At 40.8% G+C, this 144,179-nt stretch overlaps 7 protein-coding genes across 9 annotated transcripts; 4 read left to right on the top strand and 3 right to left on the bottom strand.

Moving 5' to 3' along the window:
- Positions 1 to 35,821: 35,821 nt before the first annotated feature.
- Positions 35,822 to 67,129, bottom strand: nnt (nicotinamide nucleotide transhydrogenase). The gene is made up of 22 exons (XM_084571638.1): positions 66,963 to 67,129; positions 65,162 to 65,379; positions 61,723 to 61,952; positions 60,843 to 61,060; positions 60,400 to 60,487; positions 60,200 to 60,288; positions 59,370 to 59,557; positions 58,928 to 59,061; positions 58,631 to 58,822; positions 57,262 to 57,415; positions 56,130 to 56,291; positions 52,042 to 52,152; positions 50,017 to 50,162; positions 49,549 to 49,744; positions 48,700 to 48,933; positions 47,531 to 47,691; positions 45,585 to 45,764; positions 44,631 to 44,790; positions 41,155 to 41,236; positions 39,370 to 39,488; positions 38,793 to 38,908; positions 35,822 to 38,264 (listed from the first exon to the last, which is right to left on the bottom strand). The coding sequence occupies exons 2-22, from the start codon at positions 65,313 to 65,315 to the stop codon at positions 38,115 to 38,117; spliced, it is 3,264 nt and encodes a 1,087-aa protein (XP_084427764.1). The 5' UTR covers positions 65,316 to 65,379; positions 66,963 to 67,129; the 3' UTR covers positions 35,822 to 38,114.
- A 3,310-nt stretch (positions 67,130 to 70,439) lies between these two features.
- ccdc80l2 (coiled-coil domain containing 80 like 2) lies at positions 70,440 to 76,771 on the top strand. The gene is made up of 12 exons (XM_084571695.1): positions 70,440 to 71,007; positions 71,090 to 71,178; positions 71,329 to 71,502; positions 71,610 to 71,761; positions 73,088 to 73,411; positions 73,520 to 73,757; positions 73,919 to 74,075; positions 74,478 to 74,614; positions 74,761 to 74,912; positions 75,097 to 75,200; positions 75,514 to 75,594; positions 75,778 to 76,771. The coding sequence occupies exons 1-12, from the start codon at positions 70,674 to 70,676 to the stop codon at positions 76,119 to 76,121; spliced, it is 2,286 nt and encodes a 761-aa protein (XP_084427821.1). The 5' UTR covers positions 70,440 to 70,673; the 3' UTR covers positions 76,122 to 76,771.
- A 1,799-nt stretch (positions 76,772 to 78,570) lies between these two features.
- Positions 78,571 to 93,648, top strand: fyb1b (FYN binding protein 1 b). Of its 2 annotated transcripts, XM_084572088.1 has the most exons (19): positions 78,571 to 79,199; positions 82,111 to 83,092; positions 85,227 to 85,359; positions 85,470 to 85,543; positions 85,971 to 85,993; positions 86,876 to 86,931; positions 88,209 to 88,341; positions 88,441 to 88,600; positions 88,798 to 88,918; positions 89,628 to 89,647; positions 89,777 to 89,846; positions 90,016 to 90,102; positions 90,579 to 90,619; positions 91,219 to 91,297; positions 91,387 to 91,486; positions 91,594 to 91,756; positions 91,863 to 91,896; positions 91,988 to 92,019; positions 92,125 to 93,648. In XM_084572088.1, the coding sequence occupies exons 1-19, from the start codon at positions 79,197 to 79,199 to the stop codon at positions 92,145 to 92,147; spliced, it is 2,334 nt and encodes a 777-aa protein (XP_084428214.1). In that variant the 5' UTR covers positions 78,571 to 79,196; the 3' UTR covers positions 92,148 to 93,648. The 2 variants fall into 2 exon arrangements, with proteins under 2 accessions (XP_084428214.1, XP_084428215.1); XM_084572089.1 differs by lacking the exon at positions 90,016 to 90,102 and having other exon boundaries at positions 92,125 to 93,646.
- A 384-nt stretch (positions 93,649 to 94,032) lies between these two features.
- Positions 94,033 to 96,069, top strand: atp5mea (ATP synthase membrane subunit ea). Its single transcript, XM_084572644.1, has 4 exons — positions 94,033 to 94,181; positions 94,827 to 94,881; positions 95,760 to 95,858; positions 95,989 to 96,069. Exons 1-4 carry the CDS (start codon positions 94,146 to 94,148, stop codon positions 96,012 to 96,014), a joined length of 216 nt encoding a protein of 71 aa, XP_084428770.1. The 5' UTR covers positions 94,033 to 94,145; the 3' UTR covers positions 96,015 to 96,069.
- A 1,446-nt stretch (positions 96,070 to 97,515) lies between these two features.
- On the bottom strand, positions 97,516 to 107,369 carry pde6b (phosphodiesterase 6B, cGMP-specific, rod, beta). Of its 2 annotated transcripts, none has more exons than XM_084572747.1 (23): positions 106,006 to 107,369; positions 105,560 to 105,871; positions 104,006 to 104,158; positions 103,227 to 103,316; positions 102,995 to 103,135; positions 102,835 to 102,909; positions 102,666 to 102,730; positions 102,416 to 102,482; positions 102,277 to 102,324; positions 102,045 to 102,194; positions 101,790 to 101,933; positions 101,428 to 101,493; positions 101,102 to 101,251; positions 100,889 to 100,996; positions 100,671 to 100,780; positions 100,065 to 100,152; positions 99,867 to 99,967; positions 99,650 to 99,757; positions 99,505 to 99,568; positions 99,284 to 99,358; positions 98,907 to 98,990; positions 98,566 to 98,719; positions 97,516 to 98,378 (listed from the first exon to the last, which is right to left on the bottom strand). In XM_084572747.1, the coding sequence occupies exons 1-23, from the start codon at positions 106,162 to 106,164 to the stop codon at positions 98,320 to 98,322; spliced, it is 2,571 nt and encodes an 856-aa protein (XP_084428873.1). In that variant the 5' UTR covers positions 106,165 to 107,369; the 3' UTR covers positions 97,516 to 98,319. The 2 variants fall into 2 exon arrangements, with proteins under 2 accessions (XP_084428873.1, XP_084428874.1); XM_084572748.1 differs by having other exon boundaries at positions 97,516 to 98,375.
- Positions 107,370 to 112,282: 4,913 nt separating this feature from the next.
- On the top strand, positions 112,283 to 113,950 carry LOC311507302 (purpurin-like). Its single transcript, XM_084571599.1, has 3 exons — positions 112,283 to 112,661; positions 112,751 to 112,887; positions 113,413 to 113,950. Exons 1-3 carry the CDS (start codon positions 112,545 to 112,547, stop codon positions 113,837 to 113,839), a joined length of 681 nt encoding a protein of 226 aa, XP_084427725.1. The 5' UTR covers positions 112,283 to 112,544; the 3' UTR covers positions 113,840 to 113,950.
- A 4,542-nt stretch (positions 113,951 to 118,492) lies between these two features.
- LOC311508028 (keratin, type I cytoskeletal 18) lies at positions 118,493 to 126,516 on the bottom strand. The gene is made up of 10 exons (XM_084572643.1): positions 126,479 to 126,516; positions 124,790 to 125,062; positions 124,558 to 124,683; positions 124,040 to 124,122; positions 123,477 to 123,633; positions 122,044 to 122,208; positions 121,814 to 121,939; positions 120,766 to 120,983; positions 119,881 to 119,909; positions 118,493 to 119,369 (listed from the first exon to the last, which is right to left on the bottom strand). The coding sequence occupies exons 2-10, from the start codon at positions 125,051 to 125,053 to the stop codon at positions 119,254 to 119,256; spliced, it is 1,284 nt and encodes a 427-aa protein (XP_084428769.1). The 5' UTR covers positions 125,054 to 125,062; positions 126,479 to 126,516; the 3' UTR covers positions 118,493 to 119,253.
- Between the last annotated feature and the right edge of the window lie 17,663 nt (positions 126,517 to 144,179).

The raw sequence follows: 144,179 nt of genomic DNA, 5'->3' as shown, positions 1-144,179 counted from the left end.
TCCCACTGGTGGTCCATGTTCCCACCGTTGCCTCTTCTGATTTAATTGCCTGGGTAGGAGTGAGATCAGAGCAACGGTTCAGCAGTAGGCTTCTATCAGAGGTGAGTAACGGTAACAAATAAGAAATTAAAGAGATGAGAAAATAAGAACTAGAAAGACGCACACATGAGAACACGTAAAAACAGACTTGGAAAACAAGGAGGAAGACTGAGTGCGAAAAGCACAACAGAAAGAGAGGGACGGAGAGGAAAAGCAGAACCAAGTGGAGCTGGTGGTCCATTTCCTTGTCTTCAGCTATATTTAATTACCTAAGTAGGAGTAAGTTCAGTAGATCAGTGGTAGGAGTAGCAGGCCTTCATCAAAGCAGCAGTCAGTGCTTATTAGAATATTATTACAGAACAGCAGCAGCCAGCCAGTGGGCTGATTACTGACTGGGTCCAATGGGAGGCCTCATTTGAGAGGAATGTATGGAGGCTGAAATGGAGAACAGGGATAAACACAGAAATACCATTTATAGACTAGGTGTTTTAATATGCCTTTATAAAAACTATGTGTCTGCAGGAGAGAGACTAAATGACTGGATGTTCTTTTTCATTACAGACTGGCTTTTAAACGGCTGCCATTGATCTCTTGAACCCTCACAAAAGGTCCCGTGAAAAATGCATTTAATCAGAAAACATAACCAACACTTTCCAGTAACAGCAATCTGTGACCTAAAATTGCGGAGATAATCAGAGATTGGTTGTCACCGTTTGCGGAATAGCTGATGGATGATTTCCTGTGCGTTTGTTCAACTTCACGAGGAGAACTTTATAATAGCTTTCCACGCTGGTTTAGAATAAACATCATTCACACAACAAAACAAATTAGCGCTGCAAATGAAATGAGTCTGATCTAAAATAAATGTATGAAACCAAAGATACAAAAAAAGAACAACAAATCCTGGTTTGTGCAGACCAAATATTTTGTAATTCATTCATTATGGATTTTTATGATAACAACACAGAAGATTAAATAGAGGGATGGAGTAAATTAACCTGTGAAGTACAACATACATATAGATGTCAGATTAAGTTTGATTCATACAGTCTTTTGGAGCATAGTTTATATAAATTAAAAAAGTCATGGACAAGCAAAATATTTCACTACCAAGCCAAAACACAGACTAGGTGAACAAATACAGACCCAATCTAGAGATACCAATTCTATGATGAAACACGAGTAGAACAGCATGCTGGGTAATTGGCATTACCAACAGGAATTCAGATCCCATCTCCTCCACCAATCAGGACAAAGACTGAACTCAGTTTGATTGGTTGGTTGAATGGGTGAAATTAGGCAAAGCAATGGCTGATATTTATCCTCAGATTTGATATGGCTGGTGGTTAGGGTGCTCTATTACACACATGCGCGCAAATACACACGAGTGGTATGCCTCGACAACGCAGACCGACACAATACATCTCTCACACGGAAACATACACACACCTAGTGTGGTCCAACCGACGACCACCGTGACTGAACGAGGCACAAACACAAACCACAGGCATTCAGTCATTCCTGACTGAGAAAATATTCATGCAAATCCTTGATTTGGTGGAATGCATAACACGTGTGAGTGCAAATTTAATACACGGGGGCAGTATGAATGTCAGTTTATTTTGACGTATTAATACTGTACACAGGAATTACTGTTTTTAAAAAAAAAAAAAAAAAAATACATAAAAGACTGAGCCAAAAATGCTCAGTTTTAAGATGAGAGTGAAATCTAAAACGAGCCTCATAATACTGGGACCAAGCCCAGACACAAAGAGAGCTACTTACAGCTATCACTTTTACAGTGGTCAACAACTTATATAGATCAAAAAGGTTGGGACAGAAGCCCACCCATACATATCTTGTTTAAATAATTTGCTTATTGTAATCCACGTAACGCAAGTGGTCCATTCTGTGTTTATTTTCCCGTCGTTTCAAAGATGGGAAAAACTTGTGTATTACTATTGTCTCTTTTACCTTCTTTCCATGATACTTCATGAAACCAGTCGTCTTCCAGTTTGCTACCTGGGGCTGAGCTGCATGCACATTAAAACCATAGCAGGAACGTCGCCTAGTGAAAAATATAGTCTATGCAAAGTTTATGACAAACTGCCAAAAACAAGCCAAAGAGATGCAGCAGCAGATTGGTGTTCCTCAGGGTAACTTGTGTGGTCTACTCAAGAAATGAGAAACAGTCATGGCTGCTATGGATGGAAATGAAAAACAAATGCACACAGTGAATGCACCTGTAGTTGAAGCTGCTCTTGTGAAATGTATTGATAATGCCATCACGCAATGAGCCTGACTTTGGTGAGACAATTTCATTACTCTACATCCATATGAATCAGTCATAATATTATGATGACCTGCCTAATACTATTTAGGTCCCCAAAACCACCCTGACCCGTCAAGGTATGGATTCCACTAAACCTGTGAAGGTGTGCTGTGGCACCAAGATGCCCATCCTTCAACACAAGGCACAAAGACGCTCAGCTGGATTGAAGATTGGAAGCCGAATTAACACCTTGAACTTGTTCTGCTCCTCAAAACATTCCCCAGCAATTTTTGCTCTGTGGCAAGTCACACTATTCTGCTGAAACAGACCAGCGCCAACGGAAACACCATTTCCATCAAAGGGTGTATATGGTGTATAATGCTTAGGTGGGTGGTACATGTCAACTTACATCCACATGAGGGGCAAGACACAAAGTCTCCCAGCAGAACATTGACCAAAGCATATATTCCCCAGTTACACGCACCCAACCATCTACGTGATGTAAAAGAAACGGTGACACATCAGACCAGGCCACCTTCTTCCACTGCTCCGTGTTTCAGTTCTGATGCTTATGTGCTCATTTTAAATGCTTCAGACAGTGGACTGGGGTCTTCATGGGCACCCTGACAGGCCTGCTGCTACAAAGTCCCATACAAAACAAACAGTGCTCCAACTACCAGCATGAATTTGAGCTACAGTAGTTTGGCTGTTGGATCTGACAACATGGGCCAGCCTTCCCTTGCCCTATGACCTTGTTGACAGTTCACTGCTTTTCCTTCCTCAGATCTCTTTGGCCAGGTAATGACCAGTGCAGATCTGGAAATAAGAGCTGAAGTTTTGGAGATGCTCTGGACTCCGTCGTCTAGCCATCACAATTAGGTCCTATGCAAAGTCGTTCAAATCTTTCCTACTGATTGAAAGGTGCCGTGATAATGAGATTATAAGTGTTATTCATTTCACTTGTCAGTGGTCATAAAACATAAGCGTACTGGATGGTCATGAGAAATAAATGACGGGTTCGAATCCATTTCTGTGTGGAGTTTGCTCCTGTGTCTGCGTGGGTTCTCTACCTTCTACTCCTGCTTCCTCCCACTGTCCAAAGACATGCTCATTAGGTTAGGTGGTGTGCATGTGAGTGTGAATAATTGTCTGTCTCTCTGTGTTAGCCCTGCGATGGACTGGCGATCTGTCCAGCGTGTACCCCGTCCCTCGCCCGATGACAGCTGTGATAGGCTCCAGCCCTCCAGCCCCTCAGCCCCCCTTCACAGGATAAGCAGTGACAGAAGACGAATGAATGAATGAATGAACAAACGACTGAACAATCATCTGTTTATAGTTATAAATTGTATCACAAGCAGTTTCCACTGTATTCCACAGTGACAAATGCAACACTACTCTTTTTTTCTCCTGCTGTAGACTTTTTGGAAATGCAAGTTTTCTTTGCTCAGTTAAGTCAAACAACTCCCTTGCCGAGTTGGATATCCACTATTTGACATGCCTGTGCTAATATGACCTGGATCACAAATTTAAGTCCAATCCCTGCCAAAACCCACAATGGTGTCAGCTGAAGCGGTGTGGATGAACGCTGGAGAATTATGTCTGGGATTTTACTTCGGGGCCGCTTATATCACTTCTGAAGTCCTGGGTTCAACTTTGGTCAAATGACACAATGATGCAGGGATTAAAGCTTGAATCAAATGTAGCCCGTCCTATGAATTGAAATGATTGCTTTGCTTGTCTTCTGCTCTTTGCAATTCCTTTTATGTCTCACACAGACACAAACTGCAACAACATTCATACAAAAGTGAGGTGGCACAGTGTGTATGTGTGTGTAAAGGCACAGAGCGAGTCAAGGCTGGCCTAATTGGAGGCTGTTTGTATGTCTGGGAGAACGCATAAATGATGGAGGTAAGAGGAAAATGAAAGAAAAGGGAGGGAGCAGGTGGCCTCCTTCATCTGGATCACAGCTGTACACAGCATGACTCACACACTCCTACCTACCTTGACCAAAAGATACACACAAACACACACGTGTCTCAGCACACAAACGTGTATGGGGACATTCATGTTCAAAGACAAAACATTGAATCTACAATACTAGAAACCCTTGGGACACCCCCAATCCGACCACAACAACCTGTGTGTCAACCACTAGTGTATGCTTTGATGCTGAAGACAACTTTATTAAATTAAATAAATATATTAGTACCTTTGTGTTATTCTTTTACAGCAGCAGAAATCTCTAAATTAGTATTAGCAAAAAACGCTTCTCCACATTTAATTTAGCCTAAATGGTTATACAAGATCTGGCTATTGTTTTGGTGTATGATTATCCTTAACTGTCAGAGAAATGTTAAACTTGTGCCAAGGGCCACTTTTGATCTTAAGGCGAGCTGATCTCCATCTTGACAACTGTGTGGAAAAACAGTCATAAATAAATAAATAAAGTCACAAAGAATCACAGCGTGTAAAATATTTAATTCAGGTCTAGTCATAGCGCTTCCATTTTTCTGTATGGGTCGTTTTGCTTCATTCAGTTTTTTCAGTGAGGCTTAACAGGCAGCTCTGTTCTCTTCTCTTTCTGTGGTTCACTTATGGGCTACAGGTTATTTTGTTGTGTGCGTGTGTGTGTGTGTGTGTGTGTGTGTGTCCACATGTGGAGGGGACATGGCGGTGCTTGCCCTTCAGGGCGTAGTTAAGGTCCTTTGGAGCTTGAGCTTTTTTTCCCTCTCATTTCACTTTGATTCCTGGAACACTTAACGTTGCGCATGCATGAACACACACACACTCACAAACACACAAAGGCTTAACTAGACATGGACGCTTTACTCACAACAAGTTGGGCAACAGCTCAAACGCTGTCTCCAATTAAACCAGCAAGTGACACTCACCCTCACCCCCTCGTCTCCTATGAATCACTTCTACGCTGTGAATCTTGCTTTGATTTTAATCAAGAAGGCATACAAGAACTCTTAATTTTATGGTAAAATAAATTATGCAGTGCAGTTTTCTTTGACGGGAACTTAAGCTGATGATTTGTAAGACGTGCCAGAAGAGTGTGTTTATTTCGAAATGAAGAACAGATTTTGGTTTGTTTAAACCAGAATAATATGATCAGCTGTCTCAAGGTTAAATATGCATTACTATTAAAATTGATCCAACCCGTTGGAAAACACTGCATGTAGTGAAAGGGACTGGTGGGAATTTAATTATTGTAGTTTGAACAGATGAAGCTCATAGCTACTGAAGTACTCATCGTACAACTGTTACAACTTCCATCAAGAGTCAGTATAATAATAATCAAATCAATATTACAAAGTGCTTCACAAAAACATCAAAAAATTAATTTGCGATTTAAAAACAGGCACATTAAACAAAGATAAAACACTTAAAAGAAAAACACAACACCATACAGTTAAGAACATAATTAAACTCACATAAAACTCAAGTCAGACCAAGAAAGGCTCTCCGATAAAAGTATGTTTTAAGTAGCAATTTAAAAGAGTTCACAGAGTCAGCTGACCTGATTTCCTCAGGCAGATCATACCACAGCCATGGAGCCCTGACTGCGAACGCCCTGTCACCTTTTGTTTTCAGCCAGGCCCCTGGAACAGACAGAAGACCTCTGCCCGAGGATCTCAAGGTACGTGTTGGCCTGTATGGTGCTAAAAGGTCAGCGATGTAGTCCGGGGCACAGCCATGAGGAGCTTTAAAAGTGATCAGTAAGACCTTAAAATCGATTCTAAAACATACTGGGAGCCAATGGAGATCTGCTAAAACTTGAGTGATGTGAGGTAGGTATTTTTCTTAATGGACTGCAGAGATATTCACTTTCAACCATATAGGCCTTCATTGGATTGATTGACACATGATCAGATCAGAACTTATAGAGCTCCAGTAGCTGACGTGCACCAGCAATCACAACACTGTCATATTGGCAGGAAAGCACGCTTTTCGAATTACTATTCAGTTGACAACTGCGAGCAACTAACTAACTTTTCCTTGTACCAGTTACATCCAAAAATGGTTGACAGCTGTTGTGCTCCAGGATGTCAGAATAGTCGGGGACAATCAAAGGGGAAATCGTTTTATAGGATTCCCAAAGAGCCCGCAAGATGGCAGATGAAGATTACTGCAATAAAACGCCCAAGAAGCAGGCATGAGAAAATGGAGCGGTGGGAACCCTTCAAGAAACGGATTCCATTGTTGTAGTGATCACTTTATATCAGGAACAGAACAGCGTTTTCCAAGTGTAATGTCTTGTTTATTTAGCATGTTTTTAACATGATGTCCAACAGATTTCTTTTCATAAAGGCAAGTTAGGCTAATGTTTACATGGTCTTTAGTATCCCGGTTCTGATTGGGTTTTTGAAGTATCCCGTTTTTGTGTTTGTGCATGTAAACACCATATCCCAAATTCAGAAACCGGGTTATGCCCATTTCCCGGTTTCAAGAAACCCGGTTTTGCCACCTGGAGTACTCCGATAGAAGCCGGGATACTGGAGCATGTATACACCTTAACCCGGTCTCTGACGGCTGCTCACTGTCTGCGCAGGCGCGAGTGACGCCAGTGACGCACCAGATATACAATCAACATGGCGGCAACGAGAACTTCTCACTTTTGGAGCGACGAAGAGACTGAATTTTGCCTTAAAGTAATGAAAGAACTCAACATAACTACGTGTTTAGATGGCAGAAAACACAGAAATGCCGACATATTCAAGTCTGTTGCGGAAAAGCTACGTGACGCTGGTTTTCCACCTCGCACTGTTGAACAAGTTAATTTGCGTTGGAAAACATTGAAAAAGACGTAAAACACGCATGCACAGATAGGATACAGTGATCAGAAAACGGGTTTCTGGTATTTATCATGTATACAGGGATATGAATAACCGGGTTTCTCTGTGTTCCATGTAAACACCATATCCTGGATATGCTCAAAGCCGGGATAAGCCTCAAAACCGGGATACTAAATACCATGTAAACGCTGTCACTGAGAAAGAAATTTGGGATTAAACAGCTACTTGTTATTGTAGTTGTGTTACCTCTTCATAAAAATTCTTCAATGTATACTTTCAGAGACTCTCCAGAGTAGGACGAAGGAATGAGGTAGATAATGAGGTAGTTACCGTAATTTCCAGACTATAAGCCGCTACTTTTGTCACTTGCTTTGGACCCTGCGGCTTATACAACGGATATATGGATTTTTACAGCTAACGGTCACCAGGGGCTCACTATCAAGAGCGAGACAGACAGTTCGCGCAGGTAACGAGAGCAAAACAAACCAAGTGAGCCCAAATGCAGTACGAGAGCTGCTTTTAAGTTAAAGGCGATCGATCTGGCTGACATTTCTGGTATAGTAGGCTGGTTATTTTGATACAGTAAACGGCCGTGTTACTGCACCTTTACTGCTGTGTTGGCTGTTTTGGAAAAAGATGCTGGTTATTTTGTTGAGCAGCCGGGTTACTGTACTTTTGCTGCCGTGTTACAGGCAAGCACTTTTACAAACGAATTAAATGTAGCCATTTAACGTTATTGCCTCGTCAAGCGTTGTAAGCTTTGTTTTTTGTTATACTGCACTACTACGGTACTATGACTGCAGGAAGTGCGCTAGGAGCGCACCGTTGTATTATTTGTGCACTGCACGAATGCTGTTTGTAATGTCAAAGATGTGAAAGTTTGATCGATTGATTGATTGATTGAAAGATTTATGTTTGTCAAATGGGAAGCTTTGCGTTTCCAAACAGTCATTTCTGTCCCGACAATCCCCTCCGTGGTAGAAGAAACTCTTAGGGTAATTAAACATTAAAACACCAGCGGCTTATAGTCGGGTGCGGCTTATATATGGAACAATCTGTATTTTCCCCAAAATTTGGCTGGTGCGGCTTATATTCAGGTGCGCCTTATAGTCCGGAAATTACGGTATATATATATCCGGATACTGCAGGTCAGGAACCATCCATTCATTTATCCTCAGAGTTTTTTGGCCAATATGGCGGTGTCAACAAAAAAAAGTCACGTGACACCAGGAGCTCTATACTCAATGTTAAAAACACACACACACACACACACATATACATAAGTAGCCTCAAAAATCACGTTCCAAAACTGTGCTTTCATACCTAACCTCTTGGTTAAAACAAACAAATAAATTTGTCCACTTGGTGTGGTTCATTTGGACGGGAGAGAAAGGTCAGAGAAAGGTGACAACTGAACCCAGTGGTGGACCAAGCAATCAACATGCTTTGCTCATGTGGACTCAATCTAGTTCCAATCAGGCGCCAATACACAATACATCCATGCGTTTTTGTGAACCGCTTATTAAAACAATCCTATAAGAAAAATTAGTACATGAATTTTTCTTACTTACTAGACAGACAAAAATAATACAAACTGCAACTTATTTTGTGGTTGTAACCTCTTTGGATTCCACCAATCCCTTAAGTCAATTAAAAAGACGTTTGGCACATTGCTGTGGGTGGAAGGGGGAAGGTGTGGGAGATGCAGCTGTCTCTATTTGGACTGGATGGGAGGCATGGTGTCAGACTTCAAAATCTCAGAGTTGGGATATTGGTTGTGGCAAACATCCTTACTCCTTGATGTCTGTAGGCAACATGTAAGTTAATACAAGGTCTTCAAAAATGTGCTAAACAAACATATGCATTGGATTTTCAGTGTTAAGTAGGGCAGAGAGGGTTCCAGACATCCTCTGAAGATTGCTTTCCTTTTCCTTGCAGACTTATGTCTTCTTTTTTACGGTCTTACTTTTCTACATTCTTCATGGCTTGTTGAGATTCCATGTCTTGGATTGTGGTCTCTCTTTGCCATGATGGTTATTTGACTGAACCTTGGCACTGCTCATATTCTGAATTCTTAGCATGCCCTTTTCATGGTTGGAGCAATGGAAAATGATTGCATTTTCCATTGTTACAGAGAACCAAAGAATGCTTGTTTTGAACTCAGTTTGGCACTAGATCTAATCAGATGTACTTGTGTGATTCATTTTTTGAGAAAGAGGAGGATTTCAATGTATTTCAATTTATTAATTCTAATTTGTAATATAAAAAGAGCATGACCACAGAGTGTAAGACAAAGCTGTATGGCAGCATACAAAAAGAATGCATGTGTATAACTATATAATAGAGACTTGGCAGTCAAATACTCTAACTAGGCCTGGATATAGTTAAGTTATATAAAGTGACATAGAGGAACACAAACAGGCCAGAACAGATACAGCACAATAAAGAATGCATGGATTCAGAACAGAGGGCCACTATCCTATAACATGTCATGCATATTAGTTTTGGATTCAAGAGATTGGCACAATGAATAGGCAGTTTTTTCCTCTTGTTTTAAAAGGGAAAACCTTTTCTCTCTTCTTCTGCTGCTGCTTGCAGCAACATAATGACTCCATCCTAAATGTCAGAAAGCTTAGTTTTTGTTTTGAGATGTTAATCTGGACGTCTACTTAGACTTGAATTGGAATAAACTCCAGGAAAATTGATTGTATAGATAAGGTGACTTTGAAAAAGGACAAAGACGACTTAGCCTGCCGTAGCCAGACTCAGTTCTTATCAGAATTTGAGTCCAGTCATTTCAACGTTGCTCAGATGACACGTATGACTATGTCACTATCACTGTCCATCACTGCATAAAGTCCACCCAAATGATTTGCGCGGCAGATCTTTGCCAAGCAAAATGAATTCTGAATGTAGACTGAAATGCTCCCACTGAAATTTTGTGGGTGGGAGTGGCTTCGAGGCTAGCATTTACTTAAACTAAGTATAATATAAATCCCAAACTTACATATTGGTCACTACAGTTTAAATCAAAACTGAACCACGAAAATTTAAGCATTGAAAATGTAAGAAAGTCACTATAAAATCAACACTAGACTAGTTCCGAACGGGAAAGAGGAAGAGAGAGCAAAGATGTGTCTTTGATAGTCCAAACTGTTAGCCTGACGAGCCAGACCCACATTAAATGTAGGGTCTGGGCACTCTCCATAGACAGGGTTCAACCGGAGGGGTGGGATAAATGGTTGTCTTTCAAACTCCCTCTCCACGCAATAGGACGGCGCTACAACCAATCAGAGCAACGAAGAAGGTGACGTAGTCAGAGCGACGGAAAAGAGAGTTCCTTGCATGTGTTGTGGAAAAAACTTATCCTAATAGATATTAAATAGTTCTTGTTGCATCCTGTTTTTTTTTTTTTTAATGAGTTCGCCTACAGGTTGAGTTTCTCCTGCATTAATAATTTTTAAGCTGTGGATCAAACTTTTGCCATATCCGGTTGGCAAAACTCCAAATACATCCTTCTTTTGTAAGAACGACCTCAGTGCAGTTTCTTGTTCTTTTCTCAGAGAAAAGCTTAACTTCAAGTCTTTCAGAGTGGCGGCCAAAGAAAAGAAAGAAAAGAAAGTTGTTCGCGAGCAGCAGCCATCGCTCTGGTAGTTCTAGCAGGATGGGGAATTCACGCGTAATTCACGGAACTTATGGTCGCAGGTCAGTCGCCATCATGTTAAGCCCGCCCACCGACTCGTGATTGGCCCGGTCCATCTTGGATTTTTCGAAATCTCAAGTCAACGGAGAGTAACTAGACTGCCCCTGGAAGCAAATGTAATTTGCTGCCGCTAGGGGCAGTCTAGATTCTAGGCTACCAAACTGTTTTATCAGGTCCTGAAGTAGTTGAGGAAGAGTTAAACATCAAGGCGCAGGACATTCTACCTGCCATTAATCAAAGCCTTCGAAGCTAAATTTTGATGAGCTGAGAGAGGACTGAACTCACTGCAGCAAAGTTTTTTTTTTTTTTTTTTAACTTTTAGTACGTATTATCCTGCACGATAGGATACATAGCGTCCAACATGTTGTACACTCACTGACACACACACAGTGAAATAGATAATGAGGCCCTCAGCTGGGTTTTTAAAGAATTCACGTTGAAACCCAACTCCAGTACATCTAAACATTTTTCAAATACTGGTTCCAGAAAAATAACACTGAAACCAGGATTGTGCAAAGAAAAAAGAAACACATTTAACTTGAAAGTAGTGAAGAAACCATTCGTTTGTGTTTGGCCCTGACCTCCTCCTGTTAATATAGACCATTGTAATCATTATCATCTGAATGTGCAAACATTGCCGCATCTCCAGCACTTAAATCAACACAAATGACATTCTGTATTGTTCTAGATACTGTGCACTTAGTTTATTAAGACTTGACATTAAGCTGTGTGCTAGAAAACAGCAGTGGCGTCCTTCCTGTTGCTAGTCACTTCTGAGAATAGTAATGGTAATCTGCTTGAAATCAGCGTTACGGACAGTTTTATCAATATTGATATAATCTCAAACTAAACAGCGCTGGAATGGAAAGTTTCCCCCGTTCCAGCCTCTTTCTATCGCTTCATTTCTTCCTTTCCACTCATCAAAATGAAACTGGCGAATCCTCAGAAATACTTCGACTGAATTTGTTCCATTCACTTTTGTTTATGATGTAAGGTCATTTTAATAAAATAATTGTTGTATTTGTCTTTTCTATAGTGCTTATGCTACACATACATACCCTACTGAATACCAAAATTTACATATGTTTTTGTCGCTACCACCTGCGTTTCCTTATCACAACTTTCTCCCTGGTTATGTCACTCATCTCCCCTCCACATTTCCCACTTCCCTTTCCATTTATCTACCCTCTGTCCTTTACCACATTTCCATCCTTCCCTCTTCCCCCTCCGATATCTCTCCCACCCATCCTTTTCTCCATCACTCCCACAGACCCATCAGTGCTTTTCTGAGTCCAGGCTTGTATATCCATTAGTCACTGTTATCTTTATGTCAACAGTTCTTCTCAAATATTTACAATAGTCCCTGGTGGGGAGACATTCAGCCAGGGGTGGGATGATTCACCCTTTGTTAACACAATCACCCAAAAGTAACTCTGTACCACTCAGAAAAACATGCGCAAGTAATGGGCCCCGAAAGTGTCCCAAAACATGTTTTGTTCATAAAAGCACTTGACGTTTAAGAACAGGTTTTTATAAGATCAATTAAAGACAGGAGCAATCAAAGTGATGGGAACTGGTGTGAATGTGAATGTGCATATATGATTAAAACTACTGGAAAAATAGTCTGACATTTTCCATAATATTCATTGCTAGAAAAACTATTCTGAAGAAAAAAAAACTGTGTGTGAGACTATGTTGAGTGGAGGTGTGGCGCTTGGGGATTGGGTCTATCCCGCGGGAGGGGGGGAGATTGTAATATAGACATCGCTGGATAAACCTCTGTGAAGTTGGCACAGTAGCAGTAACATGTCCAACTCAGACACAACTAAAAATCCCTAAAATAGACCACACAAAGATTTAACAGTGGAGACATGAGCCGTAAACAATTCACATTCCTTTACCAGACTAAACACTAATTACGGATAACTTCTGCTTTAAGTTTCAGTGTTTTACTGGTAATATTAAAAAAAATAAAATAAAGAAAATAAACATGATTTTGTGCAAGTGGATACTTTACGTTACTTAGATTTCATTTCCCTCTCCCTGGGTGCAAGCTCACCATTTCACTGTAAGGATATGTAACTAGTAGGTAGAGATGCAACAGGGCCAAACACAACACCAGATTAGATTATGGTGACCTGCTGACTATAGCCCTACCATAGATAATCAATGGGAAACACTGATAATAAGCTGCGAAATAAATCAAGTTTTATTTTGTGAGGTGAATGCATTGGTATCCCTTACATTAGTATTAGAGTATACTAGTATTGTAGTACTTTATTGGACAATTATAATAAAGGTGAGGGTATGATTTCACTCATTAGTTGAGAATAATGAGTAATAATGAGAAGTAGATGAACAGATCTGACTTTAAGAGTAATAAGTCAAAGTGATGGGAATCAAAATCTTTAGACCAATTAGAAGACCATCAAGACTGAACAATATTTTTTTTTTCCCAAATTCATTCGCCTTAAACCAAGCGTGCTCACCGCATCTACCCACAATGCATCAGTAAGACATTCTTTTTAAACCACGCTTGAGGCAGCAGCAGTAGCTGTAGCAAGAAAACAAAACTAAACATACACTTTAAATATATACCAGCAGTAACAGATATTCCACCCCAGATTAACCACAAACATGATGCACGTGGGCACGCCGTAATGCTTACATCTGGGGACACGCACTGACAAGGTCCACAAAAGTCATTAATATAGCCAAATACTGTAAATCTACATGCAAATTCACACACTCCGCGCAAATGTGAGCTTGCGCTTGCATACATTTACACACAGATGCAAACACACATATACACGAGCGACAAAAAAATGTGAGTCACCAGTAAACTCTGATAGATAAACAAGATGTTGGACGCAGCGAGTTTATTTAACATTTCTGTCTGTCTCCTCCACTTTGTGGTGTCTCTCTTGGCCCATCTTTAACCGTGACCTCCTGCTGTATTTGTTTTAGAGGTGGGACTCAATAAGGCTGTTCAAAGATACACACACTGTATGGATTCACTCACACACGCACACTGTCCATGCACAAACAAAAACACAGACGTTGCTTTATTGTCAGATCTCAGGCATAAAATCTTTGGTCTGCAGAAATATTTTCCTCTGAAACAATAAATTCTGTCTTGTAAGCTTTTCTGAATCTAAAACTTAAGTATAGAGGGACAAGCATTTGTCGGGAAACTTGGAAAATGTGTTATGGTAAAAATAAAATGTTATTCACCAAGAAATATGAAAATGTCATGATAAGAAATCATAAAATCTACCACAGATGACTGCTGAGGACATGCACATGTTGCTTTTGGAGTTGTTCTGGTTCTGGTCATGCATAATTAAAGAGATTAGTACAACATTAAAGAACTGAATTTGTAACAATCTAAGTCAGTTCCTGAGGTCAAATTAGAGCTGCTACACTGCTGCTATTAGACAAGTTTTCCCATAGAGAGACTCAGTGCCAAGTGAAAAGGAAATTACAACCGCCTTATGGTTATATAGCAGCCTAAGAGAGTAAACAAGTACTACTTAATTTATACAAAATTCCATTGATGTGTTTTATGAAGCAAAATAAGATCTAAAATGAAAACATGATTACACACGCAAAGAAACTCCCAGATTAGGCAAAACCTTAAACTGTGGGTGGATGCTCTATAAATCAGACTTGTTTGTCCTGCACATCCCACAGATGCTCAACTGGATTAAGATCTGGGGAATTTGGAGGCCAAGTCAACACCTCAAACTCGTTGTTTTGCTCTTCAAACCATTCTTTAACTATTTATGCTTTGTAGCAGGGCGCATTATCCTGCTGATAGAGGCCACAACCATTAGAGAATATCGTTCCCATGAAAGGGTGAACATGGTCTGCAACAATGCTTAGGCAGGTGTTAGGTGTTGAGTAACATCCACATGGATAGCAGGACCCAAGGTTTCCCAGCAGAACATTGTCCAAAGCATCACACTGCCTCTGCCGGCTAGCCTTCTTCCCATAGTGCATCCTGATGCCATGTGTCCTGTGACTATGCAGCCCCATACGCAACAAACTACGATGCACTGTATATTCTGACACCTTTTTATCAGAACAAGCATTAGCTTCTTCAGCAATTTGAGCTACAGTAGCTTATCTTCACTCCCCACGTGCATCAATGAGCCTGTTGCCGGTTCACCACCGTTCCTTCCTTGAACTGACCATATTTGATAGATATTGACCGCTGCAGAACGAGAACACCCTACAAGAGCTGCAGTATTGGAGATGCTCCGACCCAGTCCATTTGGCCCTTGCTAAACTGTGTTCACTTACTGCCTATTATATCCCGCCCACTAAGAGATGCCACAATAGAAAGATAATCAGTTATCATTACCGTAATTTCCGGACTATAAGGCGCACCTGAATATAAGCCGCACCAGCTAAATTTTGGGGAAAATACAGATTGTTCCATATATAAGCCGCACCCGACTATAAGCCGCTGGTGTTTTAATGTTTAATTACCGTAAGGGTTACTTCTACCACGGAGGGGATTGTCAGGACAGAAATGACTGTTTGGAAACGCAAAGCGTCCCATTTATTTACATTTGAGAAACACAATAAATCTTTCAATCAATCAATCAATCAATCGATCAATCGATCAATCTTTCACATCTTTGACATTAAACAGCATTCGTGCAGTGCACAAATAATACAACGGTGCGCTCCTAGTACCGTAGTAGCGCAGTATAACAAAAAACAAAGCTTACAACGCTTGACGAGGCAATAACGTTAAATGGCTAAATTTAATTTATTTTTAAAAGTGCTTGCCTGTAACACGGCAGCAAAAGTGCTGTAACCCGGCTGATCAACAAAATAACCAGCATCTTTTTCGAAAACAGCCAACACAGCAGTAAAGGTGCAGTAACACGGCCGTTTACTGTATCAAAATAACCAGCCTACTATACCAGAAAAGTCAGCCAGATCGATCGCCTTTAACTTAAAAGCAGCTCTCGTACTGCATTTGGGCTCACTTGGTTTGTTTTGCTCTCGTTACCTGGCGCGAACTGTCTGTCTAGCTCTTGCGCTTCCATGATAGTGCGCCCCTGGTGACCAAAGCAAGTGACAAAAGTAGCGGCTTATAGTCCGGAAATTACAGTATATTGTGCCTGATCGGTATATATCCTAGTTATTTCACCTTGACCCATTTATGGCATTGAATTAAATTGACCACTAGGTATGCAAGCATAATACAAGGGCATTTTTGCTTAAGGTGCACAAATGTGCCCCCATGAGCATGGGGTTGTCACATGTGACCCTCCCTACATGCTCATAATTGCTAAACACTGAGCAGAATCAAGTTGTCAGAGAGAAAAGGGTTAAACAACCACAATGCCCTTAATGCAAGTAGATAATGCATAGCCAAAATCCAAATAACAATGGCATTTATGAGCCACTGAGTTTACAACTGCTATGAAAAAACATAGACCCAATTAATACGTTTGTGCTAATGCTAAGGTCAGTGCTAGCAACCACCACAATGCCATGCTAACGAGTAACAAGTCATGTGAGTGACAGTAAGCAGTAATGGCACTCGCATCATGTGCACGCGCCAGTTTTTGTATGTGCAAGCCTATAACTTAATTACTAAGTCTATTTTTACAAATGACACCATAACCTATGTAAAAATGCAAAAAGTTCTAACAAACTGGAATAAGGTGCCGTATAACAACGCTTTTATGTCTCCAGCTGCTAACACTTAACATTAAAAAACTGGTTGCAATGTGAGTAGAAAAAATGATTGGTGCCAAGTAGAACGATAGATAGACGTTCTGTAAACAAGAACAGTTTTTATTACATCAAATAAAGTACCTGGATGAGAGCACAGAAACAGATGAAGACGGATTAAAGCAAAAAAGTCAGTATTTTTTATTACTGGCATCAAGAAGTCATCAGTTCAGTTCTGATGATGATGTACATTCCTGGGTAGTCTTTCAGTCCATGCTGCGCTGGTAGTAAACCTTATACCTCCATACACTAAAGAGTAATCAAGGAACACCCATACTTTGGCGTACACCAACCCACCCACACACACGCCCAACGTACTCAATCTCCCTGCTTGATGCTTGCATGTGCGGGCCAGGGTGTGAGGGGTAACGTTTCAAAACACGCCGCCACTTCTGCTAAAAAAAACAAAAATGAAGAACCCTTGAACTTCCAGAACTAATGTGAGCAGATGATGGAAAAATTGTCTGGCAGCAAATATTAAACATCAGTCTCTTCTATTAGTTATTAGACTTTACTGATAGTCCTAACGATCACAAATAGCTGACTGCATTTTGTGTGAACCACAACACAAACTTAGAAATATTAACAACTCCAAACCCTTGTGAAAGGCTTGGAGTTTGAACATTGTTCATCATATTTTGGCTCCGTCAGTCCTCACGCTGTACATGAATTCTATGATCACATACTGTGTAATATCGTATTCCTGTTTGTTACACAAGTTCAGACACTTTCAAATAAGAAAATTCATGAATAAAAATATTCATGCTATCTATTTTATAGTTTTTGGAGTGACTCAATTTAGCATGACTGAATTCTCCAAAATTTTAGCAGACCAAAACTAAAACCTCCTGCTTGAGTCGTCACCTGTTTTGTGACTTCAGAGATCTGTTGGCTAGTTAAACCACTGTACATCCTTACTGATAGTAGGAAGGTGGGAAGTTACGTCTGCATACATTTGTCCATGACATGCCTTTGTATTACTTGCTATATTACACTGTGGGTAGTTTACCCGACGACTCCATTTAATGCAAGCTTCACTCTTCCATCTGGTTCAGAGGATTCAATAACCATTTATGCTAAAGCTTACTGAAAAAGGACGTGTAGAAATGGTTTCAAGCATTGTCTTAGGAACACAAACTTAGTGGTCTCAGGGTATACTCTATGAACGGGAAAAGACAGTTAGTGGTATGTGGTACATATTTTGTACCAAGTCAAACCAGATGATTCCAGACATCTGTATATGGTGAAGTGCATTTACATGCTTCAGTGTCATATAGGTTTTCTCAACAGATATCAAATTAGGACCAGGTTGACTCATCTTAAAGCCTGTAGTTTTCTCTGGACCTGGAAGCTTTAATTTTAATCTAGTTGATCGGGTTAAGCTGAGTCATATCGAACAGAAATGGTCATTATATGAATCAGTTAGGTTGAGCAAATATTTAGTAACAGGTTGATAAACCATTTTATGATATGTTAGGCACCATGAGTAAGAGTTGCTGTATCAACATCGCTGACGTTACTGGCACTTACCCAACAACAGCAAATAAAAAAAGTAGTTTCATTAAAAAAAATCTATCAGGACATTTTTATATCATTAACACTGACAGACATACAAGCTCTTTGAGAACACAGTCTTCTCTGTCTATGGTCACATAAAACAAACCAGGCCATCAGACTAGAGACACCAAGAATCAGCACGCACACTTGTTTTCTATTTGCACCTGTTGCACTGAATTAAAACTGTGATGAAACAGAACAAAGGCAAACAAACAAACACTAAAGAGCACTGGGACCAGATCTAAGAACCAAACTACAGGATAACTGTAATAAGGCATGATAAAATAAACAAACTGTCCTTCATGCCTTTATGCAGCGTAGCACTACACTGCTCCTTCTCATCATGTTGACTTCAACAGCTTAGTAACATCTCATACTGATGCCATGACTCTCACACACGAATCCTAATACACAAATGCACTCGCACAATCAGGAAATAACACACTTTCAAACATTTTCACATGCATGGACACACACAGGCAGGTCATGGACCCTTATTAATATTTCCTATTCTGGAGTGTTCTTTTGGCAGACTGAGCTGTGCTGCTGCAGTGTGTGGCCTGGCTGCTCACAAAAAGCTCTCTAAATTAAGTTTTATTGCCATTCCAGGAGGTGACTCATTGGACTGTCACACTAATGAGGGGTTCCCCTACTTCTATCACATTTTTCTCCCTCTCCGTTTATTTCTGTATGCTTGGTGTTTCTGTCTCTGAGCCTTCCCTCTCTCTTAGTCATCATCATCCCCATCATGCCTTATTTCGGTACCACTCAGTGTAATGTGATCAACATTGGTCGTTTGTTCAAATCTGCGACAGGTCTATGTTTACTTTTTCTTGTCAAGTGACATTTCAGTCATGTAAGAATGACATGGAAGTACCGAAACATTATACTGCCACAAAACCTCTTAAGGGAAAGCAGGATGGATAGCTGGGTATACAAAATGTCTGCAGTGATATTATACAAATGAAGAACATCTATGTAGAGTTAATCCTTATGAGAGAATAGAGAGGCAAGCAATTGTAGGTGCGTATGTAAGTCTTCCAAGTCATTTTTCAAGGTAGGGACACCAAACCAATATCAAAGTACCACAGGCGGCAAAGACAAACTCTGACGTCACCACACATCTCCTGTGTGTGGGCAAAAAATTTGCACTTGCACACCAATTGTAGGTGCATATGTAGGTCTTCCAAGTCATTTTTCAAGGTAGGGACACCAAACCAATATCAAAGTACCACTGGCAGCAAAGACAAACTCTGACGTCACCACACGTCTCCTGTGTGTGGGCAAAAAATTTGCACTTGCACACCGCAAAAACTACAGCCAACAACCAGCTGGCCCATATGTTCTACATCTGCATGACAGGAAATTTTTATCCTGGAAACCTAGAGAGCTACTATTAGCCGGGACGATGGGAAGAACTACAAACAGTTGCACAGAGCTGGAGCCTCTTGAATCATGCTGCTCAGATCAGAATTAATCTAGATGATCACACAAACATGGTTCCTGAACACACCATTGTCTTATGTTGTAAATGATATGGACAGCTGTCAGTCTGTTTCATTAGCCCATTACTGATGTTCAAGTTAACCTACCGGGTTTCCAGTAGGGATGGCTCGATCCAACTTTTTCATGTCCGATACCGATACCGATACTGCAATTTGGAGTATCTGCCGATACCGATATCAATCCGATACCTTCTTTTCTCCTCTGTTAAGTTGTTTATGATACATATAGTTTGTATAGATGTACTTTGCTTAATATGGACATCTAAAAACACCATGGTCAAACTGTGCAACAAATATTCTGCTCCCCTAAGGGAAGAAATAAAATAGCCCACGATGTGCCTCAAGCCATAAGCTCTTTATTTAAACTTCATATCAGTGCAAACTGCAAACTTGAATGTTTCTTCTTTCACATGTAACCTCTGGGGTTGAACTGTATGTAAAACACCCATATCAAACTAGATATAGAATGGACTTAGTAATGTTCCATTGAAGACTATAGGACAGGGGTGCCCACACTTTTTTGGCTTGCGAGCTGCTTTTACAATGACCAAGTCAAAGTGATCTACCTATCCTAAGTCATATTGATTGTTGCTACAGTGTTAAAAGCTCTATCCATCTTTGTTTTTATTTTTATCAAGAAAAATTGGTGCACTACACCTTTAGAAAAATAGCGCTGTCTCTTTAAGAAAGACGGTAGTCTTGAGTTGTGGTTGAAGTTGTGCGTGGCTGTGAATGTGTGCCGCTGAACTGAGGGCATGTTGCAAATATAAAGTAAAATAAATAAAGATGAACGTTTGTCTTGCTGTTTGTTTTGGAGGTGCAACAGTTAGTTGTTAAGCCAGACTAACATCTAAAACATTTTATTTTTTCCAATGGCACGCGATCTACCCGCACCGGTCGATCGCGATCAACGTAATGGGCACCCTGCTATAGGACATATAGCTGCTTTAAGTGACTGCTAACTTTAAAAAACTGTCACAAACACTTGCGTCCAGTGCTGCTCCCACCCCTTGAGACACTCGCGTTGCATAAGTTGCATTCGGCTGTTTTACTTTTCTCTTCCTTGCGTGGAAAGTAACTCCACACAGCTGACATGTTAAGAGCGCTAGGCTAATTCACTGTCACGAGGTTCTGTTTACACACGCGTGCAGCAGCTGCTCTCTGTTTACGGCATGTTGCGCAAAGTTAAGTTGAGCATTTGGGTATCGGATTGGACAGGCTATAGTTATTTTTTCCGATATTCGATCCTGAAATTTTGACCAATATCGGGCCGATACCGATCCTAAGTATCGGATCGAGCCATCCCTAGTTTCCAGGTGGGTGGGTACGAGAGGAGAGACCACAGCGAGTAAATGTTAGTGTGCTTCCAGAAGTACCTTTGTGATGTTGTGTTTTCTTTGCAACCAATTTGCAACTGGTAATTAGTAGGGAATTACTAATGCACGGGAGGTTGAGCTCACATGAGCAGCATAACAGTATATTAAGTTAACACGTCTCTCTGCACCCTTTCTAACTGCTGATATACGCACATCCAAAATTTTATGTTTTAGCAGACCTGTCACCCGTTCAACTTCCATGCAAAGAGTGACTGAGATCACTTGAGGTCAAATTGAAAAGAACTGAATTAAAAGTAGTTAGTGCACTGGCAGGCACAAATGATTTGTCACAGTCACACGGTATAAATTTTACTTGTGAACAAAGTAGTCCCACACATGCACACTCCCTATGTTTTTCCTTCTCTTTTCCAATGAAAACTCGGAGAAACAAATACCGTGCATATTGTATACACGTGGGATGAACCAATAAACAATAATGTAAGAGATGGACTGACTTTCATTCAATGCTAATAACAATTGTGAAATCATCAGCAAGGCGCAGCAGCATCTCTCATATACAAGTGACTGATTATTAAATTTGTTTCTCATCTAACCTTTATTATTTTACTCTGCTTATAATCTGTTCAATGTGTCAAAGCTTGTCATATATTATGCTTGTCTGCTTAGTTGGCAGGGCATTGACTGCTCTGTGTTGTTACGGTCTGTATGCAGTAAGTCTAAACTGTCAAAGCAAATGTATTTCTACACAAAATAAAAGAGCCCTTTTCTGTTGCCACCCTGTAGTGTGATAATTAATGGGGCAATGGCACATCAAATGAAGACTGCAACTCCAGTTCAAGAGCTGTGCTGAGGAGGAGATGAGCCAACTCAGTTAGTGCATTGCATCTGTCAGTCTGTATGTGGATAAATACAGTCGTCAAAGCTAAACCTTCTTCTTTGTTGCTGCTGTTGTCTATTCATGTCTCACCACAAGTTCGTGCCCAAATGCATGTTAATGCGTCTTTAAGGTACCATTAAATTATCCTTATATTTTCAGCTTCTTGGCTTTAATTAGATATTTACAAAGAGTGATGGTGTGTTACAGAGCCGCACTGCCAAGACAAAATCTCCTGGAGTTCATATTCGCATATTTGCTGTCAGCAAGTTCTAACATTCTCACTTAACACAATAAATCCCAGATGGTAATTATGTTTTTGCTGATTAATATATGTGGAGACATAGGTAGAATGGAAACAAAAGAGACCTGAATAAATGAAAGCTCTTGCCAACACGCTGATCAATGTTTTGTTAAAACAATTAACTCTTACATGTGATTACCTAGAAATAAATCAGTGCAATACACGGTATGTGTGTGTGAGCAAATATAAAAATAAGTAAAAGGTCACTCAAGTGTTTTGGAAACACACTTTTCTGTCTATCGCATTTTTTTTTTTATCCTTCTTCTCTAGTGGCACGGAATACCTATTGTCCATCCCTCACATATGGACATGAAACACCCATAACCACAAGTTCTTTTCTAAGCTTTGAAAACACCTGACTGATATGACTAGAGTGGTGATGTGGGTATCACAAGAGTTGCAAAATGCCACCGCCATCATCAGCATCACCTACCCACACTATGATACCGCAGATGTCACTCAGACACTTATTCAGCCTCTTCCAACGCTCATTCCTTCACTTATGTTGACCTGTCCTGATTCATATTTGTGTATCTACTGTGCCTTGTGGCAGAACTTCTTATTACAGGGTAACATTTTGAAAAATATTTATGCTCTCAAACATTTTCTCCTTTCATTGTTTTTATAGATGGAATCATAGTCTGTGTATTTTGGCTTTTTTTTTAAGAAGAAATTACACAGAAAAAAACTCTTTAATGTCAAAGTAAAAACTGATTTCTACAAGGTAATGTCAAGTTATCAAAATATACAATGTAAAATAAGAGACTGAATAAGTAAATTCACCATTGGTTGTAGGGCTGAACGATTTGGGAAAATAATCTAATTGCGATTTTTTCCCCCCAATATTGCGATTGCGATTTAATATGCGATTTTTTATTTATTTTTTATTTTATCCTCTTTTTTTCCCAACAAAACATAATGCATGATTTAAATATGAACAACACAATATTAGATACATTTAGTGTAAAATGTTCTTTCCCATAGGCTGGGGCTATTTGTTAGAATTAAATTAAAAGATGTATGACTTGAGGGGCGGCACAGTGGCGAGGTGGTTAGCACTGATGCCTCACACCGGTTCGAATCCATGTGTGGAGTCTGCATGTTCTCCCTGTGTCTGCGTGGGTTCTCTCCGGGTACTCCGGCTTCCTCCCACCATCCAAAGACATGCTCATTAGGTTAATTGGTGATTCTAAATTGGCCGTAGGTGTGAATGTGAGTGTGAATGGTTGTCTGTCTCTGTGTTAGCCCTGCGATGGACTGGCGACCTGTCCAGGGCGTACCCCTGCCTCTCGCCCGATGACAGCTGGGATAGGCTCCAGCTTCTTCTATACCCTTAACAGGACTAAACGGGTATAGAAGATGAATGAATGAATGTATGACTTGAAATAAATGACATTTTGTGTGCATTTTTATTTAACTTCTCATTTATTCTCATTACAGAAACATCTGTGCATTTAAAGGGGAACTACTGTTTTTTACAACCTGGACCTTATTTCTAGCATAAAATATCATCGTTTACTCACCAATATCACTTTCATTTGCACTTGTTCAGGAGATAATTAGATCAGCGTATATATATATATAGCGGGAGTGGCATCGAAACGCAGCCTCTAAATAACGCATTATCTGCAGCGAAACTCCTTCATTCCGCCAATACTTTGTTATGATAGGCTAGTGCTATTCCCCGTTGAGTCCGGAGTTACCTGTTAACATCATCCTGGATAATGTCTTCTAACCTCTGAGCGGCGCGCGCACCCGCGACGGTCGGCTTGTTCACCAGTAATTTGCTACTGCTATGGTTCGTCCACAACCTCAGAGTCGGACAAATATTCAGCCATGTTGCAAAAAACTAGCAGTAGCAAATTACAGGTAAACAAGCCGACCGTCGCGGGTGTGCGCGCCGCTCAGAGACATCGTTCAGGTCAGAAGCTTATCATCCGCGTCGCTCGCATCACGTAACCACCGTGTAATCGCGCAAGTTGCGGTTAGAAAATCGCGTTTTATCATATCGCGATATTATCGCAAATGCAATTAATCGTTCAGCCCTAATTGGTTGTAATAACAGCACCGAGTCAGTGTGGATAGGTCTTAATCAGGCTTTGACATCTGGACACCGACATTTTACTCTATACTTCTTTGCACCACTGCTCAAGCTTTGTCAAGTTGCAAAGGTATAGGGTGTGAACAGCGCTTTCTAAGTCCAACCACAGATTCTCTGTTGCATTAAGCTTTGGGCTTTGCCTTGGTCACTCCTCACTAAATAAGATTGTTCTTCGGGATTTCCCTATGTTTTTCGATGCACTTATTTTACCATCTACTTTCACAAGCTGACCAGGGCCTGCTGCCAGGAAGCATCACCACCAAGCTTCATGTTATATGCGCGTTTGTGGTGGTGTGCGGTGTCTGACGTCTGCCAAACATCGCGTCTAGTCTGATGGTCTAAAAGCTCAGTTTTCTTCTCATCACACCAAAGAAATTCTTCCAGTCTCCACATGCCTTTGGGCAAACTCTAGACAAGATTTTACCACTCTCCCATAAAGCTTTGAAAGCTGAAAAAAAGCCCTCACATTACTCTCCTTGCACAGTCACTCAGTTCTGTAGGCAGATGTACATGTGTCATGTTCTTCCCAGTTTTTCAAATTTTGGATTTAACTTACAGGGTATGTTCAAAATTGTTATTTAAAGGGTCAGATAAATGAGAGGCTGTTCCTGGCTAACACACAGGTTTCATCAGATACCCACTCAGACAGTGTGATCAAACACTTCATGTAAGCCACTGATCGCTGAATGGGCCACCATACAGCTGGGGAGCGTTCAAAGACACTCAGGTAGGTAGGCAAGTGAGGTATGCTGGCTGCTGCTGTTTGCCCATCATCCAACTACACAAACAGCACACACACACACACACACATTCAGGTCGCCTCACACAAGTGGCACATTCCTTCTGTGACAAGAGTAGTGACTAAATAGGGGGCTCAGGTGTTTCTGCCTTTGTAGTTTTACAGACACCAAGAAAGACACAGAAAGTGAGTGAGACAGAAAGAGAAAGGGAGGGAAAAGGTATGATGTTTTCCTTTTTCTGCCTTCACTGTGAAACCCCATCCTGCTTTCATTCCCTCTTTCATTGTGTCAGTCCCTCTTTTGTGTGCATTGCCGTCGAGGCCCTCTTGACACTGAAGAGGTTATCCAGCCGATACCTGACTCCCATTGAAGATGTTCAAACACAAACACACACACACACACACTTAGCACACATCTACCAGTCTTTTTTCTTTAGTTTTTATGCACATAAGCCGCTGTCTCTCATTTTCTTCCTTTCTTCTTTGTTACGAGTCTTTCAGACACCTCTTTGCCTCCCCAACACAGATACACAGGTCACGCCACAGAAAGATACCACAGAAGAAGTGTCAGAAAACACTTACATCATCGTCAAGAGCGGGGAAGAAAAGTGGGAGTACGGAGGGAGATATCCCTTCTCTTGTTTTCTCCCACCTGCAACCATATTGTCCCACATTCTTGTCTCTTGTTTTCATCATTATTTGGTTTATCCCCTGGAGTGTATGTACCAGGCACAGGACACCACATCGGATCAGATCCAGAGAGATTTGCACTTCAGACCTTACTTTGGTCGGGTGACTCACTGAAAGCTCTAAAGTTCCCCTTCAGATGACAGATCCAAATGGGCCTAATGTCATTAGTCAAGATAAGGCTGCATGTGTGTTACGGTGCTGGCCAGAGTATGATATACTGTGGGGCAGGACTCTACAATTTCCAAAACCGCATGGCGTGATTAAAGTGTTAATTGTCCGCAGGCAAACTGACATTATCTAAGAAAAAAAAAAAAAAGAGTCTGATGGTTTCAAATGAAGGACATGCTTGAAGCCTCTAAATTAACAGATTGTTGGTGGATTTCATACTGTAGGCTACGGTGATCAGGCTGCGCAACCACACATACAGTTTTTGGTGTGGATCTTAAGGACAATTCCGGCGCAAAATGAACCTGGGGTTAATAACACATGTGTACCGAGTTCGACCGTTCTCTGGTATTTGTTTTCATGCTAGTCAAATGTGACCAGTTTTCTTGCAAACCGCTAATTAGCGTATAACGCTAGCCTTCGGGGCACACTTACACATAAAAAGAAATCGCTATTTCTATACCACTAACAAGGCTCACAATATCACCACACTTACACGGTAGCATAACTAGGGTCTCTACATGTAAACCGAAGCATTGAGAACTTTGCAAGTATACAGGCAGTTTATTAAAAAAGGAATACAGTACCGTTCATGTCTGGCTTGCATATCCAGGCGGGCGCCATCTTGGGGAAACTGAACTCTCTGGGACGTGAACCTGAATCTCGCGTGAAACTTTGTTGCCGGAAGAGGCGTTGTACACGTGAAATGTGATTAGGCGTGTTCGACTTCATGCAGATCTGTGCAGATCTGACTTGACGTGATGCATGCTGGGTTGTTCATGCTCATAGACCTGAAGTCGAAGTTCATTTTAACCAATCATATTCGAGGTCTATTCTGCATGAAGTCGAACACGCCTAATCACATTTCACGTGTACAACGCCTCTTCCGGCAACAAAGTTTCACGCGAGATTCAGGTTCACGTCCCAGAGAGTTCAGTTTTCCCAAGATGGCGCCCGCCTGGATATGTGAGCCAGACATGAACGGTACTGTGTTCCTTTTTTAATAAACTGCCTGTATACTTGCAAAGTTCTCAATGCTTCGGTTTACATGTAGAGACCCTAGTTATGCTACCGTGTAAGTGTGGTGATATGGTGAGCCTTGTTAGTGGTATAGAAATAGTGATTTCTTTTTATGTGTACGTGTGCCCCGAAGGCTAGCGTTATACGCTAATAAGCGGTTTGCAAGAAAACTGGTCACATTTGACTAACAAAACAAATGCATGAAAACAAATACCAGAGAACGGTCGAACTCGGTACACATGTGTTATTAACCCCAGGTTCATTTTGCGCCGGAATTGACCTTTGGCTAAGCCCCGCCCTAGAATGTAGATTGACCAATCACAGCCAAGAGAGCTCCCACAGGGGTCCGACACTTTTTCCACAGCGCTCCATTGACTTTAACGCAGGCGTCTCATATTTTCGGTCTCGGCAGGCTATACTTTGGGGTATATATCCAGCATCCAGGGTATGGATAAGCCCAATGATGTGCGCGCAAAACCCCGTGGAGCTAACCAAAACATCACCGTTACAGCTTAAGTTGCATAGTTGTTGATACGCTAGCACACGCTGGAGAAATACAACGTTATACGTGCGTAACGTTAGTCCGTTTGCTTCGTAATAACGATTATGGAAGTGAATAGAGACGTACCCAGCTTTGCATGAACAGTGTTACTCCTTGATATTGATACCAGAGCCTTATAGATAACCAGAAAACCACAGCCCAGAAGAGAATGTCGGACGTAGCAACAGTAACCAAGGGGGGCGGGGCTTAGCCAAAGGTCAATTGTCCTTTAAATACAGTATATGATTTGCTGTTGCTTTTAAGCACTAATCTGTTGGACAGCAACCTCTTAAGATGACTTAATGTTTATTTAGTCACTTCCCTGTTTTGTGAAAGATGGCAATTAGTGCAACAAGATTCCGCATTACATAGCTAAAGTCCAACTGCAAGATCTTAACGCACACTTTCATTTGCACTTCCCAGGTTATTTATTTGTGGAGTATAAATCTTAAGGAGGCAGACCATTAAATAAACTTAAACAAACACAAACACACACTCACACACACCAAAAATAGGCAACTGCTGAATGGCAATAGTAGTGTCTGTGGTGTACAAAATCAGAAAACATTTTGATATTATTATAGAGGTTTTCAAAGGAACACTTAAAAGTTTGCTTGAAAATAAGTTTGACAATAATAACACACAGGTAGCATTAAAATGTTATTTCATATAGGGCTTGTTTGCAACTTTTTTTTCAATCAAATGAAAGATAATGCTAGTAATAATAACATGAGAAACAATATGAGAATGAGGTGTCGTAATACGCGTAATATTGTTGATAGCATGACTGATTGATGAATGTCTGGAACAAGTAGCATTTTAAGATAATTACACTTTAACCTTTGGTGTCTAACTCCTGCACTGTCCAGGACTGCCATTTTGCAAATGTAAAAGCCTTCAATCATGAAGTCTGTACACTAAACCTGTAGGATTAGGCCTAATCCACAACCAGTCCATAAAAGGCTTTAACATAAACATTAAGTGAATTAAGTGAGCTGAAAAAAAAAAATTCTGTGCAACATAAAGTAATTTGTTGCAACAACAGATGTGTTTTACCAGTGACCACTGGAGCAGCTCTACTGTGTACACATGTGTCTGCATAAGCAGGTATAAATCTCAGTAAAGTGGTTATACTATGTTGTCATGTCAGATCATCCGGGATGAATAAACAGTTCAGCAGACCAATGAGACAGCGCATTTCAGAAATGAACAGAACAGACCCCCCCTCTCTCTCTATACATACTGTATACACATAAATGCACAAATGTGTCCTGTAACTTTTTACAGATTTGGGTTATTCACAGATTAGCTGTCTCTACAGCAGGGGCGTCAAACTCATTTTAGTTGGAGGGCCATATACAGTCCCAATTTGATCTCAAGCGGGCCGGACCAGTAATATAATAACCTATAAGTAACGACAGCTCCTGATTTTTTCCATTTGTTTTAGTGCAAAAAAGAACAAGTACATTAGGAGAATGTTTCCAGTTGATAAACTAGACTTTAAAAAAAGGACATTTCTTAAGTAAAATAAGTGCAGTTTGGTCACTTTGCTGTCTGTTGTTTAGTCCTGGGTGTCTGTGTTGTGTTCTGTCCACGTCTCTTACTAAAGCAGTGGACAGCTTAAGGCTAACAGTTACTTTCACTGAAAAACAGCAGTCTTCTATGTAATTTTTGTACTTTGCAAATTCACTGTGGGCCAGATTACACCCTGTGGCGGGCCGCTTTTGGCCCACGGGCCGTATGTTTGACACCTGTGCTCTAAAGCATTATTTTTAAAACGAAGCTTGGAATACTTACAAACATGGAAATATTTTTTCAACTGCTCACACGGTAATCCTCAAGATATATAAACATTGAGTTAAAGGCTATGAAGGCAACACATTTACTTATTATTTTAGATTGTTTTAGAGAAACCTTCCTTTCACAGCAAGTGTGAGATTGAGCAGAATCACAGAGACAACTGACAGACGCACAGCTGAACAGAGTAGAAAACAACAGCAATGAAAGCCTGATATGCTGTTGACAGATTTGATACAATAATCACAGAAGCGTCAGGAGGGAAGTATTTGGAAAAATAAGGAAAATTTATGCTCTATCAAGATGAACATTCTGTTGCAGTGACAACTTTCGAGCAAAACAGATAAATATCATACTGAGAGACACCACAGTCGCATAGCAGACATACTTTCAAGGATTTCCACCCTCGTATTTGTGTCTGACAGCCACAACAAGGCTACTTCAGCTGCAGAGTATTTTAGGTGATTCCCCCTTGATTTGAATAGACTGGGTTTCCTGACCATTGAGTGTAAATACGGTTTGTTTCTTTTTGCCTTTCTTTTTTGCCCCTACAACTCTCAACTGGCCACAAGAGAATAACAAACTGAAGCTAAGCGGTCTGGGAAGATGTTTCAATAAACAGTTTGTTGCTCTGAACTTTGTGGTGCCTCTGCTTTAATGGCACGTAGGTACAAACATACAGATGCACACACACACACACACACACGGATAAACCACTCTAAATGATACGCACCTTACTTCAGAGAATATCCCATCCCCGCACTTCTTGCCACTATATTAACCACCCCTCACCTCTTTTCACTCCCACCTTACTCCCCCTTTCTCTCATCTTTCCATCTCAGCCTCTCAACAATTTACATCCAGAGGTTGAGAAGCAGCTGGACAATAAAAGCAGCTTAAAAGGACACACTCCCACTATGTTTATGTTAGCCAGTCCTGAGCAGCAATCAAACTGAAGAGTAAAGGGGCCAGTTATTTTGGTCACTGGCCAGGTTTGTGTGTCTACATCTATCTCTGGCTTTTGCAGTCAAAATTACTTTAGGACAGTCTGGACCAGACATTGTGTATGTTTGTGTGTGTGTGTGTGTGTCCATGGGACGATGAATCCAAGAGGCCTGGTCTGGGGGGCTTTTAAAACACCGCTCAATAGTTTCTCCAAACAAGCTGTTAGTACGATCAGATTAGACATTGGACAAGAGAAGGAACATGCCCGAGATCAAGGATGAAAGAGATTCCTTTGGTCCATCTTACCACGGCTGATGATAAACTATCTATCATCTACCTGCAGATGTAACAAGGCTGGGGATGCAGTGACAGACTGGGATAGTGCAACCTTTAGTGGACATATATTGGTTTACATCAGCTGACAGTGAAAATAAAAAAATTAGAAAGATATTGCAGAATTTGTTTTGTTTTTATCTAACTTTTATTTGGCAGTGAAAGCAGTGTATGGTTATAAATAACTGTATTATTTCTACTGTATTTTCTCCCTTTCCAATTTACTTTCTTGTACTTTTTTTGTTTTTATACATAGTTCATTTTTATTTATTCTTGGTTTTATTTCCTACATCTATTCCATTAGGGCTAAGGAGTCTGGCCCCACAGGAGGCCTCCCACCTCCATCACCACAAGGAGGAAGGTGAACACCTACAGGTTTCTAGATTTGCAACTCAACGTGAGACTGAACTGGTCGGACAACACGGAGGCCCTCTACAGGAAAAGACAGAGCAGGCTTGGATCTTTAACTAGGCTATTGCAGGTGTTCAATCAGTTTTGTAGAGGGGAACGTCAACATCAACTACGTAACCCTCTGTAATATTTTTCACCTTAGCAGAAATAGTGCCCTTCATAACATTATGACCACTGACAGGAGAAGTAAATAACATTGACCATTCAATGAGAATTCAATGTTCTGTTTTGGACCTGGCATTCATGTGGATGTTACTTAGACATGTAGCACCCACCTAGACCAGACCTGACACCCCCACCCCATAGCAATGACACTCCTTGATGGCAGCAGCCATCCCCAGCAGGATGCAGCCTGACACAGACACACACACAAAAATGGTTTAGGAACAACTCGAAAAAACAAACATGAAAAACAGCACAAGGTGTTGACCTGGCCTCCAAATTTACTTGATCCCAAACTGATCAAGTATCTGTGGGATGCACTGGAACAAGACTGATCCACAGAGGTCCCTCCCTTCAACACATAGGACCCAAAGGCCCCCACTAACAACATTCTGTTGCCAGACACCACAGGACACCCTCAGAAGGACCATGTCCATTCTCTGATGAGTCACAACTCCTGCCTACACAATTTTAGGAAGGTGGTCATAATATTATGCCTGACTGGTGACTGGTGTATAATTGTACTTAATTTGTCCAAAAAAAAAAAAAAAAAAAAATATCTGCACATTTCTGTTTAAGTATGAATGGAAAAACTTATACTATGGATTAACGAACCTGTGCCATTGCGGAACTAGTACATATGTGTCTGATGTGGGATTTGAGTGAAAATGTTTTAACTACATTGCCTGTGGAGCGTTCAGACTGTATACTGCACGTCTGTGTTTCATGTCAGTGCTGTGAAGACTGACAATATGTTGGAAACCATGTTATACAGATTTGCTGGAGAGGTTTAATGTTGTTGTACAGCCACACCCTCTGGTTGGTTTTTTGACACACACACACTCACACACACACACTCACACACATCATTTCCAAATCTCTTCAATCGCACAGAGTTTCATCTACATGCCTTTCAGCAAGGATTATGTCATGGACACAAGGGAATGCATCTGTTATACACACACACAAACAGCTAACTAGCGCCTGTGGGTGTGGAGCTGCAGACAGCTTTGAGGTTTGCACTCAACACAAATGCACTGCAGAGACTCAATCCTGTCTCCATTGCATTAATTTAAAATGTGCTTCTTCAACTGATCATGAGATAAGATATTGAGATATCAGTCATGCCGGTGGTTTCAGGGAACTTAAGTTTTAATTATACTTCTGTGTCGACACTGTTGCATAATGTGCACCTCCTTAGGAAGAAATGTCAGCACACACTGCATCGACGCAAACAACAGCAATTGGTACAAAATGCATTTCCTTGTCCACCCCCCGAATCGGCCCAGTGGTGCTACCTTCAACATTATCTGCTCAATTCAAATTGCCATTTCCTGAACAACACAGTGGGAGAAGAATCACACTTTTGGCGTAGTAATTACAGAGTGAAGCAGACAGAGCAGCATCCTAAAACGTAAGTAAAGTACAAACACTCACAGCGTAGGTCACATTAAAATGTGTTCTTCAACTAAAAGATGAGATGTTGTGATAGCACTAAAGATTGTTTGTAAATGGTTTCAGGGCATCATAAAATATAGCCAGTTACTGTTAAGCCAGTATATTCATAATATTCATGGCTTGGAGCTGACAGGTTTTAAATTGCTTGTCATGTGCAAAATAAACAGCAGCTCACCAATAGTACATTGATATGACCTTACATTTTGGTAATGGTGTGTGGGAGCTGCACGGACCACACAGTAGCAAAACAAACTGGCTGAGCAACAAGAAAAGTTTGGCCTTATGTTAGTGTGTGTGTGTGTGTGACAAAGGTTCAAATGAAGCAAAGTGGGAAATCATGCAACAAGAAGAGTGCGGATAAGAAGCAATTGTGTTCAGCCATGAACTCAGTAAAGCTAACGTGCTACTAAACGAACCAAAGCAGCAATATGTAGGCAAAGAGAACCCAAAAGAAACATCATAAAAACTCAATGCGCACACCAAACCACTAAAAATAATAATAATTTTGGTAGCAGGAAACATCAGTAACAGAGCTTCCTACCTTAACTTGAAGCAGGCTCGTCCTTTCAGAAGAGTGACAGCAGGTGGTGGAACAAAAAACAGGAAAGTGAATTCCTTTCAGGCTGTAAGTGGCATTTCATGTCCGCCCTTGATACTATAAATTCTCACTAAAATGTGGCGTCTTGACACAGCCGTCATTAAACGTATTTTAAAAAAGAGAAAGAAAAAAAAACGGACGTTAAATCCACAGGACTAGCTTATTGACGCGAATTGCGCGCGCTACCTTAGCTGTTTAATATGCTAGCTGACGTAATACGCAATTTGAGTGGGCGGAGCAACGGCGGTAGGTAAGGTCATCATAAGGTCATGGGTAAGGTAGAAGAAGAAGAAGAAGAAGAAGAAGAAGAAGAAGAAGAAGAATTACTTGTGGTTTTGTTTGTTTGTTAGCAACAGCTGTTGCTAAGTTTTAAGCTAACATATTTTGAACAACTTTAGAGAGTGGTGAGTTTAGATAATTTATTTTTTGGCCAAAACGTAATTTTTTTATTTTTCATTTTGCCCAAAACTAGAAGCCTTATAAAATTAAAAATAATAATAATAATAAATAAATCATCTCAACAACATTTGACACAGTATAACAATTTAAATAACAAAACCATTAAGCAGCCTCTTCACTGAATGTACCTAAACATTATAAATAAAGTAACACACTGGTCCGGTGCCATGACAAGGGCCTTGACAGTTGAAGGGGTTAAAAATTTGCTAGGAAACATTTTACAGCCTACACTACTAGCCTACTTCTCAATAAATACAGGGCTTATGATGGGTTGAGCATTATTACTGTACCCGTGTCAGAGGCCCTATTAAGATCTGGTATTGACATGTGTCCTGATTGATCTGAACGCAACCAATCATTCATAATATCGACTGTGTCTTTTTTTCAGAATGAATGACGCAAAACTCAGTTTACAAGAAGACTGTCAGTAGGCGGTCGGTCATTGAGGCCATCGTGTCAGAAATGTGGTCACAAGCCTCCAAATGTAGTTGAGTGATGGGATCTCAAATGCGTCCAAGTTATGTTCACACCCGTTGTCTAAGCTGGCCACTTGTGTTCAGATCATCACATTAACAACAGGTCTGAATGGGGCCATCTCTAAATAAGGATTGAAATGAACAGTCAGTGGGGGCTCACAAATAAATGTAGCCATAGTTCCCCTGCCGGGTTAATCCAAGGGACACTCTGCATGAGTCTTTGCAATACATTGCAACACTTTGGTCCTACTAATTCAACATGTGAACCCTAGATTTTTACATAATCACATTTCTCCTCTTACTTTTGAATACTCTAATCTTTCTTCACACATGTACATGCACGCTCACCAGCCTTATCAAACGTGGAATCTGCTTTCTAATCACTGAACAGACTCAAAAGGATTCCCTCATGAAAACACACTCCTGTCACAAATAATTAAATACCCTCCACTTTAAATCGCATGCAAGTCCAGGAAAAACAAACTGTGTTGTGTTTCATTTTTTTTCAGGGAGGACAGACTATCCCCGCTGAGAGGGAAGATGGAGGCTTATTGTGTCTGGAACATGCTGGCTGTCCTTTAGCGCTCTGAGTAAATACTGGCAGTGCGACAATAGGCCGACTCAAGCTGAGGAGGCTGTCACCTCAGAACTTATCAGCTCGCGTATCTTCATGCTCTCTCTCGCACACACATTAACAAATATACACGACTTTTGTCAAGATCTGAAGACCTCTGATTATAGATTTCAAAAATGACCAGAAGAAGCAAACTGAATGGAGACAGATTAATACACAACTTCACAATCAGAAAGTCGGAGAGAAGATGCGCACAAAAACAAGTGACCACACTCGTACAGTAGACATAATTCCCTGACAGTAATTCTTCAACCTTTTCTTTTATCACTATCGCAGGATCTCACCTCTGATGTGGGGAGTGACAGTTCTCCTCAGATCTCCTCAAGCCTGAGAGCAGATAAGAGCCTGTCTGAGTGCTACTTGTTACAGGATGAAGCCACCCTCATCACACACACATGCAATCCCCACGAGCCTAATCTACTCTATCTCTGCAGACACCACTCCCCTCCTAAGCACCTCCAGCTCGCCGTCCGCCAATGAATAGCAATCAAGTGGCGCTTGTAGGTGAAAATATTACACAAACTGATATTTACATTTCATTGTCACAACCCTCATCTCGTACTCATGCGATCCCATTCTGTAACAGAGGGACACTTTAGGGTTATAGAGGCGGTGTCCTCTCCCCGCTATCCCTCACCGAGGCTGAGCTGTTGTGTACATCTTTCATTTGAATAGAAGAAATGCTTGTTGCATGACACCGCTTACAGGAATGAAATCCCCACCCGAAAGTGTTTAAGCAACTGATTATTTGTGTCTTTAAATAATTTTGAGAATCTTCATGAAAACCATGTGTTTCGTTTAGTTATCTTGAACCCATGAGCGTATAATTTCCATTTAAGCAGCATTTACTTGTCTTGTTTTAGTTTCGGGTAAATGTCCACCGTTTCTAACCAGTGAAGCTGCAACTTTAAGCCTCCACTTGCTTTGGGAACTTTCCAACTGTGTTAAAGCTAAAATTATTTTGCGTTAAGTGTGTACTTTATTTTGCCTACCCTCTATAAAGCAGCACTGAAGAGAAGTGTGGGTTAAAACTCCTTCCACTCATCCAGTTAATTGCTGCAAATATTTGCGTTTTCGACTCCGCCGTACGAAATTGGGCCGGTAACACTAACCTCAAAGCTGCGGTAGACCTCAAGGAAAACCGTGCACATCGGCAATGTTTACCATTTAGGGAGTTCAATTGCACCTTTCACCTTTAGGAGTGTGTTGGGGGAAGAAATGACACGTTCAGGCAACATCTAGTGTAAATACAGGTTTATTAGGGATGAAAATGTTCCATGATAAACAGAAGAGGGGAAGGAAAACCAAATTCACAGTACATTTCATCATTTCATCTCAAAACTTCAAAACCCCATTGTTGCTCCGCTCACACAACGACACCTCTTTACAAAAATACTCTCCTTAAGAAGGAAAAAAGGGCAAAAGGGGGGCGTGTTAACCTTATCATTATTTTTCCATCTCCCTTAAATTTGAGCCATACCTCAAAAAAATGACAACGAGCTACAAATAGTAAGCAGGCATCTCAGTATTATAGTCCCTAAAGACTGCGTGGTGTAAATTGAAGCTCATGAGCACTCATGACATCTGCAGAAAAACACAAGAGTAAACTTGGCAAACTGAGGTCTGATGGTTAAAAATGCAACACAAAACAGAAGGCTGTTGGTCCTGGTTTTTTTGGATACACAAAGAGCTGAGCAGCTGAATTGAGATGTGTGGCTGGAAACTGACAGATCCTGTGGTAGATTCGGAAGTTCCTATGGAAAGGTATTGGTCGTTTTACGGAGAGGTAGGATAGTTGTCATGGTCAACGTATCAGGTCCCAGAATGAAACTATAACAACTCATTTCTTACAGTACTTTTATAGATTACAATGTGAAGACTGCTGACTTGTCACCTCACGACCTATTGTTCCCCAGACTCATATATATTCTTCATCTACTGTAAAAACTGTAAAAACTCAAAGTGAAGTGATAAATAAATTGCAGCAGGTCAACCTTAGAAAACATCAAAAGTCTATGGACCCATTCTGTCTGAGCCGTTTAAGGCCAGGTATTGGAGTGGAAGTGATTACTGTTTTTTTTAAATAATCTTTCTTGATCTAATCAAGGGATTAAACAGCAGCCAAACCATCTATACTTGTGTTGTAGAATCTGTCCAGATTGAGATTTAAAAAGGCGAAGGTTTGGCACAGGTTAGTGGCAAATGTTGGGCTTAATCAAAGAAAAGAAAAAAAAAAAAAGAAGTGCTCATTTAACTAACAATTCATATATTTTGAAATATGGCAACACTTTCAGTGAAATAACTGCATTGTTGTTTGGACTCTTTACAGACAGTGATCCTTCATTTCCCTGCAGAGCAATGATGAGGACACACATAGGAGTGGATGAAAAGGAGTGGATAAGAGGAAAACTCCTTCTTTACCATTAAGGCCAAAAAGCTAGCATCGCATGTACTGTAATATTGGAACCACACAGGACAAAGGAACACACCGGGTTCAAAAACGTCATAAAATCCATTCAGTTATTGCAGCTATGAGGGTGTTTTTTTGCAGGAGCAGGACAGTCTTTACTAGCATTTTAGTGCAGCTGTGGTCTAGCATCTGGAATTCCTTTTGAATTATTGCATTACATGCATAATAGAAGATGTTTGAATGGATATTTTAAAACAGTTTTTGGACCCAAGTGTGATTCCTGCACTTAATGGAGGTCACACCAAGTGAAAAGAAAAAAAAAAGGCAAGGAGCACAACTGGACAATTATAACACCGGGTACAAAACTGTCTCTGTATAAAACAGGAACTGAGAAAACTTTACAAAAAATTGCTGTTCTTTTTACTTTCTACAGAAGAAAACGTGAGAACGTAGACCTATTAGAGGGAACACCAATCAACGAAAAACCAAACTATAGAGATAAAAGGGAGGAAACTTTACAGTGTGGAGAAATGTTAGTGCTCAGGTCTCTTATATCACTTTTTTTTCCCTGGTGGTTCACTATTACAAATTTTTATCTAAGATTTTCTCATCGACTATTTCCTAAAACATCCTAACAGTAAAATTTAACATATATAACACTTAAATGCATCTACACCTCTGATTGTTGTACATTAATATAAAACGAACACTTACTCTGTAGCTTCCCAGATTACAGATTCACAAGCAGATGGTGATCAGATTAATGATCTAGAAATAAAAGAAGTGTCAAACAGAAATAAATCTGCATCTACATTAACTTTCTTTTACCTATAGATCAATAACCAACGGGTTCGCCAAAAAAAAAAAAAAAACTTTTTATCGCAGTAATCATCTTTGCTCATTTGGCCGAGAGCAATTGGACAAAGACGATGTGAACTTTTTGGGAAAACCTTCGCCTCGGTGTCTTCTTCCTCCCAGTCTCCGCGTGTGCTCTTGGTTTAAGGGTGTCTATCTGAGGCAGCGCCGCGTTACTGGCTCTGGGTCTCGCGGACCTTGGCTTGCAGGGCATCGCAAGTCTTCTTGGCGTCGCCTAGCAACATGGCGGTGTTGGGTTTGTAGAAGATGGGGTTGTCTACAGCTGCGTAGCCCACGCCCAGGGAGCGTTTCATCACAATCACCTAGACAGGAGGACGCAGACGGACACTGATTAGCTTCAGATTGGACGATTTAGAGATGACAACGCCGAAGACTTTAAGAAGAATTCTGGGGGACTTTTCTTGAGTTTCAACAACCGATGGGCACTTATAAACGACTTTGTGTGTGTGTGTGGTTAAGTAGAATGTCCTCTTTGATTTCCCCTGGGGAAAGTGTGTAGAAACTAGCGGGAGCACATTATAAACCCCAGACCTGTGAGCGGTGCCAGTGGGATGCTCTGAATGTTGTCATTCCACACCGACACAGTCACCGCTAATGGGATCAGGATGGGAGCGCACCTGGAACTGTAACAATCTCGTGTCTCGGTGAGTCCGAGCGTATGGATGTATGTGTGTGCGTGCCTGAGTCAGTGTGGGTCGGCGTTTCATTAGGGTCTGTGTGTATCTATGTGTTGAGAGGCCAGCTGTTGCAAAAAATCTTCCATTCCTCTTCATCTTTTTGGGCTTCGGGACAGATCTTATTATCACACATGCATGCACCAGATGTCTTACCTGCTTAGCCTTCCAGACCTCCAGCACGGGCATACCAGCGATGATAGAATTGGGGTCTTCTTGGGAGGCCGAGTTCACCGTGTCATTGGCACCGATCACAAGGACCAGGTCGGTCTCTGAATGGACACGCAGCAGATTCAAATTTAAAACATGCATCATTTCATGTCAACTTTTCTACAAGGTATCTTCTTTATCTGTACTTATTTTGCATTTTTTGTTCTTTTGTCTTCAACCAAGATAAAAAAATTAATACATTTATACATATATTTATGGTACTGAACGCACCAAAAATGATTTCAATATAAATGAAAACAGGCATTGATAGTTCTATTTTAATTTGCTTTTGTATTTATTTACCTGTCGTTTTTTTTAATTCTCATATTTCTTTACCATTTCGTGGTCTACTTGGTTGATTAATTGCTTAATTTCTAGTCGTTTGTCTTTGTCAATGTATATATTTTTATTTTTTTTTTGCATTGTTTTCTTGCTATACTTCCCCCCTTTAGACTTCTAAAATTATTTATTTATTTATGCATACATTATCAGTATTTCTACGGGTCAAAGGACTGGCTCTTACCAGGGAAGTCCTCGTTAATCTCTTCCATCTCCAGGACAATGTCGTAGGGGACACCGGCCTCAGCCAGCAGCACATTGAGCTGACCAGGCATACGTCCTGCTACTGGGTGAATACCAAACCTGTGGGAACATAAGGCTGTTTTTTAATGAATACTTGCATACGGTGCTGCCTTCACAGACCTGCTTATTGCCCACCATTAACTTTTAACCTGTCTTATATCAGGTAGACAGACATGGGGGAGATGTCAGAGGAAGATAAATAGAGATTCAAATTAAACCAAGTCAGGTGGATTAAACAGAGCTTTTGGCTAAATGGGAGTCGAGAGACATTTGTGATTGTAGTCTGGTTACGCACACTCTCCACCGTGTATTATTTGAGCGTGCGCGCATGTGTGTGACAGGGTACGCATAGCTTTTAAACTCAATTAGCCATGTCATGTAATCAGTGTAGGAAATTAACATCAGCCACTGGATTCTGGAGGCTGGCTCTCTCCTTCTCTCTCATCACCATGTGATCGGCCACCGCTCGGAGATTTATTTTCTATTTGTTCGGTAGGTTTGTGCGGATACACAGTGCAGATGTCCCCGCGCTTCTGGGATGTATTAGAGATTGCGGCGTTTGATTGAAAAAGTCAGCTTCTGCTTTGTGAGTAATTCCATACAGTCTACATGCATTTTAGGACTGCGGTAGAGAAGAGACAGAAGTGAAGTGAAAGTGTTTTGCGTTTCGAGACTTTATACAGTAGAGTCCAAGGGAGAGGAATAAAATTGCTGGTTCACCGAGACGAGAGGAAGGGGTGACAGAGGATTAGGCAGGCAGGTATGACGAGAAGGAAGACAAATCAAGAGACTGAGTATGAATACAGAACAGGGAAAAGGAGAAAACTAGAGAGAACAAGCAAGAAATCAGGGCAAAGGAGGTTTTTCCCCTTTTTCTCTGACCACCCACTTTCCTCTAATCAAGTACAAATGCTCTAAGCAGCAGCAGCTGCAACAGCCAGGATCAAACGACAGAGGCAGGACAATTACACAGGCTTCCGCTGTACCTTGTCCTTCCCCTCCTCTCTTTTGTGTTTCCCTCTTTTTACTCCTTCTTCACACACACACACACACAAACACACACACAGGTCTGTTCCAGTCTGGCCTTTGGCATCTATCTTCTTGTCATCCAGGCCAAAACATCAACTTTTTTCTGCCCTTCGTGGTACGGTTAAGATAGTGTATTGTATAAATGTATCGTCCCCTGTCTATATCCATCTACACCGAGCAGGCATAACATTATGACCACCTTCCTAATATTGCGTAGGTCTCCCTTTTGCCTCCAAAACAGTCGTGACTCATCAGAGAATGAACATGGGCCTTTGTGAGGGTGTCCTGTGGTGTCTGGCAACAGAAAGTTGTTAGTGGGGGCCTTTGGTTGAGGGGAGGGGTTTCTGTGGATCAGGCTTGTTCCAGTGCATCCCACAGATACTTGATCAGTTTCAGGATCACATGAATTTGGAGGCCAGGTGCTGTTTTTACATGTGTTTTTGAGTTGTTCCTAAACCGTTTTTGTGTGTGTGCGTCCTGCTGGGGATGGCTGCTGCCACACAAATGCAAGGTCTAAAAGTTTCCCAGCAGAACATTGAATTGTCACAAGATGGTCAATGTTATTTACTTTTCCTGTCAGAGGTCATAATGTTGTGGCTGATCTGTTCGTGCTATAAGCTACTTATTTTTCACATTAATTAATCAAAACAATCTACAGTTATCAATCTAGTGCAAGTTAGCTTCGTCATCACGTTACCTGACTGATTTGCCGGCCTCTTTAAGCATCTTCACCAACTCAGCGATGGGGTACTGGGCCTTTGCGGCACAGAGTCCATAACCTGGAATGGATTCAAAACAAGAACTGGTAAGAATGAGCTGATGTTTAAAGCTGCTAGAGACTATACAACTTATCACACAGTGTCCTAGACAGATTTTAAAGGTGTAAAGCAGAACATATTGTTTTGCCACAATGGGTTACCTAGTGTTAATGCAACTGGGCTTACAATAGCTTTTAGAAATATTGTATGTATGTTGTACTCAGTGAAGGAATTAAGTGTAAAATGAGTTGATACGGCAAACACAAACATAACATTATTCAACATTATTGACATCAGGACCCAACTTTTTCTTTTTTTTTTTTTTGGTTTTGTGGCATGTCCAGAAAAATAATCAAACAAACAACAACGAAAAAACCAAATGGGGTATGATAACAAACAACAACACATGTGAAATCTGATGAAAAACAAAAACACACAAAGTATGCTAACAAAGACACACTAAACCATTTTCAAACCGCATTTGGAGGCGATTTGAAATGTTATTCTAATCGGATTTCCGCAGATGCGTCAGATGTCTAACGCGTCACTCGCCACGTAAAACGACGGCATCACATCCAGAGTGACGGAGGTGCTGAGAAGGATTCATGTGCTCAACAGCGATCACACACAATAAGAATACTTGCAACTTCAATACTGCTTAATGATTATTGTCAGAGGACTCACCACCTTCAGAGTGCAAGGTCAGACGTAAAGTAATCCAGTCTATAAACTGATTTCAAAGGATTTATGACAAACAGAAAGTTTCAGATGACCAAAAACATAGCTCACGGGTTTAGTAAATCTTTTTTTTACATTTAGAATATACTTAGAATCATGTTTTAGTGCGAGTGTGCCACTGGACTCCACATACAGTGTGTGTGTTTCCATTGACTGCTTTCATGTTTAATAATGCCGGGGTACGGTATTTGATTTTTATCACACCATCTCTCTCACACACAAACACATGTCAAACGGTCCAGTGGTGTTTACGAGCCTTGTCACAACAACCAGTCAGAAACCGTCTGGTTACAGCGCAGCAATCAAAATGACAACTCCGCTCAAGAAAAAGGGGAAAAATAAAAACTACGAGAAAACACGGCTGACCGCCTGCTGTCCTGTTCAGCAATTTAATGGTTCTCACTTGATTCCCACTCCAACACATTTCTTTTATTTATTGTGCTTCCAATATTCTCTCTGGGGTTTCTCGTATAAGAAAAACAAGTGGACCCAGAGCAGGAGGAGATGGGCCAGATGAAGCCAGGGAAACACTTCTGTTTATCAGGCCGGGTCTAAACCGTTTCCACAGATGCCAATCAGGCAAAGTGACTGTGACGGCTCCAATTAGGAAGAATGATCAAAATCAAAATGGAAACAAGGCGACTGACATAAAGTCGGCTCTGAGAAAGTCAGAAGTCGTCTGGTATTCTATCAGAGCAGACAAAAGGATTAGGTTTGGCTGGTATGTGTTATGTAACTGATGTCGGTAACAAAATATTACTCCAGGTCTCTCTTGTGCCTCCAAAACAGTTGTGACTCATCAGAGAATAGACATGGACCTTATGAGGGTGTCCTGTGGTGTCTGGCAACAGAACATTGTTAGTGGGGGCCTTTGGGTCCTATGGGTTGAGGGGAGGGGGCTCTATGGATCATCCCACAGATACTTGATCAGTTTGGCATCTAGTGAATTTGGAGGCCAGGTCAACACCTTCTGCTGTGTTCCTAAACCGTTTTTGTGTGTGTGTCTGTGTCAGGCTGCATCCTGCTGGGGATGGCTGCTGCCATCAAGGAGTGTCATTGCTATGGGGTGGGGGTGTCTGGTCTGGTCTAGGTGGGTGGTACATGTCTAAGTAACATCCACGTGAATGTCAGGACCAAATGTTTCCCAGCGGAACGTTGAATTGTCACAAGATGGTCAATGTTATTTACTTCTCCTGTCAGTGGTTTTAACGTTGTGGCTGATTTTAATGGTATTTTGAAGTTTGAACTATTTCCTGGATAGTGGTAAAAACTTGCACTCAGGGGCGTGTACTAATTTTGTATCCAACAGTGAGGCGGTGCCATTGGAGTTGACCTATCAGTAGGGTCTTTATGAGAAGGAGGTAGCCTCCCTAGCTCTCCCTTTTTACAAAAATAAAGTCACTGAAACAAATACCACTCATGTTGCCTTCAAGAAAACAAGACCAGTCTTTTTTATATACAGCTACTGACCCTGATAACTGTCATAATTATCACAGACGAACTATAGTGTATTCATTTGTCTGTGTAGTGAGCTAAACACGATTTGGCCACTCAGAGCATCAAAGTTTTCATAAGTTACTGCTGTCTAACTACTTCAACAGGTTCTGTAATAATTTGTTTCCACTTATTCCAATCATCACATTTGCACTGATTTGTGGTGTTCTGAAATCTTTCAAATAAAAATGTCTGGTATTTTTTTTTATTGGTCTTGTCTTGGTTTTGCTTGTGGGCCATGTCGGAGAAAAGGCCAAACAAAAAAATAATTTTTCATTTCCGTTCTTCCTTTTTTTTCCTCACTCCTTCCAGTTAAATTTTTACGGGCCTGTTTTTAGTTTTAGCTGTCACACAGCTTCCACTGTGTCTTACATTATTCTCCGAAAAGAAAGAACAAAAAGACGGTTTAACCTACGCTGGAAGCCGCTGCATGGATCGCTGCATTTCACATGACCACTTTAATTTTGCCATTCTTGTAAATTGCAGCGGTTTCCTCTGAAGATTTAGTTTTTGTATATAGACACTCAGAGCGGTGACTGGAATCGCCAATTTGCAGGCTGGATGCCTTTAGTCTGTGTTTACATGTACCCACGTGAGTAAAACAAATCTTTGGGACCGTGGCCGATTCACAGTCTGACAAGAGGACCGAGATGTCACTGGGCCACACAATGATGGATTTAGAACAGCAGCTCCAAGGGCAAACATAATAGTCCAAGTGGGAGGTTCACACACGTATCTAGTCAAATATTGAAAACATGTGAAACAAAGAAAACCATGTAGCTGGAACAAAGGTTGGACCCCACACTTTAACCCTGGTGAAGGAACTACAAGTCAATTGGGTTATGAAGCTTTGGAGTTGTCAACAAAAGCCCAGCATACCCTCATTCCATCTAATTTCCCCTTGACCTTGCATATATACGCGGCACTGTAGAATGTCTATTTGCGAGGGACTGACGACCACACAGAAACCCAAGAGTGTGGTCGTGTGTTACGCTCCGCCATGACTTGTCAATTAGCCTAGAAAAATGGTGATGTAACATGGGTCAAGAAAAGGTTAAATAAACAGAACACACACTTGGCAAATGCTACAAAAAAAAAAATTCCCTGGCAAAATCAAAGTACCATGTTTTTCCACTCACGTACAAGACCTCTTGTGTGTACGCCTGCTTGTTTTTAGTGTTACCTGGAGTGATGATTATGTTCTGGGCCTCTTTAATCATGTCGACGGTCTGATCCACGTTGACCTCTGTGTGCGTCCCTGTGATCTCCATGGGCTTTCCTGTACCGGTGGAAGTTGTGCCGTAGCCTCCCAGGATCACGTTAGCCAGCGAACGATTCATGGCCTGGGAAGAGTCAAGATTCAAGTTGCGTTTATTGTCACTTTCACAATACGTTAATAACAACATACAGTGTGACATACTGTTTCTCCTAGTCTATGCTGACACAATCAATAACTACTATAACAGCAACTACTGCTGCATTACTCTATCTACTCCACTAAACAGAAGATACACAGTTCCACAAGTGAAACCTTTAACTACACAGTGAATGCAGACTGCTATTGATATAGACAACTGTTCACTGTTATTGATATTTACATGTACACAGGATAACTGTAAGTTTAAGAGCTGTAAACAATGAATGAATGAATTCTGTTATTGGTAGATACAAATGTACAGGCTAATTGTAGGTACAAGAATTTAACTTGAGTGCAGATCATTATTGTCATATATACAGAATGAGCATTATTTTTACTAGAATGGGTACTGATGACAGCGCTAAAGAGATCAGACTGCCACAGATGCATGAAGTGCAGAATATCATAAATATATTTACATAAAAACATAGTTTGTATTTACTTTTTAGTGATTACACCTTCACCTATTGTTATCTCTTCTCTCTGTGCACAAAGCATGTGAATCTGCAGAAAGAGAACCTCACAAATTTCATCTACGACACACATTTGAAATTATATTCAGAACTGGGACGCCATACTGATAACATAATGGTAAAGTTAGAGTCCCTCCTGGTGGACAGGAGTGGAACAAATACACTCGACAGAGAGTGTTCATCTACTGAACACATCAAGTGCATCATTTCAGAATTCGAGGCTCCAATTAGACTGCGCTCTACTCACCACACACATAATGTAGGACAGAATGGCCCCAGACGACCCGATGAGAGCTCCCACGATGGTCAGCAGGTTGTTGTTGAGCAGGAAGCCCTCGGCACACAGCGCCCAGCCTGAGTAACTGTTCAGCACGGTGATGACCACTGGCATGTCAGCGCCGCCGATAGCTGCCGTTAAGGTCACACCCTGAAAGAAAGAAGGAGAAAACGTGACTTTACATCCACTGGTGTAATCGTATTTGTTGATTGAAATAGTTAGACGGTCAGCTACATAAGAGGAGAAATGAATAAAATTATTACAAGGCATTTCAAATATTCTTTTGATAGCAGCTGAAACTAGCCATCTTAATGAAGGACTGTTTCAATCTCACTTGGACGTCCTAAATGAATCCTCCTCCAAGGGAGTGAAAACTGATTTTTACTTAAAGATGTATTTTTCACAATCAAATACACTTCTACTCTGTCTGTACAGTTTTTGAGCCAACTGTAGTTACCAAAGCAGCGGTAAGATCCAGAAGTGCGTGCTTAAATTTCTCCACACGGCGCAGATTGCCCTCGCTGACCTGCTGCAGGTTCACTTTTAGCGAGTTGTGCAAGTGAAGGAGCACATGTATGTACAGTAGATAATGCATTACGCTGATTAGAGCTCAGAGATATAAAAGACACAGAAATGATATCCATCCATCTATCGTCTCTCGGGAGGCGCTGATATTTTCCTTCTTGAGCTCAGTCCAGTTGCTGATTTTTTTTCTTCAAGCGACACATGAAGCAAGCAAAAACGCTGAATTTGCAACACATCACTGTGTATGACCGTGTCTGCTGTGCTTGGGTTCACTTGATTCTCTGCACTTCTTAGAAGCTGAAAATAGAAAACCTCCGACACCTATTAAGGCTTCCGTATCGCTAAATCGGGATTAAATTAAACACAGAAAAGATTACTTTCCTTGTTTTTCCTTCTGATCACACAGGAGAAACTAATTAGCCACGGTCAGTCGCTGAATTTACATGGACACTAGTATTCTGCTAATAATCAGAATAATCAGATTAAGATGGTTGGACCTTTGTCAGGAAAATATTAACAAATAATAATCATAGAAATAATGTATTTATTTTCAACCAGAGAGACAATTGGATAAAGCCTTTTTGTGTATGCTTGCCCCACATGGGGTAAACATGTTATTTATGAGCGTAAAGATAACAAAGCTGGAATCGATGTAAGCAGCCCCGTTGGAAACACAGGTCAGTCCATCTCGGACATCTTTTTCAAATTCAGCATTGTCAATAAAGTTTTCTTCCGTCGGATTCAATGCTCCACAGCCTTTTCGGGCATATGAATGCATATTATTGGGTAAATGTATTTAGCATCAATGTAAACAATGTCAATCTGTTTCCTCAGTATGTAATATAATGAATAATTTAGGTTCTTATTCTCAGTTGCTGACTGCTGTTAAATAGTTTGGCACATATTTCGCATTGCTAAGGAGAGAATACCTTCAACATGCTTCGACGGTGTAGGTATGATGTATTTGTGTGAAGACAATTCGATTTTCAAAAGTTAAACATGACTTAACAATGGTGGAGAGACCATATAATAACCTTAACACAAGTAGGAGCCTGGCAGTTTTACAAAGTCAAGCCTATTTGCCACGATGACTGCCAGCTCTCTGCTCCACTCTGAATTTTTGGGCAGCCACAGTTTCCCTGACATTTATTAGTAAATCCTTGCTGTTTTCTCTTTTCTCTCTTATTATTTCCTAGTCCGTCTCTAGCATTATATTTTCTGACTCTTTTATGCCCTTTTCCGTCCTTCCTGGAGTTTACTGGAGTTTTTAACAACATTCTTACATGTTCGGTCTGTCAGCACATCAGAACATTTCAAACTGGAGTATTCGAGCGCAGATTTTTCTCTTTAAGACCCTCGTGAGTGCAATAACAGAAATACGCACGGCATACCATGACAGCGGAGAGAGCAGACACTGATCCGAGACAGGTGAGGCCCGTGGTGTAACTTGGATCCAGCATGTAGGGAATCATTCCACCGACGCTGGCTGCCATAAGGCTGGCATTCAGAGCATGACGACCGGGGAGCATCAGGGGAGAGCTGTTCAGAACACCTGCATGGGGAGAGGAGGGAGGAGGGGTCGAAGGGGAGATAAGGGAAAATGTTCAGCCGTGAACTCGGAGACATTAAAAAACGAGAGCTTCCATGAGGCATTTATCGTTTTTATTTCTCCTTCAGCAACCACCACTTGAGACTTGTCATTAACTGAATGTCGTGTTCATGCATAATTTGTCCCCATGAAGCACTTGCAGTCAACATGGAAATTACAGTGTGGCTGCCAGGACCGGTGCCAGCACATGAACTTAATGAACTGTTATTTTTCTTTCCCCCTCACAGCGGGCAGCAGTGACATGAAGCCTCGGGCCTTCTTTAGTTGATAAATACAGCATGAGTAAGATGATCAGATGTTGGAAATAAAAACCCATAAAGAGGGAGGTTCACTCACATTGACACTTTGAATGTATTGCTCCAAAATATCAAAGTGCATTGAGCATATCTGAGCAGATGGCTTATACTTAGCATAAAGACTCAATGCAGGATGAAACTGCTAACATGGCTCTTTATGCTAAGACAAGCTAAGGTCTGATAAGACAAGACAGCCATGGAAGAAAACTGATAGCATTTCATATTGGGGAAAGAAAGGGCACCCGTTTGTAAAGATGTTGAAAATAAAACCTGCATAGGCTTGGGGGGTAGAATTTCCCTGAAGGTTCAACCATGGAGCCCGACTGTTCATTTTATTGACGGCGTTGTACGGCTACATAACCACACACCTTTTTGATGAACAAAATTTTCAAATAAAACCCATTTCCTGTAATATTTTCACTGTGAATGTCTCCACTCCACCAGTAGCACATTTTAGAAATAATGCATATTGGCAAGATTTAAGTGCTGCCTTTTTAATATTGTTCTTGGATAGATCATATAGTTTTCATAAAGAAAGCCATTTTCCAATCACACATTATGCTGGTATTTTATTTTTGGCAATACTGTCTTAAGTGGAAAATTGAGTGTGCGCTTTTCAGGACATATTAAGCATACGCCACCGTGCTTTTCTCACCTTGCAGTTTGCCGTACGCCACCAGAGAGCCACTGAAAGTGATTCCGCCGATGTAGGTGCCGAGGTAAGCGACTATCTTGGTGAGGTTGGCCGCAGGGTCTGTGGCGAAGTGGGGGTACTCAATCATGTATTCAGCCACACAGGTGAGCACAGCAGCCATTCCAACCAAGCTGTGGAAAGCAGCCACTAGCTGAGGCAAGTCTGTGATCTGGATCCTCTTGGCAATGGCCAGACCTAGAGAGAGAGAGAGAGGGGGAGAGAGAGGGGGAGAGGGAGAGGGAGAAAAAGAGGGAGATAACAAATAAATAAAGTGTAGTGGCCCCGAAAGTCCCAGACACTAATAACATGCAAATCACTTGCACTTGCACACACACACACACACACACACACACACACTCAGAGGATTGCTGGGAAATGGGCCCGTGTGAGGAGCCAGGTGTTGCTGATGAGGCCTGCTCAGGGAAATTCCATGTTTGTGAGTTGGTCTACACCGTGTGAGCACGTGTGCTGCAGGAAGCCTTTCAACATTGCAGAATCTGGAAAAGAACGTTACAGTCTGTGTGGATGATTTAGTCAGGGTTTCAGTTTTGTTACTGGAACAATTAGCATTTAAATGATCCAACTGTCTTGAAAAAGCATGAGTAATACGTGACATTGGCCGTCCTGACGGACCTCCTGCGTCTGGCGGCGAGTTAGTCATGTTGTGTTTGATGCTCTCAGCGCACCTGCTGCTTAAGGTACATGCATACACACGCAAACAATGGAAACGAATAGCCATAATTTCATAGAGTCAGGAGACTTTCCCTCTATTACAACATAATCCTTCTCGTTCAATGTAAGCACACTCACCAGCAGTGCCACCTACAGCCATGGCTGCGCTCATCTGCGCCAGGAGCTCCGGATTCGGTTTGAGGGCACCCAGAGTGGCAACGATCCCCCCTGCGACTCCCATCATGCCCAAAGCATTACCAAGGCGAGCTGTCCTCTGGTTGGAAAGGCCAGCCAGGGCACCAACACAGCACAGACCTGAGCCCAAGTAGATCATCTGGTGAGAGAAAGAGGCAGAGAATGGAAAAAGAAAAAAAAAAATGGGTTGCGGACAAGGATTGAGGGCTCACAGGACGAGGAAAAAAGGCAAAATGATTTTACTTGGAAGGTGCTGCACACCATCTGGCCAAACAAAGAATACATTTGCAGGAATGGAGGACTTTTATTTATAGTCATGAACTGTTTTGGACCAATTTTGAGGACCAGCTTCAGTGGGAAACCACAAATGCACTCTTGCACTAAACACATGGCATAAACATCCTCTCACACCTGTTCGATGTTGTATCCAGATTGCAGAGCAGCAGCATAGCCTCCGACGAAGACGCCACCAGGGAGCAGATAGAGGTAGTTGTACTCTGGAGGATCAGTGGGGCGTCTGAACATGTCCAACATCTTCTGAGTGACCAGGAAACCACCTTGGTGAGACGCAAAGAAAAAGAATACACCTGTACTTACAGGAGCACAAAACCAGGATACAGCATACACATAAAAAAAACTTGATAACAATAAAGTGCAAGATGGCAAAACACAAAAAAGTCAAAGTACCTGAAATATGCATTTTCAGACAACAGGTGTTTTAAAGCTAATAGCTAAAAACTGTAGCCAAGGCCAATAACCAATGTCAGGAATTTAATGAGTCTACTATTATGTCAGTGTAAATATTTCAAGTAGAAAACCTCAGAAGTGTCAAACCGGGAACAGACAGTGTCTCACTGCTTTACAAGAGAAGATCATATTACTATGTGCATGTCTCCCTTTTTCCCTCTGGCCTGACGGCGGCCACGTGCACACACATGCACCGATACATACGAGGGTGAATCAGAGGTTAGCCGCTGCTTTTTCCAGTACATGTAACTTTAGTCGCAGAATGCCCTATTTAAAACGTGTAATAATAATAATCTGGCTACTACTATTGCAGACCAGTCGAGTCAATATATTTATATGGAGGAGCGTTCATGTATTTAAAAGATTATTTTTTTCCCCAACACTATATATAGAAAGCTTGTAAGAATAAAGCAACACGGTTCAAACCATGAAGTGTAAAACATTTATAATGTTTAAAATGAGTACGCTTACAGCCATGATAGCATGCTTACGTGATCTGATCATTAATACTAACACACTGTTGTAGGTATAGCAGGTACTTGTGGGTGATCCACACAGCAGACAAGTCGCCGTCCTGTGAGGAACTACTGGTAGCTATGAGCTTTAAAAGGTCCCCAGACTGTCAATATGCTGTGATTCCCCTTTGGCGCTCTTTGAAGGCTTGTGATGGATGGAAATAGACGACGGTTCATCCAATCAAACGTATATGCTTGCAGCAATAACAAGAAAATCGTGGATTCATTGAGAAACACAGTGAACGCTTACATTCTGGCCATGAGAAACTCATCATATTTAGCTCAATATTTAACAGACACAGGTATTTTCTATGTATACCCAAATTGAAGACGAAAAAAACAAATAAAAAATAAAAAAAATCAGGGTCTGTTTTATTGGAGCTCAATTTTTTTTATTGCTTCGTCCCTTTCTATGGCATGTTTTTTTTTCTGTTCCCACGGGTTTATGGGTAATGTGGTAAAAAGCTTAGTAGTGTGCGTGTGGAGCTGAACCCAAAGAGAACATCAAAAATGAAATTAAAACAACGGGTAGGTATGTCTCTGAAGGCTGTGGGATCGTAGCATGCTTTTGTCAATGGGAGAGTTAAGGGGGAAAAAGTACTTCGACCAGAAACGCCACAGAGCCTGGAGGGCTCATGATTCGTGGCAGTCTTGACTTAAACTTCAAACCTTATGATGTCCTTCATCCCTCGCACACACACACACACACACACACACACACAATACTCAGAGACTTCTTTGCATTTTAACAAATAGGCTGAACATTATGCCAGTCTACTAATCATTTCCTCCAGCAAAGTCTCTCCTCACGTCTAGCTGTGAGCTAATAAGAGAAATTAAAACTAATTCGCGGCTCAGCCCTGGAGGAACACTCTGTTTCCCAGGACTATTAGAGAGTGATGAGTATTATAATGACTCCGGGAACACTTTGTCATTATAATGGAAATTATTAAGGGTAATAGCAGGAATGGATGTGTGTGGTCTCACCAAGAGCCACTGACTCTGGTGGGAGCAGGTGTGTAGAGAGGGCAGCTGCAAAACTTGGTTCAAAATGATGTTATTGTACAATCGATATAAAACACTTCAATCTTCGGTCTAAGTTGATATTTCTTTGGCTCAAGTTTGCTGTAACTGGCAGGGATCGCCGTGAGGTGTCTGCGTTCGTGTGACTCACCGGCAATGTTGACCGAAGAGATGAAGGCGGCGAGCACAGCCAGTGTCTCAGCAGCAGAACTTGGGGTGTAGCCGCCTCCCATCAGGGACAGACCACCCACAGCTGTCAGACCTGCATGACACAGATAATTCATTATTCATTAGGTGATTTTTTTTAAAACTTTTTTAATACATGACACAGGGCATTGAAATAGTTCACGTTACAAATGCAAGATCTCCACATTAATTCGGTCATTAATTCAGACATTTTGCCCAAAATAGCATTTGTTTCCCAGTTTGGAAAAATAAATTGTAAGATGCAGTGATAAAAAGAGAAGGAAAAAGAGAGCGAGTGTGTGTTTTCACCAAAAGAGGCTCAGGAAACCTTGATAACATCAGTTCTGTAATGATTTACAGGCAGTGGGATGCAATACACAGCAGTGTGGGAGCCTGCAGTCACACAGACTTGTGACTGTGTGCAATTTAGTTTGACTAACAGGTAGAGAGTGCGTGTGTATATGCCTGCATGCATGTTTGTGCTTGCAGTCAACAGCGATCGACTGGACAGGAACACGTGAAATTTAACCTTCTTTAACATAAGTCAGCTATGTAAGCACGGGTTTATGAGCTCTATACAAAGTTTCAAATGCTGCCAAACATCATTTCGCAAATTCGATTAAGTCAATACAAGCTAATTTACCATGTGCACTGTTACAAAAGAGACCGCTACAGCAGGAAACATGCAGTGTTACTGTATTAGGAAAGAAGACCCTAGAGGAACAACACATTTTCCAAACATTTGTAGTTTAGTTTTTAGCACAACAAACCCCTGAAAAGTGTGTCAGGATGCGACAAGAGACCTTGAAATATTTAAGAAATTCAGGAAGTTGTAGCGTTGATATGTGAAAAAACCTTTGGCGACATGAAGCAGACCGGCAGACCAAAGGGAGCAACTGATACGATCGTTTGGATGGCAATCACAGACTTCCCTAAGCATTCACTGCAAGGAAAACTGTGATTTTGGTTGCGAGCACTAAATTCACAGCAAATGATCAATGAATGAATGAATGAACGAATGATCATCCTGATCCTAATTATTTCAAACATCTTTATTCAAGTGTCCCAGATGTCATATAATGACATGTAACAAAGGTCCTGCTCTAAACACCTAACCCAGAATCCTTCACTTTATGGTCAGCAAACTTAAATCTTTTGGTCACCTGTTGGCCCCTCTTCCTACATTTGTGTTTTTATTTGTTTTTGTTTTACGTCCAGCTAATGTCCTCAAGTCATGTTGGCGTTAGAAGCCTTTGACTGAAGACTCTCCACAGTGCCGGTCATGGTACATCTAAGGGTTTAAAAACCAAAAGCAACAGGACATACTCGAGTTCCCTGAAAGCGTTTCACCGTCACCTCATCTAAATCACCTGTTCAGGTCCAGGCAGACTGGTGGAAGGACCAGATTATTAACAAATTATGGTTATTTTAGCCCAGTGTTGCCAGTCTTAATAGGCTGAATAACATGTAAGTATTGGCTAATTTTTCCAGGATTGAGGCTCAGACACCCACCTATCTGTTTAGGACCGAAGAAGCACTCGCTGAAGAAGGTGAAATGTTGTCAAGATAATCTAGCAAGTCTGTCTGCTTGCATTGTTTTTAAATACTAAAATAAGCCTGTAAGTCTTATACGACTGCTTTTAAAGGTTTTGCATTAAAGTACTAGTACTTCTTGTGCTAGTGTACAGTCAGTCCACCTCCATCAATGAATGTCAAGACCTTATCTGCTAGTTCGCACGACCAAAGAACTCTTTCATTCAACTACGTAATAATGGTTGTGAGCTGATGTACACAAAAAGGCATCATACTTTCTTTTTAGCTCCGACTATGAAATGCTAACACATTATTTTTGCACATTAAATGCTACAAAATAAGCCAACAGAATAAAGGGTTCACAAGAGGTAACTGTAAAAAAAAAGTAACACATAAAACAGAGTCTGTATTGTAGCCAAACAGAAAGTCTGACCTGGTCACTGACAATGGAATATGCTACAGCCAAGAATTTGTATTTCTGAAGAAGAAAGCGGTAGAGTTACACTCTTTAGGTGGAGATCAAAAGCATGTGTCTCTCCCACAACGAACAGATTAGCCAGAAAGAAAGCTAATAGCCATTAGTGGACACATGCAAACACCAACACATACGCAGATGTATATACTGGGTGGGCTAACGTCCTGTAGGTGCCCCTCTGAGACAAACACAAGGTGTCAGGCTACAGGCAGTGAGGTGTGGCAGTGAATCAGTGCTCTCAAGTAGATTAAAGCATTTTATTAAGATGAGCTTCATGGGCCATTGGATATGAAACCAGTACCTGATCCAGTACCCCCACCCCCTCGGCCTAGAGTCACGGCTGTTTGTAACACTATAATCTCAACGAAGAATATAACCGTCTCTCACTCAAACCCTAAATTCCAATATGATTCCCTAATGTCTGTGAGTGATTGTGTGCTTCTTTACGATGCCTGGCACAACAACAACGGAATTCTGCTGGTCTCGCCGTTTCCATAACCGCAGTCAGTCAGTGACAGAAAGAAAAAAGAAAAGAAAAAGGTGACGAGGCCACACCAAATATGAAGGGGAAAATACCTGGACAGGGAGGAAAGGAAGAGAAAAGAGGAGAGGGAGGACAGATGGAGGGCAGACAGAGACGTGGATGGAAAGAAAAAAAGAAAACATTTATATAAACGAAGCTTTGCAAATACTCAGTGATTGGCCTTGTGAACTTGCGGCCTTTAGAGTGCTTACATTAATGACGGCTTTGGAGAAACTTCACACAGTCGCAGATTGTAAATTCCAAAAGGCAGAAAATAAAAGGCCACAGACCCAGAGAAAGACAGCGTGAAAGTGGGAACACGTGAATAGGGTATAGGTGTTACTAATAAAGCTTTAAAGAAAGTGAAAACTGTCTCTTAGTTGTTACACTGCCGGGCTCCAGCACCGAGCTCTGATGTCCGGCTGTGTGCGTGACTAAACGAGCAAAGGACTTCCCTGACCCTCAAAGATCACCGACGGTGTGTTACTTCCTACCCCAGTGTGGGGCTTTAGAATGATCAAAGCTGTGAGAACACACACATACATTTAGCTCTGTAACCTCTTAACCCCTCTGTGTTAAGCAGCAGCTTACAATAAGGGTACAATCTTAAACATTTTTATTTGGACTGAAAGGCAAAACAGGCTACAGAGGCCTGCTGCTCTGACAAAGATCTTTATGTTATTTGATTTCTTATTTTATTTATTTACAGAGAGTATGTGATTTTTGTCATTTGTTGTCTATAATAGAGTTTGTCTCTCCTCTGTTACAGGCCAACCGTCACACGTTAGCATCTGTGGGGACAATGAAGCTCATCGGCTACATTTACATAGACAATATTTCTTGAACCCCATTAAAATTATTAAGTTCAGATGATATGATCTGATAAGATACATGTATTTACATCATCACATCAGAGTGGTTCTGCCTGCTGTGGAGAGCTGAACCAACTTTATTGACCACACTGAATTTATTCAATAGATGTGACCCACATTTTCACTGCTGCAGTCAATGTCAATTCCGGCTTCATTCGCTGTTTGACCACTTAGGAACATGCACAGAAGGAATGTGTATTTCAACCATAGAGAACCAAGAGTTTATCAGACATGGTTAATAGGTGCCAATATTTTCCTACTGAACACATTATCAAAGGTTTCCTCTTAATCCGAACTGAAAATTCCTCCTGATCGGACCAGATAGGACTAGTCTGTTCAGATTGAGTACCCATGTGCATCTAAATGCAGCAATGTGATCAAATTAATAATGCAAACCATCAAAATGACAGTCCACAAGAACACAAACCTAAATGTTAATTTGTTATTTATCCATATTGAACTAATCCAAATTGACTCAGGAAGGGAAAAGCGGCACCTGCAATAAATGATCATGATTTAAATAACTGGGCATTCCAGTTTGCTGAAAGGTGATTTTTGAGTTTTGCCCATATTCGTCCGAGAGGAGGCTGCAGAATCATGCATTCATGTGAAATCAGCTTACCTCTCTGACTGTGTAAGAGACAACTAACCTGAGATGGCGTTGGTGACAGACATGAGTGGAGAGTGCAGAGCAGGGGTGACTCCCCACACTGTGTGGTATCCCACGATGCCAGCCAGACCAAAGGTGGTGACCATCTGGGTGAAGGCGGCGTTTGGAGCAGACAGACCCAGACTCAGCAAGGTGGCAACACCTGGCACAGAGAAAGACAAGGTTAGAGAAATCTAAGTTAGAGCTACTCTAAGAATGGGAAAAGCCTTTTGCAGTACATCTAAGCACAAAATAATACAAAAGTCAAGAGCAATTTCAGCCAAAATAATGTTTCACATTAGGGGCAAGACCTAATAAGGTCAGACAACATTTATGTTAATTCTGTGCAGAAGAAAAGTTATTTCCTGTCTCCTAACAAGCCGTTTGGGTTGTATAAATTGGTGTTGCAGATTTCCCTAACTCTAAGCACATTTAGTTGCCTGTAAGATGTGGTAGGTGTTTGGCCACCCATGTTGTCCTAATTTCCTTTTCCTTCAGACAGGTACAGTCACAGAGCAGCTTGTGGCAAACCAAATTTTCTTTTACAGACTGCATACAGAAGAATTTCCCTGTCTATGTGAGTCAGTCTAAAATGATTAAAATGGCTTTATTACACGCCAGGCTAATAAGCACTAAGCAGGTTCTTGCTTAAAAATAAATAAATAAATCGGCAGGTAACGTCAGTAGCCGAGTGTTGGTGTTAAGTAGGAAACTGCTCAAGCACCTAAACAATGTGTGAACCACATTAACTACATGTGGTGCACTTACACAGAGCGCTGTGTAGCTCCATGGGAACCCCTCACTACAGCGCTACTTCAAACAAACACTCAGCATGACACTGTTTTTACAATGCACACTTCCTGACACTAACAGGGTGCCTGTGTGTATGTGTGTGTGTGTGTTTGTAATATGCCTCTGTCACTTCACGCCTCCTGTGCACATTCCTGCAGTGACCTAAAAAGCTGGTTATTGACCCAACCTTCACCTCATAGCGGACCTTGATCTCCCTTAAAATCCAATGGTGACAATTAACATCAATAAAAGAGGAAGGTGTGCAAATGAGCACACAATTCTGATTTTGCATTTTTGCTCTAAACTTCATGGGACAATCAGGTTCATCTACAACAGCTAACCTCCAGTGTACGCGCCAGCAGTGGTGAGGGTGGCCCTGAAGGGCGAGATTTGTGCAGCCTTCTCTTTCTCCAGTTCCTGGACAGACTTGGGTTTAGGAGGAGCTGCGGTGGGCAAGTTGTTGGGCTGAGGAGCGGGGAACAGGTTCTTTCCATTCTGGAGGTGACAATAAATTGGCAAGAGATTAGTACAAATGAGAAATGTAGACAGAGTTACAAATGAAATAGTTGAACCAGTGTTTCTTAACCATGCTGCATCAAGCACAAAAAGTGGTATAATACATAAAACATAATACATTCAAATAATACCTGATGGTCTACAATGACCTCAGTTGCACTTGCAAATCTATGAAACATTAGACTACATTGTCAAGACGAAGAAAGTGAATGATTAGTTAATCATGTACAGTAACTAATATCTGATTGCAGCATCATTCATAAGTCTGTGATCAGATGTGGGTCAAATAACTATCCGAAATGTGATTACAGACTGATTACAGTAAAAATAATCCACCCAAAATATAACGATGATATATCACTAAGGACTGAGGTAACCAATATGGGTCCACCTGAGTGGAGAACTCTACAGTGGTCGTGGTTTGTCTTGAAAGCTCAGTAATGATAGTGATATCTATCTATATTTTAGTGCCCTGATAACAATGCATCAACTGATAATTTTATTTATTTAGCTTAACATATGAGTAAGCTCTGATAAGATTCATTAAATAGGATACTAAGTGGGTCATTTTACAGTTGAAAAAATCTGCTATCACTTAAATCAAATAAGTCAACATCAATACACAAGTGATAAGGTTTAAGTGCTAAAGATATTCACAGACTAATTTATTTTTAATAAATTAACTCGGATTATACAATTATATGCAAGTACTGACATTCCAAAATCTCGCCAAATCAAACAAATAAAACAGATTTATAATTTACAGCCGGATTACATTAGGTTGAAAAAAATTCCAATATTATTGACATGTACAGAAGAGTAGCTTCTACCAGTTTATAATAATTTATAGTTATTTTTATTCTGCGATTAAGCAATATTAGATTCCTCCCCATCTCTTTGTCGAGCATAAATAATACAGTTTGCATGCATGTTCAATAGTTTTTAAGGTATACTGAGGCAACTTTGCTCCATTTGCAACCACAAAGATGCTCTGAACCCAATAAGGAGCAGAATGTGTCCTTAGGGTGACATCTAGTGACCGTAGCATGGACCTACAACATTTTAAATGGTCTTCTAATGACCGCAGGTTCGTTGTCAGCAGCGAGCTATATCTCTAAAGCTAAGATTTGGTTTTACAGTAACTGTAGATCACCCCTTTTTTTCCCATCTTCTCTGCCACATGAGACGTCATACCTGCATGACAACAGATCCTCTGACCACGTGATCCATGGTCCCGTAGTCGAACACGTCCTTCACGTCAAGGTAAAAGTTATCCTTGTCGGGGCTGATTGCCCGTATCAGCTTGGTGATGTTGTTGGAGTACAGAGTACTGGACTGTGTTGGTAGACGGCTGGGCAGGTCTGTGTAACCGATATGGGTGACTCCCTAAAAATGAAGACAAGAAAACCCGAGAGACGAGTGGTTTATATAAAACAACCCACACAATCAACTTAAACCAAAATAACTTGGGTTTGAACTGTATGTGTATACCTTGTGTACGGACAGCTCTCCAGGTACTGTGGTCTCAATGTTTCCACCAGCCTCAGCAGCCAAGTCTACCACCACTGACCCGTCTTTCATGCTCTCTACCATTGGTTTAGTGATCAGGATGGGTGCCCGCCTACCTACAATGTTAAAACAGAAAGACAGACATGAAGGTGTTATTGGTAAGCTCAAGACCAAATCTGAATCTCCGGCTGAATATGGGTTAAGCTTCAAATATGATCAAACATGGATTTTTGTAAATTATGTTCTGGTTATTTTCCAAGATGTACCCTCATTTGCAGTATTTGTAAAGTCTCCAACTCACGGCTGTCTGATATATTCCAGATAGAAGGACAGAAAACTGTTTACATAGCCTTAGCTTTGAAGGAAGTGGCCTTCACTTTATAGATTCACGGCCTGTACACGAGCTGTGCAGGAGTCTGCATACCTGGAATGAGAGCGGTGGTGATGATGATGTCCACCTCCTGACACTGCTTGGCAAACAGCTTCATCTCCGCCTCTATGAACTCCTTTGACATTTCCTTGGCATAGCCTCCCTGGCCTTCTCCTGACTCCTTAATATCTACCTCCAGGGGTTCCGCACCCAGAGATTTGAACTGCTCCAAAGCTGCAGCTCTGAAAAGAGAGGGGAGGTGAGATCATTTCTTTGTCAGGCAGAAAATGCACACTGCTTGTGATTACATTTGAAAATATTAGTCAATAAACAGATCACTTGACCGGCAGAAAATGAATTACCATGTATTGTGAAAATCAAACATAATGAATCATTTTTAAAGCAACAATAAAATGGTTCCAGATTCTGAACTACAAATGCTGTGGTTTCTCTTTTGTTACGATTGATCTTCTGATGGAAGACACTGGCATGTGAGAAACTTTCATTTCCATAAATTTTCAGGCATTTTTTGTACAAAAATAATCAATTAATTGAGAAATAACTGGCAGCATGACCAGTACTAAACATATACATCTAGAGATTATCTGCTTAAATAGCAACGTTCATTGTTAACGGTGGACACCACCGAGACAGCGACTCAAGTAGTGAAGAGTAGTAATTTCACCCCATTTATTACAGCCTCACTGCTCATTTCCAACAGCTGTTACTTCACAAGAAAATTGCCCCACTTGAAAAATACAGGTAGTGGCTTTTATTGTTAAGGAGCCAAAGGAGATGGCAGGTATTTTTCATTGTGGTTCACACTGTAGCCATCTGTCCTATTTAATTAATACTGGATATATTAGCTGGTGAACAGAACATACCTGGTATCAAATCCTCTGACAATAGCTCCCATGGCCCTGGCAGTACCAGCGGCTGCCAACCCAGCGACACCTCCTCCAATGATCAGAACCTATCCAAGCACACAGAAAAAAAAGTCAGGGATGGCATCTCAATCTAAACATTCATTCCAAATTAGAGGAAATATTAACTCCAAAAACACACGCTAAGTCATTCTATTTACCTTTGCTGGTGGCACTTTCCCAGCTGCAGTGATTTGACCAGTGAAAAACCTCCCAAAGCTGTTAGCTGCCAGCACAACTGCCTTGTACCTAGAATGACATGTGGCAAATGATTGAGGCAAAAATTATACAAAAAATTATAGTTAAAATTAAAATAAAATGATAGTATTAAAGTATTAAGTTATGGAAGATATTTAAATTAAAGTTGATTGTTTATAAGACAAAAAGACTACGTAATTACTGGTATTACTCTGTTACGTTACATTGATTTACACATATAAAAAACATGTCATTCACGGAGAAGTAAATAAATAACGCTCGTCATCTTCATTTTTACAGCTTCTACCACAAGTGGCGAACTATGGAGCTTTGAGAAGATAGATAAAGGTGTGAATACAACATCAGTAGGTCATTTAAGTGGACCCAATAAACACTGTGTGCATACCCTGCGATGTTTGCCATGGAGCTCAGCGCATCAAAACCCTGAGCGATGGTGACTCTGGGCACTTGGTCCATAGCCACAACAGTGGCTTTCTTCTGAGACAGCATGTCCATCAGCTCAGAGTTCTGGGCTGGGTAGATAAAGCTGACGAGAGTGGATGCGTCCTTCATCATCTCCGCCTCATGGACACCCAAAGCAGGGTTAAAAACGGGACCGCGAACCTGGAAGAAGAGGAATTTAGTTTAGATTAATCTGAGCATGACCTGAATTCTGGGAGGACACGTCAGTGGCTCTCTCAGTATATTTTTGGATTCAACAGTCTCTTTGCAGCTCTCCAGGATATTAAAGCTACTGTAAAGTGGGACATTAGTATCCCCACTAAATGTTTTATCTTTTCTATGGCACATAAAATCCTGTGTTCCCACAGAAGTCTTTACTGAACAGGAAAATCTATCAAAACATCCTTGTGCTTTTCAACTTCCACATTCCATTATTGCACACTGAGGACATACTTGACAGTATGTTTGCTGCTGCTTAGCAGTTTCCAGGTCTACCGTTCTTGGACCCCAAATTTCTGTCCCTATCAATCATTTACATTTAATAGTCTTGGCTTAAGAACACTTTCTTTTCCACATTCCCTTGCTCTGTCGTTCATCCTCTTCCACCCACATATCAGGTGCCAAAATCTGCCACCTTTAAAGCACTGACTTGCCCACGTTGTTCCTTCCTTTTCCTTCCATTATCCTTCATTACCTCTTCTTAACCAATCCTTCAGACAACGAGACATTTCTGACATGTTCAACTGCTAGCAAGATTTCATCCAACCACTTAATGAGCCTGGTCCTTCTCCACTTCCTTCCCTTGCCCTCACTTTAAACCTTACCTTAACCAGCACATCAGACGCCAGGACATCTTTGAGGTCTTTAATCGTCGCTCCGGCCTGGGTGTAATGTTCATCGGGGAACTTGGACGGCTCTCCAGCGCCGGACTCGACGACGACATTGAAGCCCTGCTTGATGAGTGCCTGGACACCGGCGGGAGACAGCGCCACGCGGCGTTCATTCTGGAAGATTTCTTTGGGAACGCCAACTGTGAGTTGTTTGTATGGAATACCTGGAGAAGGAAAGAAAAACAATACAGGAGAAAGTCAGATAACTGACAGTTAATGTTGTGTTTAATTGGTTTATTTACATTTCACACTTCACTGAAGATAGATTGCCCTGAAATTCAGGTAACGATAACCTGGCTTTAAAAGTAAGGCGTTAATGACAAAGTGTTTTTAAATATTCTCATCTTTGTACTTTAATATTTTTCAGTCTTATATACCACCACTTTTATGATATGCATATGATTTGCACTGTGAAAAGGCAGAGATGTCATGGCATGTCATGGCAAGAAAGACAAATATTAGGCAACAGGAAATGAGGAAATGATGTTTCATAGCTTTATTTTTATACAGCTATCTTATTCATTTAATTCCTCATTGCAGTGAATGAACAGCTCCTTAAACAGCTTAAAACTGTGTGTACCATAAATACTGTACTGTATGTTCCATGCCCTTTGTAGGCAGCCTGACAAGGTCTCGGTCCTGTTACACAACAGCAGTCTATAGTCATATAGTGTGCTATATGTTAACGGGCTAACATTTGAAAATTAGCACCAAACACAAACCAAAGAACTACAAGTAGAAAAGGACACCAATGGAACAACACAGCGGGGATTAAGCCACAGTAACATGGTGGCAATATATTTGGTATGCAAAAGAGAGAGACTAAACAGTCTTAAAATAATTACAGTGGTTCAAAGTTTTTGTTAGTTAAAGTGACTGGCAGGTCACATGCTGAGTTGGCTCCTATGGAAAATTCCACTGCACTCTTTCCCACTGTCTCATCTATACATAAACACAAGTGCCTGCTGCCCTTCCTCTATCCTGCCTCTCCTGCCGCTATGACCCATGACCAACATTGTTCCGCTAAAAGCCAGTTCAACACCAGTTCAAAAGTTCAACACAATTCAGCCCTAAATAAAAAGACTGCAAGCTGTCCATATTTTTTAAAATGCCTTTAAACCTGTCTCTGTCTTTAAACAAATAAAAAATGCATATTTGCATCTTGTAGTCTCTTGGTAATCTCATGGAAGAGATAAGATTATGATATCCTTTAAACCACAACATCTTGATGAAATATAAAAGTGACGTTTTCAATAAACGCGGTAGTTAGCTGGGCCGAATTCCAAACTTGACATTTTTCCACATCAGAGCCACAAAAGAAGCCCTGATTTTCCGAGAAGAAATGCTCAGTTTAGCTGAGCAGCCTGGGATGTTTGGATGGAATGAAGGGAAATTAAAGGTTGGGGCCCTGTAATACCTAAAATAGCTTTTTTTTCCAGTAAAATGTGTCTGGATGAGCCAGTGCTTTTGTCAGAGATTCAGGTCACACCAATCTGACATAAAAACAACGACCTGGCAGCAACGGCCAACTGTGATGTTCCCTCACATCGCCTGTGCCTGGAATAAAGTGGCACTTGAATATATCGCAAAGACAACCACTGACAAGCTAATGTATACATTCTGCGCTTGCGCAAATGACTCTCTGAACCAACAGGTGGCAGCAGTCTGTGTCTGTCATTTATAAGAGGAAACCAGTAAAGCTAGGACTAGCCAGGAAGAGGTACAAACTGTTGTACAGAGCTTAGTCTACAGTTTATTCATTCTAAACAATCATGTTGTTGTGGAGATATTCACATATATGAATGTGAGCCAGAGTCTGCAGCCAATTCAAAATGCCCAATTAGCAGAAAAGCTGCAGAAAGGGGTCTGGATAGAACCAGAAGTGTGGGACTAGTCTAAGAACTGATGCTCCTCAACGACCATGGTGTTTAGAGGAGGAAAAAAAAAACACAAAAATAAAAACTCCACGTCACGTCAATCTGAACAACCTTCATCACATAGCACCTGCTAACTAAGAAGCACAAGTTCTTCAAACACCTGTGGCGATGCCTGCAGGTTTACAGATGCCAACAATCTTTCATAAAGCACAGTGTCATCTTTTCCACTTCATAGCTAACAAATCAAACCTCACGTCAACACGTGGTCTCGAGCTATACTATATGTCTGTAGGCCGCCTGGATGTCAAAGCATTATCACATGTACACACAGCTTGTGTGGTGCGTGGTGCCCCTCCTCTACGAGATAGTAAGCTGATACTTGTGTGTCCAGAATAGACGCTGCCAGCTGTTACTAGAGCTGGCTGAACTGCAGGAATGTCAACCTCTGTCACCATGAACCAGAAAGAGACAGACGGACATCAGGGGCACAACTGTGAAAACCTGCATGCACAGACATAAAGCTCCTATACCCGGCCAGAACTGGCTGCACAGTACACACACACATACACCGTCCGCCTGGTCACTGGACCCATGCTTTAGGGCAAGGAAAATGAACAAAGAACAATGCCTGAGGGTGGCAGTATCCTTTATGTAACCTTGGAGCTGAAAGTACATGCAGGTAGCAACACTGACCTTAAACCTACAAAAAGAAACCTGACTTTGAGTAGAAATTATTCTATAGGATTACAGGGAGTCTTCTGTTTGGCTGCCTTTATCTCTGTTTTGCCTAAACAGTGGTTTAACTAAAATGTTCTGACCGTAAACATAAGCATAAGAAGAGAATGAATTAATATATTTATGTTAAAAACACAATTACTGATTTGTTTTACGAGTTGCCAAACCAACAAGGGACAATGAAGGCTTCCACTTAACTGAACAGCCCTCTGCCAGCTTTACCATCACGTTAAAGCACCTGATGCACAAGAACATGAGAATGCACACAGAAGCTACATCTGGTGCTGCTTTCAGGTGGCTATCAGTGGTTAAACTTCTACCATTGAATCAGAACAGATGTTAGGTACAGCTCCTTCAAATAAAATGCACAATCTTTCTCCTGAGCATTTTCGCAAAAAAAGCCAGAAGACATCATAATGCAATCCTTCGTATCCCACAAAATATTTGTTTGCAACAATATTATTTGTGCCAGCAAGTCTGTTAATGATGTGAATGCCCTCTTGACACAAGGGCAACGTGTCAACATTACAACTGTATACTTTTGATGCTTGGTGTACATATAAGACCCATGTTGTTACTGGTATTTTGTAGCAGTAAAGATCATATGACCTTCATTAATAGTTATAGCAAGCAATCACTTCAAGTTACAATGCAACAATGATTTGAGTTGCACAGTACTGAAAGTTGAATCCTTTCAAATGACAAAAAGTCACCATTTGAGTAAGTGCACTGCTAATTATATTGTGGTGCTCGTCTCTTACCTGGACTGGCACACCGCCAGAGAGCTTGATGGGTCCTAAAAAAACGCACGCATGATGATTTGATAGCGCTGCTGCTCTGCAGCTTCACTGAGGAGACGCCGCTGAACACAGGGGCCGAGCAGCTGGTCACCACAACACGTAGGAGGCTCGCCATGGTGCATGCACACACCTGACACTCGCACTGCAGGAGGAGCTCAACAGGACAGACAGCAGCCCTCCTGGGGAGGAGACATGACAGACGTGTAGCAACAGGCCGAGAGGGGAGGGGAGAGGGTTTACATTAGAGGTCAGAAGTTAACAGGATGAAAGTGTGCAAAAGTGAGAATGCCAATTCTATTCACCAAGAATCCACAAGTGACTGCACACATGTGACAGAAAATGCCCTACCTTGTTCCCTTGTAGAATAACCTATAATAATATATAACCACTGTTTATGCAACAAGTCACACTGACTTTCAACAAGCATTTGTACCTAAATCCAACATATACTCTGCTCTTGGAGCCACAGTATGGACATATCCTGTGCTTGTGCTACCATACAAATCAGTTTTTGATTTCGTCTGTGCATAACAAAACCACAGCCACTTCCTAAAACTGCAAGCCACTTAATATCAAACAGCATGTTTACTTTCAAAGCAGATAGTGGAACTGGGATAAACTGGAGTAAGTGACTGGTGTATTAGGGTTTAAACTAGAACTGGCTGGCTATAAACTCCACTAGGTCACTCTGTGCGCACTGAATAATGACACGTCTTAGAGACAAGGTCAAAAACATATATGGATGTGTGAACCAAATCCAAATTAAAACACAAAAATAAACACCAGCTCTCCGATCTCTGATCTTTTTTGTCCTTAATTTTAAGTAATGAACCTAAAAAAATTTATTTATCAAATATAAAAGTAATCATATTATTATAGGAAATAACTGTGAACTGAATATGAAAATATTAGAAACACGTGTCTTTAGTACTATAAACCGCAGCATCCAGAATGAAAACAGTTGAATCGTTCCGTTTTTTGGAACTGGCAACTTGGGGAATGTTGAACATTTTTATTTCCAGTGTGTAAAATTAACTGGGAAAGTAAAACAGCCAAAATAGTCTCTAACAAAAATAAGCTCAATACATGGGCAATATAACTTAATCAGGAGATTATTTAATGTCAGACTTTAATATTAAAAAACAAAAAAATACCACGTCATCAAAACGCGATGCGTTCCAGAAATATGAATGAGTCAGTTTCAGTTTTGCTAACGGTTACCAAACACTCTCCCGTGCATATTACTCGTCATATTGCCAACGTTTGCTGCTTTGTGCTGACTATATCTCATGAAAAACGGCGTAAACGCTCATAAAGCTGCGGTTAACGTCCCCGTTAACCTTTATAACACAGCCAGTCCAACAATAACACATATTTACATCCATCAACGGCTTCTCAACCGCCTCACAACCGAGTCTGTCAAAACTGATGGATTAAATGTATTTTTAGGAGGACGGCTCTTGCTAAATATTTCTCTAAGAGAAACAATAAACATTATTGTGACCCAGGCGGTTACCACGTCTCTCTTTTTGTCTCCCCTCTCAGCTAAATGTAGCCGGAGGAGGAGGAGGAGGAGGAGGTTAGTTGAAGCTAACAGGAGCTAGCTGGCGCGCTAGCCGGGAACAAAGTCACATCCGTTTGGTGGATGTAGGCGGCGTGTGAGTCAAAATGTCCCCTCTGCACAGTCACCGAAACGCAAAACGAAACAAATGCACGGCGGAGAATGACACTAGACAAATAAAGGAGGGTTTGCTCCACTGACCTTTGCGGACAGTCCGGGCTCTGTGCAGCACAAGCGAACTTTCTGTCGACCCGGAAGGCGTCTGCTGAAGAGACATCGGCATAGAGATATTATTGGATCATAAGAGATGCATCAGAGGATATCCGACATTTGATTCATTGTCACTGATGGCTCATAAAAAACAACAAAAACATTAAATATCTATTGTGTATACGTGTTTTGGTTGCAACTACTTCTATTCTTTTTAACATTTGACAATAATATGTCCATATTTTATATTGACAAACGGATCTAGTTGCAGAGTTGTGTGTTTTTAGAATCATATGTATATAAGTAGACTTCTGAGTGCATAAAGACAAATACACATCTGATGATACGTAAACCGACCGATGAACAAATTAATCTTTTTAAATAGAAACGGTGTCCCAAAAATGATAGAGGATGCAACACCGCGTATGTACACTGAGGGGCGCTATATTACAGTATTATATCAGAATTATATCCTTGCAATACATGAAAAGTGTTGTATTTCTTTCTCTCTTTCTTGAAAAATCGGGCAAGATTTTACCCAGGCTTCTGCAGCGCATTTGCACAACACTGTATGTCCATCGTGGCAGCAGATGTTTGTATACTAATAAAATGCATTGTTGCGTTGCCTGGTTTTCATTAGGCTTTAACATTGCTTTTCCCCCCTCTAGTCTTTAATATATATTTATTTTCTACTTCTTCATTGGTAACATGTAAAGGTCCAGAATCAAGTGCAAGAATGAGTAACCGCAGTATGTGCACGAGCCGCATGTAGCACAGCGGAAGTAGGAGAAACTGCATTTCACACCTCTATATGATAACGTACTGTGGATGTGACAGATTTGCAGTGTGGTACATTTATGAAGCACGCATTCAGTCACACTTTGAAAATGCTATCCATCCATTGGCTAAAACAGCCTTGAGCCTATAGCAGCACACAAGGACAAGATGCATGGCCAAAGGTCAGACAGTTTAAACGTCACCTACAGGCTGTTTATACGTGCCTGCATGTCTTTAGGCTGTGTTCGTTAAAATCTTGGACATTCTTGCTCTGAAACAGAGCACACAACATTTATTCCTTTTGGAAACAGATGTAGTTTCAAGGGTTATAATTAAAAAATGTTAGAAAATGAATAACCTAAATTACTAAATTGTTATTATTATTAAATTGACCAACTGATAGTGGTATAATTTTTTATTTTATAATACAGCACCACTCTGATCATTGAGCAGCCAAAACCTTGTTGAGTTTGACGTGTTAATTTCGTTAATTTTTGTTCCTTCTTGTTAGGGTGTGATGCTTCTCATAATTTTTACACATAACACTAAGTGTCCTTTCCTGTTACAGTGTGACTACAGTGTAATGTTTCATGTGTGCTGAATGCACATGTGCATTTTATTCCTTTCTGTTATTATTTGGTACCGTTTGGTTTCAGTGAACACATGGGCCTCATTTCTGTGTCTAGTGGAGATAAAGTACAGCCTATGAAATCCAGGCTTTTCAGGTATTTAGTAATATGAATGCTGGCATGTGTTTTACTGGAAGAGGGGTTTTGAGTTTATTGATGTTGATCTTGACCGCAGCCCACAGAAATATTACACCATGATGTGTGCTTGTAGGATATCTAAACTGGTATGTATGTATATGCAATATGTACAGGGATATTTTAAACAAAAAAAAAGCTTTAAAATGATTGTCTTTAAAAAAATAAAAATAAAAAAAAAAGTAACACATGGGCCTTCCTGAGTTTGCATGTTCTCCCTGTGCCTGCGTGGGTTCTCTCGGGTACTGAGTGAGAATGGTTGTCTGTCTCTGTGTTAGCAATGCGATAGACTGGCAACCTGTGTATCTCGCCCGATGACGGCTGGGATCGGCTCCAGCAGACCCCGCGACCCGTAACAGGAAAAAGCGGTTACAGAAGATGGATGAATGAATGAATGAATGGGCCTTCCTTATTTTATTAACAAAATGCAACCCTGCACCCTTGCACCCTTACCAGCAGTGGCACAGTTATTCAAACACATGGTGCATGTGAAGACTGGTGCTGATGTGAAATACATTTGCATCTGTTTTGTGCTAATAGAGACATATCGAATGTTACTGTAAATATTTGTTAATAAAAAACATAGATTTGCAAAAATCCTACAGTGCTGACACTTTCTCAGTGAGTCTGTCTTTATTTGTAGCTTCAATTCACCACGCATAAACACGTTCATTCACCTACAGTGTGGAATATGTACTTTATACAGTACGAAAACATCTTGGTCCCACAGAGATCATCTGGTTCTCTTTATCAGGCTCAAGGAGTGGAATGCATTGTTGCTACGCCTGGTTCTCATTGTAGCGGTTCACCCTACAGACATGTAGGTCTTTAACTGCATTGTTATTTTTTCCCGTTTTTACATATATACGGAATTTCATCTTCTTCGTTGGTAACATTTAAAACTTAACCAACAAACATGTGACTTTGAGGTGAAGAACAAAGTGCAGGAATAAAGTGAGTACCCATACCTCATGCTACATCAGTGTGCAATATGTGCTTTCAGGTAATTAGCAATCAGGTTTTTTTTTGTTGTTGTTGTTTGTTTTTGTCAGGTCTGTGATTTCCCATGTGATTCCTTTAAAAGTTACGGCTAAAATGAGGATCTTTTGCAATGCTCGAGCAGTGAAGTGGTTGAATGAGGGATGAGTACTTTTTTCCTGGCAGAAATCCTAAAGGGTTAACTCGCCTGTGGGTACGCTGGCCTCAGATTCACAACTTTGAACTGACGTGAACCTTTCTGCCGCATCTGTTATCTGCTCTGCTGTGGGTTATTTATGGTTGCCACCATTTCCCTTCATTTAAAAAGCTTCAACCCCATTGAACAAATGGCTTTGGGCTAGGCCGCTTTTCCACCCTCATTCTCTCAGCACTCACTTTTTTTTCACCTCTTTGTTTTTCCAAGCATAAAGTACGCTGCAGCAGTTTGTGATTAATAATTCACTCACATGACAGAGTCTGACTGATACTGACATATGTTTAAATCAACACTGGCAAATAATCACTTGTCTCCTGTCATAATAGTGTGTGTAGTTGAAAATGAACAGATCCTCGCAGGTATATTGTCTGCTCAATGACCCCATTCTAGGGAGGTCATATGTCAGGATCAACTCCCCTGAGGCTGGTTGAGATTTAGCCTCTTGATCAAAGACAGTCTGGGGCAACAGTGAGTATGTTTGTGCATATGTGTGTGTTAATGTGTGTGTGCGCAAGAGAGAGAGAGAAGGAGAGCAAGACAGGGAGAGGGACTTCTTTGCAAAGAAAATGCTTTGAAGTTGCAGAAAATTCCAGGGATTTCCTGTTAACGAGCCTGGGGTATAATATGAACCAGGAGTGTGTGTGTGTGTGTCTGTGTGCAAGGAGAGGAACGTCTCCCCAGTCAGTTTCTCTGCTGGTGAGAAGGGTTAACATCTCTGCAGACTCAACTTTTAGCGTTCAGATTCCAGGTTTTATCCACCAGTTGTTTTTGTCTGGAAACAGAATGCTGCAGCCTTTGGTGGGGTTCTGAGTTTGGATTCAAAGCATGGAAACTTTTCAGCTGGACATTTTGTGAGCGTTTTAAAACACTTACATCCTTCTTGTCTGTTTCAGATGCAACACTGCAGCCTAACACCTCTGAAAAACAAGACTACACATGTGTATTTTTGGCTCCAGATGAGGATTTATGAGCTGTAACCAGTTCCAGCTGATCACCACACCAGTTTATCAGCTAGTGAGGATGCTCCATTTTTATGCACCGAACCGAGTGTTGCTATGTGCTGCTCTGTGGAGCCTCAGCTACCCAAGTTTGCTTTCCGCCTGGCCGGGCATTAGTGGAAGCAAGCCAAAGGATCAGCTGGACCCTAATGTAAGGGACTGGGGAGACTATTCCGACCTCCCTCCGGGAATCGAGCATGGACTGGGGCTGGAAGAAGACAGCGAACATGGAGACCACAGAGGAGTTGGAGAGTCATCGTCAAGCTTGGCTCCGGAGCTGGATTTCTTGGCTGAGTTTGCAGGCAAGAAATTTAACTGGCTAACAGATGTAGCTGTTTCTAAGTTCAGTCACTTGTAGTTCTTACAATCATTCTCACCCTACAGGGAAAAAGAGGCTGTGGGTGATAACAGCCACATCACACAATGACCACTACCTTCGTTTGATGGAGAAACAGCTAGAAGACATGGAGCAGGTACAGTGCTTCTGATACACGCAAGATCGGTTTAGATTTATTTTTCCCATAGTTGTTTCTTGTGATTTAGGGACATAGTACATTTAAACTCCACTAAGCTGTCCACTAAGCAAACTCAGTTTTTGTTTCTCCTCCTCCCGTCTCTACCAGAAAGGGTTGAACTGCCAGCTAGCAGAAAGAGACACCTTCATCATAACCATCATCCAGAACGCCATGATGGAAGGTCGGATCCAGAAAACAACTTTTCAAGGAGATGCCACGGTAGAGAGCCTGGACCCTGACACGGTTACCAAACTGCTGCACTACCTGGAGCTCACCAGCCAAGTAAGCAGTTCGAGTCGTTTCAATCGCTTGATGACATGTAATGAAGTTTCTCTCTGTTTTAGTTACTTTTAACCGATATCCTTTCAATTCGACTGTGCTAATTTTAGGATCAAGTGTTCACTATGCTGGTCATGAAGAAGAACCTTCGGGTCAGTGAGCGCTTCCCTTATCCGGTCCGTGTGGAGGCGATTTTGGAGCTCATCGATCAGTTTCCCATGAGAAAGCTGGAGAAGATGACCAGAAAAGGATCGAAATTGAGGTTCCGTCATAGCACTGTTTCTTTTGACTCATTGTACAGCAAGGTCTTTCTCTCCAATCTAAAATCAATCTAAATTAACACTGAGGTTTATTTTTTGTGGAGAAGAATGACCAAACTTTTTATGAATAATTTAACTTGGTCACACCTTGATGTTAGTAAAAAACACGTCTGGCCCACCACTGGATGCAAGAAACCAACTAAGATGGTGAACATGTAAAAAAGACATTATAGCATCTTAGCATTATGTTAGCCTTAAATGCCAGTAGTGTAACTAAGCGTTTTGGCTGGCCTAACTGGACTCTTAACAGCAAAACAAGAAATGGGCCAAGGAGACAAAATTCCTATCTGGCTCATCAGAAACCAGACAAATATTATTACAGCAAACCTCACTCGACAGTAACTCTGATACAGAAACAGAAGAAAACAACAGTCTGTTAGGTTAGAAAATAACAGTCTGTTAGGTTAGCTAAACACAGCTTCATATAGTAGAGCCTCCTTGACTCTTAATCTTGTTATTCACAAAGTGCAAGTAGCATAAATTTGTCACACAGGGCTTTACTGGATGTGGATAAGGATACAACTTCTTATGTACGGGAAATGCACAAACGTGTTCCTGCATAAACTTCCAACATTCTAGGCTTTCACATTGGCTGCCGCATGCAGGAGAGCAAAAAATAAGTGAGGGTTAAAGTTAAAAAGAATCATGCAGAGACTGATGTTGCCTTCAAATGCAACGACATGGGGAAGCTGTGTGCAGCTAGGCAACTGCTAAGCTGTTAGGCTACATGTCATTTTCAGAGGAAGTCAGCGAAATGAAGCGACAAACTGCCTCCCAGACTGACTCTGTGGACATGTGACGAGCGTGATATGCTGCATTAAATTTCAGCTGCCCTCGACGTTTTCCAGTCCACCAGTCACGGTTTCATGTTTGTTTCACCAGTTCATTTTTAGAGGGATGATGTCAACGCGCGACTCACTGACACTTCAACTTTTGTTGCTCGTAGTGCAAACATAGCATAACAGTTTGGCAAGCAAATGTATGGGTTACTTAATGCAGGAAATACAAAGGCATGGTGAAAGGTTGAGGCCGTTGGGAATATAAACATTTTCCTCACACATATTACAACATTATGTAGAAAAGTCTCTACGACTAAACATTTAGGGGACCTTTCACGAGGACATCTGTCAACTCCATTCATAAGAAATTAATTTTTAAAAAGGTCGGCTTGAATTGAAAATGTGACTTTTGCAGGAGCTATTCTACAATGATGTTAATGTGTGATGTTTACGATGCGAATTTTTTTTCTGCACCACGTTTCACTGCAGGTGTAAAACCACAAAAAAGAAGGTTGTGGTGAAACGAAGAAAGATACAGAAGAAGATTGTGCTGAGCCCTCACAGACGAGGAAATGTGACATCCGTGGTGACATTACGAAGGAAACCTCTTCTGGACAAAAAAAATGCCCTGAGGAGTAAGATTCAGGATATACTGAACGGAAACTCGAGGTTTGTTATCCGTAAGAAGCCTACTGCGGCTGGCACAAAGTCCTCGAACAGTGATGATCGGGCCACCTCTAAGCTACAGGAAAAAGAAAAAGTGCCCAATCCGCCATCTGTTTCTTGGGAGAATGAGGAAGTGAAGAAAGACAGGTGCGTTCTTTTATATGTTTGAGTATGCCTGTGAGTGTTTTGATTTGTGTCCACATCGGTTGTGTCATGCTCCTCATTGAAATCGTTTGTTCATATTGTATTTTGCAGGCCTGAAGCTGTGGACGAAGGAAAGAAAAGACACGGAGGGAAAAAGAATGACGATAAAACACAGCTAAATGTAAAGGACGACACGCAGGAAAAACAGAGCTCCAAGAAAAAGGGCAAAGGAAAAAAAGGAAAGAAAGGAAAAGGAAGAGGCAAAAAGTCCAACAGAGAGGCAAATGAGAAAGATAAAGAAGCCCTGAAGGACTTTCTGGACAGTTTAAAAGGAACAAGAAGGTTGATGGTGAGAATATTTCTCTAAGCTTCTCTGGTTTCTTTCTTTGTCGTCTTTATTCCCCAGTCTTTTTCCCTAATCTGGCGGTATGGCGGCTTCCACAACACAAATGCAAGAAAAAAAACACTGCACCAACCAGTGCCCCTGTGTTTGCGTTATCCTCCTATTAGCTGATCTCAACGCCCAGCAAAGATGCAACGCTGTACATTCAGCAGAATGAGGAGAACGAGAGGCAGCACTGCGAGCTCGCTATCAGGAAGATCACCGTGGCAACCATTGTGGGCGAAGGAAGTGACGCAGCGCTGATGATGCAGCACCACCAGCGAGGTAGGGAGTACAAAGTCTGCGTTTGACTGAACATTTGCATGTTAAAAATAAAATAGTTTAGGTCCTCTTTAGGGGAGCAAAGGGAAGCTCTAGTTCCAGGAAGTTAAATCTCCAGTGCTCAGGTAAAGCATCTCAATTAGAGCATTCATTCCTTGCTCCAGGATGTAAGGCTCGGGTTCTGTGACGACAGTGGCATGTATGTCGGTATAGGCATTCCTGCAGCCGCACGCCAACATTGAATCCAAACCATTAAAAAGCACAGATTAACATGAAGAGAGTACACTGTATACTTCAAACTCCTGCACAACATAATGATGCATCACATTGCAAGATGGCCCTGGTATTTTGTCTATTCCCTCCACATTCATTCATTCATTCATATGTTTTGCATGTCTGTTTCAGAGTCGGAGCCTCCACTCAGGGACCTATCAGAACGGTTCTCATACTCAGGCCTGATCTCTCTGTTGAGATCAGAGCTCGGCCTGTCATCCTCTGACCTCTTCTCAATGACCGTCACAGATTACGACATCAAGCCCAGTGTAAGAAGATGTCAGTGGAGCTCAATGAGCTCTGTTGTTGTTGTCCTTTCATTTGGGTTTTTGATACGCGTGCATGCTCTGTTTCACCACGTGAACTCGCCACGTCTTTCTCTGTTTTGCTCAATCTGCTCTTATCTTTCATCCAGAGAGTCTTTGAAGCTCCTCCGTCAAGCCTGGCTTTGTTTGAATACGTTGACAAGTTTCCCTCAAGGCAACCAGAAAAGGAGAAAGAAAGGAAGGGTCCCCCGGCCTGCTCCGAAGACAAGCAACAGCCTGTAGTTGGAAATTCACTGCTCAGGTAGAATAATTCAATAATTCCACCAGATATTACATAGAAAAGCTGTGGCCTCTTCAGAAACCCATTACTACATAAAAAGCTCTTCAGACTTAAAATGCCTTAATGTTGTAAATTAGTAAAAGTACACATTAGTATCTCACTAAATGCGTCTTAATAAGCTTTGCCAATTATTTACTGGGTCTAGGTTCATGTCTAAGAGGAGACTGCTGCTCATCTCTGCTCCCACTGAGGACGACTACTCTTTCCAGCAGCAGCTCTCTGCACTCAACGGACAAGAGTGTCACCTGGGTAAGTAACACAACACGCTGCGTGCTTTGACATTTTAAGTGGGTGCACTTTGAGAATGTTGTAGCAGAGTCAGGTTTCTTCTCTGGGTCTGGGACTTTCAGGTCTCTGAAACTAAGCCTAAGTCAAGACTGTCTTGACGGTCATAAACGTGTATAAATGTACAGTAAGAAACATATTTCTCAGATTTAGACACAGCTAGACATGAGATACCAGTCTGTCAACAAGTAATAGTTGTTTTTTTAATTCAGTGACCTGAATGACGTCGTTTTTACGCTCTTAACACTAAAATATGGCTTCTTGGGTCTTTCCTCAGGTATTCGTCACTTTGCCATGTTAAAACTGATTGGAACTGGAGAAAAAGCATCAGGAACTGTTGAGCTATTTCCCTTAAACGGTAAGCTACAGTTATATAGGGCTGCCCATAGTCCCATTGTACCATGGAAAATGGATTCAGAAATAATATAAAAATATGTATTAAAAAATTATTAGGGTTTAAAGTTGAACTTTTGTTATATTTAGTCACAGCATCGCAAAATGTAAAAAAAAAAGTAACTTTCACTTGTCTTCCTACCTCCAGGTCGTAGTCAGAGTGAGGTGGAGTCATTATCCCGTGACACGGTCAACAATCTCAAAGAACAACTGAAGATCAGTAAGGACTATTTCAGCATGCTGTTTGTGGGGAAGGATGGCGATGTCAAGGCGTGGTTCCCGTCACCCATGTGGTCCCTGGATAACATCTACGACCTGGTGGACTCCATGGAGCTTCGCCTTCAGGAGGAGAAGCTGCAGAAGAGGCTGGGGATCCACTGCCCGGCGGAGGACAGAGGCGGCGGAGGAGGAGGCGGCGAGACTGGACACTATCACGGATATGATGAAGACAGGGCAGAGGACACATACCAGTATCACCATTCAGAGGAATAATGAGAGAAAAGGAGTAAGAAGATGCTGCAGAGTGAATAAGATCTACGAAATTGGATCTGACTATTGAAAATTAACTCAAAACTGCATCTTCTGGACTCACAGGAATCAATTTAAAAAGAATATATAATCATGATGCGTCTGTCAGATAAAAAGCTGGATATTTTACAAATAAATAAAAGCACATTTCAAAAGTTGGGCCGAGAACAATGGCATTGTTTCATTCAAGAAAATCTTAATTAAAGCACATGTGCAGCCTTTCAACTGCTCTTCAGAAAGGCTGGTGGTCTTTTATTATTTGCAGCAGTGAAACAAGACGAACCATCACTCAAGGCCAAGCACACTGAGCTTTTTGGCAGCACTTCTGTCCAGTTATTTTCGAACACATTCACTGTGTCAAGTACGCACACCGAAAGTTCCTCTGTTGAAACGATGTTGAAACTGAAACTTTAGTTGAAGGAAATAAATGTTATTTTCTCTCACTCAATCCAAACATCTGTTTTTGAACAGCTACAGCCTGCAGACAGCAAAGAATTCCTCAAACCAGAGATATGAGTGCTGAACTCCTTTGCAGCAGCTCCAAAAAAGCAGAGTTTGACTTGTCTGTGGAGCATTTTAGTTGTAGAAAATAAAAGTTGTGGCCAAGAACTATATCTGATAGCCCATGTTTACTTTAAATCTAACAGGAATTGTTTAATTTGGCACAGGACTTATCATCAGATAAGAGCCTCTGTAAACAGCCAGTACACCGTCCACTGATTTCTTATGGACTCTTGCACATTTTTTTCACACAAGCAGTTTCACACTCCCGAGAGCCATACTTGTGTACGTTAAAAACCACACACATCACACATGCATTAGTGTTGGTTTCTGCTAGTGTTGCAGCACATTAAGTACGAAAAACGATAAAGATCTACCGTTGCAAGGTCAGATAGTGTGAAAGATACTTTTTAAATTATATTTGTAGCAGATGCACCGTAACTGCAGGTCTGAAAATACTCAGACATTTTAATAACAATCGGCTTTTAATCATTTGTCATTTGTAGCTTAGAGTAAAATCACCTTCATAGCGTTTCAAACCCACACAAAAAAAAACAAACAGCTTAGCTTAGTGTCAAGGCTGCAAATATCATTACATAGTGGCATACCAAAACTTGTGCATTACACTTTGTGGAATGTGACGAAAAGCAACTGAAAGCACAACCTGGAGCAATAAGTCTCAGCAGGAAGAGAGAGGACAGACGCACAAAGATAATCGGGATTTAAAGATGAAATATGGAAGTAGAAAACTACCTAAAGACAAGGTTTAAAAGGGGTAAATCTACTTTAGTCGTAACCTTTAAACGCACAAAATAACCCCAAAAGGTGAAGTATGAGTAAAACTAGATAAGAACAAGAAGTGGGAAGCTGCAGTAAAACGGAAGTTAACTGACTCTGTCTCAGATTTGCATGTTGGCATGAAGTACCTCCCACATTTAAAATAAATGGCAGGCGGGCACATTAGAGTCGTCAGATGACGGACAATGGATCCTTCCACCTGGTACAACCTGGGAGAGTCTGCACGACACGACCTGCTGTGACCTGCTTTGAGTATATGAGGGTAACGGAATGAGTGGTTACTCAAGGTCAATTCTTAAAAAATATGAGATTGGTAACACGCCATTTGACGTGTTTCAACCAGTACAGAGAAAAAATATATATATATGCACAACAATTTGACTGGCCTGGCACAGCTTAGCATTGCAAAATGAATCCATGACTCCAGACAGAAATTCCCCCACTAAAACTTTTTGAGGTGGGAGAAATTCGGGCTTACTTACTACCAGACACAGTTAAAACTTTGTTGACAGGAGCTGTGCTAACACTTTTGTACATGTGAACCGTCTGTGAAGCGTAGTGATTGACCACCACTGAAGGTTTTGTAGATCCTAACCTGACTTCCAATGCTACTATTAGATCACTACGACTTAAATTGTTGTACTTGCTAATGGGACCTGGACGCTAGACCAATCGAATAAGAACTATTTCTTTTACCTGGTCTCAGTCTGAGAGTAATTTATAACCGTACAAGCCTATGAGAACACAAGTAGACTAATTCATTCTTCATCCTGTTAACCTGGTCAACAGTGTCTGGCAACGACAAAGATAAGCATCACGTACATCTGCCTACAGCACATCACAACAAACTACAAACAATGACGTGCTCCGTCATTCATTCATTCATTTTCAGAAACCGCATTTACCTAACGAGCATGTCTTTGGACGGTGGGAGGAAGCAGGAGTACCCGGAGTGAACCCACGCAGACACAGGGAGAACATGCAAATTCCACACAGGTGTGGTGATAAATACCTGCACAAGTAATCCCTTTGAAATCAGCCTTAACTATATTTCGAGTAACTTATAAAATACAGTATAATTCAACAGGCTAATTTTAGATGGTGAACTGGGGTAATCATTGTGAGTCACTGGGATTCAAATAAAGCTTTTTCACTGTCAGCATGTTACTGTATCATGTATAATATTAGCATTTACCTCAGTGGCGTGCAGTTCATACTAACACATTGTTGGTTGTTGATTATTGACTATAGCTTTTTGTCAGGTCTCATTATTGTTTATGAGAACCACTTTATCTTATCATCAGTGTGGTCGCTAAGGAACAATTCTCACAGTGTTTTTTTTTTTCCTTTAACCCACTGGTGTGTGAGTTAAGAGTGGTTGTTAAGCACAGAGGGAAACTGCAGGGAGTTCGCCAGGGATAGGCAAATCCACCTGATCAAAACACACAGATAAGGAAGACTGTGACACTCACATTCACACAAAAACACTCACACTAGTAAGAGAGGAAGTAGTCAGTTGTAGACAGATGCTTATGTCACTGACCAAACTGGAGCATACATACCCCCACAGACAAACACGCAGACTCACACCCTCAATGCTTTGCCACAGTCTTTGTAATTCACCATCTGTCAGTACCTTTCTCTCTTCGACGGCAGCAGAAACTCACGCAGAGACGCAGAACAAACTTTCTCCACCAACTATTCAGACGCAGCACAGCGCCTGGGACTGTTGTCGTCAACATGGTGAGTACAACTTAATAAGTAACACAAAGTAAATAGTGAAACTATTTCAATTTCTCACCTCCTTCATGGTAGAATTGGGGCTGTGTAAGGTTTGAAGCTGCAGATTTTACTTTTTAAAAGAGTAACTCTGTAACACCACCCTCAAAAGGTCATTAATTCAGATACAAATGCGTTTGTTAAAGGAAGTAACATCACGTATTACAGAGGAAAAGATGACAAATTGTACTCATGCATTCAACACAACGGAGAGTACAAAGTCATCATAGCGAGTCACGTGTCCTCACTTATCAGTCAATATTGTTTAAGAGCCGTGTCATCATTTTTATGCAGCTTTGTGCTCGATGTTTAAGGCATTTTTGTCAAGTTTCTTCAAACATTTTCTGTGAAAACCATTACAACAAGGACTGGGAGTTCAGGGTTTTGTGTAGAAGTAGATTGAGCAAGGCGGCTCCGGACAGCATTTTCATCACACTGGAAATAGAAATCATGGTTCCTCTTTGTTTTGAGCAGTAGATATCATTTCTCAGCAGATCACTGGACTTAAGTAATACTTGTGGCATAAGAATTGCAAAGACAAGCCTATTATATCTATATTTGCTTCAAAAGCGAAAGCAGCTGGACGGTCCAAAAGCTGAGGTTTTTCTAGCTAAAAAAAAAACTAGTGGCAGTGTTGTACAGCACATAACCATCTAAACTATACCACTAAATGCAGTAAACTGTGGCTTTAAGGAGGTTGTGTCTTAACACAGTTTTGTCCAGACGGTTTTAAAGATGTATTTATTAACGTGGTTCCGCTTAGTACCATGCTAATGATATAGCTGCAGTTATTCTGAGTGGGATTTCCAGTACGCGACAAAATTTTGACAAATTTGCAAGTGTAGCGCACGCATATTTAAAGAAGTAGCAAGTGCAACCGTCTGGTACAGAACACATTGGGCAATTTATAGTTTACTGCGGTTGAGAAACAGAAGTATTTTTGAGGGAAATTTCCTCAGTTTCTTTTCCTCTGATTTTTTTGTTCAACCACATCAGTCCTGATGCCAACACACATCGTTATGCCACAGCTGTACGATGTTACTGGCGCCACTGAAGTGAGACAGGAGCCAAACGTTGGGGGCAGCCAACACAAAAGCTCGGCTTACTGAGAAGATCATCATCTTTAATGCTTTAATCTTTAAAGTTGAAATTAAAAGGATATTGTTTCCTTAATAATGAACTAATTTCAAAACAATCACTAAACATGTGTCTGTGGTAGAACCAAGGGTTGGCAGAATATAACAGCCTCATACCTTAATATTTAACATTTGCATACAGATGTCTAAACCCACCGTAATATAACAGAACACAAGAATAATAGAATTTACAATAACTCATATTATAGTGTTTTCTTTAACATGATGGTTCAGTAATAATATTATCATGATTCAGTGTAACATATACTTTGACATTCGTGATTCTCGGCCTTCCCATTTTAGCGTTACTCAGTACTTTGTACTTTCCATCGTATAGTTTTCCCTCACCTTTACTGCTCTACAGGTGGAAAACCATTAGCTGTGTGTCCTAATGCTCTTATCTCCACTTCCTGGTACAGTGTCTGACTCCAGTCAAAACAGCCTTGCTAAAAAAAAAAAAAAGGTGTGGCTGTTACTTTGTCTGTCCACTGTGACACCTTGTGAAACATCTACATGACCGATACCGGACTAAATCGGCTATTTTCACTATCATTTCGGAAGTAACCAGCGACGTGGCTTGGTCATTCTGCACACTCACAGGACATCTTTCTATAGACGTCCCGTCAGTGTAAACACAAACGCATGAGAAAAAAGCGTATAGCAGATACCCATCAACCTCTTTTTTAACAGTTAATACCTGAACTTAATACGTCGGGTTTACCACTGACTCTTTCACACCAGGTATAAAATAAACAAATGCATTTACGACAGGGTCAAGCCAGGAAGTTGGCATAGACTGTGGTGTCAAGTCAAAACGTATTTATATAGCTCTTATCTGCTATGAAAACATGTGCTGGTCAACACTTTCATCAGTAGTAGAACAGTTCCATCTTTATACGTCTGCTTTTAACAAAAAAACATTCACTAAAATGTAATGTTCACTATCCATTTATCCATTTTAACCTCTTTTTAACCTTTTTTTAAAGAGGCTTTTGAATTAGAGATACATTATAAAGGTACAATGCACTGCTTTTCACTACTTTTTACTTTTCAAATGTGGGAAAATCCAGAACAAGAATAATTCGGCCAGACTTACATGTATGTGTAAATATAAAGGGAAAGTTCAAATGTATTCAATTTCAAAGTGGTGAGAGTATCACTTAATACTTCCTTGTATTACTCACTCAATAATTCATTTATCACTTTATTTGTATAGTACAAGATTTGGGGCATTAATGTAGGCCCTTAACAGCATGATGGTTGTCATAAAATGATCTGGCCTGACCACATTTTCACATGACTCACTGCAAGCTGGGATTATAGGACGACCTGTGTCTCTTGGGCTTCAGGGTTGTGATAATGTTTTATATGCGCATTTGTGTTTACGAGCAGAGTGTTAGTGACCTCGGGAAACAAGAGAAACAAACCGACCGGTTAAATGAGTGATCAAAGAGGAAAACCTGATCAGACGAGCAGTTTCAAATTAAGAGACGAAAATGCCTTAAGAGGAAATAAAGTATTGCAACTTTCTGTTCCCTTTGAACTCTTATTACATCGTGTGTGTGTATGTGCGTGTGTGCATCTTGTGGTATTTTATTCCCCCTTTCTTTTTTATTTGTTGAGCTGAGCTGAGCTTTATATTCCAACATACACAGCTTAATCTTATTTCCACCTAGTTTCTCTTTCATCGTGTCAATCTGATCATGGATTCTCACTCTGTCCTCTTCTGTTCTTTTCAGGATAACAAGGCAGATGTGAAGTCCATCATGGCTCGCTTCCAAGCGAGCGGGTCAAGCACAGACGAGACTTCCTCCACGCCGGGTGTACGCCCCAAACCATCCCTGCAGCCCACCCTCTCTGGCCCAGCCTTACAGAAGAAACCTGTCTTGGAGAGCCTCTCGAGTGGTACTCCTCTAAAACCATCCTTCCTGAAAAACACAGCATCCACTAAAAGTGACACAGACTCACATGAACCCAACAAAGCGAAAGCCCTGGCTAACAGGTTCGCCAACATGCAAGATGACAGCAATACCACCAGCAAACCTCCCATTTTTAATAAGCAGCCGCCACCCTTGAAATCACCTCTTTCACAGCCCACTGAGAGTAAATTTCCTGCACAGAAGCCTCCTTTCAACAAACCCTCCCTCAACTCCACCCTGTCTGAATCCAAAATTGGCTTTCCTAAACCCTATTCGGCAGTCACCTCCAAGCCCAGCTGGGTGAAAGAAGATAGCGGCGGGGGCACAGCGTCTAACACCAGCTCCACGGCACCTAAAATACCTAATTTGCAACCGAAACCAAGCAGCAGCATTGTGAAACTACGGCAGCAGAATGACGACGGACCGCCGGCGGGAGCAAACACGGACACTGCGAACAAACCTTCCCCTGCTTTTAAGACCCCCTCCAACTTCAGGAATGCTCAGAATATGTTCAAGGACAAGACTGAGCAGACGGACAGTGGCGGGGACAACAAACCGGCCCTAAGTGTTACTAACTCCGCTCCTCCTCCTCCCAAACCTCCAGCCAATAAAAAACCTAGCATAAAGAAGCCAACAAAGCCCTCTCCTCAGGCCAGCAGCGTTAACGGTGATGCTACTTCAGGCCCAAAGCGTAACCCCCTCCCCAACAGTTTAGCTTTGGGTCCTCCTCCTGCCAAACCTAACCGACCTCCCAAAGTGAACCTGGAGAACATTAAAAGGCCTACTGAGGCCTCTGGTGATGGTAAGTTGGGACTGTACACCACAGAAACTACTGCTGACAAGTTCAGCAAGCGTTCAGCTACGTTCAGCCAACAGTATGTTCATCAAAGCGTAGTCACAGGCACCACCAAAATAACTTTGGCCTCACACGGTCACAGAGGTGTGTGACCACACTTTCATGGCTTTAGGGGAACACACAAAATGTCTTTCTTTTACATTTGCAAGCTGTAGAACTATTAAAGGACATCCTGGCTTCCTATATTACCTTATGTTGCTCACTCTTTTAAATACACCAGAGGTTCCTGTATTGGTGTAGCTAGACAAGTTCTGGCTAAAATAACTATAATTAATAATTCAAATCTATTTTTTTTTTATTGAATGGGTGGACTTTTCTTTTAACTTGTTAATCAGTTGAAGACAACTCAGTGAACTGCAACACATGTCAAGTTTAGAGACACTAAATCCAATTTGGCAGGCCATCATGTCCATCGCAGTCTTTGGAAGCAACTGCCAATGTTTCGAAGCTTTGTGTGCACATCCAAAGCAAAAATCCAGGCCAAGACTTTCTGGTGTGTGTGCTAGTCAATATGTACAGTCTGACTTGAGATGCGAGGATGGAATCGGAGGTGAGGAAGTGAATCGATGTAGCGTGGGATCATTTCTCAAGCGGTTTATAGTTACTTAACGGGAGATTCTAGTATTGGCTTGACAAACATGACACGCTAGACTGCTTGCTGAAAGCGTATGGCATGCCTCAGTGGCAAACCCCACGCTAACACGATTGGTCACTCTTCAAACTAAAAACAGCAACCAGAAAGTTTCCAGTACCAAAATCTTGTCCCTCCCTGCTTATTATGCAGCTATATGTTTATGGAGATTACTTGAGCACTAATTTTTTTTTATGACTACAGGGGTCATAGACAGTTTTCAGTTTTCAGATAAAGATACCAATTTCTCTTTCAAAAACATATTCCTGGCTCTGTTTAGAAGAATCGGAAACAGAAAATACAGAATATATACATATATATTACATATGTCTGTGGTACCTTGCTATTAATATGCAACAAATACAGTAAATCAGACACAGCAAAAGTGTCCTGTCCTGTCAACAGGATTAAATGATTTAGGCCAGTAAATATTTTGGAAGTCTCGTGACTGTCTACAAAAGGGTGCTCCTCTGTCCTCTGATGTCTCAAGTTCATTTCCTCTATAATCACTTGCAGCCCTACTTTGAACAGCCAGCGCATTTCAGAGATGTGAAAGGGGACTTGTTTCGCAAGTCTGTGTGGTTTTTACTCTGGCAGTGTTTAGCCTGCAGTTGTTGTGTACACTTTCGGTTACACGATCAAAAGGCTTCTGTTTGTGCTAGATAATAAGTTATTGGGTCCATTTTCAGTGTGCTAGTGCCTGAATTTGAATTGTGACCATTCTGTCCAAAATTACTGTAAGTTACACAAAAGTTAAAAGACCTTAGATAAGAGACCAAATTCACGGAAACACACTTGGTTCCTCTATTTGTTCGCGACCAAGTTCCCTGTCCAGTTTCTCCTTTCTCCTCCCCCTTCGCTCTCCGCTCTTTCAGCTCAGTTGGTTTCACCACATGGGGAAGTAAGTTCAACAAACAGCGACCGCTCTCCAACGAGAGGCTCTGCTCAGAAACACACACCTGGTCTAAATATATGTGCAAGGTGAAGCACAGCTGCTGGCGAAAAACACCACAGCCTCATTTTCTTCACTTTGAATGTGTATTGCCTACTTCATTGATATTATTAGGTCATTTCTTGCCATTTCTCTCTTTTTTCATAGGCCTGCTGTGCTGCTATTACTTTGCCTTTTAACTCTAGGATCCCTCGTACAGTGGAATTATACACATTTTCACATTCATAGTACTTAATCCCAATTTTAAAATATGAAAGACTGTTTTAAACTGAGGCTTAATCTGCTGATTATTTTCTCATTTAGCCTGAGAGATAAAAACATTTCTACATTTAATAGACTACCTGTTCACTGTTGTATTGTTTGCTGACCTGTGATTTTTCGCAAGGGTCACAAAAATAGTGTCTCCACTCTGGGAACTGAAAGTCATCAGTTCATCTACTTATGTATACACGCCTCCACATATTTCCACTATTTAACACATTGTATTTTTGTCATAGGTCCGGGCTTCAAGAAACCCAACACGCCAACTCCTCTGTCCTCGCATCTCAGTAACCACAGCAATCACGTGGCCCCGGCTCAACCCCCTCCTGCTGCGCTGCCCAGCCTGCCTCCGCGACACCCTGGAACCATGTCAGTCCCACCCACTCATGCACACACAAAAAACAAAAAGCTCAGTGATGTTTATAGTGAATAATGTTTGGAGAAAGTTAATAACATCCATTTCATACTGTGCTCTCCAGGAACCAGCAGGAGGAGGTTTATGATGACGTTGATGAATTCAGCAGTGCCCCTCCACCGCTACCACCGTCTGCAGGTTCAGTACTGTGCACATCAAAAAACTACCAACTGACAACATGCTTATGGTTTTAGTACCACAGGAAAACAGCAGAAGGCTGTCATGCTGAACTTTGTACCATATTTACACACTAGGAGACGCACATAAAAAGAACTGTCTGTATATTCTGCTCGTGCATAGCCTGTCTTACAGTTACCCACTTGTAGTTTAACATATGATCAGCTTCTATGTCTCATTCTTGTCTCATTTAATATGGACACATTGGTTGACAAAAAACAATTGGTCAGATGTGCAAGATAAGTCTATGCAACTCTCTGAGTTGCAGAAAACACTAAAAACAGTCTGACCTGTAGTAGGACTAAGGACTCGTGATCGTGGTAGATATTTCAATATGATCCACTTCCTTTGTAATATTGCTTTATTGTTTCACTTTCTTCTTCTGCAGGTCACCCGAGTCAGAGGGCAAAGGTGAGATACACTGAACTAATTTTACTTACATAAATTAGCATGTCAGATGTAGACAGATACTTCACCAGCAGAAGAGTGCAGACAACGCAGCAGCAAAGAATGAAACCCTACAGCAACAGACCTATTAGACTTAGTCAAAATTTATTCATCCACAAGGGAAATTGCTTGCTCACAGTAGCTTAGTGGCACATAAAAAACACTCTTACTCTCGTACACTCTATTATTACTGCGTGAAGGCCAGTAAGAATGGATTAGTGTGGACACATTATACATTAAACTGTGTGCATACAACAAATGCTATGTTAATTATATATTAGAGTGAGGGATGAGCTGAGGTGCCTTGCATGGCTGTAAAATGCAGTGAAAAATTCCTTGTACATATATATGTATGTACATGTACAAGGAATTGCACATGGCCAATAAAGGTGATTTGATTCGATTTGATATCAGAACACATTAAGAGGGTTTGATGTTTCACTTGCAAAGAAATAGCAGCCAATCAAGCAGAAGTAACGAATGTAATCTACAAGCTACAAAAAAAAAATAAAATGGAAGTAGGAAATGCGCTCACTTGCCAAACGCTGGGTACATAAGTGAAAACTAATGCATTAACAGCCCTGCAGTAAAGCTAAGCTTCATGTAATGTTCAAAGGGAGGTCATTCAACAGCATGATCATTTTGGAGTGTTTCTGTTGTCGTCAAAATAACAGAAACTACTGGTACATTTTTGCAATTCAGTAGGACTACAAACTGCATTAGTGAACCTAATGACGTGGTGGTGAATCTACATCGTAGCCCATACATGCAGTATATCATGGAAAGACACAAGGTGAATTAATGCCAGTTGTTACTGTTGTTTTCCTTTGTGTCTTCTCTGCTCAGGAGGAAAATAATAGTGATGACGACGGAGAGATGTATGAGGATCTTGATGAACGATGGTAGGAGAATATTACACATTCAACATGGAGCTTTCCCCTGTTTATTGCTCACTAATGCTGATTTATAGTAAAATTAATTTTATTTTTGGGGGGGGATAAGCCTGGTCAGATAGTTTGACATTACTGGTACAAACTTAGCAAGTACTCTTTACCGATTTTAATTTGTAGACATGTTTAAAAATCATGATCTCTTGAGTAATAGTTTCAAGCCCACTTCAGTTGTTCATGTGTAACGTTACCAACACCACTCTCTGGTGGCTGTTTTACAACACTACAAGAAGTCACTCATACCCTGTTATACTTTAAATTATTAAAATAAAGAAACAGACAGGGTTGGGTAGTAATGGATTACATGTAATCTGGATTACGTAATCAGATTACAAAAATCAAGTAACTATAATCAGCCCAGATTACAATACAAAAATTGTGTAATCAGATTACAGTTACATTGTTGGGGATTACCTGATTACATTTTATCAATAAACCTTTGATTAATGAGCTTTGAAACATTAGATGTGAAAAAATCCTAATATGTTGTAAAAAGAACATGTTCACTTTTGTTCTATGATATGTTTACAGACTTATTTACAGACTTATTTTGAGATTTTGAAAGACATGTTGTGGATATGTTATGAGAAATGTTCAGAAAGAGAAATATGAGAAAAGATAGAAAAATGTTTTAGGAATGTTTTTAGTTGTAAACATTCAATATGATGTGAGAAAAGAGTTAAACAGGTTGATATGAGGATATGGTCTGAAAAACGGATATGTTCAGAGTAAAGAAAGTACTTAGTAATAAATAGAAAGTTTTTAGTTAATACAGTTTTTAGTTCATTCACAAAGGAATGCTTTACTGAGAGCAAAAAGTTTTCTTAGATGTTATGAAATAATAAAGAGAAAAATAAAAAGAGAATTCATTGATCAATTCTGTGACAGTGTCTTTTACTTAAGGTGCATATTTATTGAAGTAATCTAAAAGTAATCAGATTACGTTACATGTTTTTGGTAATCCAACTGATTACGTTACTGATTACAAAAATTGCCATGTAATTTGTAGTCAGTAATGGATTACATTTCAAAGTAATCTGACCCAACCCTGGAAACAGATATACGGGGATTGCAATACAGTAATATGTTTTCTGTGTATTCTGTTTTTATTTAGCTATTTCAGCATTTGTCACCTGCCACCTTTGTACATTACATTTTACAATTTCCATTAAAGCTGTATCTTGCATGTCTGTCCATCGCCAACTCCTCTGTGCTCTCGGTCTCAAAAGGGAAGCGGCTGAACAAAAGCAAGAGAAGAAGAAAGAGAAAGATGAGAAAGAGGAGAAAAAACGACTGGAGGCTGAGAAGAAGGAGCAGAAGGAACGTGAGAAGAAGGAACAAGACGCCAGAAAGAAATTCAAAGTGAGTGGATAGGACTAGAGGCCTCTGATAGATGCAGAGCTTTCATCGTTCTACATTATTTTACTATTATTTACATTCATGCCTGCTTGTGTGTGTTAGCTGACCGGACCCCTGGAGGTCATTCACCAAGGAAAGGCTCGTTCGGACTGCAAAGGCAGTAAGACTGACCTTGTTCTGAAGCAGGGAGACGGCCTGGACATCATCCGTGTCCAGGGAAACCCAGAGGGGAAATGGTTGGGAAGGACGCAGGATGGTTCAAGTACGTTCACAATATATCCCTCCGTGTGGTTCGTCATCTTTCACCTGTCCTCCTTTATGTCACACGTTTTCAGTCCCACCTGTTAAGTACATCATAAAACTGTGATTTTACTTCACCTGCGAACGTTTAGTTGACTGTAAACTATTAGACAATAACGGGATAATAAATCACCCGAATGTTTCATTTTGCTTTCACAGTTGGCTACGTGAAGACCACCATGGTAGAAATTGACTTTAACACGCTGAAAAGGACTCCGCAGGCTCAGTCTTATGAGCCTGAGGTCTACGATGACATCGATGTGGCCTCTTCAGATAACAGGTACCAAGAATGTAAAATAATACTCCATGCCTGTAAGAATGACGAAGAAAAATGGGAGAAGAAGTGTTTTCTCACTGAATGCCACCTTAAAACAACAACATGAAAAGTAAACTTTGTGTTACCAAACTAATTAATTGGTATTATTCATTGCACTGAATGCAAAAGTGCCAGTGGACCTCATGGATACTGGAGTATGCAATTTGATGGGTTTTATTCCAGATTGACTCAAAATATTAAAGATATACAGTAGTTTGGTATAATGGGAAATTCAACGTTCTGAATTAATTCAATTGGTCCATTGGGACTGCAGTGTTATCATAGATGAGTTTGGCATTTAACAGTCACCATATTTGGGTAAAAGGGAGGAGCTGGGGATGAGCGATGGGTGGCTTCAACGCACACGTCAATCAAACCAGACACATTCCCAAACGTGCCCCTCTTAATATCTACTTTTCAGACTTTTCAGACCTGGTGGCTACACCCATTTTATAAAACATACGGTCTGTGACTGTCAGCAGCAGAATTTTAAGTTAAGTTTCATACTGAGCCACACTGGGATCAGCTGAGCACACATTAGTACTGATCAGTCTGCAGGGAATTAAGCTGTAATGCCTTTCTGAAGCTGGCAGCTTCATGGAGCACTTCTCTAAGTTCTCATCAGAAATCAAAGTTAACTGTGCTTATATCTCACATTTTTTTCTCTCTACAGTGGCAACAAAGGACCAGGAGGTAGGTCTACTATTACAATTTTACAGCCATAATATCAGATATTTTAAAAACATTTACACTGTCACCTTCTTTGCATTCTGATTACAGAAACTGATTACGACTGATTACATTGTGCTTTGTTTGTTATAGTTGTCCTACCCCCGCTACCAGGAGACGGAGAAATATATGACGATGTTGTTGATCCAAACCTGGAAGTCAGGTGGGAAATTATTTAGTTTTTCTTACAAGGAATGAGTAACTGAAGAATTAGCGTTTCGGGAAAATATACTTGAACTCTTTTACACCAAAACAAACGCTAAATGAGGAAAGATACTCAGGAAAGATTCCAAATGAAATGCAGGTCTTTTCATCCTTGGTTGGCTTTCTAGTCCACCTGAAACCAGGTCTTCTTCTATGAAGCCCCGTAACTTCCTGCGGATGTTTGACCGAAACAGACGTCCCGCCAGCTCTAAAGAGTAAAATACACTCAGTAGTAAGACTGATCACAGATCTTCTGTCCCCTGTCGTTAACCCCTAATCTCTCAGCCGTCACTCCGCGAGATGACGCTGCCTTTGAACGTTGATTTTCTGCCCCGATCACTTCTGTCTGAATAACACTGTATACGTATCTTAATTAGCAGTGTGATTATTGTATTCTGAGAGGCTCAAATCTAACAGTGATGTTTAATATATATGTGTATGTTTGATTATCTATGATTTCACTAATCACAAGTGATTTGCATGTGTGTGTGACTGATGGATGACTTAACTGGAAAATCAAGGCGTTAACTGCTAACACCTTCAAAGGCATGTTTTAACAAGATTATTGATTGAAAAAAGTTGTTATTTATGAATAGCGCTGTTACTCTGGGCTGCTATATCCACCTGACATATTTTTAATTGATACAAATTATGCACTTTTTAATTATTTATTTTTTTTCTGTTGTGCCAGAGTGCCTCCGCCCAGCCAGTTTAAAGCAGATGGGAATTCAGGTACAGCTCACTGTGGTGATATTACTTTGTTTTGCTCTTCCACTTGTGTTTCCTCTTACAAAGAACGTGACATTTGCGGCATTTACTACCATCACGTCATGTAGCCTGTGGCCACGGTGGCTGGTGGTGTTCAGCAAATGACACTTTAAATAACACAAGTCATGTTTGTAATTTAAATAAACTTCAGTGATTGGACAAGTTGCAGTTTACATCTGTCCCGACTCATATATGTAGTAAAGTGTTTTAATAACAGTTTTTTTGCAGAACAGTTTGACGTCACAGTAGGGTGGATTTTAGACGTAAAATAACATCACTGTACCATTTTATCCTGTTTGGGATTTAGGTGAAATTTTGTCTTAACTTTTTGTTTCAAAAAAGGATGATTTTTGTGAGTTATGTCCAAAAAGGGGCCAGATTTGAAGATTTGAAGACGTTCTTGAGCTTTTTTATTCAAAATTTGCCCAAAAACTTGGTTTATGACGCCATTATGATCTTTGGCCTTTGAGCAACAAAGTCTTATAAGTGCATTGTTGCGCTCAAGTGAACGTTTGTACTTAAAAAACTTGATTTGATTTATTTTTTTTCTTGTGTTAATACAGATCATCCAGGAGCAATTGACGAGGAGATATATGACGATGTTGACTCTCAAAACGCGCCTCCCCTGCCACCACTGAGCAGGTACAACCACGGTCTTCTAGAAAAATGAACTTCTACTAATTCCCAACCACTTTCTTCCTCCTCTTACTCGTGTTTATTTTTCATTGAAGCCTGCCAGTCATGAAGGGCAAAGGCAAGGCTGAAGAAATCGACCCAAAGAAGCAGAAGAAGTTCGAGAAAGAGGAGAAGGAATTCAGGAAAAAGTTTAAGGTTTGTCACTATATAACTTTCACAGTTTCAGTCCTCTACCTGCTGAGATATACTTCCATGAACAGTTTTATAGAATTTACAGTTGAAAATGTAAATTTTTTTTACAGTATGAGGGGGAGATACAGGTGCTGTACCAAGTGACCATCGTCCCCACACTTACTAATAAGAAGTGGAGCGGGAAAGAGCTGCCAATAAAAGCAGGGGAGAAACTTGACGTCATCGTTAAACCTGTGGATAACAAACTGATCTGTCGGAATGACGACGGCAAGTGTGAGTATCTGTTTACTCAAGGTTACAAAGAACTTGATTATTATTTTAAAAAAACCTTTTCATTCTGCAAAATCTGCATCTGAACTCTAAAATCTGTATTTTACAGTTGGTTACGTTTCGACCAGCTACATTGTTTCAGAGTACGTACAACAAACATTCAAACACACACACACGTTAAGAGAGAGACTAATCAATGTGTATCTGTACTGACTGTCTGTTTTTTGTTTACAGTGATGGAGATATCTACGATGACATCGGAGATGGTATGTTGAGTTCATTGTTATTTAACTGATGAATCATTTTCTGCAGATGGGTCTGACTTTATAGAGAATGAATCGCTTCAAAGTGGTATTATATTTTCTTTTCAGACTGCATCTACGACAACGACTGAGAAACACCCTGAACTGGCCTTACTGTCGTACACCGATATTGCTAATTTTCTTGTTTTGTTATTTATTTCGTTTATTGATGATGTACACCGAGAGCTGCCTGTCGTTGCCTGATAATCAGACTGAACTGCCGTTTCATTTTCACCTCACTATTTATTATATAATATCTGATTTGGATATGTGGGTGGAAAGAAGGCTAGTGTAAGTCATTCTGAACAACGTGCCACTGTTTTTCTCCAAACCGAAGCGAAGTCAAACTATTTATATTGCTTGCAGCACATCAGCAAAGTGGGAAACATTTGTTGGAACAGCAGTATTTGAATATTTCTGTTTATGTTTTCTTCATTTATTTTTCCTATTTTGCTCTGTCTTTATTTAAATGCGCACTCCTCTATGTTTTAGCGAGATCGTAAGAATAGCAGTTCTTAAATTAATAAACGTCACCTGCAATTTTGTTCTGCATTGATGTCTACAACATAATACTTTATGTACATTACATTGCAACCTGTGAGGCCAACTGAAATTGTAACCGCTTGTAAGGTATGTTTCAACATTTTTAGTGCCAAATTGCTTTTCACACATTGTTTATACTACTATGAAAACTATTTTCTCTACATTTCATTTCATATTTGTTTGTCCTGTTGCTAAAGTAAGATGATACCTGCTATAAGAGAATAAAGACACTGCCTCTGTTTCATAAATAGATACTTTGGTTAGGTTTGTGTCACACCAATATGCACTGATGTGTGAAACCTGTAAACCATGAGTGCTGTACGTGCAAATAAATTATGAATGAAGGCTGAAAAGACCCATCATGATGGTCCCCTCAGAGCAGTGTCTGAGCCAGAAAGAAGTCAGTGACATTTAGTGGTTGACAGGAACTACTACAGCAACGTTGAACAGCACTTTGGGATTTAGATTTGAAAGTCTACACTTGCTAGTTCATTGGGTACACTAGGGAACACTAATGTTTATTAATATAACAGTCCTGCCCTAAATATAACTCATAACTCTTACAATGCTCTGTCTGTGTTGAAACAGCATCAGAAAGGCGGCAATCCAACTGTATGAGAATTTTGTAGGATGTAGTTTGTGGTGCTGTTAAACTGAATTGAAGTGTTTCTGTTATTTAGCCTGGCACTAAAATGGGGCTGTCAAAATAATAGGAACATGTGTTGGTACACTACTCAGAGTAGTACTGTGAGAGGTCTCTCAGTTATTTTAATCAAGTGCTGAATATCATAGCCTTCACGAAGCTAAGGCTTAGTGCTGGACTGTAATATTAGAATACATTCGTTTTCACAAGTGTACCTAATAAAGTGGCAAGTGACAATATAGTCTGCTGGAATTAATTGATCCATTAGAGCACAATGAATAACAGTGATTACACTTACCCAACATTTAGACTATTTTTACAGACATAGTTGTATACTACTTCATCAAACTCAGCCAAGGAGGCACAAAATATTGACTTAATTATGTTTTCTGCTGCCATGTCAGAAACATTACTGTGGTAAGTCTGACCCATTAACTCTCCTGATTAAAATGATTTGCAGACTTTCCCCATCGTCGCAACACAGTAGATATTTTATAGCTGGCTGAATTTTTGTACCAAAGCTAAATTTGTTTTGCCAAGCTAACTAAAATACTTTAAATAATTTAAAGTTTAAATGATTTTTTAATTTGTTTATTTATTTTGCTAACTGTGTAGGCGTCGTTCCCTTGTCAAGCCGGTGAGTCCGGGTACGTCTACTCTGAAATGTTTGGGCCAGCTCATTGTTTTTATGTTTTTAGTAAAACAGAAAAAAATTAATTAATTAAAGGAATCATTGACTAAATATATGTGTTTATAAGTCCAAGTTATCTCGCGTTATCTTTGTTAGCATTTAACCGTTATGAATTTAATCCGCCGTTAACTTTCTTCTTCTATCAGGAAAAAAAAAGTACGACTTAAAAAAAACTACTTCCGCCAAAACCGGAAGTAACAGCCTCGCTTCACCATGGCTCCTCCAGTCGCAGTGTCTCCGCTCATCAAGGTAATAACAGATAATATTTTAGCCTAAAGATTGTTGTTGTGATTTGAACTGGATATATATATTTTTTAAATACCTCTTTCTCAGTACGCGAACATTTGCGAACTGCTCTGTCATGATGGTTGTGTTAGTAGCATGCTAGCTACTGTTTGCTAGCAATGACATTGAGAGGCTGTACAGGTGAACGTTTCTCTACTAGAAGAGCTGTAAATCTGGATCTTCCACGTCTGTCTGATGCAAATGACGTTGCCCGTTATTGTTAACTAGATGTTTAGCTGCAGAGAGTCATATCTGTTAACAGATTATAGTCAATGTTATCCAGTTTAGCAGAAAGGTCAGAGGAAAAAATAATGGACTTCGCTCATGTCTCAGCTGCTTTGGCGTAGTTTGTGTTGTCATATATGATTATCTCTTAGTTTGCTGAGCGGTAATCACATAATTAGTACAGTTAAATACAGAACTGCGAAAAATACACACCATGAATACGTCTCCCTCTCAGCTAGTAGTGCTTAAGAGTGACAGTCACGCAGTGGAAGACCGATGCGAAAGAAACAAAACTATCGTGCTGACATGTCTCATGTCATACACAGTTTGCTGATTAATCACAAATGATTTGCTGTCTAACTGTTTGATTCACTTTTATTTCAGACGGCCAGGTGGTCCGCTCTGCTGATCGGCGTGCTATATGGCAAACAGCGGTTTGGTAAGTGCGCATGCGCTAGTGAGAGATAAGACAGTTTCTGTCAGCGTCACAGTCCTAGTGAATTTCATGAGGTATTTTATATCACTTTAAAGGCAAACACACGCGTCTCAAGTCATGGAAGGCATTTTTAAAAAAACTATATGTAAATTTAAAGAAAAATTTAGTCCAGCTGCTTTAGTTTTAATGTTCAGATTTGTCTTCCTGGCTCCCCTTCATGGTTTGAATACAATTAAAGCACTGTCAGTCTTACTAATAACACCTTCCAACTGTGGCAATACCTCAAGAGAAAGCATCTTATTATAATAGGGATGCACTTTTGCCAAACTGATATATGAGACAGGTTAGTAGTTATCAAGGTGCTTTTACTTACAAACCCACAAGGGATCAATGTGGGCTATTCAGAACTTATTTTTTATTACTTACTTGTCAAATGTATCATTAATTAATGCGGGAGTTAGTCAAAACGCCATTTATTGATTGTGTAATGTTATTTTGTTTGCAAAACTGCTTAAAACATAAAGTACTGATTAGAAAATGTGACTCACAAGCTAATGCATATTGTGCTAATACCACTTGATGCTTCCTGCAAACTGTAATACAGACTTATTTAGCTTTGTGAATCTCCTCACGCTGTTGCACGGATAAAATAAAACACTCAAGTCTTTTTGCATTTAACCAAAGAAATAAAGATATTCAAGAAGAATAAAGTCCACCTAGGCTGAATTTGTGTGATACAAATGTACTGTGAATTGTTCGCACCATGCTGTCATGCATAAGTGTAATCCACCTTTAAGATGCTGGACTCCCTCATTGTCTTTGTGATGCTTTACAATAATATGTATACACTATTGACCGACTCTGTTGTTTTTCTCGTTAAGAGCGCCTGAAGCCCATTGCTGAGGAGGAGAGGAGGATTGAGGAAGCAGAGAAGAAGACCAGAGAGGAGCAGGAGCGGATCTACAAACAACTGTCTGAAGGTAATACAGGAACGCACACAAGCTTTGTTCCTGTTTCTGTTTGTCTGTCACACAAACCTCTTACACTGTCACATTGTGTTTATTAAATGTCTCGTTTACATATTTTCCCCCTGTTGTTCTCTCTCTGCAGCCAATTCTGACACCATCCTCAAATGAATATCTGGACCTGTGTTAAATTCCAAACCTAATAAAAATATTTTTAATGTAAGAATGTCACCTTGTCTTATTTGTATTTTGTAATTTCTTACACTGAAGTAAAAAATAATATAAGACCTTTTAAACCAGCAAGAGATCATTTTAAATTGTAGCATGAAATGCAAATAAAGGCCACGCTGTACCACACACATTTTGTGACTAGAACAGGTGTGTGTGTGCCTGTCCTTCAGTGGGAGATGAGCCTGAGAAAAGAGCATGGTTGTAATCCCGGCCTTGTTTAGCAGCAATCCCAGGATTGGGGTCAGGGACCAGTAGTAGAAAGTGCAGTGTGGACAGAAGTGTTCCCTCAATACTCTTTGTGTGTTGTGTAATACAGTAACCTTCATTAAGAACTCCACGCTGCATGAGAACACATGGTACTACATTTATAATTGTGATGGACAAGTGTCAGGGTTAAAAGTAACTTTCAGCTTCAGTGTCTCAGGCATTGAATTCACACAGTTGCCTCATAAAAATACATTTGCTTTATTTGGATCATCTTTGTACACATGGAGCACATGAAGAGGCAAGCTTTACAATACTGTAAATTAAGTCTATTTTAAAAATGTTATGGGCGTATCCACCTCAAGTCAAGATTAATTTATTACCTATTATTATACTTTGATATACACGCAGCTTATTAGAATAATATAACATTTGTATTTGAGGCAAGCGTGATAAACTCATAATTCAATTGATAAGGGAAATAAGAAATTTGCCAGTGCTTGCAAATATTACTAAGTAAAAATAAGCATCTACGTTTCAACTAGAAAAATATTTTTTATATTTACAGGAAGGGAGGCAGTATGTACAAGTCATTACACAAAGCTTCTTTAAGCTGTATTAAACAGCCTTTGTTGCCTTCAAGGCTTATATTTTTGGGCTTATTATTATAGCAGCCTGATGACTCAGTGATTTGTTCTGGTGCCTTGCAGCACAGCAGTCCAGAGTTTTAGGTCTTGGACCCAATGGTTATTTTGTGAGGTTTGCATGTCCTTCATGTGTTTCCTCCCTCATCAAACACATGGTTGGTCATTAGTGTGATAACTCGTGCTGATTGATCCCCGGTTTGGTTAGGGTGTTCTCGTAGTCAGCATGGGTCCAATGCAGATGTTAGTTTTCAAATGGGGATTCATTTGGTGTAATTCACGCTTTACAGCCGTTTGAGTGAGCTTCCTCGGTCAAAATCAGTCTCTCCGATCATAATAAGTATAAACGAGCGCGGTAGATTTAAGATTCAAACAACAGAAGGAACTGAATGCATCAGTTTTATCTGGAACCACCTGATCCATTCATTCATTCATCCATCTTCTGTACCCGCTTATTCCTGTTAAGGGTCGCGGGCGGGGCCACCTGAACCACTCTTATCTCATTTGTATTACTATAAAACATATCCTCAGCTACGTATATACAGTATAAAGGCATCATGAATAAGCATCTATAGACCTGTTTGCACCTCTATTGCACTGCTTTAATATTTATGATTAACTGTAGAATCGCTGAACGTCTACCTTTGGCTCTCTGCAGTCAAGGTAAACAAACTCTCAATTGTAAATAGTGAGTGACTGGAAGGAGTGAACATTACGTTAACTTTAAGAATAAAGGATGATATTTGTTTCTATCTGTTATCTATATTTCTGTGACAACAAGACAAATGTTACAATAATGCACAATATACATTCTGTACAGCCTAAATAATTACAGTGTTTGCTCGTAAATAATACACATTGTACAGGGGTGTCATTGACTGCAAGGATGTATGAACAAGTTGTGCCCTGCAGTGCTTGCTGCAGGTGTGGTCTGTAGGTTTGATCGTTCACAATAAATACATGCACATAGACTGTAGTTACCATTAATTCTCACATTAGGGAAACTATTTTGAAGATAAAAGAAATCTGAAAAGCAGCAATCACCTCTCGATTCATTTAAGTACGATGATTTTGAAGACAGGGAGGAGCAGCTGGTCGACATGACTGTTTCTGTTGAAGTGGTGATGTCCTGCATAGTTCATTTTTAATTTTTTTTGGCTCACCTCGTTAGTGTCCCATAAAGGTAAAACCTTGCTCTTCTTAGTGAGGATCTCTCCTTGTTCAGGTTTTTCTTCTCTGATGAAACTGTTTTTCCTGAAGATGTTCTACGGGTCTGTGCATCCATGGGTCTGTCTTCCAGTTTTTATGACATTGTTTCCTTGGCGGTGAGACCGACTTACTGGCTGTCAGTCCATCCTGAGCGTCTGTGTGCAGCCCCCATGGCGTACACGGTACTTTTAGCACACAGAGCAGGTCTTGGAGCCGGAGCCTCCACCACCGGCATTGTTTGCAGCTGCTGAACAAATACACATTAAACATGACTATATTTGTCAAACAGGGAATTCTTAAAGTAAATGCTCAGTTTTTGGCTAATTTAAGCTTCCATACAATTTTCAATGACAAGCAATCACAGTGACCTTTAGTAAACATTCCAAGAATGAGTTGTAGAACAATGATTATTATATTTGAAAGAATCACTGCACCTTTACTGGCTGTAGTTGCCTCCTTTGCAGCCTTTTCGTCCTCTATAGCTTTGAGTTTAGCCTCGTACTCTTCTTTTTTAGCATTCCACTCCTTCCTGTTATTTATGATGCCGTCCAGCATTGGCTGGATTTGTGGGTGGAAGCGAGAAAACTCCTGAAAAGGTGACAAAGGAACAGTTCAGGTGAAGCCACTGGTACACACCTAATGATCTGTTGGCCTTTTAGCTTTTTAGACTAACCATGTGCATTTTGCACAGGAGCAGCAAAATATGATTGGCGTCAACTGCAAAGTGCAATGTAGTGTAGGGTGTTACGGATTAAAAAGAAATATTAAACATTACCTTGTAGACAAACGTGCAGACAAAGTCAATGAAACCACACTGTAGCTTTGGAAGATCTCCAGCCTTGTTCCTGTCCATCATGGGCTGTCGGGAGTTGCAGAAGTTTGTAATACTCAGAACGATCATTTAAAAATCAGTGCTACCCAGATCCTACAGTAACTGGGACGTCTGGCTTCTCATACTGCAACAGCATGCTACTTAATTGCTACTGTTACAATACAGCTCAGTGTTTCTGAGGAGCACTTCAGAAGATGGAAAAGAAAGCAGCATCTTGAATTTCACCCAAGCAACAGTGACCTGGATCCCACATGCCACATGGTTCAGGAAGATTTGTTGTGTGCCACTCTGTAGGTATGTGTGTTTTTCATGCAACTCACAATGGGTTGTTGTTCAAGTACTGTCCTCTCCAGGTCACCCTGCTCCCAAAACTCTGCTGCCACAGACAAGGCAACCTGAAAGACAAACACCCCACCCACAGTTATCTCTTCAAAAACAGTTGCTCTAATGTAATCAGAATGCAATTTATTTCAATGAACTCGTGAACATCAGCTTTGGTCACTCATAAAGCCCTTGATTTATTAATTGTCGTGCTTCTCACCTTGCTCTGTACTTCCCACGGCTTAGTGATAGCGGACAAGTCACACGCAGTCATCATCATCGCCCTGAAAAGGAAAAATATTTAGAGGATCAGAGGAATGTACGGCAGGTGACTTGAGAACATTGTACATGTCATTGGTACTCACATGACGATCTCTTTTCTGGTTGTTTCTAGTGACATGAAGTCAACCCACTTCTTTTCGTCCTCATACGTGTGTGAAAGGTCCACGATCTTTTGGAACATGGTTCTCTTCCTGGCAAGGTACGAGGAGAGGGGACACCTTACTATTTTTGCGTTTCATGTATTTTTATGGGATAAGAGACGGAGCAAAACAAGGGAATGCGTTTAGAGTATGTGCTAACTTGAAATAAAGAGCCAGATCAGTAGCGATGATGGCGATGTCCATGAGATGAATCACATGTTCCACTTGTCGCCTGTTAAGGTTCTGGTAGATGTTCAGTGTCTGCAGATGAGATCGGGGGAAGAGAGGTGGTCATGATTACTGAATGGACGGGGGAGGGGAGTAATAGTAAAAGTATTCATGCGTTTTTCTTTCTCACTTCATCAGCCAAGAGGAACTTTCCAAACTCTAGATGGTGTCGTTCCATGATGGAGGAGCCGTGTAACTTGGCCAGAGGGTTCCCGGATCTGTTGGAGTAAATAAAAGTCCTTAGATACCAGCAGCATCAAATGTAGGTAGGAGGACACATGTATGTATGAGGTACTATTGAACTTCAATGAATTTCAGAATGAGGTTAATATTCACATAGAAGTCATATTCATTGGGTTACACATGAGGACACGAGTGCTTGCTGACTGTTGGCCATAACAAAACCAGGCAGGATATTCACTATGAATGATGGCGATGGTCATTGTCACCATGCAGAAATTAATGGAAGCAAACGCCTATATCGCTAATGGCACTGTCGCCCTTTTTGAGCAACCTTAAACCAGGTTGACGTATTGTGTGTGCATACAAGCATATAATGGTAATATTTAGCATCAATATAGAAGTTAAGAGACACAGCAGCAGTATGGTGGTTGAACATTTCTGAAAGGCTCTGATTATCCCATACACGCTAGCATGCTAGCATGTTGCAAAGTACAGGGAGATTTATTTTTTCTTTTCTAATATAAGAAATCAAAAAGTTCCTGAAAGTACTTACTTGACCTGGTACAAGTTGTTTGTCCCTCTGTGATCAATATCGTGCAGGAATCCTGCAGTTATCATGGCCATGACCTCCAAGTCAGTGTAGTAGCGCTTCAGCAACCCTGTCTGAGCACACAAAGACACACACAGAGTGGTTATAACACAGACAAAGCACAATATCCATAACTTAGCAGAATAAAACTGTAAACAGACACTGATATACACAATGATTACCGTTAATAGTGTGAACATGGTCTGCCCCACGTTAAAGCCATGACGCCAGTTGTGGTAGGTGATTTTCCTGTAGCCTTTACTGACTGAGTACATGAAACGAACCAGCACCTAAAAGCAACCCAGAGAATATATTAATTACATAAACTGTAGCAAAATCACAACCAGCTGGTTGCCCACAGTTAGAAGATAAAATATGTTGTGTGTTTACATTACCTCTTGAGGGACCTGGAACTTCTTGACCACTCCAACCTCATAGTACATCTGGATCCCGCACTTCACCAGCTCCATCTCTGTGCAGTTAAAATCCGAAAAGTGGAACTCGTAGATTTCAAACTTCTTAATCAGCGGAGGTAGGTCTTTTTTCTAAGTAGGAAACGGGACAAAACCAGAGTGTAATTTTTCAATTTTTCGTGACTCCATGGTCACTCTCATAAATATGTGAATGTGAAGGCCAATTTGCCTTCTCTTCTAAATGCTAAATGCTATTTGGGGACAAATTAAATGTGCTGGAGACACAAGTGTGTAGATTTTAGCATTACCAGGATAGCTAGCAGCTCCTCCTCTTCACAATCTCTGGGTTCGGCCTCATAGACTTGTCTAGTGTTCTGGGAGAGATTAGAAAAGCCAGTTATAGATTATGTGCTCCAACTGAACAAACAGCAAGTACAGAAGTGATAAGAGGCAGGTAAATGACAATGTTAGGTAGATACAGAACAGAAAATATGAATTAAGAAGGTTTTGTGTTTTAGATGCTGGACCCCAACTCTCCTGTCTGTTGATGAGCACAGTAATATTTCACTTTTATTTCACTGGGTGAGTCCCATTGAGGTTGGAAACCTCCGTTACCTGAATGTTACAGTGTTTATAGTCGATTAACAATGAACAGTAGAACAGTACTGACCAGGATGTTCTGAATCTCATCATCCCGACACTTGACATGGTAGAGCACCATGTCCTGAGCAATGTCTTTGCGGTTCTCGAGCTTGTTCATCTTGTCGTACGTGTCAGTGTTCAAAACTGACCATCCTAGGAACTGAGTCAAAGCCTGAGAGACGGGACAATCAGCAGAAGATTAGGATGAACGTTACACACACAGAAGTTTTATGCAGATCAGGATCAGGTACTTCATGCATACAAATGACGATGTTGATGTTACCTCCATGAGCTGCTCATCCTGATCGTCAAAAGGCTTTCCATCTTTCCTGTTGTAAAATGTGGCCACACCAACTATCTCTTCTTTTTTGTTGACGATTGGCAGCGATAGAACATTTTTTATGGTCCAGCCGCTGCTGTCCAGCGGTTCCTTCTGCAAAATTCAACAACAAGCGAATGTTTCTCATGCTCTAAGAGCAAGAAAAGTGTAGTCAGTGGTGTTCGACGTCTCTTACCTGAAACTGGAACATTTCGTCAGCAGCTGCATTCATAATGTTACAAATCTAAGGAGCAGAAGGAGGACACACTGGTCAGATTGTGCAGACACATTAAATTTTTAGTACTGATAATTAATTTTTAAGAAAGGAAACTCACAAAACCACTCTCGGCAACATAAGTAGGGAGGCCACTACTCAAAGCCCAATGGTCTGCAGGTGGACCTCTGTGTGGCAGACAGACAGAAGTCATTGGTTATTATTGGGCTACAGATGATCTGCTCTTATAAAATCAAAAAAAGTTTTTATTATCACATAAATTGGCCTAAATAATACAATTCTCTAACTTCTGCAAAATAAATAATAGTAGGCTGAATGTTAATACATTACCACATTTTTTTTTAACTTACGGTATTACTTTGATGTCTTCTTTTCCATGTAATATATAATCAATCACCTTGTAGAAAATAACTTCCTACAAAAACAATAAAATATGAAGATTAGGGAGAGAGAACCTAAAGAACCAGAAAGCTACAACCAATCAAAGTGATGATAGATCAATGAAATAGACTAATGTACCCTGCCATCAGGGGTTACAGGGCCAGCGTAAGGTGCCTGCTCTCCCATCAACACTGGCCAGATGTCAAAGAACTCCTGGAGGGAGACAGAGGAAAAATTTTTAACTTCATGGTAATAAATGCACAGCACTGCAAGCAACAGGCACAGAAAGACACGTTACCTTTTCCTTCGTCATGTCGAGCAAGCCAACAGAGTAGCGGTCACAGTTGAGGTAGGCTCGGACTGTGTACAAGGCTTTGTGAAACTGTCGCTCGATGTCTGTCAGCTCCTCAAATACCTTGTTGGCAGACCACAGCAGCAGCTAGGAAACACATGGCACACGCGCAGTGAAGCAGTGATGTGAAAAGAGTGTAAAGAATAAAAAAAGGCTTCGACCAGGCTGAAGTGTGTACCTGTCCTTTACGTGTCTCACAGTTGTGCAGGTAACTCAGGTGGAAGATTTTCAAGTTCAAAGAGGCAATCTTCAGATACTTTAAAAAAAGCTGAATGGACGAACAAGGGAAAGAAAAATATGTGATATGTCACAACATGTATTGAAACAAATATATGTTGAAGTGTGATTATATGAGATATATGAGATAGAAGAGGATCTAAATATTACATTACATGCTTTCTTTAAACTCCACTCTATTCTTCCTTGTGTTTCTGCATACCTTGTGTTTGTCTTCTATGCCATCTACACTAAAATGCCAATATTTTGGCTAAATTTTAGTTTATTTATAAGTTTACAATATAGCAAGACATGAAAAGCCGTATGCAGACAGCTTATCTTTATAATTACTTTAAGCAGATTCTCTTCTAAAGTATGCTCTATTGTTATGTTATTGGAAATAGTTTGATTACTGCTCTTATTTAGAAAACGTACATTACATTCTTTTGTTATGTCTGTCTAAATGTTACACCACTGGGCTCAAGGTTCATTCACCTCAGGCTTACTTCCATTTTGAAGAGTTGTTTATCCCTAATTAGGATGAGACCATCATAAATGATGGATTAATGACCTGACGTATATTGAACACACTGTGGTCCACCTCTTAAAGGCTTTAATGACCCACCAGTATGCTCGGAGGAAATTCTCTCTCAGCTCTCTTTTAGAGGTAGATAGACACGTCCACAAAGATCTCTTTGGTTTTGACTCAAAGGCAGCAACACATTATTTGACTGTGCTCACATCTTCATCCTCATCAGTGAAATGAGGTCCCGTGGTCTTATTTATTGCCATGATCACTCCAACCATGTCTTTGCCGTTGAGGATGGGAGTTGCCAAAACGTTTCTGGTCTGATATTCTGTGAGTTCGTCCACGAAGGAGCTGAAGTGCTGGTCCTAAAAGTCAGAAAAGAGGCCTTTAGCACATACAGAAATATACATGCAAAAAGTAAGGTTCCATTAATGCTTTAATCATGAAACTGATGAAGTATTCACAATTGTTATGTGAAATGAAATGAATCATTAGCACAGTTATTGTACTCAGACTTCATGTCATTAGCGGGTGTATGAGTATTATAAATAAATGAGATGTGGGTAATTCTAAGCCTTTCCAACCAAAACAACAATCACCATTTTTATTTTAACCATCTGTTACATAATTGTGTTGGTTGTATAATCAAACTACAGAGAAAACTGTTATGTATACATATTTAGCTGGATATATTAAAGAACGTTACGCAAATTTCTCGTTTCATTAAAATCCTAATAGAATACAAATGCATGCTATGGATGCTATGTATCTAAGTAAACTGGTTTTGATCTGTTTTAGATTCCTGCTGACTAAATGCCAGAGGCGTCTAATCCACAGCTCGAGCAGAGGCTGATGGGATCTGAAAATAAATGGATTATGTCTGACAAGGGGATTTACACCCTCCCTTGGTGAAGTATAGATATGTGTGTGTGTGTGTGTGTGTGATGGACACTCGTTTCAATTCAGCTGTCTGCGACAAACAGGCTGTATGAAAGCACTTTTTAAAGTGTGCTTCATGAAAGAACGCAGATTTATTAAAGGCATGCAATCAAAACTAAATGAAGTTCAGTTTTATGTATAAATAAAATAAAACAAGTATGTTTTTACTTCAGAAGCAGGAGAGTAGATAAATTCAATTTGAAATGTTAATTAATTTTGTTCCTTGTGCTACTACTTTTTTTTTAAGAAAACTGTTCTATTGTATCTGCACATTGTTGATAACATCCCAAACAATTAGTTTTTAGTTTACATGAAATGTAAATGCCCTATTTGATAGGGACAGTGCACATTAATGAACATCTATTCAGACAGCAATAGACGTAAATATACCGGATTATAGCAACAATGCTAATTTGCATCCGCAGTTCCTAGGCAGGTAGCACAAAAACATGATAAGACATAGGACAGGACAATAGATCAAAATAAGAGCACATCACAAGACAGTACATTACTAAGAAAATAAAAGTTTGTCTTGTCTTGGTCATATAAGATCAGCAACATGTTATTTTAAGCCCTGACCTACAACTGTTATCAACACAAATATTTCTGAAAAACCTCCCAGACTTCTTGATCTCTTCCTGTCATGTACACATAATTATTTATGACTAATAAACTTAATCACCAGTTAAAGCCCCCGTGTGTGTGACTCAGGTGTCTCCTGGTGGTAATATCATGAATCACACTCTGACAGACAGATGGAGCTTCATCATCCTAAAGCTAGGAAGTAGTGTTCACTAACTAATTAATTAACTAATCTCCTCCCTTACCTGTGTGACATCTTTAACATTAACAGTCTTCTTGGTCAGGGCCACGTGGCCGACTATTCCCATGTCCAGCGGGTAGACGATCTCAGAGTCTGGCGGCACCACGCAGTCATCCAGCTCTGCCTCATTGTTGACGTTGAAGAGCCTTGTGGCGAGTTCTCCGATGCCGTTCCGCTGCCGGTACATGAACAGGCTGCAGCGGTCGGCGTGGATGAGCGCGCTGATTCTCTTCAGGATCTTGAAGACCACCTTTTCCATGTTAATGTTCTCTTGCATGTCTTTGATCAGGTCATACATGATTTTGCTCTCTTCAACCTTAAAAAAAAGAGACAAGCAAACCAATTTAAGAGAATTATCTTAAATCATAAACAACCATAACCACTGCTCAAAGTTTTTTTTTTCCAGTAAGGAAGTAATTCAAAAGTATTGACGATAGTAATTTAATTTACCTGACTGAGCTCCTGAAACTGGCCAAAGTCGATCTGTTTCTCAGGGAGTCCTGATATCTTCGATATGAAGGAAGGATTCATCTTCTTCGCAAAGTACTGTTTAGCAAAGTCAGGGTTCCCTTGAAGGAACTTTTCCACGTCTTCCTTTTGCACACCCATGGTTCCTTCTCCCTCCTCTTCTCCCAAATGTCCCTGTCTTCTCCCTCTTCAGCTCAGTGATGGAGCTCCCGCTGGGTCCAACGCTGCTCTAAAAGAGCCACCTCCAACTTCTCCGACTAGAAACAAAATGAGCAAAACATTTCTCACACGGCGACTACCCTTTTCCACTGTATGCCTTGAAGCAAGAAAGAAATCTTACCCAGGTGTTACACGGAAAGGGGGAAAATAGAAGTGGACACATTCAATTGCAGGTAAAAAAAAATAATAATCCCCCGCCTGTTAGTGGGATGAGCGGACTGAGTGAGGGAGAAGGCAGAGGGCTGAATCCAATCCTTCTGTCATCAGCAGATAGTGCTGAAGGTTAGAGGGATCTGCCTATGCTAAACTCGTCAGCTGATCATGTAGTAACAGATATGTGGGGCAAATGATCCAGCCTCCAGTATGCTTCAGTACATTCAGTGCATGCAATACACAGATCAGAGTATAAATAACACAGAAATATGTGATCACTTTACACTTAAGCTTTAAATAAAATAAATGGGGCTGAAATGTTGCACACTGAACCAGAAGGATAGATCAGGTTATAGATTCTCCTGCAAAATCTGTGCAGTGATTAACTTCAGTAACAAATAACAATATAACATTCACAGTTTATATAGATTGTACAGCATACACTGCACATGCATCCATAGCCTTTGCCTATAATATTTGTATTATGTTATCCATAGTTTTCATGGATCGTCTACAGTATTTAAGCTTTTTAAGTCCTTACTAAACAAGGCCTCCTCTAGTACAAGCCCTATTTAGTTAGGACACTCGCTGATTATCTCGGCACCCAAACTCTCTGTCTTTGTCCAGCTGCAGTCTTTAACGTATTCAAACTGCAGCGACACAGAATGGAAATCATCTGCACTTTTGGAGGATAATTAATCCTTTCATTCAGAGCAGGGAGGACCTGTCTGGTCTATAATAAGGTTCCATAAACACCTTAAACAAAAGGTCAAACGGATAATCTGCTTCCATTATAATAGATTACGGCAGGTCCATTGTGTGTCAGTGAGACATAGAGCGAGTGATGGAAAAACGGCGTGTAAATGGTGTTGCATTATCTCCGTTTATCATCTGAATAGAAATCAGACTGCGGTAGTTGTTACCTTGCTACGGTACACACTGAATCTCAACACTGTGAATGCTGTTCTGCAACCGTGCTAAACAAGAGTCTTCAGCCGTGCTATCTGCTTCGCGAGGCCACCATTGGGCACACTTGAGCTTTGAACTAAAAGCTAATATGAGCATGCCAGCATGCACACTGATAATGATATAACAAGCTAATGCTAAGTAGCATCCTCTTCTCCATCTTGCCACCTGTTAGCATTTATTCATTAGCAACACAAAGCAGCTACAGCTGGAGGTGGGAATGTAATCAGTTTAGGTATTTTATTTTTTATTTTTTTTATATAATTACCTAATGATGGTTCTGGACAAAAAGTCAGTCAATTACAATTCTGAGGGGTGAAATGATGTGCGTATCAAATTTCACGGCAGTCCATCCAATATGGTTTTACCTATTTCATCTTAAAAACGGTTTACCATGCCTTCATTCGTTTCATCACAACCTCACATGTGTGATTTTACAGTTATTTTATTTTATTTTATTTTTTCATTTTGACATAGCCTACTGTATTACATTGGACCTAAAACCACACTAAAAATATAAAATCCGAGTGAGAAAAACTTAGATTTTTCACTATGAAAACCACAAACATGATGCATAACAGACCATTTTTCAAAAGGTTATGTGCAAATTTAGCAAACAATAAAGTTATTACAACTGTTTACATTCAAATGCATGAAATGCATCAGGCATTTTTTGTACAACAATCAGGCGTCACAATCAGTAATGTCTAAACGTCACAAATCTCTCAAATCTCTCTCTGTCACCGTCGTCACTCCACAGATTGTATATAGCGTCACTCCCACAACTTTTCCCTCTTCCTTAGCAACCGTTGCCATATCTTTTTTTTAGAAATATGACTAGGATAGAGGTTTTTTTTTTTTTGTTGCTTAAACACAACTTAAAAACTGGCATATAGATTGAAGTTAGCACTTTCTACACAAGTTGAAACGGAGACTCAGTGAGACTGCGTCTTGCTGCTACGTCGTCTTAAACTGGTCATGTGATTTGGACGTCCGTCGACTCCAGAGGGTTAAATGAAGATCTCTTCAGGACCAGTATGAAGAGAGAATGAAAAATAAGAGCCACCATATCGTCATGTGACGGTTTGTAAGGATTATTTATTGAATTATATACATTACAAATAGAGGAGAAATCACAAGTCAACAATGAGGTAAATATATAAATAAAAAATATAATGGTATAGAAATTAATAAAAATATTATATAAAATATACAAGGACGTATGTATACAATTTAGAGAATATACACTGATCAGGCATAACATTATGACCACCTTCCTAATATTGTGTAGTCTCCCTTGTGCCTCCAAAACTGTTGTGACTCATCAGAGAATGGACATGGACCTTCTGAGGGTGTCCTGTGGTGTCTGGCAACAGAATGATGTTAGTGGGGGGCCTTTGAGGGGAGGGGCCTCTGTGGATCATCCCACAGATACTTGATCAGTTTGGGATCTAGTGAATCTGGAGGTCAGGTCAACTTCTTGTGCTGTTCTTCATGTTTTTTTGAGTTGTTCTTAAACCGATTTGTGTGTGTGTCTGTGTCAGGCTGCATCCTGCTGGGGATGGCTGCTGCCATCAAGGAGTGCCATTGCTATGGGGTGGGGGTGCCTGGTCTAGGTGGGACATTGTATTGTCACAAGACGGTCAATGTTATTTATTTTTTTAATGTGGCTGATTGGTGCAAGTGTGGATGTTTTGAGAATGTGTATATAGATATAACTGCAACTTCAACAAGGGACATTTTGAGCACTTCTTTGCATATTTGGTCAATGTTATTTATTTCTCCTGTCCGTGGTTTCAATGTTGTGGCTGATCGGTGTATATATGTAAGATGTGAAAATGTGGGTAACATAAAATTTATACACATTGTGCACAGAATATACGAATATAGATAAGCTTGAAAATGTGAGCCTATACTTTGTCTTTGCAAGATCAGGTGTCAGTGTTTTGCGTTTCACATCATCACTGCTCTTCTGCTACTACTTACCTTCTTAGTTGCAATACTGGCATAAACCATGAGATGGCAGCAGGCGTCCATGTCATACGCCTGTGTCCCCATGTGCCCTTATGTAAAATACTTCTGGTCTGGTGATAACTTATTTTGGTCTGTGTGCACTGAATAATAATGATAATCAAAATATGTGTGTATGTGTGTTCCAAAATGTGATTTCCTGGTCATTCATCGTTTAAGTGCGCATAGCTGATATTAAACTCAAAATGACAAAAGACCCCAGTTGGACACAGACCGAGAGGTTCCAGTGGATGGTCAGCAGCTTTAGTCATAGCAACAATACCAAACAAGGTTAAGAATATGTGCAAAGGAGGAAGTTCTGCTTTGTTACCAAGACACTGGCACTCAGTAGGAAGGCACATTTATAGTCTTCTGTAACGGATTGTCCTGTGAAGGGCAAGCGGTGCCATCAGGCGCCTCGTGCCATCAGGCGAGAGGTGGGGTACACCCTGGACAGGTCGACAGTCTATTGCAGGGCTAACACAGAGAGGCAGACAACCATTTACACTCACATGCACACCCACAGCCAGTTTAGAATCACCAATTAGCCTAACCAGCCATCTTTGGATGGTGGGAGGGAGCCAGAGGAAGCCAAACTGCGCAGACATTTACGTGTAGTCAGATGTTCCTAAATCTTTTTATAGCCTAAGACCTGAATAAACAGTTGTTAAACAAACATAGGCCACAACGCAGAATGCAAAGCAAGTGATCTCATATTTGATTAATAGAAGTAGAAGAGTGGCATTTTATAAGCTTTCACTTTAACCTCCTAAATAAACAAAATATAAAAATGTTTTTTTTTGCACATAGATGTTTATTTGTGATTTAAATAGGTGTCTAGTATGTCTATTCCTGTAAGTGATCTATTTCAGTCCATGCAAGCAGGATTATAGTACTGAGCAGAACCCTCGTAGATCAGCTGACTTGATAGATGTGCCTGTCTGCGTCCTCAGTGCGGAGACACTTTACTATCAGTGTGGGCTCAGTCTGACCAGAAAAACAGCCAAAAAAGAGGAAAACAACTCATTACATGTTATGTTTTGCCAGCAGTAATCTGAAGTGACCAGTGAGAGTTCACAAACATATGCCCGTGTGCACAGACATATTGTTCCCTTTTTGTTAATAATAAAATCCCCATTTGGAATACTTAATCATCTAATTATCTAACTGTATTATTTGGATGTGTTCACAGGGGATGTTCTTAAAGGATTACGTCTTGATTGCTCAACCAAAAGTAGACAACATAACTACTGTAGAGAGTCCAAATCTATTTACTCTCTCAACTTCCAGGTACCAGGTGACGTGAGACAATGCAGCCTTATCCTTTTTACATTTCGCTGTAATTCAGCTTTGTCCGCATATAGTTTTGTGACTTTGAATCATGCTTTGTTCATTAAAATACCTCTCATTTGAGGGAAGAATGGTTTCATGTAAATGCCTTCATCATAACTGTGTGTGAAAAAAAAAATGGCTGGTCTGAATTTAAAGCAACTTAACCAGTCCCAGTCTGGCATACTATATTATAAACCCTTATAAGCCCAACCATTATTTATGGGCTACTCAGTGTACCACATTCACTGACTAGTACTCCTATGACTAGCATGTATGAAACCTTTCCTATGCTTCATTTCTTTTGCCTTCAGCTTCGTAGAGTTGCCAGCGTTTTTAGAATAAGTTCAATAACACTAATTATTATAAAGCTGTGATTTATTCTTTTGTTTTGATTAGAAAGAGGCAAAAATGTTAAGTTTTGCTGAGGTTCTTGAATATCTCTGAGATCTGGTAATAAGGATTAAGTGACTAAGTGGAATTCAAGATTATCCAAAGTCTAAAGAATCTACTAAGAGTCTAAGATTGTTCATTTCTGCTTTGCAGCTGCAACTCACTTAATTTGGGGCCTCTGGGTTAAGAAGACATTAAGGATCATGCCTGAAATCATTATAAGTTTGTTGCTGATGATTAGCTGTACAAATGGCTTGTCAGGAATTTTATGAATTTGACTTGTTTTTAAGTCTAGTTTCACAGAACACATTGGTGCCATTTGTACCAGTTTGGGACTTTTATATAAATGTGTATCTGTTACTGGCTTTTGTACCAAGCTCTCTCTTGAAAAATAGGTTTTTTATATATATATTTTTTAGGTTTGTCTGTAAAAAATGTCTGCACTTCAAGCTACCAAAGGAAAAAGATAATTGATTTAAAACAAATACACTTGGTTCATCTGAGACAATGTGGCATCTAAGTGTTTGAATCAGTTTAACAAATCACACTCGTTTTATCTTCAGTGTTTTAAATTTAAAGTTAAATAATGCAGACATTAATACATTTTAGACGATGCACTCGTCATGTGTAAATGTTCCCCTGGTTGGTTAGGTAAATTCAGACAAAACTAAATTTTTTTTTTAACGACATATGTCAGCCAGTTTAATAAAAAGCCTACCAATACTTTTATAGTTTGCGTGTTGCTCACGTTTTTATCACAGCTCCTTTCTCAGATCTGCAGTGCATGTGCTTGCACTTCCTCTCCGTTACATAAAGGTCTAATTGTTTTTATAGTAAGTCTTGGGCAGGTTTGAACACTCAAGCCAGATTACGGTAAGGATTTCAACCCAACAGGATTACCTCTAGATTTAAGCACCTTATTTAGTCCCAAGCAATGAAAATCAGCCATAAGCTCGTCTGTGGTGCTTGTATATAAAGGCAGCTGCAGACACAAGACACAATCTGGTGGATAACCACAAACAGAACTTGAATTTTAATCAACTCTTGCTACTTTGACCCAAAACAGGTAAGATGCAGACATTTTACCTATTATAGGACAGTTAGCGTTCTCTGGATTTCTTCTGCAGTAATGATCAGAAAGCTTGTTATCATCATGCTGTATGTTGGTATCAAAGATTGTTGTCTATGTGACATTTTTCTGGAGGTGCATTTTGAGACTGAACATTTACCACAGAATTGTTTTGTTTGCTCTGTATTACTCCTCTGTAACTTTAGCTTTATTTGCCAGATACAGTATATTGATGGTACATTTACGATATCAGTACGAGTTGATAGACTGATAAGTCTAAATCTATTTGAGCCTCTATGCAGAATCCTAGCAGGAATAATACCACAGGTCCTTTGGTCATTGGACTGTTAAAACACTGATATATATTTATTTTCATTGCAGAATGGGATCCTCTAAGCTGGCCCTGCTGATGGTCTTCGTGTCCTGCGTGGAGCGCTGCCTGTCTGCCGACTGTGTGGTTGACCGCTTCTCAGTCAAGGAGGACTTCGACCCCAAGAGGGTGCGTGAATTAATAACACACACAAATAGCACGTATATTAGAAAAGAAGAAAGTGTCTGACTTTCTTTCTCCTTTCCTTTACATTGCAGTATGCAGGAAAGTGGTACGCGCTGCAGAAGAAGGACCCAGAAGGCTTGTTCCTGCAGGACAACATCTCGGCTGAGTACACCATTGACGATGATGGCTCCATGACTGCCTCCTCCAAGGGACGTGTCACCCTGTTTGGGTGAGTTAGAAAGCCATTTAGAGATTTGCCCTCAGAGTTTCTGGAGATACTGGCTTAAACCAAAGACCATCTGGTGTCACCTTTCTTTTAACACCCCCTGATTAGAAGAAAGGGTCAGGTTAAACACAACGCCCTTCTTGACTCTTTAAGACCTCGGGTGGTGAAGGGAGCTCAAATATTCAGTTGAGAAAGGTGCTCAAGTTGTGTTCAGGGTCCACCTAAAGTTTTAAGGCATACTTTAGGGACTAGCATCTGAGCAGCATTAGCTACAAGCTGGGTTTTCCCTGGATTATGAAGGATTAGGAGGAAATGTAAATTGGAGAGGAGAGCTTTTACACAGGAATGTGGGTTTGAAGAACAACAGCTGATTTTAGTGCTTATGGAATAGACTGAAAACCATCTTGGTCTGTAAAATACACACACGTATCGTCCTACTGCACACTGAGGACTTTCTGACGCTTAAAAATTAGTTAGGAAACAGGCTTGCATTTTGAAAAGATTTGTCTTTGCATCCTCGCTTTGCAGTTTCTGGGTTGTGTGCGCCGACATGGCCGCTCAGTACTCCGTCCCCGACCCTACCACCCCTGGCAAGATGTTCATGAACTACCAGGGACTAGCCAGCTACCTGTCCAGTGGAGGTCAGTTCTACGCACACATTTCCACACTTCCTCGCATCCTTCCCTCATCCCCTCGTTCCTCCTCAAACTCTCCTTTTCTTTCTAACCAAGGCGACAACTACTGGGTGATCGACACTGACTATGACAACTACGCCATCACCTACGCCTGCCGCACCGTGAAAGAAGACGGCAGCTGCGAGGACGGCTACGCTCTCGTGTTCTCCAGGAACCCCCGCGGCCTGCCTCCCGCCATCCAGCGCGTCGTCCGTCAGAAACAGGAAGACATCTGCATGGCTGGACAGTTCCAACCTGTCCTCCAGTCCGGAGCCTGCTAAATAGAAAAGAGAGGGGAGAGCAGGAGTGCACCATCTGGCTGCAGTCTAGGTGGTTTAACAGCAAGAAGAGGGAGAATGAAAGAGTGCATGTGTATGTGAGAAGAGATATAAATGTGAGAGTGATCAATGCAGAAAAATGACAAGAGATGTACAAAAAAAAGAGGCAGCGAGACAACATCTTCATCTGTTTCTCTTTTTCACCTATTTCCTCCTGTTTCACTCCATTGTATCCACTGTATGTCAAATGAAAATGTCACTGTTTTTGGGTGCAGACAGGTATTTGGGTGAATGTGAAAGGTAAAATAAAAAAATATTTTTCTAAACAAAAATCTGTGAAAATGTCTTCTTTACTCTGGTCAGAAGTTTGAACAATGCAAACGACAAAAATACGCTTGTCAGCAGTTTCAGGCTTGAAAATGTGGAAATCTGCTGCACGCTGGAGGTGGTTAATCCCTTCTGAGCCCAAGAAAATGCAGCCGAACCAAACACAATACGCTTTGAGCAGGAATGGGCTTACTGGTGGTCTGATGTTTAGAAGTAGTCCTATTATACTAACTCAACACTTGAGCCACTTGAGAGATCTCTGGGGTCAAGGATCAAATTAGAAGTTTTGCGTCTTGTATGCAGCGCAGAGATTAGTGTTTGAACTAATTAGACGGCATTACCAGAACGTCATAAGTTACATTACTGAATACTGTCAGGAAATGAGAAACAAAATCAGGCTGTCCAATTTATTGTTATTTGAGTTTAACAGTGAAAGACTGAGAAAGAGTGACAGAAATACAGTTTCTCTATAGCTGCATTTGTTAAATTGTGAGAATTATCCATTGCTTAGCATGAAGTATTGTTCATTCATTCATTCATTCATTCATTCATTTTCTGTAACCGCGTGTCCTCTGGAGGGTTGCGGCGGGGCTGGAGCCTATCCCAGCTGTCATTGGGGTACACCCTGGACAGGTCGCCAGTTTATCACAGGGCTAACACAGAGAGACAGACACTCACATTCACACCTGGCCATAGGTGTTAGCCTCTGTGTTATTTAGAATCACCAATTAACCTAACAAGCACGTCTTTGGATGGTGGGAGGAAGTCGGAGTACCTGGAGAGAACCCATACAGACACATGGGGAACATGCAGACTTGAAGTGTTGTTCAATCTCTGAAATTTTTTCTTTTCTGGTTTGTTAGAGCAGCTGAAAAGTAGGAATTTGTGCAGCAGAGGATCAACGGGGGATCACGGATAATGGCTGAGAGTAATGACCCTGGTTGGCGGGACAGTGCGAGCTTGTCTGTTTATAAACTGGCTTAACTCTGATAGGATCAGTTGTCGTTTGGGAATCAGGCCATTTGTGATTCTGAAGAGTAATAAAAAGAAAAAAATGCAGTGCTTCATACTTCTGTTATGATCTGACAGCTCTTTTTCAGTGCAAGGGCCCGCTTTGAAATGATAAGAAATGCTGGTTGCATTTTTTTCTTTTTATTATTCTCTCCATCGTTCAAGTAGCTTTCCTCTAATTCAGTCACATTTTGGATTTTTAAAGAACCAGCTCCACACAGCATAGTTTACTGTTGAACTCATTACCTTAGATAAACCTGAGTATATGCAGTGTTTGTTAAAGTTAAAAACAATATTATCTGTCCACCAGAGGGCAGTCAAACCAGACGGATAGATAAACTATGTATATGTTGATATGTTTTGTGGGTTACCAAATTGATTTCTATTTAAAGGATAAACGTGTCCCGTCATCTGCAAATAATTTCAAAGCTTTGTTAAGTCCATATGTCTTCTTCCTGTTATTCTGGTTGTTGTTGATCTGAGTTTCTTCTCTCCAAAGATTGCTCTGGCCTTTTTTAGCTTTAGATTTTTAGCTCTGGCAAAGCAGAGTATCTTAAGGCTTGTGAATGGTTTTCACCTTGTGAGGGGGTCCTCTCTATTCCCCCTTATGAAGTCTTCTCTTTAGACTTGGGTAATGACATGACTACCCACCGTAGAGAGTTCTTAACCTGGCTGGGCTGGATATTATAAAGGGGGGTTTATTTTCATCCACCACTGCTGTCTTGTATGGATGTCCAGGTCTTTTAACGTTGCTGGGATCACTTGTTTGCTGTTTTTATTCTCAGAATGAATCAAACTATTGATTTGTTATGGCTATCCCTGATGACCTGTTTCACTGGAAAGACCTCCAGGACTTTTATCTGCTCAATTGATGAAGACATAATGACAGATTAGCCCATAGCTGTCCATGTACCAGTTTTTGAGGCACCTTTCCAGTCATCCAGTCCCTAAAACGTCCTCCAATTTGGATGTAAATAACTTCAAATTACAGATGACAGTCTACATTTTAAGTCCATATTCAATACATAACTGCAATTATAATGTGTTCAAACCTTACGTACACGGACCTAACTGTACGCTTTAAGACATGTTAGAAGATCAGACAAATCTTAGCCGAAACAAAGATCAATTTATGATTTTCTGGCCCAGAATTCAAGAGGTCCTGACATGCTGTTAATCGTACACAAGAGAGTTTATGGTATAGGATCAGGGGTTTGATTTTTGTTTTCATCATACAATCACTTTCCAATAGCTCGGCATGGCTCATGAGTGTACAAAGTATTGTATTGTAATTTTCTGAATCTACAGATAACTTATAGAAGTAAAAGTATTTAAATTATATATGCTGCTGGTTCTGGTTTAAATTATGCTCATTATGATCACATGGCTCCAGTTAGTTCCTGTCTCTCTTTTTTGTCTTCACCTGGACGTCTTCAGTAACGTTGTTGAACATCTGACTTGTTCCTTTGACTCATCAGACTTTCCGTCTCTGTGGTTTTACGACTCTGCCGGGGGTCTTGACAAATTTGTCTGTTTGACTGTTCTGCAAACAAGCCTTTGTCACAATTTTGGGGGAAGTGCAAGAATGCGCACATGAGGATACCTTGAGGCTGAGGAGTCACATTTAGTCGGTTTGTCCAGACTAATTGTGAACTAGTCAAAAATCCCACTCTTATTATGCTGTTACAAAACACTCATGGACTATATGTTTGTAACAGGAGCCTTTTCATACCTGATTTGCTAGTTTGTCATATATGCTATCTAAACAGCAAAATGTTAGAGAGATTGCTAAAAAAAAAAAAAACTGCCTGTGTAGAAATTGTGTAGAGTTGTTGGTTCAGATGGTCTGTACCATAATATAACTGATAATGTTTCGTCATCTGAACGTGGATGATAAACTTAATGATAGAAGCTATTAAAGGTACAGTGCAGAACATTTGTCTCCCCCTTCTGGAAGTGGGAGCAATTACACAAACTGTGTTGATACATGTGCCTACAGGCCACAGTTTCTTCTCTTCTTTCAGGTCTCTCCAACGCAAAAAAAGTCACACCAATGCAAAAATGCCAAATCTTTTTTGGTCTGTGATCCTCCCCAACTTCAAGTTTCTTTCTTTCTTTTTGTCTTGAGCAACAGACACTTTCCAGATTTTACCACCACACTCCTAGTGGCTGTGGATTACTCCAACTCCATTTTTATTGTTACTATTACTTTTTCACATCATTTATTGTTAGAAAAACACAGGACAATAGTTTCTGAACTTACTGGGCAAGGACTTGAACCTAGCCGACGTAGCTTTAAACTAATTGTCAGAGACCAACATGCATCTATAAGTAGAGGTTGTGAGAGACATTACTTCATACCTAACCTCAACAACAACAGATGTGTCAATCCACATAATAACTGAGGGAAGGTATGAGAAACTTTACGAATCACAAAGCAGCTTTTTCACCCCTTATAATTTCTGTAGGTATCATTTTCTTTCTGTGTTTTATAGCTCAGAACATTTTCCCCACATCAATTATTTCTGTTCTTTTTTAAGGACATGAGTGATCGTTTTATTTTGGTTTGGCTCCACGGACAGAAATGCCACTCTGTCTATTCAAGATCTTCTCTACTACTATTTTTACACAAGTAAGCAGCTGCAGAAAACGAATGAATGAATGTGCACCTGATTGTAAACACACTGCATTCGTATTAACTTAATTATTTAACACAAACCAGAGATTTCTGTCTGTGAAACAGTATAATGAATAAATTCATTTATGGTTTTATTTGACAGCGTTTCGTGGTGTCATCATAAATGCAAAGTAGTCTACTGTAGAGGTCCTGTCATGATCTGATTTGTGAGGTAGGTCCTAAATGCAGGACACAAACACGAGGAAGCTAAACTGTATGAAATAATTAAGTTCAGTTTAATGCTGAATTTCTTAAGGGAACAAACAAACACAAAAAACGCAAGGAAATGAAAGGGAGCTAGTAACAATGCAGCAGTAGCTTCACATCCCAGACAACTTGACTGAGAACAAAGGGAATGGCAGGACTATATATACACACACAGGCAGAGGGGTTAATGGGATACAGGTGAAACTAATGAGGGCAGAGCACACAAGGAGACACCATTAAAACAATCAAAGGAGGCAACACACAGGAAGTAAAGCAAGACAACACACACCATGGATAAAGCTTACAAAGTAAAAATAAAAAACGCAAGAAAAACCCAAAAGGGTAACGGGAAACGTTCAAAAGAAGATACCATGACAGGTCCTGCTCTCACCCGCTCCCCACCTGAAATCAACCCCGTCACCGTCCATATCTTCAACTACATCTGTGAAGCAGGAAGCTGCCTACTCATCAGAAAGTTGGAGGGAGCCCACTTTAACCCACAAAGTGAAATCATGTCAAGCTGACGGGAGTGTGAGTGGTGCAGGTAGATACAAAAGCGCAACTTTTCAAATTAAAACTGGGTCAGCATCGTCTTTGTCTCAAGGGACCCTAAAATATGGATCAGTGTGGCAAAGAAGCATATCTGTGAAAACATGAATGAAACGTGCCGTGGATTAATCAAATCTTTTAATTCAGAGGACAAACAAAAAAACGGCAAAGACAGTTAAATGATATTCCTGTAAAAGAGACATGTATTACAGTGGCTCTGAGTAAACTTGACCGCACTAGGAAATACATATATTGTCTAACTACACAACCTTTTATTAATAAAACAGTATGAAGATATATAGCAATGGTTAGTCACGTCCTCTCACACACATATCTATGAAACACATAAAACAAAATACAGACGTAGCAACAGCAATACAGGGCTTTTTTGTGTGTGTAGTTACGCTTGTACTGCTTTTTTTCAACAAAATAGCAAAAAAAAAAAAAAATCACTGATGTCAGAAAACTTGTTTATGTTTTACTTGTAAATCTGAATGAAGGCGATTCTCTGTCTCCACAATTCATCTCTAAAATTCTGACTGAACTTTTCTCTTTCACACATTTTGTTTTGCAAAACACTGTCATTTTCTTCTACGCATGTTTTTTTTTTTTTTAATCTCTACTTCCACTTCCTTCCACTTGCTTTCTATTTCTTTGTCTCCTCAATCTGCTCCACCTCGCTGGACTCGTCCACCACCTTGCCGTTGACCATCGTCTGAGTCACCACCTTCACAATCTTCCTGGTGCGAACATCAGGCTCCTCTGCACCGGAGAGACGAGAGATCAGAAAGAGGAATTAAGGGGTGTGAACTTTAGATTAATTCAGATGACATACTGTTGCCTGGGGATAGAATGAAGAAGAAAAATATGGGCGAGGTGGGTAATTCTTACTAAAACATTTGGTTTGTGAAAACAGATTCAGCTTTACCTAAAAAGACATCATTCATTCTGGGTTGTCTTGTCTTTTTAATGCTGTGAGACAAAGGATTTGTTAATCCGGAAGATGAATTGCCATGAGTCTGTCAAATTAAGACACAGTTACGACACCGGGATAGTTGTTTTGACACCCACATTGGTTGCTATAGGAGCTGAGCTGTTAGTGGTACTTGCATTGTTTTGGAAAACTCTAATTAGTCCGGGGGCCACTTGGGTGTGTTGAAAAATATATGTCTGTCTGTCTGTCTGTCTGTCTGTCTGTCTCACTACACTGGTGTACGCAATTCACAACTGAATCCTAATGAGGTGTTGCTATTTGGCAAAGCCAAGGACTCACTTTTTGGTGGAGGAGGAACTTCTTTGACCCTGATGGGCAGAAAAGAAGAAACTGTTAGAAATACGTTTGAATAACCAAACTAAATATTATCATAGATCTATATAGATGCTGGTTAGCTCAGTATAAAGAATGGAAACGGGTGGAAACAACTATATTGAGCTTCTTTAAGGTAAGAAAATCACAACTTTAATTATCATTATTGCATCATATTTTGTTGAAATTGAACATATAAAATTAATAAATTGTGTTTTTTTGCATGGATTATTATCTTCATGGTAAGTCAGGCTAGCTGGTTCCCACTGCTTGAAGTCTATAAGGCAGGGGATCAGTCATAGCTTCCTCTAGATCAGGTTGATATCAGATTAGTATTGGTTTTAACGTAAAAGAGTAGACAAGCGTACGCGCGCCAGACCAGTTGGTGAAGAGCGGGGAATCTTTTCATTTCACAGGTGTAAACCTTGAAAGAAAATCGTAGCTGGCTTCTCATTTCTTGTCTGTAACAACACCAACGTCTGTGCTAAAATCCAAGATCAGCTACATCCCAACAATGGCAGCTGGCAGGGGCAAGAAGCACCGGGGGGTAAGATGATCATACAGGGATTTGTAATGAAGCCAACGCTGTGAGCATGTCTTGGTAGTAATCCACAGGAAAACAACGTGCACAATCATGCTAAGCACGGTAGGTGAAAGTTAAACCAGGAAGTCAATTCGATAATTTGACTGTGTTATCTTCCAGATTACCTTGGCTAACCCGCATAATCGTTTAAAAAGTGTTTTATTGTCTCATAGCTTGTGCTTCTCTCGCCAACGCTATGCGACTATAATGAACGATTATTTCTCTTTAACCCCTGCATTAAAGCTTTGTTATTATTGTGCAAAACTCACGTCTCCTCTCCCTCCAGCAGGCGCCTGTAGGTGGCAATCTCCATTTCCAGGTTCTGCTTGATGCGGAGGAGCTGCTCGTAGTCGGTCTTGGTGCGCTGCATGTCCAGCCTGAGCTGGGAGAGGTCGTCCTCCAGCTGGCTCAGGGTGGCCTGCAGCCGCTCCATCTCGCCAGAATACTTCAGACCCGTCTCACCCAGGTTACCTTCCAGAGCTGATATCTGAGGACGGAAAGGGAGAATAATTACAAAGCTGATAGAGCTAGGTCAAACATTACCATTGATATTGCTCATGTGAGATCAGTAAGAAGTTGCAGGGGGACCATGGGTTCATAATCATCATAATTGCAGTGATAGTTAACAACCAGGAGGTGTTTGCTGGTGGAAATCAAACCTCAAGAATTTCTGCTGATTCTGAAATCGTCGCCAAATCCACAAACACCCATGACCTGACAAGACCTTGGCACGCACAACAAATATTGGCTGCTCAGACACGATTACCAGTCTCACCACTGAAAGGCACCCACCACACTATTTAGCAACTGAATCCTGTGTGTTCTTGCATGACCTAGAGAACATGTTTACTATCAACACAGGATTATAAGAAAGGAAAACAAGAATAGAGTTTTCCCAGATGATGTGATACAGTGGTAAAGTACAAAGAAACAGATCTCATGGATACTGAACCTAAACATTTACAAGGATTTTCTTTGTTGTTCTTTGAGAAATTCCCTTTGAAACCAGTCTTTATTTAAGTCAACGCCACGATTAATTGTGGCTTTGTGAAAAGTTAATACTCAAGACCATACTTTTAGAACCGTGGATGCGGTGTTGGCACTGTTTGTGTGCATTAGATTGTGTTTGCACAACTTTAAATGTAGAAATCCGACTTGTGAGATCCCAAGCATGCCAGACTTCTGCCTCCAGGGAAAGAAATAGCACCACAACATCACACCTTCCCTTTGTGTGTGGCACTAGTTTTACAAACAAACCTAAGAGCATGTTGATTTACCATTTCATCTGACTTCTGTGCCTCAGGTGTAGGAGCTCACCTGTTTGTGCAGACTCTCCAGCTCCACCTCCAGGGTCTGCAGGAAGCGCTGCCTCTCGGTCAGCTCTCCATGGGCTCCCCTCAGAGCCTCGTTGCTCTCCTTCACCTCATTCTGCACTGTCTCCAGCTGGATATGATGCAAAGAAGTATATTTTATTGAGACTTCACTCAGAGAACTTGACGTAAACCACATATTCAACAACATGCCAGAAGACATCTGACAAAAACAACCTTCCTGCGGTACCACTGCTCCGCCTGCTCCTTGTTCTTCTTGACAATCCCCTCGTACTGGGAACGCAGCTCCGACAAAATGGAACCCAGCTCGGGCCCGCTGCCAGAGTCCACCTCCACATTCACCTCATCCCTGGCAATGCGGGACTTCATCTGCTCAAGTTCCTGCAGGAGACAAGCTTAAAGTTTATTTCCTATTAAAAATCATTAGGATTGCATTGCGTTTAATGGAGCGCCGGAACAAACTTGACTAAAGGTTGTGCAGCGTTTAACATCAGTGTTAACAGGCGACATATGGAACTGCCTTGTGAATCCTACACCGCAGGGTGGCAGAGAGGATGTTTTCATTATTTAGACGACTGGCATTAATACTTGATGGGACAGGGCTCACCTTACACCCGGCCTTTCAACTCGCAACCGTGCACTCCTGCTCATGCACGGTTCGGGGATCTCTTTCACTCTCTCTTCTCAGTGACAGTGTAAGAGAGTTATTCATGCTTTTTCCCAGTCTTTGATGAGCAATAAAGCTCAGTTATATGTATATTTTTTTATCCTGAGCATTGCGATCAATTGATTGGGAAGGCAAAGTGTGAGAGAACGCAACGTGATCCAGTGTCCGAGCCAACCCCAAGAGATCCCGCTCGTCTATTTCAGTGTTGTGAAATTCAGCATAAAGGGCTGACACAGATTCTGGAGATGAGAACAGACAAAGAGGCATCTACAGTCTATAGTGAGCCGGGTTAAGAAGAACCGTGACACCATTTTCCACACAGATTATTTAAATAATCATAGAGCGGTCAAATAAGACAAATGTCAAACAAGAATACGTGAGAACTATGAGAATGATAAGTGTGCATGATGTGTTCCAGGTAAGAAATTAACTGTAACTGGCTAATAAACTCAAATTAATAGGCATAAAGCTACTTTTTTGTGTCACATTATGCTAGGGAAGTGTAAGAGGTATTTAGTTGGATTTCTGTGTTTCGGTAAGAGTGAGATCAGCCCTTTCTTTGGGACGAGGGGAGGTAAGTTTATCTTCATTTCCTCTGAGGACGCCGCGGATCAGCTGATTGGACAAAGAGCAGGCTCGAGCAACCAGACCTACCTGCTCCTTTTGTCTATAGTAACAAGAGGACTGCGCGTCTCTGTGCTCTCCCTGCCTCAAACATCTAATTCCTGCCTACTTTGGCTCTGAAAAAGTTCACCAAATTAGGTCAGGCTGATATCGAACAACTTGCTGTTTGTGAGGGAAGGCTGGGCGAAAAGAGAGACGGCCGAAACGAAAATGAGACGGAAGCAAATGCCAAGTACTTGGTGAGAAAAATAAAGAGTGAAATAGAGAAATAAAGAAAGAGCTACCGGTCGTACAAATGTGGATGCAGAAGAGAAGGGAAGGGATACTAACGTGTAAGGAGAGATGAAAACAGACGTACCTCCTCATGGTTCTTCTTGAGGAAGTAGAGCTCTTCTTTCAGGCTGTCCAGATCTCCCCTCAGAGAGGCGATGATCTGCTCGTGGTCGGTCTTGGCCTTTTTCAGGGCGACGCAGTCTCGCTCCACAGACTGACACATCACCAGCTCAGTCTCCCACCTAGTAAATTAAACAGAAACAGCCTTATAAGGTAGACTTTAAAGCCAGGATGCATCTGGTCAGTGGAATTAAACTTAAAGAAGAGAAATATGTCACTTTTCTTTGCATATTTTTACTTATAGTTTCAAATGACAGAAAATAATTAGAAACTAATGGCAGCAGCCGAAAAAAGTCTCCGGTAACAGGCAAAATTTGCATTTATTGTTTCAAAAGTTAAGACTTTGAGTTGATCAAATACTACACTAAACAGTGGCAAATATTTCTTAGCTAAATATTAAGAGTGATGTCATGATGAGCAACCAGATAGACGTGTTAAGTTGCAACTACGGCACGAATGTAAGATAAGAGCTTTGTCGCAAAAGACTGCAGTTGTTCATCTCCTCTGTGTAATGATTAATTAACTCACTTGATTCTGAAGTCATCAGCAGCCAGTTTAGCATTATCGATCTCCAACATGAGACGAGCGTTTTCCAAGGTCCTCTTCCTCACCTGACAAATATTAACGTGGGTTAATAGCGGCAGACATTCCTTCATCGTCTTCCAAAGTAACACATCCTTCTGTGCGTTTTTTGTCCATGCGATCACAGCAACACTGATTAGTGTTTAAATCTATGTCCAGCAAAGTAAAGCATCCAAGTTTCATTAAAGTGTGACTATCCCTAGTTTAAAAGTAACCCCTAAACAATCATTAACTGTCTGTCTTGGCTTCATTTAGTACAGGTTAACACAGGTGAAGATCCAGCATGAATTTAGTGATGCAGCTAAATTAAAAGCTGGCATTTGCATAAATGTTTTGTCTATGTAAAGTAATCCAAGTCATTCCTAACCTTGGCCTTCGTTGACTGGGATCTCAGAAGTTGTCATTTAAAGTGGATCTGTCTATATAAGGCATGTCTGTTAGGCTGCAGGTCACTTCATGCTCACCTCTTGCTCAACAGCGTGAGCTTGGGCCATCATGGAATCGAGGTCATGACCTTTGGGAATGCGGTCAAGCATCAGCTGCTTGATTTTCATCTCCAGGTCGGCATTGGCGCGCTCCAAAGACCGCACCTGAAAGAGAAGGGGTTTAATGATTAAAGTGTTTCGGCTTACTGCTCGTTGTATCATTTGCCAGTCTGCTGAACTGAACGGTGCAGCACCGTGCCGTGCGTCACACCTTGTCCAGGTAGTTGGCCAGTCGGCTGTTGAGGCTCTGCATGGCTTCCTTCTCGTTAGTGCTGTTGCCATGCAGCCCGTTGAGATGATGGCTGATCGGCCCGTTGAGGTCCTGTCCGATAGAAGCAGAACGGGTCAGCGGGCTGGCTGCCGAGAAGGAGACGGAAGCACGGGAGCGAGCACGGCCGGTGTCCATGAGAGAGCGGCTGGAAAAGGACGGCTGGCGGTTCATGGAGTAACTTCTCATCGAGATGCTGGAGGCCATGACGGTTGGCTGTGAAGGCAAAGAGGAACATTACTTTGACATCCATCACTGTGAAGATAAATTGCATGGGTGTTCAAATTAGAGGGAGACGTCATGATGAAAATACATAACTTCAAATGTCGGACTATTTGACCTATTGCAGTCATTTAAAGCTAATGTTACCTGAGATCTGGTTGTAGAAAAGGCTCTTCTGAGGCCCTTAGGGAAATGTGCTTTATTCTAGCATTTGGTCAGACTTTAATGGAAATACAAGTAGGGTCTTATGTTCAAGACTGGTGATCGCCCACTGAAGATGATGAAAGGAGCCTTTCACTGAGTGTGTGTACGGCTGCCTAGTGGCTATTCAAAGCAGCCATCTGCATGGAGGAGATGGACGACTTTATGGTCTTTGCCACTTCAGCCTGTCATTCTCGGCTCTGCGCAAATACATTTTCAATTCGAGACGACGGAAATCTAAATGTAAATGACTGCACCTCAACCATGGGCCTAGTAAGAGCCTCTCACTGAGACTAAGAACACTCACATGGAGTCTTTTGCTATGATAATAAGATGCATTTTATACTCAAGAAGAAACTAACGCAGGATTTATAGAAACGGAAACAAACTGACAAGATAGCAGGGTCAAAATATTTAGATTGCTGAGCGTTAGTGACATAAATCTGGTTGAATACTTAAATTAAATATCTATTTCTGTCTGTATGTTGCTCCTGTGCAGAGAGCATTTTATTTTATGTAAATACTGTGCTCGTATCTCTATTTTCTTTCCTCTTTTTCCTCATTTAATATGACGTTTAACAGCATTACTTCCTGGACTTCAAGCAAGACCAGTTGTTGTTTGGATGTTAAACATAGTGCAGCACAAGGAGGCTCTGTGTGTGTGTGTGTGTGCCTGTGCGTGCGTGTGTGTTTTGGGTTTCAGTGTGGCAGATTAGCGGTCAAGGGAACCTTTCTGTCTCCCGGTCACTTGATCCTCGCAACACCGTTCCCACAACACTACAAAAGGACCCAGCAGGAGACAGACGGTCCTTGTTTCAGATGAAAGATACAGAGCTTGGGAAAATGATCTAGAAAATATTCAGAGTGAATTCCAGTCACACAAGGACCCACTGTGTTCAGCAGGAAGTGGACTCCCATTTCATTTTTAGCTCATCTCACTATCAGCTGATGAACAGTTGAATGACGTTTTAATGTAAGTGAACATTAAAGTGAATAAAATCATATGCTAGATGACATTTGAAACATTATCTACCAGTTATATTTCTGATTCATCTCAGGGCACCTTTCATTTCACAGTCCCAACTTAATGAATGAAACTTAATGAAAGAACCGAGCAGAAATAATATTATTTATACAGTTCATTGTTCAGAAATCTTTTTATTTATTTATTTTTTGTTTTAAAATATAATTTCAAAAGATTCTTCTTACCAATAATTTCTTCAGGTGGAGTCAGGATGGGATCCAGAGGAATGCAGGTGGCTCTGACCTGCTGATGCTACAGGTGCGCTTATATAATATGAGCAGGAAGTGGGAGGGGCTAACTCCCAACCGGAGGAGTGTTTACAACACCTGAAGGCCTTGAGAAAGGTAGTGTGTGATGGGACTAACACACTCATCCATCTCATTTGTGCTGCTGGGGTGCAATACGACTCTTTGCTGACACACTCAATGTTCACTTTGTGCCTTTTCCTGTGGGAAGGCACTTGGAGAACCAGCCAGGAACCGGGACTGAGCCATTTAAGCTTGTAGTGTTTGTCAAACAGGCTTAAGTTTAACTTTAATAAACAATTTTACCTTAAACATCTGAAATACATGCACATAAAAAAGCTATAAAGCTATAATTGTTATGTCTGAAAATCTTAAAACAGCACCCTTCTCTCCCACCATCTATTACTACTACACTTCTAAATACGTCCAGTAGTTTCAACATCACCTGTGTGTAAGTTGCGTACTGATCCACATCTGTTACCAAACTTAACCTTAAACCCCGATTTAAGGTGGATTTAGAGAAACTCAATGTGCATTCAATCTGCAAAGTGAAGGTCAAGCGGCCAAGTCACTTCACAATAAAGAAAACACATTCCTAAGCAGAGAGGGGGACCAGTGACATATCACCTTACAAAGCTGATGGGTCGATCATGGAGCATCACTGGGATTAATTCTCAGTTTTATTTCCGCCCATATGGTCAGTATTCACTCACCTTTTAGCTCTCTGTCATTCTTTGGAGAAATCTGACTCTTCCCCCGTGTTCACCAGCTTGTCACTGATGTCCCATACCTGCTGTAAGGTGGAAGTTAGATAATATGACCTATTGTGGCCGAGGCTAATGAAAGCATTAACACGGAACCAAAACATTTGTGCTGTAAAACTGTAAGACCGCTGAACCAAAACAAAGATATTATCTGTCATCACCCCTATAACATTAAACATATCATTATTTTCAACATAAACATGTTGACTAGTGCAGTTTTACATATATAACCCCTCAAGGTTCAGAAACTGTATTATCAGTCCTCATCTTTCTATAGCAGCATCACTGATCACAATAAAGCGTGCCGTCTCATATATCTAGGCTATTAAATGTCTCATTATCTGTCCCTGTGAGCATCTAAGCCCGTGGACACCCACCTGCAGCCCTCTGGAGCCCTCCTGCCATGCAGTCACTCACCTCACCCTGTAACCCGACCCTCCGTCTACCTCTACCTGCCGGAGATAAAATATTCAACAAGTCACTCGGAATAAGAAAACCTGCTGGCTGAGGCACTTTAACATGGCGGTGCTCAGTTCAAACACGGTCACTATCCACTGTATCACTCATAATTTCACACAGGTACATGCGAATGTGTTTTGTGGCGCGTAAACTCACTTCCATGCTCACGCCCTTATGTTCCTGCAGAGGCAGAGAGCTGAGTGAGCAGGTCTGATACTTCACATCTGTAACTCTTGTGAACTTTGACCATGCAAAGTCTGATAGAGACATAGAAGAGCTAGCGATAAAAAAAAAAATAGAGTGGCTCAAACATGGTATTACCACATTATCATATTCAAATGGAAGTGAGCTTGGCATTGCAAATGTCTCTATTTGCATTCACAAACATTTGTCTTTTTTTGTTCCTGCAAGTTGAATTTCAGCAAAACGGGAACAAACAAATCAGCCAGAAGAAAACACGCCTTTGAAGCATAGTGGTCAGACAAAGACTTCTTCTTTTCCTCCAACATTTAAGAAATTAATTTGACTGCTGCTATCGGAAATAAGTAATTTGCTTAAGTGCATGTCTAGCAACTTAAAATAAATAATTTATTTACAGCATACGACTTATTTACAACTTCTTCAGACCATGTCATAGGGTGCTTTACATGTAAAATATAAAAATAAACAGTTTTGAATCAGTAGCAATTAGATTTAAGACATGTTGATTTAGGATGTGATACAAATAAAGGAATTGAATGATTTTATGTAATAGGATTATGTGTTAGACAAAAATAGGAAATTGAAGTGTACAAAAGTTAAAGAGAGATGTTTGAATGGTTGAAGAGATAAAGACAATAAACACAGAGTTGGGCTTCAGTCAGATATGTTGCCACTGCCCTACTACACACTCCCACCAGTTCATCGCTGATCTTCAATGTTACAGCTGTAATCTACCTCCACTGTGTGGTGAGGGCCGGTAAATACAAGCCGTGTTTAATTGCCCTCAATCTAGCACCAGTACTTTCCAAAAGAGGGCAGCAGCAAGCCATACTAATACCGTGCTTGTATTGTGCGTGGCTTATTATTGCAACTGACAAATGTACTTTTCATATGGTAATAGAAAAATGTCACTTCGAATGATGTCTGTGATTGACTAAGACTCAAAGCAGAAAGAAATGTTCTCCTTAAACCTCTTATCATATTTCCATTGACTCTTATTTTAAATATACTCAAATCCAAGTCTCCGTGTTTTTTATTTCTTCACCTCCTCCCCAAATTTATTTTCACCCTCACATCTTTTGTATCTGAGAAAAATAAATTGTTTGAATATTTTTGCACAGCGCGGATTAGCGAACTATAAAAATTAACGGCAAACAGCACACAGTTAGATATGAGACACACGATACGAGACTGATTGTGGTCAAGCCCAAACCTAAACCAGCTCCTCCGCTCACTTTCACTTTCTCACTCTCCAACTCTTCCTTCTCTCCTTCTCTCTCGGGCCAGTCAGCGTGGATCAGAGTTTGGTTGTTAAATAAATAAACAGGCGATTAGACTGGCAGGACGTCAGGATACCGCTCATGACCCCACTTGACCTCTCGCGACCCCTGTCACAAGCCATCATGTGACCACGCCGGCAGAACCCACGGCACAAAGGAAGGGCCACGACATCGTCACATTCATATTTTTGCTATAATAGTACGCAATAAAATGCACAGACCTAAATTGTGTGGTGTGGTCTCGTGCTGAGCATAAAAACATAATTAATATAAATCTAAGGAATATACTGTTATTTGATGGTATAACATGATGTGATGTTCCTTGTACTCATAAAGTCTTAACAAATACACAAATGCTGCAGCTAGCACTAATTCAAAGGCATTTAAAACACCAAAACTACTATGGAAAGTTAGTATGGACATGTAAAAGTTTCTTTTTGGTACGCAGATTAGGTGGAGACTTGTAATGACTTCAACACTAAAACGTGAATCATCCGTGCAGCTTCGGCCATGAACATGACTGACGCGTCTCAATAGTCGTTTTGCTCCTGAAGTGATTGCTTCCTGTTGCAACTCTACTGCTGGCTCACCAGCAGTCAGGCTGGTTGGCCTACAGACAAACAAACACAGACGGATTCAGCCACATGTGACCGAGCAGCCAAAGCCGACTGAGTCCATTCTGCAGGTTTTCATGATGTGTTTAGACGTCATCAGCAGCATTCATACGCTAATCATTCTGTCAGAGTTTGGCAAGCCAAAAACTATTTCAGCTAGTTTTTTTTTTTCCCCCCCAGAAAACACGGAGTGGCATTTCTCAAACTGATAAAAACTGAAATGATAGGCAGGTAGAAATAATTCGAGTACAACGTTCAGTCACTAATTTGGGAGTTGATCCGAGGGAAGTCGTGTGAATATTTGTCAAGTAATCGAATGCGTTTTTCTTAGCTTAGAAACACCTTTTAACAATTTAGTCACTGGACTACTAATAACAGACTCCATTAATCTTTCTTCAGTAAACACAAGTCGTCAAATAGTCTACACATACTGTACACAGAACATCTTGTCTTATTTTTGTGTACTCAGGCAGGTCTCATGGAGTTATTTTTTAATAAATTAAAATGGAAAAATCTCAGTTTCACCAAGTTGTCACTGGGCCGAGGTGACACAGTAAATTTTCTACCCTAAATGTGCTCAAAGCACTTAAGGGGTTTTATTTGCAGTGCAATGCGTTCGCCTGCCAACTGCAGACACTGTGAGCGGTTATTAGCTGGCGAGGGTTTGAGCTGCTGAACTTCCGATTAGTGGACAGCCCGCTCTACCACCTGAGCCGCACACAGAGGAGAAGAACAACAGAGGGAGTTTGGTGTATGTGGATAAACCCTAGTGCAGAAATCAAATGTCCAAAAGCTTCTTCAAGACTCTTCAACTCATTTCTCGTTAGGTCTCGACTGGTTGCATGACTGAAAGATTTGATGTGGAAAAACCACTATTCATATTAAAGTCCAGTCATGTAGTGTGAAATTTATAATGACTTGGAAAAACTCTAGTTACATAATTTTGGAGTTTTGGAGAAAACACTGGACACGCAGACACTCACCCGTGTAAAATGTTTGAATTGAACGTTGTTGTGCAGTTGTCCAAGGTGGTTTTGTTATATCACTCCTTGTCTAAATGAGTCATGATGGGAAAAGGTGATGGTAAGTGTGTAAACTCTAGAGATCCCTCAGACTTTGATAGAATAATGCATAAAGCTGTGTGCTGTCTACCCTCGCTAACCTTTTTCTAGCAAGTAATGTGATCATATAAAATCTTCCTGTAATGCAAACAAGCCTGCTGTTAATTTTTTCCAGCTCACTGTGCCTGCTCTTCATCCCCTGCCTTGTTTCTCACAGTTCCCCATCAAAAGTTTAAATCTAAGGTAACCAATGTGAAGTGGATTCGTTATTCCACCAATTTAAGGAACCCAAAGCACCGCTCCGGTCCAGACTCTGATTGATGTAATTTGGGCCCCGAGTCAGTGTTTGATGGGCGGACTTCAGTCCACCAGCCATTCCCAGATAAGAAGATAAGAATCTGCAGTGGAGAAATTACGCAAAGATAACAACATATGTGAGCAACTCTGGAGGTCAGCACCTGCACTCGCTCTTTCTTTTCTTTTCCTTTAACTATCTTTTTTTTTTTTTTTTCCTACACCCACACCCCCTCCCTCCTCCTTTGCCTAAGTGCAGGTTGCTTTTGTGTGACGGAAACACGTCAGACCACTCAGTATGTGTGTGTAGATGGTTATCAGAGTGGTTGGTAATATTTAAGATATGAATCTATATGCATAGCTGGTGACTGTATGAAAAGTTGAAAGGGAAAGACGTCTGTTTGTGTGTGTCTCTCTGTGTGTGTGTGTGTGTGTGTTAACTCTTACTTAAGAGGGAAACTTGGCCAAGAACACGGTCTTATCCTGCACATGACCTGGGGAAGTAGCAACAGAAGGAGGCAGGGCAGCGCCTTTGGGAGCAGTGTTGTGGTACGACCGCGATTTTGTTGACAGCTCAACCGCTGTACGCGCTACGTGAGTTTAGTGCTTTGCTCAGTGGCAACCTGGCAGCTGTACATTTTCAAACAAACTGATCATGCCAAGGCAAATCTACAAAAAAGGGAAAATGCGGCAGCTCCAGACTCTCCGGGGCCCCGAAACTACCTAATACACTGTGTATCTGCTGGTTTTGTTAACTTGATTAATTGGTTTGTTTTGGATTTGTTTATTTTATTATTTTTATGTATAATATCAAATATATTTTGCGGCGCTGTCTATGTGGAATCACGTTTCACATTCTAGAAAACTTCTTTTCTCCATTAGCCTCATACTATGATTGATGGGGTCCTATGGACATGAAATTTCCTCCCCAAGTTGGAGCAGTGTTTCTTATTATACATGAGACATTTTTGCATTTCTGTTTTTGTCATTGCTTTTTTTTTCTTTTTCTTTTTTTTTTTTTTTTATTGGCACAAGGAAAAGGGCAGAGACTTGGAAAAGGGAGATGTCACATATTGCTGTGCACCACTCAGGATTTGGCAATATTTGAATCAAAATGTGATGACAGTTGCGGGGTTGTTTTGTAATGTTGCCAGGGGTCTGAGACGAGTCTGACAAATCCACGCCTACACAGTCCCGATGAAGCAGATTAGCAGGGTTTCTGTAATAATAGAAACCCAGCCCAATAATAAACTCTTTTAAACATGTTTTCTTTTTTTTTTAAGCTTAACCTTAATTATTCATAAATAAGAAAAGATTACAGAGAAATCCTACAGACATGACAGCTAGTATTCAAGTGCTTTGAGGCTTTTATTTTTAAGAATTTCTAGATAGTATATAATATATGATAATGGTAAGAGGGACAATGCACACATACAGCTTTTATTTTGGACGTGCTGTACTACAATTAGTATTAGGCTAATGTTGATAGTACCAGGACCTCTGGTGACATGCAGAACCATGTGTAGACTGTTGTGTGCACTATACCCGATGTTTTACAGAGAACACACATTGCACAGTGGGTGATAACTGGGTGAAGAGGCTCAACAGCACATATTTGTCACTATGTCCACGTGCTGTGTGTCGACCATGTGATAATCTGTGAGAACAGCTGAAGGAAACTAGAAACTTTTTTCCAATTTTTTGAAAATTTGAGTCCAAAAAGAAAGTTTTTCTAATTTCAAATCTTTTTTCCAAAAGTGTTAAACATGCACGCTCATGTCTGTAAACCAGACACGACACACAAGACAATAATGACACAGCTCTGTTATCCATCGCTAATGCGATCATTGGATGTTTGTTTTGAGGGAGAGAGCTCAAAATCCGATGTTGCTCAGCTTTCCTTCATTTGGTCCCATTAACTGCTGGCAGCGCTCTTGTTTTTCCGTTGTTGTTGAAAGAAGCCCTTTCATATTCATATGCCATGTTCTGAAGTCTGCACTCTGAGTGTGTGTTTCCTCAGGAATGATTTCAGAAAATAGTCTGTCCCGTTCCAGAGTTGACGGTTAAACACTGAGCTGAGATAATAGCTGCAGCATGAAAACAGGCAAAATAGTTTGTTTTAACACAGCCCTTAATGAAAAAAAAAAAAATGGTGCTTTGATATAATTCTTACAAAGACAAATTAATCATATTAAAACAAAACTAATATGCGGTTGTATTTGATACTCTTGCTGATTCAGTTCATTGTCAGGATTGTAAGTGATCGAGTATGGAAAGCCTGATGCGCACGTTTAATCTGTAAAAACTTAAGTATTTTTCAAGATGAAGACAGAAACCAAACCTGCGTGCTGTGAACTTTAAGTGCGGTTAATTGGGTAATGTACAAGCAGAAATTAATATTTGAATTAAGACTATTTTCTAATGAATGACATGTTTTGTCACTTCATTTTGAATGTGACATATTAGCAATTAGCCTATACCTGTGCCTGATTACAATAAATACTCCTTACATAGTTAAAGGGCTACTAGATATTACTGTGTCAATTTTGACAACAGCAAAGGAAGGAGTATTTCTTCGGCACTGACGAAGCGACATGATATATTTCAGTGCTTCTTGCTTGAAGTAAGTTGTTGATCAATATGCCCAGCGGGTGCGATGAATATGCACGAGGCGTCCGCCGTGGCGGCCCGGTAATTGCCGGTCGTCAGGGGTGGCAGGCATGGTAATTTGCATCTTGGGGATCCTGCAATCAGCGTTCTATTCATTACCGCGCCAGCCGCTTCATCTGCTGGCCACTCAGAGCTGCCAATCTCCCCTCGGCAGCCAAAGCATTTGAAAAAAAACAGAATGGAAAAGTTTCAATTATAAGCCGAGGCTGCGGGTAGTGGTGTAACAAGTCCTAAACCCTATATTTAGGCTGTTTTATGCAGGTGATTGACTGTTATTGCATTGTGAAAAGAGGAGTGGAAGAAAAGCTCAATGAAACAACGATAATCTCCCTTATTTTAGATCACCTTTATCTCTGGGTGACTGTCTGTATTCACGGGGGAAGAGGACGGCGGCTACGACATCTTTGCCCGTCTCAAGTGGGCATCAGTGCTTCCATCGAAACAGAGGGGGGGAAGGGTTACATCAAAGAAAGCTTATTATACCTCTATAAGTGAACACTGGCACTCAAGGCCATTGTCTCATGACAATTACACGTAGTGGGCAGGCTATAGGCTAACACGAGATGCACAGGGAATCTATCATTTTCTTTGCAACAATAATGCAGTGATTGCAATATGGCTGCATATATCACATTAAGGAAGAGGAGTTGGCTGATATATGAGCGCGGTGCACACCTGACACCTTTCTCTCCTCACAGCCATAACCTCATAAATAAATCTGACAGCTAGTGTGTGGACGTACTTCTCACTTTTATATCCTGTATCCTGTTGTTTTTTATTTTTCTCAGTGCTCACTTTTGAAAAGAGGATGCACGACGCATGACGCTTCATCCTGATGACTTGTGAGTCCAGAGGGATGTGTCATTCAGTGCGTGTTTCTTCCAGTGCTGCAGCAGGAAGGGAGTTCCTTGTGGCGTACACAGAGTGCATGCACGCATGTGTGTGTGTGTGTTTGCAGCAGCACTGTGAATCTTCTATTGTTTTACAGTGACACAATTGCTGTTTCCTGCATCATAAATCTACGGATTCACACACAAACACGTGCACAACCATATTGAAGTAATTTACGCACGAAAAAAGCACTTCTTAATCACTCATAAAACCCACACGCACCGATCTAAAAACTCATAAAAGTTCATTTGCTACAGTAGCTAATAATACACATTCACAAGAGAACAGCAGCACACACACACACCTTACAGCTCCTTTGCCCTGCCATTGTCTCGCAGAGGAAGCCTGCGAGTGAAGGAGGAGGTGGGATCCCGTCCTCGGCTGGAGGAGAACGCGGGGCAGAGGGCAGTGATGGAGAGAAAACATCAGGATGGAAAGACGAGGCCAAGCGGAGGTGAAGAAGGAAGAGGAAGAGGAAAAAGTAGAGGAGGTGTTATTAAAGATGTTATTGCTGCAAATTCAGATCTATACCGACAGGCCCGTACTGCTGTGCATTAAGAAGCTCGACTCTCAAGTGAGCGGGTTTCACATACAACCCACCACTACTACTCCAGCTCCTGAGGAAGCCTTTGGTTAAATAAGAAATACATCAAATCTTAAATAAAGCAAATTAAGGTTATTTGAGCAAAAACCTGTACAGATGGATCTCGTGGTCTTGCTTATTTATTTGGAGATCATAACATACTAATTAAAAAATAACTTGAATGTCAATCTATATATCATATAGCTCAATAATTTCTCCCTACGTACTGTGCAGACGCGCACACATCAAGCGTGTAAGACTCTGATGGCATTATAATAGTGTCTGCTAACTGGCATGAAATACGTCCCCTGGCACCGAGCCATTCAACTGATTAAAGCCGCCACATCAGTCTTAGTGCGTGTGCATGTGTGTGTGTGTGATTGATACATTATTTATATAAAGCCATAAAGAGCCAACAGTTGCCAGGCTAGTTATGTGCAGCCCGAAAAGAAAGAGACATGATATAATTCAGTGGATATTGGATTTTATAGCAGGTTTTAAATGCATTTTGAGTGGAGAACAAAGTTGTGTTCACACCTCAAAGCCCAATAATTAAACTTCTCAACTCCCAATCTCTTAGGCAGCGACTCTCCTATCAGCTTTGGTGAATCTTTCTGTGAATTTGGCTCAAATCCCGACTTTTTTCCCAAAGTTTATTTGTACGTGTTTCAAACTGAAAATTATTTTAACAATCCTATCAGTTAACCCCACAATTTTTTGTGAAAAATGTCAATTTCAATTAAGACTCCTGTCACCATAGGATGACTGTGATAACCTTGGCAAGGTACTGACGTCTTCTTCTAGCTTCATTATCTGATCTAGATTTTTTGTGTACTCTTACTAATATGCAAATTGTTGTCATGCGAATACAATGCTAAACGAATATGGTCAACACGATAACAAGATATTTTTTGCAAGGCATCATTATGATAACAACGTCCTTACGTATATCACTAGACAACCTGTAGACTGTAGCCCAATGCACAAGGTTGTAGTATTTATTTTTAATGAGGAACAATATTAGTTGTGTTTTCAGCTTTTTCTGAAAATGAAAATGTATAGAGTATCATGTGCGACTGTTATCCCACACCTGGGATCAAACTTGTTAACGTCTTTTTGAGAACAAACCATGAGAGCTTGTGTTTTACCAAAACCTGTAAAGACAAACCTCAGACACATATATATATAAAAATAAGTAATATATCACATTTCGATGTAACCTGGTCATAAGGACGCAGATTCTTTCCACTCGTTCATATCAGCGCCCCTTTGTTATCTTTGCACCCCCGCCCCTGACCTGTGTCACTGTAACTATTTCTTTATTCACTGAAACAACTTGATTGATTTGACATGCCTCTGTCAAATTATTATATAGCGCCTCTCCCATTTCTGCTTCGCTGCATATCTTTGCCATGCACTGGCAACTGGACTCTGCGCACACACACACACAGCAACTCCCTCCCTCCTAATGACTGAAATAACACTATTACTCTTGCCGTCATCATGTCAAAACGCCTTTCAGTGTCAGTCTATCTCACCCAGCGTGGATGACCAGACCTACAGCTGTCAAAGTTCTGCAAAAAAAAAATAATAAAGCTGGTAGTGAAAAGACTCCTCCAGACACGCGGAGAGGACGAGGGGAGCAGCTGAAACGTAAGGTGAATTCCAGGTGAAGTAAAAAGCTGGGAATTTACGCTGGGAAGGCTCCTTGTCCGGTCTAGAACAACAAACCCTTTTTTATTTGTTGAGAGGTGTGAGCGGTATGCCAGCACCGTCGCGCCTCCCTGGACGTGAAAGGAAAGAAAGCCAGCGGAGCCCTCTGAAACCTCACGGCTCTGCCCACAGAGGCACCTTGACACGCACCTGTCAGAGACGTCAATATTTGTGTGCACGTGCATGAGAGAGAGAGGGAGACGGAGGGAAAGACAGAAAAGGAGTGAGTAGAGAGTGCAGGGCAGCTCTGTGGGTGGCAAAGGAGAGGGATCACTGGATCTGACAGGAGCTATTTGACTAATCCAAAACAACAGCTGTAAGGTAGGGATGAGGGGAGGAGGGATGGAGGGGAAGGGTCAGGGAGGGAAGAGGGCTGTCAGTTGAGCAGGATTTGGGGAGAAAGGGAAGTGGAATATGAAAATGAATTCCGCATGTTCACCCTGAGGGGGGAAGATAACCTAAAAGGCTGCAAACTGGAAAAGAAAATGTTGGACACGATAAAAAGAAAAGTGGACGGTGGGGTGATGTAAGACGTGCAGAAATGTGACTAGCCGGGAGAAAGACAAAGGGGCGAGACGGAACGAGGGAGACAGGCAGAAACGGCTTCTTCGAACTTAACACGTTAACCCCGGGTTGCGTCCATTAGCCCTCACGCGGGGGTTGTATCAGAACGCACCGCAACACAGGTGAGAATGATTACACACATACACAACACATCCCCGCGCATACGCCCGCCTTCATTACACATCTGGTTGAATTTTGTGAAGGCAAGCTGCGGTTGGGTGGTCCCCGCTCCTCTGACACGTCTGTCCTGTTAACACGACGGGCCACGGGGGAGTCCATGGCCCTCCAGCGCCGCATCTTAAAGGTCAAGGGCACACGATTTAGCGGCACCAGGTGGTGAGGTTGCAGACTGCAACCAGCTGAATAGCACTCTATTTGCAAACGTGCAGGAGAACTTCTGTTCATTTTTAATTCAAGTTGTGTGAAACCCTCTCTCTAGGTTCATCCGTTCAATGCGACTGTGCAAACCCTGTGGATGAAGACTAGTTCTCCACACAAAGGACACATTGGAAGCTGACTGTCATTGCTCAGTATTAGAGAGCTACTTTAACGGCTGAATTTTATTCCACTGACTATTTACAGAACAATCCGTAGCGTGACCAGTCTTGATGCTAGAACTGATATCGTGGCGTAGTATTTGCAAGCATGATATCTGGATACACTGCCCCCTGTTGTGCCCTGGTGGCGTGGACGCTGAGTGTGACCCATAGGATTCCTGAATAGCGGTTTTGAAGCTCAGCGTGGTGGCACTGGTCGGCGCCATCTTGTTGGAGATGGAGAAACCTGTGACTTTTACCCTTTTACCCTTAATACAATTAAAAAATTCCCTCCTTCTAAAAATTGTCATGAAAGAAGACATTTACTTTAGAGACTGAAACCATTGTTTGTACCAGACTGTCAACCTGCTCTAAAGGTACAGTTTTCACTTCCATGGTGGTTTTCAGTTCTGGAGTCTGACGGAGATGTGCAGCTTAGCGTTTTTTGGATAAATATTCTGATTATATAGCTTAAAATGTTTAGCATATTATCTTTCTTCTTATGTTAACAAAGTTAAATGACATAAACCTGCAGCCAGCAGCCTGTAGCTTAATGAATGCAAAGGTCCCAAAATCCCTCCACGTTTAATCGGCATACAAAAACAATAATAAAAGAGTCCATCTGCCGCGATCCAAGAAAGAGCCCCACACCCCCAAAATCATTCATAAAACCACAACTGTATATACAGTTGTGTTGTAAGTGAGGTTTTGAGGAGCTGGCAGGTTGATTTTGTTACCTGTGGAAAGAGCCAAGTTTTCTGACTCTTCCCGTTTCCAAGGTTTATGCTCAGCTGGTGTCGTGGTGCTTAGCACACAAACGTGGTTGTAATTTCAATATGTTTTTCTAACTCCCAGGAAGTAAATGAGCATGTTTCCCAAAATAATACAAATGTAGAATAGTTCTTAAAGATGAAAATTACTTTTGAAGTGAATGTGAAAGTCTCTAGATGGAAACAAACTGGATCAGCTGTGCAGCCCAGCCAGCTCACCTTCTGATGATATGCAGTCTCTAATATGATTATTGATTGGATATTGGATACTGAATATCGCTATCCAACATTAAATCAGTCATTTAAATGTTTTAGTTTTACCTCAAATGCGAAAAACATACACAAGCTTTAACTGGAATCCAGACCGCTCGACATACAGAGACAGAGGTCTGCAATCTGTAGATCTGGGGTCGATTTAACCCGCTGAGGTTATGTCGGTTCTGCTCAGGGACTTGGCTGTAAAGCTCGGTTCCTGTGGCTTCACAGACCAAACCAACAACAGAGCTCTTTCCCTCTTGGAGCTTTTCTAGATGTCTGGCTTGTCTCATCTCACCACTCAGTGTCTTCCCCATCTCATTCCAGAAACCATGAGAGCAAAAATGGCCTTCTTCTACTTCTTCTACTCCGCTTCCACCGCTGTGGTATCGCTGAAATATCTGAGGGTTTTCAGTGAGGTATGCTGAAGCATCATTTTGATGGGATCAGGCCTTGTTTGGTCATGAATGTGGCTTTGGGCAGCGAGACATAAATGAAGGGGAATGAAAACTGACAGAGTTAAACACTTGAAGGTGAAGGGCTGATGCAGTGGACGGCTCTGGCCAGATCAGTGCCGCCAGCTATCCAAGTTGTACTGTTTGCTTTGGTGAACTCTGAGAAATGCACTACTGTCTGCGGGTCAGTAATCTGATACACAAAGAAGAAATGCGCACATGCCGGTCACACATGGTAAACAAACTGCTTTTGTTTTGGACATCAGTTTAATAGTTTGATTTTTAACACACATATCAAATCACTTTACTTTTATGCGACAAACATGAAGCAGTGCCATTATTTTAATGGCGAAAATGCTAAAATTATTTTAAAACTCCCAAGCATGAACTCCCATTAAATCTGGCGGTCTAGACATGGACTTTTCTTTAAAGTCACTTTGGGAACTTTAAACACGCCTTCATGTCTGATTGGGTCTCAGTTCCTTAGTAACTTATACAGCGCCCATCGTGCATGTGTGTGTGTGTGCGTGTGTGCTTATGACTGTATCATGGACCTAAGTAGCAACAGATGCTGCGCTGACCTCAGAGACTTCCTGGAAACGCAAATTTGTCAAAATGAAGCAGGAAAAAGAGAGAGCAGCAGTTTAGGTAAATGTAACATATAGGGGGACACAGACACACACACACACACACACACATGCTCGCTTCCATGCAGACATACACACATATACATGTGACTTCACTTCACTGGACACACACCAAGCATAGGGTCATGTTACATGGGATGCACACTATGAATAATTGCAAATACACACACAGGATTAAAAAAAAAACTGAAATAAACATGGACATGCAGTAACTATCTGGGGGTTACTACACACACAACACACTCTTTCTCTCTCCCACGTATAAACACATTTCTGAAACCATTTACAAAGAGTTACTATTTTTTTTTAACAAAATATTTGCCGATTAGCTTTGTGCTATGATAACTCTTTGACTGTATCAACTATTAGTTGAAGAACCAATACTGTTCTTTGCTAAATATTAAAGGAACCAAAACGGAAATCACAAAATATCTAATCATATAGTCTCCATGGTTACATTGGGTCAAAACAATTCTTGACTAAATAAAAAAAAAAGAGTACCTTCGTCTTGTGTTATGTTCAGGAAAAAAATAAACAATAAATCCCAGCGGCTGACATTTTATCTACAGCAGATAGAAACCATAAGCTAAGCTGCTAAGTTTAGTTTCTGATAAGGGACAATTTCCTGCCGATATAATGACAGAGCATTTGGAACATGGCTTGTAAAACAAATCATGTTCTGACTCTGGCTTCGTTCCAGGGGGCAGTTTTGCACTCGCCGGCCTTCGAGCGATAATGCCGAGCGATTTGATGTGTGATTTACAGCCGCAAAGCCAGGGTGCCCTCTCATCCATCTCTCCTTTTCTTTCCGCAGCACCGGAAGCAATCACGCTATCTTGGTGACGAACAAGCGGCCTGACCGCATGATATCACCTCTTCAGGAGAACAAGAGGGAACGCGTGCCAGTTGCTCTCACATGCGATCAATTATTTTAGGTTGAAGACGGGATGGGGGGAAAATTTTCAGCCATTAGCCCTTTAGTGCAGGGATCATACTGAGGGTAATAGTGACTAAACACTGAATAAACACATTTGGCTAATAGGTCATTCAAACCTGAAGCGGAGATGGTTGGGCCTGTTGATTGGCTAGAAGGTTGTTTTAAGTACCTCCATTAGCAACACGTGCACGAACACTCATTCTGAAGTGCTTAAGCGCATTCACGGGAACAGACAAAACAACACTTTACAGCGCAACACATTTTAATGTTGTTTCTTTGTCACGGCGGTCACATGGAATTACGGCGACTCCTGTAAAATCACAGTTTCAAAGGAAACAAGCTATGCAAATGTGACTCGCAATTACCAAGTCGGCTTTAATAGCATTTAAGGAAACAGTTTGACACTTTGGCAGCCATTTTTCTGCCTAATATTCTAGCTTGTTAGTCGAAGTTTTAAAAAAAACATGCGGTCTCGCAAGAGGACACGTACTCCTATGTGTCAGTCTGTCAGTTTAATTTATTCCACACGATCGGAGTTATGCTACGTTACGTTGCGGTACATTATGTTACGTAAGTCACGCAATGTATGCTTTATTATTTATACATAGGTTAATTGTCACCCATTCGTAATAAAACTAAGAAGTATTATCAGCAAAATGTATTTAAAAAGTACTCATTATGCAGAATGAGACTGGATCATTAATAATGCAGCAACACGAAAGAACATAAATAATGTTGTTGGTCTATTACTGCTTTTTACTTTTAAGGGTTTTTTTAACACAAAATTCTCCCATCTATTATCTGATCACATCTTCTGTATGTAAAACAGATTTGAGAACTCAAAAAAATGTGAAAGAAAAGTGAAAATTAGCTCAAAATGACGCCACCACACCACACCACCCCACTGTGGGTCACCGCACCAATACGTACGCCTTTTAACGTAGCGGGTCAACAAGAAGCTACTTTTAACTTCTTTGTAGAGTGCCATGTTTAATCCATCTGATCATGTGTTTTGTATATAAACTACTACATCCAGCTGTCAAACGGAGTAAAAATAATCCCCTGTGAAATGCAAATGAGCACGCGAGGAGCAGTGGTGTGTACCGAAAGAGCAGAAAATTGAAATTTTCAAGTACGGTCGCAGTACTTCAAAAATGTACTTAAGCAGAGTACTTGAGTAAATGTACCCATTTAAATTCACTGATGCACTCACCAAAGAGTATCAGATATGTCATGTGTATTGTTTGGTCAGATTACGAAAGAGTCAAAGACACGTTGGGGTGTATTTGCTGAAGTATAGCCTCAATTTTATATATTTTTTTTACCATAACGTCTCATGTAAGATTAACACTGTGAACTTAAATTACCTTTCTGCCCCTGCAAAGTTATATTATTGTGTTGTCACTTCTTTTTTTATTATTATGTACACTCAGGCACACATACAGAGCTTTAGGCAATGCATGGACAGGGTGAAACCTAACTACTCACCTAATTAACATAGGCTGAAGGTTTCCCCTCTAATTCCCGCACCCTTAACCTCAACACAGGAGCCACCAGAATCCTTGACCTCAAACTCACTGCGGTGCCACTCCAATATGGTATTTTTTTCTATTCGTAATGCTTCTGCGAAGTGACCAATAGGGGAATTTATCTTCTCATTTTCAACCGGCAATGGAGTTTCCATACAAATGTGATTCATTTATTTTTTTGTGTGTGTGTCAGAAAGTTAGTACCACGCATTTCATTCTCTCTCTTTCTTCCCATCACCCCCTCTGTTTTTCCCCGCCCTCTGTCTTCCCCTCCTTCTGTTTATTCTTCTGGTGGTGTAGCAGGCCCCAGAGCCCAGAGGCAAGTCATGTTCTCAGGGAAACGGCAACTCTCCACAGAGCCGATATCAAAATAGTTTAAAATGTGAATTGTCTTGATAGTTCCCAGTGAGCGCAGAGCGGAGCCAAACACTTCCAGATCCCCATGCCAGCAGAATGTAAACAGAGCCGGGGGCCGGGAGCGACCAAGTGAACCTGTTGTGTTCTCGCCACACCACAGAGCCCGGGACGGTCTGCTCGGTGCGGTTGGCCGGGACCAAGGTTTTCATTGTTTTCCCTTGTTAAAAGTTGTTTTCGCACAAGAAGTCAAGGGTGTGCAGGTGGTGACTCTGGATGGGGAAATATTTTATCAGCGCCAGAACGCTGAGATGAACCAGACGCCAGCAGATATCTCATCTGTTATAACTTCATGTCTAGAGTTAACATCGGTGAGAATACAAGGTTGTATTTCCCTCTGAGAGACGCAGCTAAAAATGGCTTATTTCGTACATCTGAAAAACTCCTATGCCCCCCACCTGTAACATGATTGCTTAATTTGAGTTACCTGATCATCTGGACAGGACAGAAGTCCGTGACCCCCAGCAGAATTCATCGTGTGATATCAAAAACTCTATATGTGACGTATTTTAGATGTGTTTCTGTAATTTGTCATTCATTATCTGTTTATACAATGTTCTATACCCATAGAAGACATGTTATAAACCATTTATTAAGTGTTTCTTTGCTGCCCATAAATGCTCAAACTAAATAATTGCATTTACCTAAGAGTACTGTGATTATTAATACAACGGTAATAGAAGAGATTTAAATATAAAACGACTTCCTCCAAATTGGTATAACTAATTTTTTATCTTTCATTTCTCTTTGAACACTGGGTAATATCTGCTGGTACAACCCATGATTAAATTTCTAGTGTCTACAGATTTCTTATATCGTTCACATGTTAAAGTGCTCCCCACACTTCAGGAGGGTTAAACTGAATAAATAATGCAACTGCTTGCTGGATACATCTGGTCTGACAAGGTAGGGAAACACGAAACAAACGGAAAATGGTCAAAACGCTTTCATTTAATGTATAAAATAAATCTAAAATGGAAATGTGTAAAATCTCAATGCTGAAA

This window comes from Chelon labrosus (assembly GCF_963514085.1).
Source record: "Chelon labrosus genome assembly, chromosome: 22".
NCBI lineage: Eukaryota > Metazoa > Chordata > Actinopteri > Mugiliformes > Mugilidae > Chelon > Chelon labrosus.
This window is presented reverse-complemented; position numbering and strand designations above follow the sequence as displayed.

Excerpts from the sequence above, each read along its gene's own strand:
- nnt (XM_084571638.1), bottom strand. The coding sequence starts at position 65,315 with ATGGCGAGCCTCCTACGTGTTGTGGTGACCAGCTGCTCGGCCCCTGTG. Across the intron at positions 61,953-65,161 it reads CTGGCGGTGTGCCAGTCCAG|GTATTCCATACAAACAACTC; the intron begins GTAAGAGACGAG and ends TTCCTTCTCCAG. Across the intron at positions 41,237-44,630 it reads GAACATAATCATCACTCCAG|GTTATGGACTCTGTGCCGCA; the intron begins GTAACACTAAAA and ends AATCCATTCCAG.
- ccdc80l2 (XM_084571695.1), top strand. The coding sequence starts at position 70,674 with ATGAGCTGTAACCAGTTCCAGCTGATCACCACACCAGTTTATCAGCTA. Across the intron at positions 73,412-73,519 it reads GAGGAAGTGAAGAAAGACAG|GCCTGAAGCTGTGGACGAAG; the intron begins GTGCGTTCTTTT and ends TGTATTTTGCAG. Across the intron at positions 75,595-75,777 it reads TGAGCTATTTCCCTTAAACG|GTCGTAGTCAGAGTGAGGTG; the intron begins GTAAGCTACAGT and ends TCCTACCTCCAG.
- fyb1b (XM_084572088.1), top strand. Across the intron at positions 85,994-86,875 it reads ACCCGAGTCAGAGGGCAAAG|GAGGAAAATAATAGTGATGA; the intron begins GTGAGATACACT and ends TTCTCTGCTCAG. Across the intron at positions 91,897-91,987 it reads ACCAGCTACATTGTTTCAGA|TGATGGAGATATCTACGATG; the intron begins GTACGTACAACA and ends TTTTGTTTACAG.
- atp5mea (XM_084572644.1), top strand. The coding sequence starts at position 94,146 with ATGGCTCCTCCAGTCGCAGTGTCTCCGCTCATCAAG. Across the intron at positions 94,882-95,759 it reads ATATGGCAAACAGCGGTTTG|AGCGCCTGAAGCCCATTGCT; the intron begins GTAAGTGCGCAT and ends TTTCTCGTTAAG. Across the intron at positions 95,859-95,988 it reads CTACAAACAACTGTCTGAAG|CCAATTCTGACACCATCCTC; the intron begins GTAATACAGGAA and ends CTCTCTCTGCAG.
- pde6b (XM_084572747.1), bottom strand. The coding sequence starts at position 106,164 with ATGGGTGTGCAAAAGGAAGACGTGGAAAAGTTCCTTCAAGGGAACCCT. Across the intron at positions 102,483-102,665 it reads GAAGACATCAAAGTAATACC|AGGTCCACCTGCAGACCATT; the intron begins GTAAGTTAAAAA and ends TCTGCCACACAG. Across the intron at positions 101,934-102,044 it reads AGGATGAGCAGCTCATGGAG|GCTTTGACTCAGTTCCTAGG; the intron begins GTAACATCAACA and ends CCCGTCTCTCAG.
- LOC311507302 (XM_084571599.1), top strand. The coding sequence starts at position 112,545 with ATGGGATCCTCTAAGCTGGCCCTGCTGATGGTCTTCGTGTCCTGCGTG. Across the intron at positions 112,662-112,750 it reads AGGACTTCGACCCCAAGAGG|TATGCAGGAAAGTGGTACGC; the intron begins GTGCGTGAATTA and ends TTTACATTGCAG. Across the intron at positions 112,888-113,412 it reads GGACGTGTCACCCTGTTTGG|TTTCTGGGTTGTGTGCGCCG; the intron begins GTGAGTTAGAAA and ends CTCGCTTTGCAG.
- LOC311508028 (XM_084572643.1), bottom strand. The coding sequence starts at position 125,053 with ATGGCCTCCAGCATCTCGATGAGAAGTTACTCCATGAACCGCCAGCCG. Across the intron at positions 122,209-123,476 it reads TCAAGAAGAACCATGAGGAG|GAACTTGAGCAGATGAAGTC; the intron begins GTACGTCTGTTT and ends TGTCTCCTGCAG. Across the intron at positions 120,984-121,813 it reads TGGAGAGTCTGCACAAACAG|ATATCAGCTCTGGAAGGTAA; the intron begins GTGAGCTCCTAC and ends TTCCGTCCTCAG.